Source organism: Pangasianodon hypophthalmus, chromosome 3, assembly GCF_027358585.1.
Source record: "Pangasianodon hypophthalmus isolate fPanHyp1 chromosome 3, fPanHyp1.pri, whole genome shotgun sequence".
NCBI classification, from domain to species: domain Eukaryota; kingdom Metazoa; phylum Chordata; class Actinopteri; order Siluriformes; family Pangasiidae; genus Pangasianodon; species Pangasianodon hypophthalmus.
In genome coordinates, this window is record NC_069712.1 from 32,702,608 (window position 1) to 32,824,503 (window position 121,896).

Genomic DNA, 121,896 nt, shown 5'->3' on the forward strand with positions numbered 1-121,896 from the left:
TGTAAGTTATTTCTTACTACCCTAATAATAATAATAATTATAACAATTACGACTCAGTGTTATTGCCTAACTTTACTAAATATTGAACAAGATCCTTGATTTCTTTAAAAAAAATAAGATTGAAGCTGCACCTTCCTCATCACTCCTTTAAGCGAGGGCTCGTGCCATTTGTATTGACTGCTGTTAAGACGACTTAGATGTTTGGTGTGATGCCTTGCTGAGCTAATGTTAGCTAGCTGTGCGTACAGACTATTAACAGTCCTAGCATTCATACGACTTAAATGGACGACTGCAGCTGAATCCAGTGTAACTTTTCCTGCCTTGGAGGATACACTGGATCTCTGTGATTGGTTAAAGTCACAGTTGAGCCAGGATCATGTCCTAGTTGAACAAATCACATCCATCTGTGTGTTATAAATGGATTTCCACTGATGGCTATTTATTTAGTTTTTTTTATTGCAATACTGAACATAGCTAGTCAGTGACAGTTTTGTTTTTTTGGGTTTTTTTTTGTGAACTTTGGCTAGGACATGAAAATGAAGCTCCAGATCATGCCAATGTGATCAGATTTACTGTCTCCTCTTCCAAAACACACACCCACACACACACACATCAGTGTGGTGAAATGAAACTGGGCTAGAGAACAAAGAGTTTAAGATTTATGTCAGTGTATGTAAGAAGATCCAGCTTTCGAACTGATTCCCACCTGGACTGGTTTTACTCCCCACAGGTACAATGGCACAAAGACTCACTTCTGCTCCTTTTTCAGCAGGATGACACTACATTGTTTTGTTTTGTGGGTTTTTTTTTTTTTTTGCTTTTTGATCAGTTACACAACGTTTCTGGTAAACCTCAGGAAACAAAATGAACAAATGGTTGACCTGGCTCATGCTGGTAAAATTAACTAGAACCATTTTTTTATTCCCGAAACTACCTGAGTGTAAATACACAGCTGGAGTGTCATTATGTGATATGTGATATGTAAGGAATAAAACAAGCTGCTATAGTACAATAAATAAACGACAGGGTGGTGTGATGAAGTGGCGTTACCACCTGAAGTTGATTATTTTCCTATAACAGCATGTCACCGCAAATACCAACGATTACTTTTTTTTTTTTAGTTATTAAAGAATGATAAACAGCCTCACTTTCTTCTCCGAATGTTGTGGGTCATGTTACTGAGAAACCGTGAACAATCAGAATCGAGAATCGTAAAAACTCTTATATCTGGTTACTGTAAATAGTGTTCTATAAATGTGTAATAGAGGTTTTTTTTATTAATTAGAATAATTCACTGAAATACCTGCCATGTTATGAGTGATATTATTATTCACACGTTAAAGCAAACTGGATTTTTCTTCATCGTTTTCGACGGTTTATTGTTAATACTATATAACCTGAATATTAGTACACATGAAATAAGAAAACATAAAAATTTCACATTTATCTATAGGTCCAAGAAAATGTAATCACAATTTTTCTAAATTTGTTTGGGAATCCCATGAAAATCCGTACACACAAGCACGAGTTCACATGAACCCCTTACTCTCACTCTCACAGCTACGTAGCTTTAATGTTACTGTCACTGCAGTTACAGAATAAGAAGCTGGGGAATGTAAAGGGTTAAACTCAGACTGCGAGTGTTTCAGTTTCACGCTGCAGACTTTCACAGCTATTCAAGGCTCAAGATGAAGCAGATTCAGAACAATTTACACAAGTATTAAAATATTCCACTCTTTGCTCCAGACTTCACGTAAACAGGATCTCCTGAACATTAACTACTGAATTATCGTAAAACTAACACAAAAACCGCACTAATACCGTGAACCGTGAACATCAGGCTTAAAGTCAGTGCAGTGTGCTGTTAGGGGTGAACGATGAGCATCACTCTCAGTATTACAGATTTTAAAGGGTCAATTCAGCAACTTTGATGGCCATGAAAAATATTAACTGGTTTTGCAGGTCAACAAACATCATTATTGAAAACTCTTAGTGGTAAAATGGCTGTTTTTTTTGGGGTTTTTTTTTATGACGGCAAAAGGATTTTACACGCAAACTTCATAACTTTCTGGAGCCAGAGCAACATTTTTTAAAAATTGGATTTATTTAATATAATTTTTAAGTGTCAAAAACTTTCTCTTAAAGCCAGTAATTTTGTAGATGACTATTCTAATCAATTTGGGTGTCAGTTTTGTTGTTCAACAGCTATCTACAGCTTTTTGTTTTTTTTTTTTGGATACATCAGTGTTACAAACTCTGACCAAATTTTTACATATTTGGTCAAATAAAATGAATTTGAAAAAAAAAAAAAACTGTTTATGCAAAAAAAAAATTGGTTTGTATTTATTTCAAATATTTTGGGCAGTCACTAATTTTTGCCACATTTTTGAGAGAAAATATTTTTATTAAAATAAGTTCCTATTTTGTTAGACAAAAAAAGGTAATTTCTCTACAATTATTTTTGCACATTCTCTTAAAGGGTGCCAATAGTTTTGGAGTTGACTATTCTAATCAAATATCCATTATTTAAAATAATTTTTGGGGTGTCGGTAATTTTGCCAGGTTTCTGACAGAAGTGGTTCTTATAAGAGCGGTTGAGTTAGAGAAAAGGTAAATCGTTTATTTATCTACAATTATTTTTGCGCATTCTCTTAGAGGGTGCCAATAATTTTGGAGCTCACGTTAGTCTAATCAGATACCCAGATCAACGTTTTTCGCTCATATTTCGTAAGTGACGGTGAATATTTAAAGGTGGTGTGATACTTTTTTGTCTCCTTTATATGTGATGCTGACTTCATCGCGCACCGTATCGGCTAACAGCGTCTCATTAGCGTCTATTATCACATGACGGGGGTCAAAGACATTCACAGGCGAATAACTTCACGATCCGTAAAGTCTACATGACGTAGCTGTAAGAGAACAGTCTGGAGATTGTATTACGGACATGTTACGTATTAGGAACAGTCTGGAGAACGTCGCTCAGGACATGATTAAGGTTAGAGCTAGACTTTACACACTATGGGGGTATTTATTTACGGTTGTATCTGATATATATACTTTCTATCTGGGTCATTCTCTCTGCTGTGAGGATGAGGAGGGAGGACGGGTGTGGTCCTGCGTCTCCGGCTCGTCAGCTTCCTGAGGACGTCCATCCTGAAATGAAACACACACACACACACACACACACACACACACACACACAGTGCAAAGTACACAGTGAAATAACAAACCATGTCAGTACAGGTGACTAAATTCCTGAAGGTCTATGAAAAAGTTGATGAGTAATACAAGCATGTTTATACTTTAACATTTCTGCTAAAGCAAAATTAATAAATAAATAAATTCTTTATTAACTGAACGAGTGTGGGGTTTTTTTTTTCCTACTCAGCAAATGAGTCTACATTGTTTTAAAGGTGCAGTTTGTAATTTTTCAAAGTGTTCCTTAAACTGGAAAAAACAAATCTGTGAGTCATAATATATTTGTGCAGTTCATCTCTTTAGTTTCTCTGTTTTGGTCTTCTGTTTAAATTTTTATTTTGGGCTGAAAATGAACTCTGCCCCCCTCCGCCCAGGCGGAACAAATCACTCCTCTTTTTTCTCCTTTAAAGGAAACGCATAAAACAATATTGGTTTCAGAAGTGAGGGTGGAGCAACATTCGGGAGAGGGGGGTGTCAGCGAGTGCCGAGGTTTTCCTTACAAATGCAGCAAATAATAATAAAAATAATAATAATAATAATAATAATAATAAATACACATTGCCCCTTTAAATTTGTTTTCATTTTTAAAAAGCTTCCAGTTTGCATTCAGTCAGTGCTTCATGTATCGTGTTTTTATTTTGATATTTTATTTGAATAGTAATGTTTTGCTTTAGTTTTGGTTTTAGTTCATTTAAACTGAAAGTTTTTTGTTTTTCGTTCTCAGATTGCTTCTTCAGTGGACCACACACATGAAAGCTGTTCTCTCTGACCATGACTCCAACATGATCTGCTGCTTTGACCATTTTGGAAAGTTGGCAATGTCATAATCTAGTAATCTGCCTCTATAAATAAATAATTCAACTTTAATCCTTTTGTACCATTAACTTGATTGAGGGAGTCTCTGAATGTCGCAGCCGTGTTTGCTGCGCTTTTACCCTCACTACTCCTGACGAGCCTCTGGGCTTACATTAGTGGCTCTTTAACCCGGCAATAGCCACGGTATCTATTAATTAAATTATTCTTAATCTTATCATTTGGTCACAGCGTGCATTTCCTTCACTTTTTTCCGTTTTTGTTTGTTTGTTGTCATTTTTTTCTTCTAGTTCTTTCTTCCAGGCAGGTGCTGGAGGTGTCTACATCACATTATACTTATACACTATTGCACTGAAAAGTGGGGTGGTGATGTGGGCAAAGGATATTGATATTGTTAATTTTAAAAGATAAATAAATAAAATATTCTCATACAGCTCTTACTTTCTGCCATATCCACTGATATAGTTCATCCAAGTAGAGCTCAAATGACAAACAGTACGTTGTCATACAGCTTTTTTTTTACATGAACTGGGCGTGGCTCAAAGCGTTTTAAAGTTAATACAAGTTCAAATTCACTCTAATTTTAAGGAAAATAATTTACATCATCTTTTTTATTTATTTCAACTTCATGATTAATATTTATTTACTTTTACTTGTTTTTTTTTAATTCAATTTTTAATTCAATATTTTTGTATGCAATTGCATTTTCCATTTATGAAAATGCTTTTACATATATCACCGTCTCCATGTTCCTCCTCTGATTATCATTTTTCCTCCTTGACCTCCTCAAATCAGTTTGACACAAAAAGATTTGCTAGTTTATTTTCAGCCGTTCTGTAATTACTGCATTTGTCTCCACCCACTTTATCATCTTGGCCTCTTTCCTGTTCCAGGTCTTCGCTGAGTATGTCCTCATCCTGCGCTTCCGTCTCCCCGTTCGGAGAAGAGCTCCGTCTCGGTAACGAGGTCTCTCCATCAGACGGCCCGTACTCCTTCACAGTGTGCTCTCTGTCGCTAGGAGACGGACTGGAGTGTGCAGATGAGGTCATGTGCTCATCAGGTGCTCCTGTCTGAGTGAGCCAGAGGACAAGTCGTCAACGAGGTTAATTAGAGCAGAAGATTGTGCTCTATAATGAATGTCTCTCTCTCTCTCTCTCTCTCTCACACACACACACACACACACACAAACACACACACAAACACACACACACACACACACACACACCTGATGCATGTGATTTGTTGTTTCTGGTTGGCTCTCATCAAGTTCCTCGTCCTGAACGACTTCAGCAACTCTCTGGAAAAGAAAACAATGACATGATCTGAGAAAAACTATAAATCAGCTCATACAGTGAGGTTTCTCACGCATAATCTGCCAGTCTGTGAAAACAATTTTCAGCAATAAATAAATGTGTTTTGGGTTGTATTTGTAATTACCATAGTTAAACTTTTTTTTTTTTTTTTTTTTTTTAGAAATTCACTAACATTTATTTACCACCATGTTTTAGGTATAGAACGAGGCCACAGCTCATATAGTGAGGACAACCATGAGCTGTTTTTAATTTATAATTATTTTCTCTAGTAAGAAACAGAAATGTAAAATAATATAATTTTATTATAATCTAATACAAGTTGTAATTTTATAGCCTTCTAATTACTGAAAGCGGTACAAATGATAATTCTGTTAAAACTGGACCTTGTAAGTGACAACAGCTGATTCAGTACCATGGACAGTAGCCAGTTTCCCCAAGTAAACAAACAAATAAATAAATAAATAAATTTACTGAACCTTTGCATGTGAAAGTTCAATGATATTATCAATGACACCTCAATGATAATCAAGTTGATATAACAAAGCAAAATAACACTAGTTTGAGTTATTTTATACCTGAGATGTAAACACGTGTGTAAACCGATATGACTGAAGGGAAGGTACTAAATTTGCAGAGGTTTGTTTATACTGTTTGAAGGCTTAATAAAGCTAGTGTTTTATTTCATTTTTCTAAATTTGTTACCCTATGTCAAAATACTGAAAACATTTCTTGAAATTATGACTGTTACAGGTGCAAGGTTGGTTTTATATTAATGTTTGTAGCAAAAACACGTCTGATGCCAACTGCATTTAACCAGGGTTTAGTTTTATTCATCTTATAAACACAACACACTCATGTCTATGCTCATATTTTCCATTTATTTTTTGTTTACTACGCATGTAATGCTGTTTTGTTTCAGCAAATGACACATACAAATTAAGTAAATCATGGCATCAGCCTTTTGGACATTAATTAGGGCTATGAGTGGAGACTGGAGTGACAGGAAGAGCTGATGGATGTCGGGTGAGAGTGAGTGAAGATGAGAGTTCTCACCTGATCTACAGGAAGCTCCACAGCCGTGCTCTCATCCTCAGCCACCTCCTCAGCTCCTCGCACCTCCTCTCTCCTCCTCACTACGCCCTTAAACACACTCGCATTGCCTGCAGGAGACACGCACAAGATTCTTATTTCTTTTAAAACCCACAGCACATACGCAGCTCTCTTTATTACAAAGATCTATTATTAAGAAACGTTACTGAATTAGTTTCCTTTGGGACTGTATTTCTGGAACAAGGCATGGCTTCTCGGTCTGTTAGTTCCTAGGAAGAAGGCGTGGCCACATCTCTGAGGATCTGTCCTGGCAACATAAGACTTCAATTCTGGTTAGGAAGGCGCAACAGCGTCTTTACTTCCTGAGGAGAGTGACGAAAGTCCATCTGTCTCCCCAGATATTAACATGTTTCTATCGCTGCAGCATTGAGAGCATCCTGACCGATTCCGTCACAGTGAGGTATTCCAGCTCCATAATGTCTGAAAGGAACGCCCTGCAGGTGGTGCTGAAAACCGCCCAACACATCACTGGTGCCCAACTCCCAGCCACTGAACATCTTCACCAGAGTAGATGTCTGTGTAGAGCACACAACATCATCAGGGGCTCCTCCCATCCCAGTCCCAACATCATCCCATCCCAGTCCCAGACTGTTCAACCTCCTTCCTTCCTGGAGGAGATACAGGAGCATCTGCACCAGAACCAGCAGGCTCAGGACCAGCTTCTTCCTCACAACCATCACCGTGCAGCTACACCATTAGGCCACTGATGTTTTTACTGCCTGTAATCATCCTGTAATGCAGCTCTATTCTATACTGTATATTCTGTATTATCTCTATATCACTGTAGATTGATGGTATATATCCTAGACCATATATATCTGTATATTATCTGTTTATACATTGTATATTATCCATAGATAATCTGGGTACTGTTGTATATACAATGTACATATCTCTTACATATATTTATAACTAATACTTGCATATATTCTATATATTTTTTTTAATACCTATTAGAGTTTCTCTATAATAACGTAGTGTAATTTACCCTTTATACTGTTGTAAATAGCTGCTGCACATATTCACTGCCCATAGCCTTATTATTTATTTACTGTATATATATTTACATATTCAACCTGCACTTTGTTTGCACAATGCTACTAACGCTACTTCTGGTAGATAAAGTGCATTTCGTTGGTGAATACCTGTACTGTGCAATGACAAAGTTATCAAAGTTACAAAGTTAAACTATTTATCTATCCATCTATCCATCCATCCATCCATCTATCCATATCAGTCCCAGTGAAAGAGGCGTGGCCTTTGTACCCATCAGTCACAATGAAAGATACATTTTGTTTTCAGATTAAAATAAAACTGTTCTCTAAATTAAAAAATGTCTAAATTACATAAGTAGGCTACTCTTAGGCTGCTTTAAATACATGTTGTATACATCAAATTATCACTCACGTATCGAGAATAGAGAGTGGTGACTAAACCTCAATCTTTTGCAACCAGGGACCCCCTTAAGTGAAAATTTTAATTTTATGAACACAATCTAAATGTTTAAATATTAAGATCATTATTTAAATATGTACAATACACAGTCCTGAACCTCCTCTCCATGCTCTTACCTGCGTTTCTGGCCGCAGCTCTGTGTGGGGGTCTGTGTTTGCGCACTCGGACGGGTTTGGCGTAGAATATGGAGCTCTCCTCTCTTTCCCCTCTTCCTTCTCTCCTCCTCTGCAGCGGCTGAGAAAGATTCGCTCCTTCCGGCTCGGCCTCGTCTCCCGTGGACTTCACGCGCCTGCCGTCCCTCTGAGACACACAGTATTCGGTTAAACGCTAAACACTTAACAGTCACTGCACAAATGTTTGGGCTTTTAAATAAGATGAATGAGTTCAAAAATGTAGAATAAGGTGCAAAAATCACATCCTAGCTCACATCCTAGAGACACATGAGATCCATCTTACCTCAGGTGAGTGAAGGAGGGCGGAGTCACTGTTGCTGTCTTGAGGAAACTTCCTGTTCTGTGAGACATCGTGAAAATAAACAGGATTAGATCTACATCACTCAGTGCAGCTACAAATGTAATCCTGAGAAGGTGATGCTTTACCTCTGACCTCCTGTGCAGGCCACGATCTGCAACGTAATGTCTAAAGAACGGACAAAACAAATCAAAATCCGTCAACCGTTTTACAAACCACCACCACCATCATCATCATCTTCTTCCTCCTCCTCCTCTTCCTCACCTGTCTGCACTGCCTCCTGGTGCTTTGTTCAGCAGCAGCTCCACGTAAGGAAGTTTCTTGAAGCGCTCGGCACCGACGGCTACATAACACTGGCCGCTCTCCAGCTCCTCCGCCGAGGTCACCGTCACGCCGTCGAGGGTGCACAGCCTGAGAGGTCAAAGGTCACACGAAAGCTAAAACAAACCCCAAACAACTGTAGACCGGAGTCTGCACGGGGCACACGCGTAGGTGTGTGTTTACCTGCGAACGGCGCCCGTGCGCAGCATGGCTTTCTCCGAGACCAGGCTGAGAATCTGCTCCAAATTTTTCAACAGACTCCGAGGAATGATGAAGCGCATGGCAGGACTGAGGACGTCTCCATTCCTGAACACGCTGCACAGAGATGGGGTGTGTGTCAGCATGCGGGAATACCGGGAGGAGTGGACGTAATATAAGCACGAGGGAGTGTGTGTGTGTGTGTGTGTGTGTGTGTTTGTGTGAGAGAGAGATTCAAAATGATATGATTTATAACAATTCCATTTTAATTTAATTATATTTCCGGTTGCAAAAAATGTGTTTAAAATTCTTTCAAAACACTTTTTAAAAATTTAGTAGGAATAAATATAATATTATTCTTAGTAGTAATTATTTTTATATATATTCCTATTGAATTTTTCATTGAGTCCCAAAGAGCTTTATGTATAAATGATTAAACACAGTATTTATTATGATAATAATTATATTAGCAGTAATTATTATTTATTAATGAATAATAACTTTAGATACAATGCCCTTCAGAACTACTGGCACCCTTCAAAAAAAAGATTTTATAAAATAAACATTGCACAATCACGCAAATTCTCCCAACAATTGCTCTAACAAAGAAATTATTACTCTACAATAGTACATATAACAATAGTATTTTCTCTTGAAAATATATATAACAAAATATGTTGCAGAAATTGCTGACAGCCCTGAGGACTAAACTAAATATAAATATAGTGCTGGATCAGCGATGCTTCGGAGCGATGGGATATTTCAGCCCAAAACATGGCTTCCTCTGCCAGGAGGTCCAGACTTGGCCACTGATGGAGCTTTCTACGAGACGATGAACCAATACTTACTTCCAAATCGCAGAAGCTAAACCCTGTGGTCTGGAATGAAGAGACATATTCATATGCACAATCCTAAGAATAAAAAGGAGCTTAAAATTCTTCTACAACCTTGTTAGATATTACAGGAAGAGACTCCTGTTATTCAAAATATTAACTGTGAGGATGCTGAAATTTTGGCTAAAACAATTGCACTAATTTAAAAAAATTTTGTTTGGAAAAAAAAAGTCTATTTTTCCTTTATGTCTGAGCACAAATTAAATAATATATATAAGGGTGCCAATAATTCTGGAGGGCACTGTATATGAAAATAATCATAAAGTATAGGATAAAAGACTCAGGAAGCCCCTTTACACTCTGTACACCCATATTGCGTGTGTGTGTGTGTGTGTGTGTGTGTGTGTGTGTGTGTGTGAGAGAGAGAGAGAGAGAGAGAGCTGTGTTACTCACTGTATAATGCAGGGCAGAGTTATAACCTTCCTCCATTTTGCGGACACGTTGGGTCTGCTGAGTCCTTTAGCCTGCGGAGGGCAACACAAAGGTGTAAAGCAGACCGGAAACCTGGAACGCATCACGAATCACAGACAAAAGACGTCTCGCCACGCGTCTAACGCTCGCCTAACACCCAGCTCCTATCGCATGTGCCTTCAAATCAATCAGTACTACAAAAGACAATCTTGTCACTGTGGCTGCAGGATTCCTGTGAATGAAACACAACACCTCGTTTCAGCTCTGACGCTGATTAAATAGAGCTGCATGGATAATGAACGTCTGTACTAGCAGAGTGGTTATTTAAATAATTCAAAATAATTAATACCCATCATACCCCATAGTACAGAATATTGTCTTTTCACTCTACTGCCTCTGCTGGTATTAAATTCTGAATCATGGATCACAGACGAGGAAAAAGTTCATTAATTCAGTACATAACCTTCTTTTACAATGTGTCTGAATTCTGAATTAAGCCCCATTTTTAACAGTTGTTCTGAACTGCACATTTATTAGTCTATTTACGGTAGGCATGTTACTCCAGGCGTTACAGGAAGGTACACTTGGTGCAACCACTGAAAAGGCCAAAGCTACACTAGTTAAAAACAAACAAACAAAAAAAAACATTATTATATCGCATGTGATCGGACAAATTCACTTTACACATTGCAATATAACAACTTAAGGATGTGTGTAGAGAATTATATTTTCCAGAAGAAATAAAAATCTGTAGTAACAACTCTGGATTTGCAAGCAATCCAGCCTTGAGCTACGGCATCACAAACACGACAAACTCTAAACTACACTAAAACATTAGCACAGTAAAAAAATAAATAAATAAATAAAAATAATAATAATAATAATAAAATCTAAAGCTACACTAGCTAAAAATGAGCATTCTCGTAGCAGCAGTGATGAGACATTTTAACTTTACAGCTTTCTACATTGTTATATAATGAACTGAAGCAACACAAACAGGACAAAAACTAAACTAGACTACAGAAACCTTAAAGCATTTGTTATTTTGATAGAGTACTTGGAAAAGTGCACTAATATCATCATTTGATTTATTTTTACTTCCCCAGAGAGATTGCTCACATATTTCTGGGAAATAAACTTATCTGATTTTCTGCTGCTCCACATAGCTTGGTCATTACTCCTGACTATTTACAGCTACTCCAGATGAAAGGTATTTTTGCATGAAATGCAGCAATCAAGCACAGCATTTTGGGCAAAGTAAACGGTGATAATCAGTTTAAAAAATGTACCACAATATTCAGAATAAGCGCTTGGTTAAAATCGTCCCTTTCCCTGTGTTTCATTTGGCAGCATACTTACTAAGTAAGCAGCTTTTTTAAAAAAAAAAAAAAGAAAGAAAGAAAGAAAGAAAACCTGACCCATTGAGAAGAAAGCATAATTACAGTTGATATTTAAGGATCCATATTTTGGACATATTTGAAGAGATATGAGAGATTCACGTCAAAATTGTTGTTATAAAAGTGCAATAATCTTTTAAAGATGTAATTACATAATTTCAAAAAAAAAAAAACAATTCTGAGATTGAGTGGCATTTTGAGCTAACGCAGTTAAAGTTACAAGAAAATGTACAAATATAAAGCCTTTTGATATGTTTTAATAAATTAAGATACATTACAATCGCTATCGCATGGACAAATATCACCGCAGCCTGATATTTTGCTCCGTATCACGCAGCTGTCCTTGAACTCGAACTCCTATCGAGTGTTTTAGTTTGATTGAAACCCGGATACGTTACAGCTCCGACATGCCCGGACAAGTTTAATACTCTGATATCACTGTGTCCATCCGACTGTTAGACAGGACAATAATGACGCGTTCTTTCTTTCTTTCCACCACACCCACACACACACAGATAATCAGAGTCACAGCAACACAACAACAGAAAGTATGAAGCACAGCTGAATATACAGTTCTATAAAAATACATCAGCAAGGTGAGTTCCTCAGTAACGTGACAAGTTGCATACTTCTGTCTTATTAACTGCAAAAAGAGATGCAGGTGACTGTTTATGTTGGCTATAACGTAACTGAGATCAGGAACGATCATTAAATGTAACTATAAATGAATAAAAAGTCTGATGTGTTGTTTTTTTTAGTAAATAAATACATTTTTTAATAAATTGCTGTGGTGTAAGAGGAATAAAACACTATGTGACATGCTGATATAGGAAAATAATCAACTTCAGGATGCTAACTGTGACTCTGCTTCATCACACCGCAGTTCTGCACTACAGCTACGAGGCTAATCATAGCTACTAAGTAATGGAAGTCTATTTCACCCATCAGACTCAAGATCTTTTCCATTAATACAGGCCCCAATCTTCACACACGTGCTTCAGACAGCTACGGATCTGATTTTAAACGTAGGTTTTAATCAGTTAAATAAAACTTAATTCATAAAAATGTAAAATTAATTGGAGTAATAAGCTAGATAAATAAATCAAAGCAAAATTTAATTAATTAATTAAATTAAAAATAAAACAAACAAAACTGTGTATTAGTCTTAAACTTTAAAAAAAAAGTTTTGAATAAATACATTAAAAATAAAGAAATGTAGCTAAGAAATAAGGTTTACAGAAAAAAATGGTGCATTAATATTAAATAATTAGTATAAACAAATTAGATAAATAAATAAACTAAATAAATTGAATAAAAATAATAATTAATATAAAATGAAATTATTTAAATGAATTAGTTAAATGAAATAAATTAAATAAGCACAACAGAAAGAAAGACACAAAGAAAGAAAAAGAAAACCTGAGACTGATTTGGCAAAGAAACCTTAATAGTGACACAGATAAACATACATGGAATAGACTTTTATCCAACAATGGGAGGTATATAAAGGAAGCAAGAGGTAAATTTACCCAGTATAAGGTTTTACACATGTATTATTACATTTCACAGTACATGATTAATTTATAAAATGGGTAGTTTGAGCAAAAATAAACACTGGAATGTTACCGGGAAACTGGCATGTATATTCATGCTCTCTGGCAGTGTACAAAGAGTCAGCCGCTTTGGGAAATTGTGTTCAAATATCTTGATGGCTGGATATGACCTTCCACTTTCACGAGCGGAACGTCTTTTAGGAAATAAAACTAAGATTAAAAACAACAACTTCTACCTGGTTACTGTTGCTATAATCACAGCAGTACAACAGATACTTAGAATCCTGGAAAGATACCCAACCTCCTACACTTCAGCACGCCTCATATGAAAAAACATCTTTGGGATTTATAATCAGTAAATCAGTCCCGGTGAAGTACAAATAATCTTACCTGACACTTAAGTACAGTAGCAAAGCACAAAACACTTTCAAATAATTTTCTAGTTTAAAAAAGGGTTTCCTGTTTATATCCCAGACGAGAAATCAGCTTTAGTGAACAGCGATCGTGTTTTAAGGCGTATTTTAATGCGCACTTGCTGCGTATAAATATCATGTAGTTATAATAACACACACTCACCTGCATGGCGTCTCCGGTTCGAGCCACTGGAGTTCTCTTCATCCCCAGACTCAGATAACTGTGAGAAAGCGATAAAAAGCAGAGAAACAGATTAACCCTCATGCAGAAACACCCCCCACGCCGGTGCAGTAATGTTTGGAGAAAAGGGCTCCTTTACAGCCTGGTTTCTGTGACTCCTGACGACTTGTTTGCACAAAGTCGGTTTGCCCTTTGACTTTATCGCCAAAACGTGAATTCTGGGAATAATGCGGAGCTGTAAAGTCGCGACATCCTGCTGGTCAGCGGTGGCACATATTTGGCAGCGTGAGAAGGACAGGAGTGTACCATGGATTGATGAAGAATCATCACAAAAACTAAATTAAAATCATAAAGCTTTATAAGATGTAGCTTTTACCATAAATATACTCCAAAGTCTTTATATCCACGCTCCAAACCACACTGGTAAGCTATGTAACCTTATTTAATTGACCAATTTTTAGTAAAATAGCATCAAGTTTAAGAACTTCATTATCATCCGCATCACCTCCAAGCCTTTCCAGCTTCCAACTTTGGCCTTCACTGGATCATAATCTCACCTGGATTTCATACATTTGTACCTAAGACAGTCCTGTGATCGTCCCAGAACTCTTATTCAACACATCTAATATCTCACATCGCATATAAATCTTATCTGCAACACACTCAGTACTGTTTGTCTTTACTCTTCTACACCTGTATACGCTAACGATTTATAATCCCACTAATCTGACGTCACCCAGAAGACGACGGGTTCCATCTTGAGTCTTAAGCTTTCTTTGTCGTTTCGTGTCGTCTCCGCTGTCCCCTCCGGGTCGCTCATTAGGGATCTAATCTACATCCAGAAGCTGCTTTGTGACAACGTCCAGTTTTAAAATCAAACTGAATGGAAAGACACTGAAAACTAGGAGGCGGATTGATCCCAAACTGCACTGCACTTCTGATTGTCTAAGATGTCTGAGATGATATGGACGTCTCCTGTAGCGTTCCAGCTTTCAGCTACTCGCTGAGGTTTAGTACGTTACACTCGGAGTGAAATTTCTGAGACTTGCATTAGTAGCTACATTATCTTCGTAACTCTGGTGCAAAACTATTCGGCTATAAGGGAAAAGAGTAAACGTAAATTTTGTTATTTTTATTACACTAGTCCTTCAAAACACGTGTTGCACTGGTGTCCGTTGTATTTATGAAGTCCATGCAGTTAAATGCCACTACATCAGTTATTAGTAAATAATTGGGGATAGGACAATCTGATAAATTCATGCTACGATTAATCGTACAACGTAGTTTCACGGTTTCTGAAACATCATGGCAACGTTTTCCAACTGAAGAGGGTTCATAATTTAAAAATAATTGTAATAATACAAAAAAAACTGAAAAGTAGCATGCTTTAAGTAACAGGTTTTGAGATTTATTACAAAACCTCTGCTTAAGGTAAAGTCTCAAGGACCCATGCATCATGGATTATGAAGGAAATTTTATATTATATTATATATATATATATATATATATATATATATATATATATATATATATATATATATATATATATATATTATATAATTTGCTTAGAGAACCTACTAGAATATTGTTGAAAAAAATTAAAAGAGTTGCGATATTTTTAAAATAATCACAATGGAGTTAAACTTCTAAAACTGTAAAAAAGTAGGTATCGTATTTCTGATTATCACGATACATCGCGATACAGATATATCATCCCATCCCTATTCCCGAATAAGGAGTATATTTGTTATTTTCATATTTATTCCCCCACACTCACTCGAGCTTCTTGAACCTCTCGAATCCGGCAGCCACGTACTGCGCCCCCTGCTGGAGGTGCTCCAGATCGGGTATGCGGTGCCCGTGGCGTGGCGTGTACAGCGTACGCACGGCCAGCGGGGCTCCGATGCTGAGAGTGACGTCGTTCAGGAAAGACTCCATAGTGGCGACCTGCCTCTGGTTCACGATAAACCTCCTCCCTGGATCACACGGAGAGGAACACAATGTTTTAACATTTTTAATTATAAACTCAGGAAACACGTCATGGAAGTAGCGCTAGAGTCTGTTACGCTCAACGTTAATCATTATACAGGAAGCAGAAAAGGGCAGACCTGAGAAGAAGGGATCTCCATTCTTGTACACCACCACGCTCTTCACTGGAGGCAGGAGGGCAGTTACTCCACTGGAGGCCATCACGCCTGACCCGGGCAAAATCTGATTTCCCACTATAACTAACACACACACACACACACACACACACACATACACACTTTCTGAGCCCACACACAACCATCATCCATAGACTTCAGGAGATTTCTACACTATACATTAGTGCATTCTCACACACTCGTCCTCTTTCACACACACACACTCTTCCTCTCTCTCTCTCTCTCTCTCTCTCTCTCACACACACACACACACACACACACACACACACACACTCTCTCTCATACTTACAGAATATCAGTTCATCCACAGAAGCCTTACAACCTCTAGCATCAGACTGAATATATCTCCTTTCCTACAGCGTCCTGCGCTCCTCACCAGCTCAAGCGTTTAGCGTTTAGTGTCTATCCCACACACACACACACACACACACACACACACACACACACTGGAGTGTTTCCTGGTTGCTATGGCAGCATTGCCAGCGATCACTGGTAACAACAAAAGAGGGGGAGAAGGAAGGAGAGAGAGAGAGAGAGAGAGAGAGAGGGAGAGAGAGAGAGAGAGAGAGAGACGTACAGAAGTACAAAAGGTTCAGCGCACATAAATCTAGCGACCTTTCCTAATGACCCCTCACTTCGCCGTACTAAAGACAACACGCATTATTTCATAGAACGTAAACAAAAATGTGACTTTTCACATTTTGTGGGCCGCACACACTGTGTACATGACATACAGCCGTAAATCTGTAGGACTGAGCGTGTGCACAAAGCTGTAGGCTCTCATCAGGGAGCACACACTGCACATTTTATTCAAAAATAATCCCTCTAATGGATGACTAAAATTCTCAACAGACATCAAGTGTGTACAAAATAAATAGCATTTATTAAAGATTAAACAAAAATAAACAGGCACAGCGTCACGGCTCGATATAAAATCGCCTTTAAGTTCTTTATATCCTGCTTTCTTCAACGCTTTTTTTCCGTTTCCAGCAGAAATAAGAAGGTGACAGGAGAATATACTGAAGAAGGTCAATGTCCAATTAAACCTTCACTTGTGAAGCCACTAAACACTCAAGTGTCCACTTTTTCAGCATTTCCAGGTCCTTTGTCGCTACGACGTTTCCATCTTCTGCTTCAGGGTCAGATACTAAAATAAAAAAAAAAAGAAGACACACAAGGACAATATGATGCACATCCACACACAGCAGTGTAACATGATTTTTTTTAAAAAGAAAAAAAAAGAAGTGCACGGTATATTAATGCAACTTATACCACAACGCTGCTGAATTCTGGATTCTGATTGGTCAGGAGGTGTTGATTAATTTTCTACAACAGCAGCTCAGACATCAGTGCAGATCACAGGGTAACAATAATGCTTTTATCGTTTCTATAGTAACAACTCGATCACAGGGACGTGTACGGCAGACGCTCCACATAAACGGATTAAAAAAAAACGTGAGATTGTGGATATGGTGAAGTTTTCCTTAAGGAGACGTTTATTTAACATTTATGGAAGGAGTCTCCAGTGTCAGCGCTTTGTAATAGTCAGAGGTAAAGCTGTAACTTTAGGTTTTCTGCTAACATGACAAGTTTTTTTGTCTTATTAACTTCAAGAGAGAGAAAAAAAGAGAGGCTGATGAAAGAGTGACTGTTTATAGCCACTATAATGTAAGTGAGCAACGTTCAGGTTCAATAATATCATTTCATAAACACTGGTGCACTGACCAGAAATCAAAGGAGACTAGAACTGTTCACATTCCCGACAAGACAGAGATTATTATTATTATTTATTATTAGTAGTAGTAGTAGTAGTATACTTTTGGTGATTTTTAAATACTTTAGTGATATACGGGAGAGTCTGAATTAGCGTGAAACATATCTCTTTCATAAAAAATTCACTACAGGTGCACTGGAGGTGGAAAGTTCCAGATATTTGCATTGAACTGTTGATGTTTAAGTGCGAGTACTTAACTAGACCCTGATTCCTCAATACCGAAACATTTAGAGCAGAGTAATATTCTATCACGCAACACTTTAGTACATTTAAACAATCTAAAATATCATAAGAATAATAAAATTTAATCTCCACTGCGTACTTTCTTCCTGCTGGCGACGGCCTGTTGGATCCACAGCAGCTCCATGGCCAGAGTGTTTCTGTGCTGCTTCAGAGCCTCAGGAGTGTGTGCTACATCTTTCAGCAGAGTGCGCATCGGGGGAGCTGCCAGAGACAACACACACACACACACACAAGTTTATTCCTATACTAGTGTACTATTAAATAAGTGTACATTTCACACACGTGCTATTACGTAGGTATACTAGTATAGCGGTAGTGTGTACTGCATAGTGTGCATGTATAGTAGCATTATGTATAGTGTGCATGTATACTACAGAGTATACTATTAGTGTGCAGCTGTGCAAGTGTGCTAGCGTGCAAATATGCAACAGTAAAAGTGTGCAAGTGTACAAGAAGTGTATGCAAATGTGGACTGGTGTAGTAGTATACTAGCAGGCAAGTGCAGGGGTATTACAATATGCGAGCATGCTAGTAAACAAGTGTGCAAGCATGTTAGTGTACTAATCTGTAAGTATGCAACTGTACTAGTATTCTAGCATGTGCTAGGATTACAAGAAGTGTGCTAGTATGCAAGTGTCTTAAGATGCAAGCAGTGTGCTAGTATACAAGTATCCAAAGATGTGAGTAATGTCTTAGTATACAAGAAGTGTGCTAGTACACAAGTATCCAAAGATGCAAGTAATGTCTTAGTATGCAAGTAGTGTGCTAGTAGGCAAGAAGTGTGCTAGTATGCAAGAAGTGTGCTAGTATGCAAGAAGTGTGCTAGTATGCAAGAAGTGTGCTAGAAGGCAAGAAGTGTGATAGTAGGCAAGAAGTGTGCTAGTATGCAAGTGGTGTGCTAGTTTGCAAGTAGTGTGCTAGTAGGCAAGAAGTTTGCTAGTATGCAAGTAGTGTGCTAGTAGGCAAGAAGTGTGCTAGTATGCAAGAAGTGTGCTAGTATGCAAGAAGTGTGCTAGAAGGCAAGAAGTGTGATAGTAGGCAAGAAGTGTGCTAGTATGCAAGAAGTGTGCTAGAAGGCAAGAAGTGTGATAGTAGGCAAGAAGTGTGCTAGTATGCAAGTAGTGTGCTAGTAGGCAAGAAGTTTGCTAGTAGGCAAGAAGTGTGCTAGTAGGCAAGAAGTGTGCTAGTATGCAAGTAGTGTGCTAGTATGCAAGTAGTGTGCTAGTAGGCAAGAAGTGTGCTAGTAGGCAAGTAGTGTGCTAGTAGGCAAGAAGTGTGCTAGTATGCAACTAGTGTGCTAGTAGGCAAGAAGTGTGCTAGTATGCAAGTAGTGTGCTAGTAGGCAAGAAGTGTGCTAGTAGGCTAGTAGTGTGCTAGTAGGCAAGAAGTGTGCTAGTATGCAAGTAGTGTGCTAGTAGGCAAGAAGTGTGCTAGTAAGCATGTAGTGTGCTAGTATGCAAGTAGTGTGCTAGTAGGCAAGAAGTGTGCTAGTAGGCTAGTAGTGTGCTAATAGGCAAGAAGTGTGCTAGTAGGCAAGAAGTGTGCTAGTAGGCTAGTAGTGTGCTAGTAGGCTAGTAGTGTGCTAGTAGGCAAGAAGTGTGCTAGTATACGGGTATCCAAAAGACGCGAGTAATGTCTTAGTATACAAGAAGTATGCTAGTATAGCAAGTATTATGATGGCATGCAAGCAGTGTGCTAGTATGGAAGTAGGGTGCTAGTATGTAAGTAGGGTGCTAGTATGTAAGTAGGGTGCTAGTATGCAAGTGTTCTAAGATGCAAGTAGTGTGTAAGTAAGTAAGCATGCTAATATAGCAAGTAGTATGATGGCATGCAAGTGTTAGTGTGCAAGTGTTCTAGTATGCAAGCCTGCTAGTCTGTAAGTATGCAACGGTGAAGCTGTGTTAGTATGCAGAGGTCCTAGGATATAAATAATGGGCTAGTATACATAATGTACACTAGTATACACAGTGTGCGCTAATATAGCAAGGAGGGTGCTAGTATGCATGCAGCTGTGCAAATATGCTAGTATGTCAATGTCTTAGTAACGTAAGTAGTGTGCTAGTATACAAGATATGTGCTTGTACAGCTAGGAGGATGCTAGTCTGTATGCATCTGTGCACCACAAAGCGTGTTTAGTGGTAGTATACTTGCTAATGTACAAGTATGCAAGTGTGAAAGAGAGTGCTGGTGTACGATCACTAACACTCACCATGCTGCAGTATGCTGTCGCTCATGTGCAGAACCAGAGCAGCCGTTTCAGCCGCATTGTCGCTCCCTACTCCCTCTCGCTCTGTATCGCCCCCCGGTGGTGTGCCGGTGTCCATCTCCGGGCCACAGATCGGTTCTTCATCCCTCTCAGGAACCAGGACCTCTGAGTGAAGGCAAGGTGTTTCATCCTGCACCTTCGCTTCCTCCACTACCTCAGGACATTCCTGGGTCTGGATCTTTGGCCGAGGATATCTGAAAAAGGCGCTGTCCGTGTCCTGATGAGATAAATGAGACAAAAATCAGAAATACTCCCATGTGTGATTAATCTTTGCACTTTATTTACTTTAGTCGTTTTAATTCCACTAGTATTAAAAGCTTCTTCTTTCAGGCCGTCAGACTCCTCAATACAGATATGTCCTCTTCTCAGATCCCTTAAGACTCCAAAAAGTCTCTCCACTGATACTCCGCACACTGCACATATATTTCTCATTTCTATTATCTTATTTCTTACGATTTCTGATTTTTAATTTAGTATTTAAATGTACAGTCTATAGAGGAGTAGGCCAGGCTTTCATCTCACTGCGAGTTATATACTGTATATAACTGCATACATGATAAATAAAAATCTTGAAAAAGAGATTGCACTGAGGACAAGATCACGTCTGAGGCAGAAAAAGGTAACAAACACTAAAAGAAGAAACTTGTGGAAAATTTCTGAAGTGTTAAGAAGCCAAATTATGATTGTATGATGCTAAACTGGTAGCTATAACCTTTCCTTATTTATTCAGACATCAATCATGTCTTGATTAATCAGGCCACATACGGGTTAAGGGGGAAATTGTCCATCCATCCATCCATCCATTCTCTGTACCGCTTACACTCTGGGCACAACGTGGGGGACACCCTGGACGGGGTGCCTACCCATCGCATGGCACAATCACACACTACGGACAATTTGGAAATGCCAATCAGCCTACAATGCATGTCTTTGGACTGGAGAAGGAAACTGGAGTACCCGGAGGAAACCCCTGAAGCACAGGGAAAACACAAAAGCTCCGCACACACAGTTCGGAGGCAGGAATCGAACCCTTAACCCCGGAGGTGTGAGGCAACAGTGTTAACTACTAAACCATTGATTGTGCCCCCCCTAGGGGAAATTGTGTACATTTAATTTTTGGCCACTTCGGTGTACACACTGCAGAACAAGCTCCGCCCCCTTTTTTTTTTTTTTTTTTCCTTAAATGGCAACTCAGAAACGGTTCCTTCCTGATGCTGAAATGATGTGTAATGATGTGTAATGAGCTTTACAGCATCAGTGAAGTGAGGTCTGGGTATGAGCTGTCCTCTCCAGCTCAGGTGCTCCACACCTCCCTCCAGCTCTCTCACTGTGTCCTCATATTCAGCCTGAACACACTTCACTTCTCTCCTCATCAGATATCCGCGACACCGCGCCTGAAACACACAAAGCATCATTCATCAGAATTAAGATGCAAACCGGAAGTCAACACTCTAGCTAATCTGCTTGGCCAAACTAGCTAGCTACATTATGAAGGAACAGAGTTAAACCATACCTAGTTAGTAAACTAATGAATTAAACCATTTTACCTCACGCTATAAACATACCTGGAAGTATATCATATTATTTATCCATTCTTGTCTACCCATTATCATTTATCCTTAAAACATCACTAAGTTTTTGAACGCGCTGTTGTTATAAGCGATTTCCCAGGCTCGATCCCAAATAGCGCCCTATTCGACATAAAGTGTACTACTATGTAGCCTACTGCATAGTCACTGTATACCCTAGATAGTGCGCTTGTGTAGGCGGGTTGTGCATTTGAGATTCGACGTTACGTAGCAACAAAAACCGTTCGTTTCTTCGCTTTGTGCAACTGTCGAACTGATCTTGTAGATTTTGCGCCCCCTTGAGGATCGGAGAGAAAGCGCTACTCGCGTCATAAAACCAGTTCATTTGCTCAAACTATGGATTTATTTTTTATATTAAACATGTATAAGATAATAAATTTTTATAAATCAAACACTTTTAACAGTTTAACACGTTAACATCACTGTTAATGTGATTGTTTGCAATGCAAGGTGCTAAAATAGCTAAAATATCTGCAGGATAATTTGTGCCAAAATTAATTTTTTTTTTTTTCTATTTAAGTTTCATATTAACTCTTTCAATTTACTATTTTCACTCATTTTTTATTACTGTTTTTTTTTTTATTTCAATTTTAGTTAGCTAGCATAAGGTGACAAATGTCTGACACGACCAACGCTAGCTAGCTAGCATGCGCTTACCTGACAAGAGTTCTGAGAGGATGTAGTAATAAAAATAAGAAGTAATTCTGATTATATGAAAATTTTTTATTAATATCATTAATAATTATTTATTATATTTTGAGCATTTTGCACATTTTGTTAGTTAGCTATCCTGAGCTAACGTGACAGGATTTCTGACAGGATCTTTTGTAAACTTCATCGCTAACACTAGCTAGCTATCACAATCTAACCTAACAAGATTTATGAGAGAATTTTTAAGTAATATTCCTAAATGTTCACTGTTTGCTAGCTAGCATACACTTTACTTACAAGATTTTTGACAGGAGATGTTTGTTTAAAGTAATATTAATAAATGTTTATAATATTCACAGCTATAAGATGAGCTAGCCCAACAGAATTCCTGACAGGATTTTTGATAGCATTTTGGACACAAGATCTATAAAGACAAAACACATCTTTTTGTATGAAATCAAATTTATTTTTCATTTCAAAATGCAAACTACTTCACAGTTAAATGATGAAAAAAAAAACACACACATCTTGCTTAATAGACAATAGACTATCTTAAAAATAGCATAATCATTTAACATTTAGCAAAACATATACACCTAAAACAAAGGTGTGAATTTGACAATGGCTTGGCTTCTGTGCTAGCGACCAGAAGGTTGCGAGTTCAAGTCTCTTAACTGCCAGATACTGTTTAGCCTGTCAAAAAATAAAAACAAATAAACATAATGTAGCTAAAGTGTCATTGGCTAAAGGAGAATTCAGGCAGACTAGTAGCTTAGCTACTTAGCTACCTCAACTGAATAAAGAGCTACTACAATTTCCATAAATAAACCATTTAGAAAATATTTTTTCCTTGTGTGTTGACTAGCAATAATTTCTCTGTTCTCTACATTAGTAAAATAGTGCTTAGTTTTCTAAACCTGACTGATAAGCTACTGCATGCTATTAATATTCAACCGTAGGTCTAAACCTTTGTAAATGTTTCAGTTTAAAGGAACAATAAAAAAAATGTAAAAAATGTTCCCCTTGACCCAAATGAAGCAAATGGGTCAAGATGTTTGGTGTTTGAGGTGTTTGAGAGCTACGACGCTAAAGCAGCTAACAAGTAATAGAAGTCTATCTCAGACTATTTTTTTCTGTAAATACATGCTATTTTAATCGTCTGCTACGATTCGGACTTCCAGACATTAGGACGTGGAGCCTGCGACTGGAATGATACCAAATTTCGCTATGGAAAAAAAACGAATTCCGGTTGTCCAAGATGGCCGCCTCCAGCATTCACCTACGTTGTAAACTTTCATTCATGTTTCTAGACTTATAGATGTGACATAAACCGTGTATCAGAGTGCACCAAGTGTATAGGAAAGGATTTTACACGAGACAGAATTTGATTTCTTGTTAGCTAACAGGAGAAACTTGACTAGCATGCTTCAGGCACCAAACATGTTTTCGCTGATTTGGTGTTAAGTGCAGCGTTGTGCGCTATTAATTTTTGAACTATGGGCTGAACTTTTCCTGTAAGTCCTTTCTTGAAATAAAATACTCTTGTTTGTGCTACAACTTGACGAGGCACCATCTCAAATAGTCCTGAGCGAATCTCCAGCTAGTGATTAAGATGAAGCACAAAGTGAACTTTAGCTGTGCTAGCTTAGCAGTTAAGGTTCTGTACTAGCCACCAGAAGGTTGTGAGTACAGATGGCACTGTTGCGAGATTCTGAAGCTGTGTGCTTGTACTGGATCCTGTTTCACTTCTCAGTCACTTTGGAAAAAAGAAGTGCCTGCTGAATGAATACATAAATCCAAATGTAGGACATTTATCCGGTTATGGATTCAATGTTTCATGCCTCAAGAAACATTAAATCTAAAAATAAACGGTTCAGATATATGGACATAGGGAAGTGTGTGATCCCGGCATACTGAAGCACCACAGAAGTTGAATTTCCCTCCAAATTCATGCAAATATATTTACATTTTTTCATATGGATTCAAGAAGAACACACTATACATCCTGTTTTTGATGGCGCCGTCTTGTTATTCTTCTTCAGAATATTCACCATGGAAACACGCAAGGATACGTAATCAAGAACCTTTCGAAAATACAAAAAAGTACCATCAAACCAATACAAAGTGGATATTCAGAACTCACAGTGGTTTAAAGAGCAAAGCACAGGGTATCCGTGAAAGAAAACAATAAATCGAGGAGTTGGCATCGGTTTTTGTGCTTGGTGCTGTTGCAGCTTTTTTTTTTTTTTTTGCGTTCTGCTTCTCTGTGCAGTTTTAGCTTAGCTGATTGAGGTGTAGCAATGACATCAGCAGCTCCAGGATGCCAGCAGATTGCTTTGCTTTGCTCTCCGTCTCAGGGATCAGAGGCCTTGGGTAAGTCCTGATTCTCTGCCAGGTGTAACTTCTGTCTGGAGGAAGTGCATTAAGGATCCTTATAATGGCGCTAGCTCATATTTCAAACCACATTACATGATCTTACATGCATCTTCTAAATTGCATTTTCATGTCTGCACTTGAAAGCTGAAAGTGCTTATTGACCTCTTGGAAGCTTTTAGCTTTCGCTTATTATTTTTCAAACTGTGTCTTTTCATCGTGTTATAAGTTCAGCTCATGGTAAAATAAGTAACAATGTGTTTGTAACCAGTTATACAAAATATTGAAATCTTCAATAAACACTTTGTACACTTTGAAATGTAATCACTACCCCTGTATTTATCCAGGAAGTCATGTCATGATCTCAAGATAGTGGGATGTGATAAATAAATATATAATATAATAAATAAATATTTATTAGTGCATAATTAGAGTCAATATGCAGCCAATTTTCCACCAAAAGTGAAAAAGACAATTAACAAAATATTAACAATACATGCTTCAAATACAAATAGTAAGAATTAAATTACATGTATTCTTTCAAAAAATGTTTATGTTCTTATTTGCTCTTTCTCCTTAACTACGTTGTAATAATATGATTACGTGGTTAAGATGTGCACCTTCTGTATGATGTGCCAAGTCTCGCAAGGCAGATTTCTAACTGTTCCTAAAGAGTCTGGTACCTTTCGTCAGGAAAAACACAGCCAAGAACCTCCAATTAACTGACATTACAAATAACCAATCACAGATCTTGCAAGATTTCTTCATTTACTTGCTACTAACCAGTGTATACAAAATGGTTTTCAATCTAGTGACAAGATCTTGCTCTGAAAACCTCAGTGAGTCACAGTGTTCAGAAGTTTCCTGCCAGAAACCAGGTTGTTCATGTCTACAGAGATCAGACGTGTAGAGCCAATCAGATTGTAGCCTCCTGAGACGAGTATGTTCACATATGTAAAGATGTTCCAACGTCATGCAAAAGAGGATAAAATTCACAAACAAAACAGAAACAGAAAATAAAAAGGAGTGAGTACTGTTCTCAAAAATTATGTTTGAAATAAATATTCAAACATAATTTGAAAAATGCTTATTGTATTCTGCTTAGAGGAGAAATTCCAGCCTCAATCGTGCCACAAACATACAACCAATCAGAATGAGGAGGTTTGTCTGAAAGTCTCCTGCACCTGCTGCACTAGTGGCTTTGGAGGAAACACTGAAGCTAGCTTCACCTAACAAACTCCAAAATGACTGGCTATACCTTTAATTCTTCTTATTATTATTCCTATAATTTGTATAACATCTACATTTAAATTGTGGTAGTTAATATGTTGCTTGCAGATCCTGTTTAATGTTTTTGGCACAAAACCAACTCCATGAATAACCTCTCTGGGGCATGTTTCACGGTGCTGATGTAAAATACTTTCTGATAAAGGAGGGAAAGTCTTGGAGAAGGTTCAGATCGCTCGGCAGGGACCCGGCTTAAATCTGTTACGGCAGCGGGAAGCATTTAGACTGACAGAAAACCAGCGTGGTGAAATGCTGTGATTAAGTTTGCAGGAAGGATACATGGAGCTGCTGAGCTCTTCCAGCTGTGAGGAGAGAGATGAGAGAGAGAGAAAGAGAGAGAGAGGTGCTTAATGAGCTTAGACTAAAGGTTAAACAGGAAATTAAGAGATGAATTGAAGTGATGGGGGCAAATTGTGTGTGTGTGTGTGTGTTTGTGTGTGTGTGTGTGTGTGTTTGTGTGTGGGTGGGTTGGTTGGTTGTGTGTCTGAAATAAAAAGGCAGAAATGTACTGAAGTATTCATGCTGCTGTTGCCGTAGTGACCGAATATCCCTGCTATCTGTGGCTCTGGTAAACCAGAGAGGCTTTTCACACCTTTCCTACATTTACAAGAGTTATTACAAAACTCATCACACACAGAGAAGCACTTGGACTTTAACACTCAACACAGGAAGTTAGATTCATTTCCACAATAATACTGTTAGAAACAGGACCTGAGGCGAGTGTGTGTGATTTCAACATGCACTTTCAACAATGCTAAAGTATTGTTATTATTATTATTAGTATAAGTTATTATTATTATTATTATTATTATTATTATTATTATTTAGTAGCCTTACTTTTACTGCAACTTTACCTTCACATTACCTTTATATTATTTTAATTACTGCACTTTTATTCTACTTTTTTACACTTTTCTTTTTATATATATATTTTATATTTTCTATGGTTACTATTATCTTCTGTCACTGCTATTATTTATTACATTATTATTATTATTATTATTATTATTATTATTTGTCTTTTATTTTATTTTTGACTGATATTCCTTTGTTCTGTTTTGGAAACAAAGGTTTTGGAAAATGGTGTATATTTTATTTTTGGTCAGTTTTGCTTTAGCCATTGGTGCACACACATGCTGAGCTGCCTGTATGTAAATGTATGCAAAAGCAGTCTGTTAAGGAAGAAGTTAGTTCATGTTGGTGCAGTGTTACAGGTGTAGGTGTGTGTGTACGTGTGTGTGTGTGTGTGTGTGTGTGTTACATTTGAGAGCAGGTGTTCCAGGTTGCGGTCTGAAGCACTTTTCCGCTGGTCCTCTGAGAGCTCCTCGACATGGCTGTCCAGGCTGAAGTGAAGGCGAGCCAGTTTCTCCTGCATCTCCCGGACGTGCTCGAGCTGCTCAAACGAACACACCTTACCTGAGGAAAGAGACAGAGAGCGAGAGAGAGACACAGAAAGAGAGAGAGAGAGAGAGAGCGTGACATACACACCTTCACAGACATGCAAATGTGCTTGAATAAAACACACAGACACTTTCAGACACTCAGTAAAAGTGCAGATGTTCACACACTCATAGTGTAACAGTGTGCGTGTGTGTGTGTGTGTGTGTGTGTGTGTCACCGAAGGCCTGCAGTTTTCCTGAGTGGAAGTCGTTGAGCAGGTTGAGGAGTCCTCCCTCCATCTCTCTCACGTCCGAGACGTCAGTGAGGAAGGAGTGCTGCAGAGGAGAGGAGGACTGGGTGACTCGGCTGGGGCCGGCCGGCTGAGGCGCTCGGGGTCTCTCTCTGTGAGGCCGGCTGTCTCCATCATAACCACAATCACAGAGAGAATCACACATCACTACGTTTTAAAAATGTAATAACCTTCTTCTCTCCTCAGAGCAGTGTTTGTTTATAAAGCTATGAAACCATTCTCCAGTAATCGCAGACATAAATCACATCTCTGCTAAAACCCCTGAACGATGCAGTCGCTCATGCTAGACACACAGCTCCAAACACCTATAATAAACTTCACAGAAGTACATTTTCTCAGTAAATATTTAATTTTATACCCGATTTTAAATGGTTGTGATATTTATTGACTATTATTTTAATTTTTGGGGATTTGTTTTGTAAATAATGATACTTAGCATTTTATTTTTTTCATTTTAATAAATGCAATTTAAAAAAAATATATTTGTTGGTTCTAACTTAGCATTGATGTGAACGTGTCACGACCACAATCACCATAGCAACCAGCATTAAGGCCACAATCAAAAGCAGTCAAATTATATTTCTTTACTGTTTCTTTTCTTTAATCATTCACCCAATTATTTGGATTTAATTAATAAAGATTGCATTTATACATTGCTAATAAATACTTTAAGGTCATCCAAATAGGAAAATTACACGTAGTAGAAATTATTCCTTTTTTTTTGCTTATGTAACTCCAAAAACGTGTTTCTTTTTGCATGAACATTATTCATATTGCATTAATGAACACTAATTTAGTTAAGAGCATGCAGGAACGTATGTGAATGCAAACACAATTTTAAAAAAAAAGAAGTAAATTGTGTCTGAATATTTGGATCAGATCCGTATCTCATATGAAGATTTAGAGTTTTCACTGATAAAGAAACTTTCCGCGACAGTGGACTCAGTGGTCCTCGTACGAACCTCGTGGCCTTGGGAGGGAGCATGGGCACAGTGAGCACTTCTTTGCCAGTCCCCATGGCTCCTACGGATCTCTTGTACTTGCCCCGGGGTTTAGGGGAGGGCGGCTGGGGGAGACCCAGCGAGAAGGTGGCGCTCTTGCTGGCGGGGAGGACGGAGAGTTTGCGCGGGTTCACCGGCGGAGGTGGTGGTTGGGGGAGAGACACTTTGGGACTCCTCTTCTTCCTCTTGTCCTCCATTTTTCAGGCTGTTTTTACTGTACGGCTGGCTGAGAGACGATAGTAGACGGGATGTCTTCTAAGTGCGTCCCTTAGAGACAAAACACAAGTTGTTAGGTTAGCATGAATGAACCCTTGCTTAATTAAAAGCTAATTTTAAACTATAAGTGGGACAGTGCCAAAATATATGTGTGCTTTGTTCAACATCTCTACTGACCAATCAATCAATCAATCCTATTTATAGCACCCAGATTACGTTTAGGTGATTTACATTTGAAAATTAAAAAAATGGCTGGTCTCAAAAAGAGATCTGATTGGCTGTTCCATTCCATCCGTCGTTTAGCTTTATAACTTTCTAATTGACTTGAATATAAGATGTCTGATGTTACAAGATACAGGACAGTCAATTAAAAGAACAGTTTTATGAACAATAAAATTGTCCCTCAACCCCAAACACAGTCGATCAGCCAGATCATGGTTTTGGGTCTGATGTTTGCTTCTTCAGTTTTTTCTCTGGAGCTACAATGGTAATATAGCTAACCAGTAATAGAAAAATCTTTTTCATAAATATCCGCCTCACACAAGTCCAGTTCATGCTGATGTGGTTTAGGAGACGCTGTGTGTTACAATCATCTATAAACATGAACTAAACTTCACAGTGTAGCTAAACAGTGAAACAGTACAAAGGCAGCCATCTTGGACAACCAGACGTAATCCATTTTGTTGTGACTCCTCCCCTGTGTTAGGCCACGCCTCACAAATTTGTAACCATGGACTGTCATTTTTTTTTTAATTTCTTCTGAGACAGATTTCCATTACCCGTTAGCTATATTAGGCTCATAGCTCCAAATTAAAGAAGCAAAATAACACTGTAAAATAAAAATACTGTGTTTCACTGAACCTTTCTTCATGCTTGCACAGCACACAAAACACAATGTGTAACGTCTCCTACAGAGCGTTATACTCACCCAGACTGAGCCAAGCGCTTCTCAGAGACACTGCTATCGATTGCTAATGATCGACCTGCACATTACTACAATTTTACATTTTCAGCATGAAGTGAAGATCTGCTGCGTGCTTCCTCATCACTCAGCCCGGCCTAACACAGGCCATTACAGTACATCAGCTCACATCAGACATCAGCTCACATCCATATTCCATCACGGAAAGGCTGAATGATGGAAAGATGACTCACATTTATTTACTAACGCTTGTTTACTGGCTGGAAAGCATGCTTGAACTTGTTCTGCTCCTCGTCCTCGTCCTATTTTTAAAGCCCGGCTCTCATCACAGGGTCACAATGCGCAGTATTTTTAGACGCCTCAGGTCTCTGTGGGATTATAGAGTGTCTGCTATCCATCCGTCAGAAACAGAGCCATCTCCCACACACCTGATTCACCTCCTCCTGAGGATACAGCAGGTGTGAGAGCAGACAAGCTGAGGCACGGAGACTAAAGTGCAGATCTTCACTATCACCGGACATTATGTCTGTATGATGACTCAATCCATCATCATATATATACAGTCTTCCACATACCTGCCATCAGGTGGATCTGAGGATGTGGCTTGTGTAAAATAAAGGTTACTAATGCACTGCTAAAACAACAGACGGAGCAGTGAATCCTCTATAAGCAATAATAATAATAATAATAATAATAATAATAATAATAAATGTTAAAGGTGGTGAAATAAACTCAAACTGTAATCAGGAACAGCCAAATAGTGCACCTATTTACACAAGCACTGTTATACTAATGCACCCTTTATTTAATATTATTTATTATTATATAAATAAATTATTAAAGGCTATTATAGGATAAATTATCATCCTGAATGTAGGTCATAATATAGATTCACATTATAGATAAGCTATACTTCATGTGCACGCGCAGACAGATTTTCTTTCTTTCTTTCTTTCTTTCTTTCTTTTTTAAATCCTCCATCCATCCATCCCAACATGGAGAGCGGGATTTGCGGGATTTGCGGGATTTGCGCCGCTTCACTCACCTTCTCATGGAAACCCTGCGATCAGCACATCACTCTGCTCCATGTCACACCGCTCCCCTTCCAGGAAATGCAGTAAAAATAATCACAATAATCACAATAACTCCTACATGACCTGCTTCTCCTCCACTGCACGCGCTCGGTCACGCCAGGAGCAACAAGAAATAAAAGGCTCGCAGGCGGGAGCGCGCTTTCGCTCTTAAAGGGACCGTAGCGCATTTTCTCTCTCGGTCACGCGCATCACCAACGTCATGCACGCGCAATCTTCCACTCTGTTATCACTCAGTAACATGGCACTCATTATAGCTGTTAAATGCTCCAAGCTGATTGGTCAGAGGGTCTTGATTCACTTCCAAGTGAAATGCAGATATACAAACCACAAATTTTTATATTAACTATTAACACACCCCTCCTAATGCTTTATCGTTTCTATAGCAACCGATCATTCACAGGGACTTGTATAGAGAACCCTTAATAATCCTAATCCTTAATACAGTGACATTTTCTGAGATGTTTACTTAACATTTATGGAAGGAGTCTCCAGTATCAGCACTTTCTAACAGTCAAAGGTAAAGCTGTAACTGTAAGGTTCAGTAACATGACACTGCAAGGGTTTTTTTTTTTACTTTACATTACCAGTTGCAAGTCGTTACAGAAACTACAGGCCACAAGCATGCTATTAACATGAACAGTAATTTTTATAATTTAAAATTTTAAGAAAAAAAAAAAAGAATATAAATAGAGATGTTCTCTAGAGAAAAACGTATCTACAGTTCTGGTCCGTATCTCTCTATGCACTTTGCGCCCCTGATAGTTTTTGAAGTTCCTTATATTTTATCTACAAAAATACACACAAAAAATGTAAAAAAAAGTCAAAATTGAAGAAAAATATTATGAAAAAATGAAATAAATTTGTAAAGTACATTTTTGTTAACACGTGGGTTATTAGAGACTGTTTATCACATAACTTTTGAACTCGCTATTTTTTTCTTAATATACTCTATCACTTGATTTCATCACGATTTATGTCCTAAGGGTGCGCATACTTTTGCTCTCAACTGTGCTACTAAGGAGTACGTGTCACTGGAGGTGAGTATTATGCGTGTGTGTGTGATTTAGGTTGGTATTAAAATTGGGTTTAATGTTATTTGTTATAGAAACAGCACAAAAATCAGAGATCCAGACGAGTGAAGGAATACAAAAATATTTTCTTTTTTATTCCATGGCAGGTCAGAACATAAACAGAGTGACAAAAAAAAAGTTATAGAAAAAATAAAAAGCTCTGGTGCATGCTTTTCCGCTCTGTTCTCCGTCGCTGGTGTGACAGGGAGGGACGAGCGTCTAGCTGACTTTGTGGTCTGACGAGGTGGAGTATGAGTACGCTTTTCCCAACACGATTCTGTCTCTGAGCAGCTTGAAGAAGGCGTAGTAGTTACTGAAGAGGATCAGCGCTAACGATATCGTCTGGTACCACTTTTCCGAACACATCAGCGAGTAGAGCTGATAGAATATCATCGCTCCTTCCAGGATGATGAGGATGTTTAATATTCGAAGAGGCCTGTTGAAGAAAAACTGTAGGAGAGAGAGAGAAAGAGAGAGAGGAGGGGGGAGGAAGTGTGGAGCGTTTGAAAGCAACTGGAAATGTAAAATCTAAGATAAATGTTATATGTGTGTGTGTGTGTGTGAAGACTTACATAGAAGCGATAATGCGAGACGTCTGAAGGCACTGCTACGTTATAATGGCCCATGGCCTTATACACGTTTTTGTTGTGTTTCACCAACACCCCCTGTGGCCACATGAACTCTTCTGTCCACCTGAAAGCATACAAAAACAACAGGATAAGAACATTCGCGTGTGTTTCCGATGTTTAACGATACATCACGATACAGATCCAGCACAATCTCAGACTGCCTGAGATCCTGCTCATGGAGAGACTGGCCCCGCCTACACCCTGACCCCCGTGTGAGCCCTGAGGGAGACATACGTGTGCTGCAGGACGTTGGAGCACAGCGAGGGGTCCACTTTGTGCCAGCAGCCCAGGTGGGCGGCGGCTTTGTGCAGCAGGTCGCAGTAGCGGGGGGGCAGCAGGTGGCGCATCAGGATCACCGACGTGCTCACGAACACGAGGATGAAGAGCTCGCACGACCAGCGCTTATCCACGTACTGAGTGCTCTACAACACACACACACACACACACACACACACACACACACAGAGCCAACGGAGACAGAATGGTAAATCATAGGAACCTATACAACTATCTGCCTGAGTAACTCTCCATCCATCAGTCCCTCCATCCATCCACCCATCCATTCATCTACCTAAGTAACTCTTCATCCACCCATCCATTCATCCATCCATGGAACTATCTGCATATCTACCCAAGTAACCATCCATCCATCCATTCTTCCAGCCATCTACCCATCAGTCCTAATGATTTATGCATCCATCCATCTATCCATTCATCTACCTAAGTAACTCTTCATCCACCCATCCAGATATCTATCCAAGTAACTATCCATCCATTCTTCTATCTACACAAACAACTAGCCATCCATCCATCCACTTATCTACCCAAATATCCATCCATTCATCCATTTATCCATCCATCCACTTATCTACCCAAGTAAATATCCATCCATTCATCTGTCCATCCATCCACTTATCTACCCAAACAGCCGTCCATCCATCCATCCATCCATCCACCTACTTATCTACCCAAGTAAAAATCTATCCACCCATTCACTAAAACAAGTATCCAAGTAACTATCTACCTATGTAGCTTTTTATTCATCCACCAAAGTATCTTAGTAATTTTCCAACAAATTATAAAAATTATTAAATTATCAAAAATAATTTATCTACCCAAGTGCATTTCTATTCCAACAAAATAACTTTTTCCCCCTCTACTGGAGTAACTATCTATCCATCCATTCACCTAAGTACCTGAGCACACAAAAGGGTCTACTCTCTAGGTAGCTAAGTAGCCATTTCTCGATTATTTCCAGATCTTTGAGAACATTTTTCTGTAATGTGTATGTGGTATATTAAAACTGTGCACACTTCTCTCTGTAAGTCACTGGACCTACTGACGCTTTATTCCAGAACTGTGTGAAACTCAGGACGCGCACCTTGACGAACCAGACGGGCACGAAGGCGACGTAGTACGCGCTGAGCATGGAGCTGACCAGCACCTCCTTCATCCTCTTGTTGAAGTCCATCTTGAGGAACTCGACCTCTTTGCGAATGAGGTCAGGTGAGAGGCAGCAGGCGTGTGTGGGCATGGGCTGGACGCCGTACAGCTGGCTCGTGTGCTGCTTCCACGTCTCCTTCAGTACAGACAGGTAGTCCCGCCCCATGGACACGCCCACTCCCGTCCCCGTGTCTCTGGAGCCGACGGAGGCAATGGGGGAGAGACGCACGTCACTGCTCGGTCTGAGGATAGGGATATACATCCCGAAACTGGAGGAGAGAGAGAGAAACAGAGAGAGAAACAGAGAGAGAGAGAGAGAGAGAGAGAGAGAGAGAGAGAGATGGAGAGAGAGAGATGGAGGGGGAGGGAGAGAGAGAGAGAGAGAGATGCACCACTGGGTTAGATCACTTATAATAATACTACAGTCCGAGTCTTTTTAAGGCGTACTACTTCCATCTCTGTGGGAATCCAGAAGATACAGTAATCAGCCAGTGTCAAGGTCCTGTGTGTGTGTGTGTGTGTCTGTGTGTGTGTCTGTGTGTGTGTTGATGTAATAGCTGTGTAATAACAGGATCAGGAGTGAGAGCACTCACGGATAGCAGAGGAACAGGAGGCTGAGCACAGAGTACGTCCTGAAGAGGTGGATAAGTGAACGGCACAAACTCCAGCCGGTGAGCGTCAAAACAGCAAAACGAGCCGTCACCAAGAAGACGGAGTGAGGAAACTTCCCACTCTGAGACGCCTGCAGAGAGGGGGAGAGAGAGAGAGAGAGAGGAAAAAAGATAATGAGGATGTGAAATGGGGAGAAGAAGGGAGAAGAAGGGAGAGAGGGGGAGAGAGAGAGAGAAAGAGAGAGAGAGAGAGAGAGAGAGAGACAGAGACAGAGAGAGAGAGAGAAGAAAAAAGATAATGAGGATGTGAATTGGGAGAGAGGGAGAGGAAAAAGATATAATGAGGATATGAATTGGGGAAGAGAGAAAGAGAGAGAGAGAGTGAGAAGGAGACAAAGAGAAAGAGAGGGAGAGAAGAAAAGGGAAGGGAACAGACAACAGCAGAAAGAGAATAAATGAATGAATGGAGGGGCGAGTGAGAATGAGGATGAGAACAAATGAAGACGAGTGAGAGAGAGTGATTTGAGTAACAGAAAGACAGAATGAAAATGAGACAAAAGCGGGAGAGAGAAGGCAAAAGACAGAATGACGACTCAGATTTGTCCCTCATTTGTTCGTAACTTGAGAACTCATGGCTCGATTTGCGGAGCTGCTATTTAAAAGAAGAAATGAAGATGAGACGCTGTGAATCTGCTATAAACAGACACTGCTCTCATTATCTGCACTGCTGCTTTTATCCCTTTAGGAGCTGATCGTTACCTCTTTAACGATGGCTGCGATGAGCCGGCGTGACAACACGATGACGGTGAACACCAGCATGTTATAGTCAATCAGGTGGAAGTTCTGTGGAAGTGAAAAAAAAGTCACAGTTAGAGTTAGCGTCTCTTCTGCCATGATGATAGTGTCTTCTGTCAACATCTGATGTATGAAAGATCATTTTAAATCAGCTGATGAGGCAATATGATACGATTTAAGCTTTTTATGCTATCATACAGTACTGTACAAGTGTTAGCTTTGAAAAAGTGGTAGATCACATCTCCATTAGTGACAAGCACAGAGGCCACGCCTCCTCCTTCACCGAGAGTGACAAGCACAGAGGCCACGCCTCCTCCTTCACCGAGAGTGACAGACTCTGAGTCCACGCTTCTTCCTTTACCGAGGCCAAGCCCCAGCTTTCACAGACAAACTGTCACATACAGGTCTTGCCTCCTTCTTCAGCAAGACCGTCAAGCACCGAGGCAACACCTCCTTCTTCACTGGAACTAACAGACACAGAGGCCACGCCTCCTCCTCCACTGTCTCTGCCAAGCACCAAGGCCACACCTCCTGCTTCACTAGGAATGAAAACCACAGACAAGCCACGCCTCCTCTTTCACTCAGACTGACAAACACAGAGGCCACACCTCCTCCTTCAGTGTCTCTTGCAAACACAGAGGCCACACCTCCTCCTCCACTATCTCTTGCAAGCACAGAGGCCACGCCTCCTCCTTCATTCAGACTGACAAACACAGAGGCCACGCCTCCTCCTCCACTGTCTCTTGCAAACACAGAGGCCACGCCTCCTCCTCCACTGTCTCTTGCAAGCACAGAGGCCACGCCTCCTCCTCCTTCAGTGTGACTTACCACGCTCCTTTCACTGAGGGTCGAGAGACTCACCAGTGATGTGTGTGAGGGTGGGTGTGAGGGCGGGTACCACCACACCGTCTTGTAGATGTTGACATAGTGCACGAAGAGTGCGATGAGGTGGCAGAAGAGGAGGTGCAGCTCGAACATCACGTTGCGGTCCACAGAGAGCTCGGGGATCTTGCAGTGCTTCAGCGGGACCACCGTCTGTGTAGCGAGAGGGGGGCTGGGGATCCCCGTTCCTGAACTGTTCCTGCCGGCCACAACACACACACAGACACACACACACACACACGCAGCATTTTTATACAACATTATTATTAAATTATGAATCATGCTAAAAAGTTAGACATTTAACCTTACATGAAAACTTATTAGACGCATACAGCTTGTGGATTTAACACTAGACGAACACACACACGGATCTCACCTCGTCCGTGACCTCACACCTGTCACAGGTGAGCTGGTCGAGTGGTTGCCGTTGTTGACGGATCCTGTCTCATTGCCCAGCGGAGAACGACAGTACGTCGTCCGACTCGCTCCTCTTCTTCCTCCTGCCATTCCACACAACCTTCTCTCTCTCTCTCTCTTTCTCTCTGTCTATCTTTCTCAGGCGTGAGCTGGACCAAGATGAAGCACATCATCAGCACATAACATCACACCGGCGTAAACCGAAAAACCAACATGACCCACAATCATTTTTTAAATAAATACAAATAAGTAAATGATCTTTTTTTTTGGTTTCAAATTTTACCTGATTGTCAGAAAGAACTGAATTAAACTGCACTACTGTATTAAAGGCGCAATACTCGATTTGTTTTGATTCCTTACTTGTACAAATAAAACGAAACAACAGATTAAGCCATGGCCTCAGCAAAAGTTTATTAAGTCGCTGAAGAAACCCGGTTGGAAACCTGAGGCCTGGTCCAGAACGTTTGTTTGTGTCTCCGTTCAGTTATTTTATAGACGATCTCTGGGCCACTGCAGATCCAGGGGGCGGAGTTTCTCACACATGGCAGGAATAATTCAAATGTCGAACCCATGTAACTGTTAGAGACCTCATCTTGGAAAAAAAAAAGACTAATCTTACCTAATGCACCTTTAAACATCATTAGTCAATTAAAATTAAAATACTTTTAATACTTAAACTAACACAGCTACAGTAAATAAGTGCTCATTGTAATTGGGATAATGAGGGAATAACACACACCTGGCCATGGAACAGCGGAGAAGCCAATTGTCCCATTACTTTTGGTCCCTTAACAAGTGGGAGGCACATATGCAAACTGTTGTAATTCCTACACCGTTCACCTGATTTGGATGTAAATACCCTCAAATTAAAGCTGACAGTCTGCAGTTAAAGCACATCTTGTTCGTTTCATTTGAAATCCATTGTGGTGGTGTACAGAGCCAAAAATGTTAGAATTGTGTCGATGTCCCAATATTTACGGACCTGACTGTACGTGCCCTCGATGTGTCACGATACGGTTTTATTATGGTGAGAAATTCCGTCGCACGTTTTTGCGAGTGTATCTCGGGTAACGTTTCGAATGCAGACCCACTGCGTGCTTTATAACACTGACGTAGAGCAGTAATAAGGAGATTATTAACACCGAGTCGCATTGCTTTGATTAATTAAAAGCTCGAGTAGTGGTGTTAATGGACGTAATGAGAGCGGAACAGGGGATATAGAGGAAGGAAACGATGTGATCGATAGAAAAATCCAGAACCAATGTTCAGCTTTAGACAAACTTAGCAACAAATCCAGCAGAGCGGAGTGAAGGAATGAATGAACTGCGCACACTCTTAGGCTACGGATAAATTTCTTCTTTTCCTCCACGGTTTGGCCTTCCGTCCACATGGAGACGCCGTTCTGAAAACGCCCCCCCCATGTGGATAAATTTGAAAACGCTGTTTTTGCGGTGTAGTGTGGACTGAAAAAACCGAGATATTCAAAAACAATGAGGTATTTCCAGTCACGTGATGCAGTCATGTGACCATTCAACCCAAAACAAAACAAGATGGTGGACGACGTCGTACTGCAGTTGTTCTGCCTGCTATCCAGTCTGACTGCTTTGTTAAAGATTAACGTCACTTTGTACAACCATCACACTGCACTTTTTAAATAAACGCCTGACGGAAACGTCGCAGACCAAAGCTTCCTACGCTTTTACGCATGTGCAATAAGGGAGGATGTGAGCGTCTTCAGACGTCTCAGTGTGGACGAGCGACGTTTGGAAAACGCTTGAAGACGCCAGTGTATATGAAGAGCGTTTTAGAACGAAAATGCAGTTTTCGGATTTTTCCGGATTAATGTGGACGTAGCTTTAACGTGACCCTCGAGGTGTCTGATGTCACAGATTATAAAAATATATAATAATTAAACATTTTTTTTTTCCAAAAAACATTCGAATACTATGTTTTGATAGATACGTGTATGCACACGGACGTGGCCTGGTCTTCTTCAGAAAACTTTCCTTCGTCAGGTGACATGTTTCGACATGCAATAATGATTCGAGGAATATTCAGATTCAGACTGTGACGTCATCCGGTGACTTTTTTTAGACTTCTTGAACCTTTTCTTTAAGGAATATACTGTTATAAGGTTTGTGATTTCTCAGACAGCATGACTTGCAGTGCTGGTGTTGACCAAAACAAATCTGCTGACATGTTCTTCTTCTGTTGATATTAAAACAAACAAACAAACAAACAAACAAACAGGTGGTCTGCCCTGGTCTCGTGCACGCGCAGACCGCAGTACCTACGTCATTTAGGTGATCATTTCCATAGCAATGTATGTGACATGCATCAAAATCATGAACTTCCTAAACATGTCAATGCTAAACACTGCTAGCTGGCTAAGTGGCTAACTGTGTAGAAGTGTGCAGGTCGAAGGCACGCCCTTGTCGTGTGAAGTTCTACAGTTTAGTCCCAGTTCTGGTTCCTGCATCACGTGGAAAAGTCTTTTAAACCCTGATCTTAGTGGAAAAGGTTGCTGTTGTGGTTAGCATGATTAGCATGATTAGCATGCAGAGCTTCAGTGCAGGGCTGATGGCAGCTTTCTGATGCGGAAGTAAACTCAGAATGTGTGTGTGTGTGTGTGTGTGTGTAGTGCGGGACTGATGGATAAAAGTGCGCAATGTGCACTAGTTGTGTGTTTCAGCTGTTTATTTTTCATCCAAGATAAAAGCTGTACAAAGACCCGCGGCCTAACGTGCACGCGCTTTCACTTTAACATTTCAACCAATTTAAAAACATTAAAATAAAAAAACAAAACCAAAGATGCAGCATAAATCTTACCGAAAGATCAGACTTTATTCCTTGATATGGTTTTCTCCGCTGCTGTTCTGTTAATTCAACTCGCTGAGCGGATCTTTGGTGCTGAACACGTTCATGTTGATGTTGATGTTCATGTTGAGGCTGAACGCGGGGACGCGGAAAGCGCGTGCACGAGGGAGGAGGGGGTAGGAGGGAGACGGGGGCGTGCGTGCGTGCGTGCCTTAAAGGCGCAGCGCACATTAATACAAAATAAACACCCAGAAAATCACAGCGCATGTCTTTGGACTGAAACCTTGGACAGAGTACCAATCCATCACAGGGCACAATCACACACACACTCACACACTCACTACGGACAATTTAGATGCCAGTCAGCCTACAACGCATGTCTTTGGACTGGAGGAGGAAACCAGAATACCCAGAGGAAACCCAGAAGCACAGAGAGAGCATACAAGCTCAGCACACACACACACACACACACACACACACAGGGTGGAGCCGGGAATCAAACCCACACCCCTGGAGGTGTGAGGTAAACATGCCAAACACTAAACCACCGAGCTTCCCCAGGTTTGGGTTTTGTTTAGCCCTATTCGGATCGGATTAGTTTACCAAAAAAAATCTCCTCAGCGATAAAACTCTCGCATCCGGACAGCAATAAAATGACCACAGGAGGAGCGAGTCTCTAGCAGGTTGTATTTTCTATGAACTCAGATGTTTGCGTCACAGAGACTCGTACGATGATCGTACGATCACGCTCCGTTCGCAACATGGCGTCCAAGCACTGGAGTAGAGAAGAGACGCTGGCTGTTATTTTACAGGTGAACCAAAGTTTCTGCAACAATTTGAAAACACAACTCATAATTACGGTGTTTTTACGAGAAGCATCCATTTCTCGTTTCATAATTCAGGAAGTGTTTAATATCTGGGGGAGGATCACCGATACGTGCGCTACGAGACTAAAAATAAACAAATAAATAAAATCACAGAGGATGTGCCTATAAAATAGGACCTTCCCCAGGACCCCACGTACATTCAGTCCCATACGAATAGGGCTTTTGTCATGTTTTTATTGTCATTTTCAAAATATGCTGAGAAGCAATGAAAAATGTAAAGTGGTAAATTACACTGTACATTAACTATAACTGTCATTAGTGTTATTATTTAGAATTTTGTTCATAATTATTGATTAAAATTAAAGTAATGAATACCAATCATTATTAATGATTAATAACAATATTCTTGCTGTAAGCAAATAATCTCTAATCGTGGCCCAGAATATTTACACAAATGATTTTAAGGACGCTGAGTAAACCTGTTTGAAAAGAAAATTGTCCAGAGGTGAAAAGGGCTGATGTGTCTGTGGGTTCTCTATCCAAGTCAAGTCAAGTGGCTTTATTGTCATTTCAAGCCTATACAGCTAGTTAGTACACAGTGAAACGAAACAACGTTCCTCCAGGACCAAGGTGCTACATAAAACAACACAGAACTACAGTAGACATTACATATATTTACATAAAGTGCACAGTGCAAACATGCAGACGGCACAAGACAGTACAGAAACTACAAAACAAGACACTGGGCACAGTGAGTTCCAGTGAGTTCCAGTGCAGTGCCGACTAGCACACAGCGCTAATAAAAAAGTCACTCTTATGACAGTAGTGCAAAAGATTGACAATATAAGTTGCTGAATGTAAACATAGCAGCCAGGTGGAGAGTATAAATATACAGTATATAATAAATATTTATAGCAGCAGAAATTGTGTGTGCAAAAATTGCAAAGTGGATGGGGTGATGCTCAGCTGAGTGTGTGTGTGTGTGTGTGTGTGTGTTTTCAGTCCAGTTCCTGAGACGTAGAAAAAAATAAGAAAAAAATGGCTCTTTAAGTTAAGGTTCTTTGGATAGTTAAAGTTCTTCAATTTTTTTAAATAGTTCTTCTTGGAACCTCCAGGAAAAGCTCTTTAATAGGGGACCCTGAACCTCCAGAGAGAAAAACCAAAATAACCTCTAGAACAGGCTTCTAGTTCTTTCTTTCTAACAGTGTACTCATAGCCTTCTGTGTGAGAGAAAGCTTCTGCTGGATGACTTACATTAAACCTTTACGGTTTCTGCAGGAGGGAGAAGGTACAGAATCCTTTAGCATGTGAGATTTAAAATATAGACTAAGTGAAGAAGCCTGATTTTGATACTGTGCTTCAAAACTGTGGAACCCAATCTTTTAAAAAGCATTTCAAAAAATATCTTTTTTTATTTAGTATTTATTTGACTCCAGTACTTCCTCATAGTCTTGTTTTATTTTCATTTCATTGTTCTAGCATTCTCTGAAATTTTAAAATAATCTATCTATCTATCTATCTATCTATCTATCTATCTATCTATCTATCTATCTATCTATCTATCTATCTATTTTAGTCTACACATGTGTCCTTTTTTTAATCTCCTTACACTTATTTTTGTATTTTTATTTTCACTCCATCTTTTATTTTATCCTTGTGCATTCTTTTATACTGCTTTTTATTTTTATTTTATTTTATTTTATCATTAAATTTTTATTTTTACTACTTCACTGCACAGCACTTTGAAAGTACCACGTGTGAAAAGTGCTATATAAATATAAATATAAATTATTATTATTATTATTATTAAACTTGAGGATAGCTTCCACAGCAATGGATTTTTTTAGTTGTGACTATTACTATTTCAATTTTAAAAAATTACTATAATTTGTAAGATAGCCTTGATGCTAAAATAACCAAAAATATGTTTCTATCAAATGGAGAAATGAAATATTTTCCTTTGCTTTGTTTTATTTTTAAACAGCGCCTCTGGGAGACTTTGTTTAGAGTATAATGGAATGTGGGCGTGGCTTCATCTAGCCCGGATTCGAAGAGGCGGGTCTTAACGACTGAGTGATGGAACGTCTGACCAATCAGCGAGCGGCAGCGTCGCACTGAAGGTCATTCCGGAAGTGGAATTTAGTAACTATCTGAAGGAGCTGAAATGGCGTAGCTCGTCTGTGTGAGCGACGGCCACTGGGCCCGAATAAAGCGGACAAACCTGGCCATGAACCGCGCAGAAATGGAGTTTAACCCGTGTCCTTTATCATCACGCTGAAAAAGCAGCGAAGAAGAGCCGCGGTATGAAGCTTTCCTGCGTTTTATTTACACACACACTGCATGCTCTTTGTTTACCAGCTGGACTGTGTGTGTGTGTGTGTGTGTGTGTTAATTACACTGTAATAATTCATTCATTATTTTACACGCTAAATAAACTGTAGTGATTTTTCTTTGTGTTATATACTGACACATTCCTACAAACTACGTCATTTCTACCTGATTTCTCATATAAATAAATAAATAAATAAATAAATACGTTACTAATCCGCAGAGAAAGAACTGGACCAATGGTTTTTTTCATATCCTAAAGAAAATCTCTGGTCACATGACAGGGGTTAAAGGTCTGGGATTTGAACCCACAACCTCTTGCTCACTAGCACTCAGTGTTAAAGCATCCCTCAGTGCTGGAATCTGAACCCACACCTTAATGATGAGACTGAAGGAATGTAAGCTCCTTAAAGACAAAGCTCATACTTCCACAAGGTTTCCGCCACCCCGAAGCCAGTGCAGCAGCCATGACATGTTAATTTTGTTTTATTTTTATTGCTTTTGCACTAATGTAGCAAACAAATAACAGAAGTCTAGCTCACCTGAAATGGTTTCTGTAAATATCTGACCAAATCTTCATGCTGGAAAGCGGCATGGTTGAGCTCCGTAGTCTCAGTGGTGGTGTAAAAGAGCTGTGATGGTCGGTATTTTCAATTTTAGGTTTAAAGTGCAACTGTGTTATCATCCACATGACTTCCAGTTGGATGGTAAACCTCTGTTTTATAATTTGGAGCGTAGAGAACATGCTTGTTGTTAAAGAATCATCACTTGTTGTCTTTTTTGGATTTTTATTCCATGTTCTCCTGATTTGATCATATGCCAATTCCCAGCAACAACCAACGACGGGGTGGTGTAGTGCGGCCTGACTTTACTTTTAATTCCTTAAACAACAACAACGTATTGTACGTTTTATGCATTTATAGTTACATTTAATGTTGTGGAAGGCTGCAAAACACTGTTCTCACGTATGTTATAGCAGCTATAAACAGTCGTTCCCTCACCAGCTTCTCTCAGTTTTCTCTCTCTTGACGTTAATAAGACAAAAAAACGCAGTTTGTCATGTTATTGTGAAACTGCAAAGCGTAAACTCCTCTGTCTGTGTGTGTGTGTGTGTGTGTGTGTCTGATTTTAACAAACTGTTGTGTCTTTGTAGAACTCGTCCTTCTCCCTGCTAAGACAAAGAATTCAACATGCATGAGTGTAAGACTACAGAAGAAGCGTTAACAGGTGAGTTTCAGTACAGAATGTCTTCTGCTCTGATTAATCATGCGGTTTGGTTTCATCTGAGGCTGGATTATTTCTGTGCAGATGAGAAGTGGGTCAGCAGCATGCTGAAGCCTGTCCTGCGCTCACTTCCTTCAGATCTGCTGAACATCACGCCCGGGTAGCGTTTCACGCACCATCCATCCATCCGTCCGTCCGTCGAGAAGGATGACATCATCAGTGGAGTCGAGGCTGCTTTTATTTCCTCTTTCTTCATCCACTCAAGTTTTAATCTAGTTTTTTCCCCCCTTTTTCATCCCAGGAGAACGATGAATTGTTTACTTCACTTCTTTTTTCTTTTTTTTCTCTTCAAACTGTATCCAGTCAGCTCTATATTTAAATACATCATGATAGTGCTCGCTGCTGTGGTATTCAAATCATTTAGTTTTATTTGTATATCGCTTATAACAGTACATATTGTCAAAAAAACAGCTTTACCTAGATCAAATCATTCACACGGTCACATACAAAGTCACGCAGCATCAGAAAAAATTAATATATGGACTTTTTCCTCAAAGCTTACAGAATTGAACAGGAGTGACATATAGTCCAGAAAATGCGGTAATCGTAGAAGCTTTCAGGTTACATTTAAGGAACGTTTAAGTCGTTGTTTGCGTGTTAAAGATTTTATGCAGCGGCTCATTGCAGTGATGGAGTTCTGACTCACTCAGCGTTGAAATCGTGCCACGTCGTTGTTCAGTCGTTGGCTGTGTTTACGTGCAAAGATTTTCCCCAAATCCGAATGGATTCGCTCCGATTATTCCATTTATATACCGTAACAAAGTGTGAGTTCAGTCAGCGTGTTCAGCTTTTTAATCCTGCTGCTCATGGTGTTAACGAGCTTTAAATTCTTTCCCTCTCAGCAAAACATCATCTGAGTGCGATTATTAAACGGAAAACAGTGAGAAGAAGAGTTTGTGAGCATTTCATATTTGCCCGAGATTCAGGAGCTCTAGTTGTTGAAAATAACAAAATGCACAAATTATTCATCGGATTAATGCCTTCAGTCATCTTCTAATGTAATCCTTTATCAAAGATGATTGTTTTTAGGAATAACTACACAAGAAATATAGGTTTTTATCAAAGTTTTACCCTAAATTTGGATAGAAATTTCACTCCGATTGGCCTCAGTTGGTTTACTCTGTTCTAACTGAGCTCTCAGTCGGATTATTAACAGATTATCAGGCTGCATGTAAACGTAGCCATTTATATCATATGATGGAAAAGTTCAATCACATACATTTATTTACATTTATTACATTTACTTTTTTCCCCAAGGAGGTTGGAAGGTGTGTGTGTGTGTGTGTGTGTGTGTGGTACTTCGCATGTTTGACCTGAAGTGATGAAAACCTAGGTTGAATTAAATTAAAATTTCCCAAAAGCACTGTAACACAATGATTGTTAAATGGTAGAGCGAGTATCACAGTGAACTCACTCTCTCTCTCTCTCACTCTCTCTCTATCTCTCTCTCTCTCTCTCTGTGTGTGTGTCATGATCTTAACATTACAGTGCTTTTAGGAAACCATATCCATGCGGTTTGAACGTGAATGGCGTCTGCGGACGTGGGATATGTGCAATACGGATGTCCGTTCCTTTTTTTGTGTCCTGTTTCGAGATAAACGTGTATATTGTACAAACAAGTGACGAGTTGTTCGTGCGACAAACAACAAAATCACCAATGTCTTCCATTAAATGATGTATAGTTTCATCCGCTTGTTTGGTAGCGGGATCTGTCGTGCCAATGTTATATGTGGCCATGCATGAGCGGACTCGATGCTTGCAGAGTAGTTGTAGTGAAATACTGTATATTAACTTTAACGCATATTAGCTAATAGTTCAGCAGGTGACGGTTAGGCTAATTAGCACTGTGTAGCTTTGAGAATAGTGAGCTTTGGAGAAAATCCATTTTTTTGTGTTTATTGTCTTTCAATCTTTAGATAAACAAGTCTAATCTTATCATTTTCTTCTGATCACTTTCCTGAAAAACAAAGAACTAGCAAAAGTGTTACTTGTATTAGGTGTTGTTTTTTAAAAAAAAGTTGCTAGTTTTCTTTTTTTTTTTTTTCCCTCAACCTTATATTTTTTGATCTGTTAATAAAAAAAACAAGTCTCTGGATTTATATTTAAGGTAAAATCAGAGCCTAAAGGGGACAAATCACACCTTCAACCATTTTTATGATCATATAAACTTGTTCTCGTTGTTAATTTTTGCTAGCTAGCATAGAACAACCTGACTAGCGACTAGCTAACTAGGTTGTATCCGTTCTCATGGTTGTAAATTAGGAAAAACATTAATAAATACAGGAATTTAAAAAAAAAAAAAGCTCTAGTCTAGAGTGGCTTGAAGGTAGCATTGTCTCTCCTACACGGTTATGGATGCATCAGAGAGTTAGCTTAGCTAGCTTTAATGTAGCATACATTATAGATTTTAGTTAACGTGTAGTTTAGTCAGCTAGCATCTATAGCCGATCAAAATACGGTGATGTAGATAGTTAAATACCTCAATGACTGGAATGCAAAGTCTATTTTTTAGATTCCATTGACAAATATGCAAGCCATACTGCGCATTATGTTAGATATTTAATGTGAGGTTCGATCCGTGCCAAACGTATGTCGACGTCGCGTTGTTTAGTCGGTGTGTTTACTCAGTCGTATGTACCGTGTCGCTCTTCATTTCAACCAGAGGTGGAGCAAGAGGACAAAAGAACCCAGTTATGTGCAATGTCTCTGTATAAGCTCGATAGAAAGCGATAAGATTTGCTAGAATGATTCCTCGGACCAAACCTATGGCTTGTGTGTGCGGTCCGAAGTTTCTTCAGTTCCCTGCTGACAGCTTTAGTGCTCATTTAAGCGCTCGCTCGCTGCACACGTAAAAGATACAAACTTTTACGCGACACCTAACTGCTGCTAGCCGCAACACGCAGCTGAACATATCCAGCCGACAGCGACTTGCTGACTTTCTGTCGAGGGCGCAAACACAACGTCCTACACGATCACATGCTCGCTTGTGTTTTAATGCACTCAATTAACTAAGTAGCTCGCTGTATATGTTATTAGCATACATGACATTAGCTACAACTTTTTAACTTGTGTTAAAGCATGGGACTGAGCAGCACACTGGAGCTTTTGCTTAAACGAATTTATGACTTGTGCACCCCTGTTACCAGGATATAGTATTACTAACATGATTAGGCTTAGCTAGTTGTAGTAACTGTTTTACGATTTGACTGCAGTGACTCGGAACAGAAAGCCCCACAGTCCCATTAAAAGGGGCGTGGCCTATGTTGCGTCATTGTGCCTCTTATTAAAGCATATTATGCTGACCAAAATCATATCATATTGAACCTTATTCATGGCTTCTTGTCGGAAGGAAAAGGACAACTGAGAGAATGACAAAAGCTACGCACTTTTGAACTTAATGCTTTGTGTTCTGTTCAAGTCAAAATGACCTGAAACATACTAAAAATACTTTCTGAGCTTAGCTCATTGACTTTATCGAACTTTAACAGGAACATGTTTACTTTTTGATGCATCTGCTAACCCTTCCCCATTATATTTATATTACACCGGTGAGGGGCCGCATATTTTTGGCACGGATAGAGCCTCATCATTTAGAAGCAATAACCTTATTATGCATGAACTCTATAGTGCCAGAATGGTGTTTTGTGGAATGACCTGTAGCATATTTCTAGCCGTGGTGTGTGTTAAGGCATCGGTGGCTGTTTGTTTCTAAAGCATACTGGAACCTCTGATTTCCAGTAGGCCAAAACGAGCTCATGTGTTCATTAAAAACCAAAAACGTTGCACAGGAACGTCGTCATGAGAGCTAAAAAACCTGGTGGAGGGAAAAAAATGGCTGAGAAAGTTCTTCTTTATGCACATTGCATGATTTCTATCACTACATCAGGAGAAAACGCACAGATCTGGATTATGCAGTCGGAAAGCAATAGGAGCGAAGTTACGGTGACGCGGACGGTTTCTTTCAGACACTACAGTACACTCTTAACACACACTGAACATCGTTTTGCCAGTGAGCCTGTCGGTGTTTCTGTATGGGAATGTGGGGGGAATAAATTAGCTACTGCATGGTAGAAGTGGGTACCACATGTGTTGTGCTGCATGCAATAATTAAGCTTTGCTTGGAGAAATTGTAATGCAAAAATGTGAAGAATGTGAAGTCAAGCCAGTGGACTGATGGACGTATCTGATTTTCCCTCAGTTCAGTTGAAAAAAGTGATATATTTACATTATATATATATATATATATATATATATATATATATATATATATATATATATATACATACACACAATCATCTCACTTGCATTATTATAACCCATTCTGTATGTAACCTTTAGTATTTTTATTTTTAAATACATCTAGTCAAGAGGGAAAAGTCGCTGTATTATCTGTCTAACCCCTGACACGATGATGTGAATGATATTAGAGAAGGTGGCGATTAATAATCAAATTAAATCAACCATATAGGCTTCTTGCGATAGTCAGGTATCAAATTGATGGAAATAAAAGCAAATTAATATTTTCTGACCCGTACAAAAATGATCACTTTGCCTTCCATTATTATATTTATGTATAAAATCCAAATATAAAATCAAAATGCTCTAATTTTACACGCAGGGCAAAGCTCAATGCCGATTGGTTGCCCGGTATTCTCTAACGACCAATCAGCACGTTATTTTAAGCGTTGAAACAGATCACATGATGACCACGACAATAGACGCAGGATCTTGAAAGGGTTAAAATGTTATTTCCAACTGAAATCTAATCCCCTGACTGCCATGTCATGATTTTTAAAAAGTTGCCGTTAAGGGTTAATATTGTTTTCTGCTCCATGATGTTGTAAATTGTATTTTTTTTTTGTTTGTCACAGGATGGGAACACTGTACAGTATGTTTGGTTAAATCTATGCACTACAGATGCGCTAAGCATGCTAAGATAAACCTCTTGATTTTGTACAATTAAAAAAAATCTGTATAAGAAATTTAGCAATAAAAACAGCATGGTGCCAATCTTACACCAGCCTCGTTTTGGGTTTTTTTTTTTTTGAATATCGGACATCACATCAACTACGACTGAAAAATTAAATCAACAGAAAAAGCTTCTTGTTATAGTGAAAGAGTGATGATGATGATGAAAAGCACTTCCTCTATGTTGAGGCTTCTGGTGAATTCTCGGAGTTAAAGTTCATTGTCATGAATCTGCATGAAGAATAAATTAGAGGAACTCGACTCTGACCATGTCCTCTTCTGCTCAAGGCCACGTGGATTTGATTAGTGTCCAGTGTAACTGCCGTTTTAACACCTTCCTCTTGCTCTTTCTATAGGTCATGTCCAATTGTTAACTCTAACAATATAATAAGCAGAAGTGCGAGATTTTAAACTCTGTAACACGCTAAAATGCTCGTTCCTTGAACACATCAGTAACATTAACGCTTGCTCTTTCCTTTAAAGACTTGTTTTTCCTCTAGATTACTGTAAGCTTTTCTGACTTTCTTGCTCATTTTTAAAGCTCATTAACTCAATCTTATTAAAACAAGGAAGACATGAAGCATGATTAGTGCAGAAAATAACTAAGACAACTATAGTGTTACATTTGTAGAGCCTATAGCCTTATTCGCACTCGATTAGTTTTACATGCTGTTATGAATTTGAACTTATAATCAGGGAATCTGAATGAAGGAGGACACGGAAATACAAAAAACACACAACTTCTGTTTAATAGTAAATTAAAAAAGCTTAAACTTCGACGACAATGTTTTTCCACAACAATAAAATGCATTCCTCCATCATGACAGGTCTATATACAAATAGATGGGTGTGGAAAAAAAAGTGCTACAGCTAATGGTGTTAAACCTTCTCTAGACTTCAAGAAACTCCATGAGGCACACTTCAACAAGATGGAGTCCATCGATTCCTACCTGCAGAGGAGGAACAAGCAGATGGAGGTGCTCAGGGCCTCGGTGAAGGACCTGAAGGTTTATTATTCTTCATTATTCACTTTGGGCTCCTCTTCTCTTTATGCGACATTAATGTAACTATATATGGATAAAAAGTACATGGTAAAAGTATATGTTACAGGAACTCCACCGCATCACACCACGCCATCACTGATTACTTTCCTATAACAGCACAACGCGGAGTGGTTTTATTCCTAACTAAGCGTGGTGTTATTTCAGGCTCAGTCAGAAAACGGTATCAAGAAGTCAGCGGACACCAAGACTCGTGCTGTGAGTGCAGTTTCTTCACTTTTCTCAGCACACACTCTTTAAATAAAAAAAAAAAAAAATGTTCCTGGGTCTCGAATCGTCGATGGTAAATGTTGCTCGCTGTTCAGCCCGGGAATGCCGGAGAAGAAAGTGGAGAAGAACGCGGAGAAGCGCAGGGTCACTCAGGCTCCCGCTGGCAAGCCAGCGATGAAGGACAGCGCCCCCTTCAGGCTGACTGTCCTCTCAGCCAACAAAATCAACGTCAGGTCAGGAGCATGCCGTGAGCTGGGGCATTATGGGTGTTACTGGTGTTGATACTGCCTGCTGATGTGATGAGCTGAAGTATGTGTCGGTGTTTTTTTTCCTTAGGTTTTCCAAAACGACGCAGGACAACGAGCACAAGCGCTCTCTGGTGAAGACTCCGGCCCGCATGTCTCCCATGCTTCCTCTCACTCCCACTCCGGCCAGGAAGTCTGAAGTGCACACTAACAAGAACGCCGCTCCTGTCAACAAAACTCCAGGTCAGAACAGCACGCAAAAGGAAGAAAAAAAAAAAAAAAAGGTGATGAATCGTCATGGTGTTTTTAAACCATGTTTGAGTAACGTGTCTGCGTTTTCTCTTTCTCAGGATTGACTCCGTTCGTCTTCAGCGGCACCTCAGCCACTCCCGCAACCAAGAAGAAAAACACCTTCGATCTGAAAGCGAACCTCTGTCGCCCGCTCACGTACAAACCCCGTACAAACCCCGTGTGTGGGACGTCGGCGAGTAACTGTAGGCTTACAGCGTGCAACAATACGTAAACTGTGTGAATAATGAAATGTGACGTTACTCGGCGTGGTCGGCCTCAGAGCTGCTTTCTTCTTCATCAGACCCTCGTGACGAGGGATTTTTCCGCCAGTCTTCTTAACCACATCTGTATTTAAAAAACAACCAACCAAACAAACAAAAAAAAACGAGGGATTTGTTCAAATTGAGGTTAGAGGTACATGACATACACACAGATACACCAACACACAGAATGTGGAGCGTAAAAATGCAAAGATATTTTTTTAATTTTACATAATATACAAAAAAAATGTACCATTCACTAATTAAGTAATTGAGCAAAAATGATATATAAGTCATAAATATTTGTAATAACACTTTGTAAAGCATTTTGTATGGATTAAGTGAAGTTTATGGAGTATAAAGATCTGCCCATGCTGCTTTCCACTAGAGGTCAATAACTCGGAATTCCCGACCTCCGACCAGGAAAAACAAAAGAAAACGCCCCCTCAACTCTTAAACTCCTACTCAGGAACTCGGGATGGTCTCCTCGACTCCGAGTTCAGCAAGTGACGTCAAATCAGCTGTGACTGCTCGGTTTTAAGGGCTTTTTATTTATTTATTAAATATAATCAACCCTTCACAGTGATGTACACTGATACTTGTCTTGCTTCACACACACCTTTATCGCTCTCCTCAGCGACAGCATCATCGTCAGCAGACTCGGGTTTCTTCTCAGGAGCTGGAGTTTCTGTGTCCTTAGCCGATGACACCTTCCTCCTCTCGGAGCTCCTTTTATCTCCGTCCTCCTCCTCTCCAGGCGACTTTGCATCATCCTGTGGGTCATTAATTCTCATTAATGTAGAATGATGAATGCAGGTGCACTATGGGGCACTGACCTTCCAAATCCTTACATAAATATCATGAAAAATACTTTCTACACTCTATGTATCACACTGTACATTCAACAAAGAGGCATTAATAACCCCAGCGACCTACTCCTTAAAAAGCACTACAGAGATTTTATTATTATTATTATTATTATTATTATTATTATTATTATTTAATTCCCATTTGGGACGCAACCTTACTCACATTCTCCGAGCTCTCTTTCTGTTCAAAATACCTCTTCAGCGCCTTCAGCAGCTTATCAGCCTGAAAAAGAAACACAGTACAGCAAATTTTATTTACAACACATGCATTTTTAGTACTAATATTTCATTGTCACCGATTAGCCAGGATTTTTGAATCAAAATATTCTGTTTAAGCACTGAACAAGAAGAAAAGCTGTTGCGCACATCAAACTAAATAAACAGCACTTTCTGGTTTCATTAACAATTGGAGTTAGATGTTAATTATACTTGCTTTTTAACACTAGCTCTTTAAATTAGTGTAATGAAAGTGTGAAAGTATGAAAGTGTAATGATTTGCATTAGTCGGAAAAAAAGCAATTAGTCCATTTAATCACAAAGGGATTCTTTATTCATGCCAAATATCTACATGTATATCTTTTAGGGTATATCTTTGTGAAAAACTGATTTGAGTGCTGTGCTGTTAAAAAGGTGTTGTAGTTTGAAATACTGCATTCAGTTTCATTGCACTGATAATCCTGGATCAGGATTTTAAAACTAAAATTAGCTGTTTTGGCTCAGGTTTTGTTTGGATCATGCAAACCTCCCAGCCCTGAGGTAACCTGGGTGTTGTTACAGATTAGCATAAATGTCATCATGATACTAATTACACGATATAGCTGATTAAAACATGGGGATATTTAAAATAAGGATATTTCTCACAATGCACATATTTCTCACATATTAGCTACAGTTGCTAACATTAAACGAGTTAATTAAGCGTCTTACCTTCACGTTAGCTTTTAAACCAACGCTCTTGGCGAGCTGCTGCAGGTCTGCATACTTCATGGAGTCTAAATCCATCTTCACGGAGGAAAAACTGGAAGAAATTACCGAGTTAAAAATCACAATCGTACAAGTTTAACTGGACCGTCCGTGTTTTTTTTTTGTACAGTTCCAGTTTACCTGTTCACGCCACTCTCTTCCACGCGCCCGATTGTTGAAAAAATTCAAAAACCGCCACGCTTTTATGTGATTGGCTGGCTTCTCTTGACGTCACGTGACAAGCTCCAATCCAATCGTAGCGGAGATCTTTCTCGCGTTGTTATTGGTGCGCGGTGTGAATAACGAACAGCTTCGTCTCGGAAGAGCCTGTGCTCCAATAGCGCCACTCTTCACTATACGAGTGCACTACGTAGGGTGTGAAATAAACGGCGCGTGCACCCTATATAGTGCACTAGGTTTGGGAGAGCGAGCCGTTTGGGATTGAAGCCTTGTAGAAGGCGTATGCGTGTATGAGGTTGTAGAAGGGATTGAACGTGGAGGAAATCAGCTCGTTGGAGTAGAAAGATGTCTGAGGGAAGGTATTTTGTGAGTGATTGCGAGCCGTGTGACAGCAGCAGCCAGAGGAGCCAGAGCAGCATGATCTCCACTCAGCTGAGGGACATGGAGGACACGACGTGTGGAGTATGAGAAGTGCTCTGTGTTTCACTGTGCTCATTATAAGTGCAACCTGGTGCTGGGCGACTCTTTAGGAGCCTGTGGGGAGGTCAAGAGTCTCAAGTCCGTTATCTGTCTCAGTAAGTACATTTTCAGGGCTTGAAAAGAAGTCAAACTTTGAGGGATGGTGGCGCTCCATCAGTGTGCATCAGCACGAAGTCTTTCCCCAGTCAGCCACAAGATGGCGCTGCAGCGAGCAAAACAAAAATATTGTACAGAAATTGCCATCAATTTTCAATCTTTTGTCACAAACTCAGGTGTGTCAGACTCATATCAGCGGAATCCTTGGCTCAAGACGAACAAGATGTCTATCTCTGATTTCATGAAAACTTTCCACCATATTGGACTTTTTGCAAAACTTTTTTTTTTTTTTAACTAGTTCAAGACCTTTTGTCTGGTTGGAATCAAAACCAGTGCAGAAAGATCCTCTGGAGTCCCTTTATCAATAATTATATATATAAAAAAAAAATGTTGGACTTTTGATTTAACCACGTGATGGCACGTCCAAAAGTTTGAAGTGGGCGTGGCCACTTTACTTAAATGGCTATAACTTTAGAAGGGATTGAGATATTTTCACCAAAATGGACACACTTATGTATGGACTCAATCTGAGGACACGTGTGAAAAATTACTGACCGTTACCAGCTGGTGGCGCTATAACAGGAAAAAACATGGACTACAGAAGCGTTGGTCCAGTTGACTTGTACATTTGCATTCAGTGTTTTTGTCAAAGGTCCAATAATATTAATGAGGACAGTCGCGTGTGTAGGGAAAATTTAGCTCAATTAGATTAAGCTGATGTATTCTCCACCAAAATATGTAGGACATTAGCAGATCAGCTCAAAAGGGAAAATTTGTAAACTTAATATTTTAATCGCTGATCAACTATTCGTTCAGCGATAAGTTGAAACGAGTGTATTTATTAATTGTGCACGGGATATTACCTCCGTGGCCACCGGCAGTAATATCTTAAATATAGCGAAACACTATATTGAGAGCACAGTAACAAGATCGGCAGTTTAAGGCAATAAATTTGAAGCACAGAGACACAAGACACTGGCCTTTAAACATCAAACGAGACTTTATTATACTAAGCTACTATACACATATACTAAACTACTACACATATATACTACACTACTACACACATACCCTAAACTACTACACACAACCAACACACACACAGACGTACACATTCATACACGTAGGGATATGGAATGAGAAGAACCAGTCAGAATAATCAGAAAGTTGAGTTCTTAGACATAAACCTGACAAATCATGAGATCCTGACCTGAGTGAACCATCAACATAAATTAGCATTAATCGGTGAAAAGAGTTTTAGGTTTACTGCACCAGCTTAATGAAGTTGGGAGGTATCAATACTTGCTTTGCCTAGGTGGTGAACGGAAGGAGTTGGTGTGGGTCAGCAGGTTCTAGTCGGACCGGAGTTGGAGGGTGTTAGAGAAGTTGTTGATCGTCGCCGGAGAGGGAGGCTGGAGTCTGGACGGCTGGGCGAAGGGTCGAGTCAAGCGAGGTTCGGTGATGCAAGACTTGGAATCTTCTGGGGCAGGTTCTCTTCCTGTTCCAGCTCTGTTCTGGTGCCAGCTCCGTTCCAGTTTCAGCTCCAGCTCCAGCTCCCGCTCCGGCTCTGTTCTTTGTTCTTTGTTGTTGCGTTCCCTTATTTCTGTGTTCCTCTGAGTGTTCCTTGCTTGGGCATGCGTCATTTATGTCAGTTTAGATGAGCCGGCCTCTTGAGGTCTTCAACCAACCGCAGGCCGGTTTGGAGATGATTGGAGAGTGGCTTGGCTGGCCCTCCAGCTAATTTGCAAGCGACCCCTCCCGGGGTGCCTCCTTTTTAATGCCCATGTAATGTGGTCTTATTTACCTTTAATGTTTATAATGAATGTATGATATGAGGTACTGAGAATTGCAAATCATCAACAGCTTCAGCACATGAAGACAAGCATGCAGATACCACACATGACATACATTAGCCATGGCCATTAGCTACTGGGTACAATGGCATGTTTACAGAAAGAAACAGACTTAATATTATACAATTCTAGTAATAGTGGGGTTGTAATATAATGCTGGTTAGAGTACGTGATTTGGAGGTAACACTGGACTTCCCACCATGGCTGAAGTGTAAGTTAACTCTTGCCCTCTGAACAAAGGTCACTTGAAGATGAGTAGGGTGTAGAGTGATAAATCTCTACCAGTTCCCTAATCCAAACAAAAGGCATCTGTTAAGGGTGGTCAATTCGAGGTTGGTTCCACGGAGGAGTAATTTACACCCTTTTTTTGGGGTTTTCTGCATTCCGATGACCGTTATCATCCCTTAATGTTTTACGACCTGCCGTTGAGCCTAGATAGGCTGGAGCCATCTTAGGTCCGTTGGGTGTGAAGGGATGTCTTTGTCCTGTGTGTGGTTGGAGAGACAGTCAGTTTCTTCAGTTTGATAGTCTCGATTCCTACACGCGTCTCAAAAACATGTCCTCCATCGGCCGGTTAATTTTCAGCAGCTATTAGACAAGGTTAATTTTGGTCGATTGGAACGAAACTTGGTGGACTTGCTTGACTCTTGGCTTCGGAGGTCTGTGAGAAATTTGAAACTAATCGTCCACAGGGGGGCGCTATAAAGTGTTTCACGCACATAACTGGTTTTATATAACGCATCGTTTCACACAAACACGAGTAACTCGTACCTCATTCTGAGCAACTTTGCCTCAAGGACCATTGGAGTCAGTCAGATTGTTCCTTAAATATTTGCGATTACTTAAAAAACATAATTTTGCGATCTACTCCGAGGTTTTTCGCTCTACCACAATAAACACAAGTTCATTTGCATGTAATGTCTTTTTGCATCCAGTGCAGGACAGTTGTTTGAACTCCTTAGATCAATAATTATCCAAAAAAAAAGAGTTGAACTTTCGATTCATCGCCGTGACGGCAGGCAAAAACGTCCGAAGAGATCGTGACTCTTGACGGGAATGCGATATTTTCACCAACGTTGGCACACTTGCGTATGAGCTCCATCTGAGGTCACACGCAAAAATGGCGTCGCTCGGCCACGTGGTGGTGTTATAACGGGACAAAACATGAAATTGGCTCTAAATATAGAGTCATTTGTCTAATCGACTTGAAATCTTGCACGAAGTGTCTTTGTCCAAGGTCCCATCGGTGTCTATGAGGACGGTTTGAATCTTGAAAAACATGGCCGCCATCGGCCAATCAATGTTCAGCAGCTATTAGACAAGGTTAACAAAGGCCAATCAGAACAAATCTTGGTGGGTCTGTTTGACTCCTTGCGCCAGAAGTCTGAGCAAAATTAGAAAAAAAATGTGTTAGATCTCCTCAATCTGAACAGCTTTGTCTCATGAACCACTGATGTCAAACCCCTGATGTCAAACCCCTGATGTCAAATTGAGCTGTTAATGATAAATTCATCATTAACAGCTCAGGACCACTGTAGTGTCCACTCTAATATACATGGATATACTGTATGCATCCCATAATATTATCTATGAAGTTTGTTACAGGGTTGTGTGTTTATTAATATTAATTAATCTGCTTATCTACAGAAATCAGCAAGGATGTAAGAGTGAGAGGAAAGCTGGAGATGAGCAAGGAGGGTCCTCTTAAATTTTGCTAAGTAGCGATTCCGAAAGTGATATACTGCACAGCCTTGATTCTGATTCAGATTAATGTTTAATTGTTTTGCTCTTCACGTTTGTTAATTAATAAATTTAAATATTTATATTTGGAATTTGTTTGAGTAAGGCTGCTTTGTGATAATGTCCATTGTTAAAAGCGCTACACAAATGAAGTCGCCTGGAGAGGAGGAGGACGGAGATAAAAGGAGCTCCAAGAGGAGGAAGGTGTCATCGGCTAAGGACACAGAAACTCCAGCTCCTGAGAGTCTGCTGACGATGATGCTGTCGCTGAGGAGAGCGATAAAGGTGTGTGTGAAGCAAGACAGATATCAGTGTACATCACTGTGAAGGGGTGATATATATAAAAAATCCAGTAAAAACTTTGTTTTAAGACCTTGTTTTATATCTTTCTGTATATTGACCAGTCACGATGGAGGAATGAATTTTGTTGGCAAAAAACATTGTCATAGATGTTTAAGCTCTGCTTTCATTCACTATTAAACAATGTCGTGTTTTTGTATTTCTGTGTCCTTGGTTGTGTGTGTGTGTGTGTGTGTGTGCGTGGCATTATAAGTTCATGAAATTGAACACCCAACAATTTTCCATCAAGCTCAAGGTCACAGTTTCTGTCCGTTGCACCTCTGGGTTCCTCTGGTACAGTTCATACGCAAACTCCTCTGTGTGAGCGCGATGAAGTCGATCTCTAACTGAAAGGGTCCATCAGCTTTATCTCCCAGCGTGAAGCCGATAGTGTTCACCTGAAAACCAAAACATGGTAAAAAAAAAAACGAACCCTTAAATGTGATAAGGACATTTTAGACCATAAATACTTCTTTTTTGTTAACTTGTGTTCCAGTACTGTTAATTACACTCTTATACCACAGCACTGTTGAATTCTGGCTTGTGATTGGTCAGGTGTTGATTAATTTTCTATAACAGCAGCTCTGACAGTAGTGCAGCAACAAATCACAGGTTCACAAATGAACGGATTAAAAACTTGGACAGGGTGCCAATCCATCACAGGGCACAATCACACACACTCACTACGGACAATTTAGATGCCAGTCAGCCTACAACGCATGTCTTTGGACTGGAGGAGGAAACCCCGAAGCACAGAGAGAGCATACAAGCTCCGCGCACACACAGGGCGGAACCGGGAATCAAACCCGCAACCCTGGAGGTGCAAAGTTACCGTGCCAAACACTAAACCACCGAGCTTCCCCAGGTTTGGGTTTTGTTTAGCCCTATTCGGATCGGATTAGTTTACCAAAAAAAATCTCCTCAGCGATAAAACTCTCGCATCTGGACAGCAATAAAATGACCACAGGAGGAGCGAGTCTCTAGAGGGTTGTATTTTCTACAAACTCAGATGTTTGCGTCACAGAGACTCGTACGATGATCGTACGATCACGCTCCGTTCGCAACATGGCGTCCAAGCACTGGAGTAGAGAAGAGACGCTGGCTGTTATTTTACAGGTGAACCAAGGTTTCAGCAACAATTTGAAAACACAACTCATAATTATGGTGTTTTTATGAGAAGCATCCATTTCTCGTTTCATAATTCGGGAAGTGTTTAATATCTGGGGGAGGATCACCGATACGTGCGCTACGAGACTAAATACGGCAAGCAGCAGCAGTCGAACATCTCTCTTCTCCCCAATACGAGGCGACATCTGCATAGAAAATCGTGGACATCACTGGACAGAAATAAAATCACAGAGGATGTGCCTATAAAATAGGAACTTACCCCAGGACCCCACCCAAGCAAATAATCTCTAATCGTGGCCCAGAATATTTACACAAATGATTTTAAGGACGCTGAGTAAACCTGTTTGAAAAGAAAATTGTCCAGAGGTGAAAAGGGCTGATGTGTCTGTGGGTTCTCTATCCAAGTCAAGTCAAGTGGCTTTATTGTCATTTCAAGCCTATACAGCTAGTTAGTACACAGTGAAACGAAACAACGTTCCTCCAGGACCAAGGTGCTACATAAAACAATACAGAACTACAGTAGACATTACATATATTTACATAAAGTGCACAGTGCAAACATGCAGACGGCACAAGACAGTACAGAAACTACAAAACAAGACACTGGGCACAGTGAGTTACAGTGAGTTACAGTGCAGTGCCGACTAGCACACAGCGCTAATAAAAAAGTCACTCTTATGACAGTAGTGCAAAAGATTGACAATATAAGTTGCTGAATGTAAACATAGCAGCCAGGTGGAGAGTATAAATATACAGTATATAATAAATATTTATAGCAGCAGAAATTGTGTGTGCAAAAATTGCAAAGAGGATGGGGTGATGCTCAGCTGAGTGTGTGTGTGTGTGTGTGTTTTCAGTCCAGTCCCTGAGACGTAGAAAAAAAAGATAAAAACGGCTCTTTAAGTTAAGGTTCTTTGGATAGTTAAAGTTCTTCATTTTTTTTAAACAGTTCTTCTTGGAACCTCCAGGAAAAGCTCTTTAATGGGGGACCCTGAACCTCCAGGCCAAAACAGGACTTTTTCCTCAAAGCTTATGTAGCGTGTCTGGACCGGGACGCAGTCACACAAAGACCACACACAGAATGAGATCCAGCTCTGGCTTTAATCTGCAACAGGAGAACTAATCAGTGGATCACAGCCGACAGCTTCTCCCTCTCTGGTATACACAGAGTTGTTTGTGGGGAGAAGCATCGGTACATGCATTCATTAGCCTCTTAACAGGTAGACTGAGGCTATTACATGTCGCCTGAGGGGAAACTCCACAGGTGTTCCACTGATAGCGCTCCCTCCCAATAACAAACACCCGAAGAGACCTTCTGCTACTTTAACGTTGCATTCTTATAACTCATGAGCAATAAAAAGAACAAAATTTTTGAAGTTCATTAACTCAACCTTATTACGAAACATATAGAACATATAACAGCATTATATATATATATATATATAAATACAATATAGGAAGGAAGAGACAAAGCAAATTAAATTAAGTCAATGAATTATTCATACCAGTTACACTTACAGAATTGAACAGGAGTGACATATAGTCCAGAAAATGCGGTAATCGTAGAAGCTTTCAGGTTACATTTAAGGAACGTTTAAGTCGTTGTTTGCGTGTTGAAGATTTTATGCAGCGGCTCATTGCAGTGATGGAGTTCTGACTCACTCAGCGTTGAAATCGTACCACGTCGTTGTTCAGTCGTTGGCTGTGTTTACGTGCAAAGATTTTCCCCAAATCCGAATGGATTCGCTCCGATTATTCCATTTATATACCGTAACAAAGTGTGAGTTCAGTCAGCGTGGATTTGATTAGTGTCCAGTGTAACTGCTGTTTTAACACCTTCCTCTTGCTCTTTCTATAGGTCATGTCCAATTGTTAACTCTAACAATATAATAAGCAGAAGTGCGAGATTTTAAACTCTAACACACTAAAATGCTCGTTCCTTGAACACATCAGTAACATTAACGCTTGCTCTTTCCTTTCAAGACTTGTTTTTCCTCTAGATTACTGTAAGCTTTTCTGACTTTCTTGCTCATTTTTAAAGCTCATTAACTCAATCTCATTAAAAAAAGGAAGACATGAAGCATGATTAGTGCAGAAAATAACTAATAAGAAGACAACTATAGTGTTACATTTGTAGAGCCTATAGCCTTATTCCCACCGGATTAGTTTTACATGCTGTTATGAATTTGAACTTATCAGGGAATCTGAGGGATTTTACTTCCTTCTAGTTCTGTCATGTCAGTAAATTTTTTTTTTTTTTAAATTAACAGTGCATTCCTGCGTTAGGAAATATTAAGAAATATTATTAAATATTATGGAAAATTGTTGGGTGTTCAATTTCAAGAACTTTTGATGCAACACACACAGAATGAAGGACACAGAAATTGAAAAAAAAATACACAACTTCTGTTTAATAGTAAATTAAAAAAGCTTAAACTTCGACGACAATGTTTTTCCCCAACAATAAAATGCATTCCTCCATCATGACAGGTCTATATACAAATAGATGGGTGTGAAGTTTTTTTTTTCTCTTAAAACGAGGCGATGGCAATACACTCACACACGTCAAACACTTACAAAAGACAGACACACAAGCTAAAAAAAAAAAAAAAAAAAAAAGTGCATGTAGCTACAGTTTGAAAATCTTCTATAAAAACAAAGAAAGCAAGAACGCTAAGCCATAACCAGTCCACGTCTGGCATCGAGCATCTTCTCCTTCTTCTGCCTCCTGTCCTGCTTGTGCTTAACGCGCCGCTCGTCTCTGTTATAGTGAATAAATCAGATCGTAAATAACACAATACACACTGCGTCCGGTTTGGAAAACAAGGCAACAATCCAAGGTGAAAAGTAAATCATGCCTTGATGTTGAAATTGAAGTTAGAGACGTTATTAAAGAATATTTAAATCTCTTTTAAAAAGAGAAACACAAAATAATCTCAATAGAGACCAGTGAAAATGTTTAGTTAGGACAAATCTTTTTCCTCATGGGTGTGTAAACATGAGTGTCTTTAACATTGTCCATGATATTTATGTTCTAAATCACTAATTAGTACTCGTTTTCGCTCTTATGAGATGAACTTTTTACTTGTACAAGCTAAAAATTCAGCTTTTAAAAAAGTGACAGTGTTGCTAAGGAAACAGGAAATCTGAGCGTTAGAGATCAGTGTTTTCTCCTCAGTAGCAGCGTCTCACTCACCGCGTCTGCACTTGGTGCTGTTTGTAGTTCTTCTGGTGAGAAGGAAGCGTTTGAGCCTTGTTCAGCTCTGCGTTTTCCTGCGTCGCTCCAAAAGGCTTCAGCTTTCCTACGCACGTGGGAAAATAAATCAATCAATCAATCAATCAATCAAACAAACATCGGAGCCAAAAACGAGTGGAATCTTGTCACAGCTCAGAGCAGGCATCTTCAGAGCTTCTTCATGGACCTGATACTTAAATATAATCTAAGCTGCTAATGAGGCAAATCCATTTTTAAGTATATTCAGGGGTTGAGAATTTTTTTTTTTTTGCTTTCCCCATTTCTAAAGAAATTCCTCACTCACCCTTATGGGGTTTGTACGTGAGCGGGCGAGAGAGGCTCGCTTTCAGATCGAAGGTGTTTTTCTTGTTGGTCCCAGGAGTGCCCGAGGCGCCGCTGAAGACGAACGGAGTCAATCCTGAGAAAGAGAAAACGCAGACACGTTACTCAAATACGGTTTCAAAACACCATGACGATTCATCACTTTTTTTTTTTTTCCTTTTGCGTGCTGTTCTGACCTGGAGTTTTGTTGGCAGGAACGGCGTTCCTGTTAGCGTGCACTTCAGACTTCCTGGCCGGAGTGGGAGTGAGAGGAAGCATGGGAGACATGCGGGCCGGAGTCTTCACCAGAGAGCGCTTGTGCTCGTTGTCCTGCGTCGTTTGGGAAAACCTAAGGAAAAAAAAACACCGACACATACTTCAGCTCATCACATCAGCAGGCAGTATCAACACCAGTAACACCCATAATGCCCCAGCTCACGGCATGCTCCTGACCTGACGTTGATTTTGTTGGCTGAGAGGACAGTCGGCCTGAAGGGGGCGCTGTCCTTCATCGCTGGCTTGCCAGCGGGAGCCTGAGTGACCCTGCGCTTCTCCGCTTTCTTCTCCGCTTTCTTCTCCGGCATTCCCGGGCTGAACAGTGAGGCTCGGCTGAGCGGCGGCTTCTGCAAACATTTAACATCGACGATTCGAGACCCAGGAACATTTTTTTTATTTAAAGAGTGTGTGCTGAGAAAAGTGAAGAAACTGCACTCACAGCACGAGTCTTGGTGTCCGCTGACTTCTTGATACCGTTTTCTGACTGAGCCTGAAATAACACCACGCTTAGTTAGGAATAAAACCACTCCGCGTTGTGCTGTTATAGGAAAGTAATCAGTGATGGCGTGGTGTGATGCGGTGGAGTTCCTGTAACATATACTTTTACCATGTACTTTTTATCCATATATAGTTACATTAATGTCGCATAAAGAGAAGAGGAGCCCAAAGTGAATAATGAAGAATAATAAACCTTCAGGTCCTTCACTGAGGCCCTGAGCACCTCCATCTGCTTGTTCCTCCTCTGCAGGTAGGAATCGATGGACTCCATCTTGTTGAAGTGTGCCTCATGGAGTTTCTTGAAGTCTAGAGAAGGTTTAACACCATTAGCTGTAGCACTTTTTTTCCTGCCAGACGTGTGTGGAACGTCGGCGAGTAACTGTAGGCTTACAGCGTGCAACAATACGTAAACTGTGTGAATAATGAAATGTGACGTTACTCGGCGTGGTCGGCCTCAGAGCTGCTTTCTTCTTCATCAGACCCTCGTGACGAGGGATTTTTCCGCCAGTCTTCTTAACCACATCTGTATTTAAAAAACAACCAACCAACCAAACAAACAAAACGAGGGATTTGTTCAAATTGAGGTTAGAGGTACATGACATACACACAGATACACCAACACACAGAATATGTGGAGCGTAAAAATGCAAAGATTTTTTTTTATTTTTACATAATATACAAAAAAAATTTACCATTCACTAATTTTAAGTAATTGAGCAAAAATGATATATAAGTCATAAATATTTGTAATAACACTTTGTAAAGCATTTTGTATGGATTAAGTGAAGTTTATGGAGTATAAAGATCTGCCCATGCTGCTTTCCACTAGAGGTCAATAACTCGGAATTCCCGACCTCCGACCAGGAAAAACAAAAGAAACTCTTTTGTCAACTCTTAAACTCCTACTCAGGAACTCGGGATGGTCTCCTCGACTCCGAGTTCAGCAAGTGACGTCAAATCAGCTGTGACTGCTCAGTTTTAAGGGCTTTTTATTTATTTATTTATTAAATCTAATCAACCCTTCACGGTGATGTACACTGATACTTGTCTTGCTTCACACACACCTTTATCGCTCTCCTCAGCGACAGCATCATCGTCAGCAGACTCGGGTTTCTTCTCAGGAGCTGGAGTTTCTGTGTCCTTAGCTGATGACACCTTCCTCCTCTTGGAGCTCCTTTTATCTCCGTCCTCCTCCTCTCCAGGCGACTTTGCATCATCCTGTGAACAAACGCTGTTAAAATCATTACACAGTTTTCCTCAGAGATGAAGCAATCTGTGACATTCCACATCGTCTCACACTCGCCTGAACTGGGCTTTCTTCCGGTTTGGGATTCGGATCAGCTCCGTCTCCAGAGTACTTTCTCTTGGCCTGCTGTTTTTTTCCGCGGCGCGTGGTCACCAGCGCGTCGTTTACGGGTTCCAGCTTGGCTGCTTCCTCCTCTGGGACCTGCGCGTCTTCCGGGGTGACACCGTTTCCCTGGGGTGAGGGAATATGACGCATCTGCAGCTGAGCAACGACTCATTAATGTAGAATGTTGAATGCAGGTGCACTATGGGGCACTGACCTTCCAAATCCTTACATAAATATCATGAAATAAATACTTTCGACACTCTATGTATCACACTGTACATTCAACAAAGAGGCATTAATAACCCCAGCGACCTACTCCTTAAAAAGCACTACAGAGATTTTATTATTATTATTATTCTTTAATTCCCATTTGGGACGCAACCTTACTCACATTCTCCAAGCTCTCTTTCTGTTCAAAATGCCACTTCAGCGCCTTCAGCAGCTTATCCGCCTGAAAAAGAAACAGTACAGCAAATTTCATTTACAACACATGCATTTTTAGTACTAATATTTCATTAGTACTATTGGGGGGGGGGGGGGGGGGGGGGGGGGGGGGGGGGGGGGGTTTTACAGTTGCACAGGATGCTTGGCCCCCGCAGATCGCTGCTTACAGCTACATATATTTTGTTTCCTGTGTCCATCCTGATGACATCGAGCATGTACAGCATTGTCAGGTCTGTGGATTTCTTTTTTTCTTTACTTTTCTCCTGATCTGGGATTAGGTATTTGGAGTAGATGTAACTTTGTTAAAACCTATTAAACTCCTTGTTCTAGCAAGAAAATTACTCACACAATCGCATCACTGTATTTAATCAATCGCATATATGTAATAAACCCTAAAGAGATGTGCTTTTTGGTCAGAGTTGGGGTGGCAAGGATTAAATCGAGGGTGGCAGAGGTCACCTGCACAGCCACGCCCCTGCCAAGATCATCACACGTTGCCGTGGAAACCAAACTAGCAGCATACACTAGAGCACAAACGCTGTGAATCCAGGTATCTCTTCTTCCAGAGGAAAAGAACTTTTAAAAATATTATTACTATTATTATTATTCCTGAACTTTTCTCTCATCAAGCTGTAGTGTTTCACATAAACAGCACTTTCTGGTTTCATTAAAAATTGGAGTTAAATGTTAATTATACTTGCTTTTTAACACTAGCTCTTTAAATTACTGTATGAAAGTGTAATGATTTGCATTAGTCGGGGAAAAAAGCAATTAGTCCATTTAATCACAAAGGGATTCTTTATTCATGCCAAATATCTACATGTGTATCTTTTAGGGTATATCTTTGTGAAAAACTGATTTGAGTGCTGTGCTGTTAAAAAGGTGTTGTAGTTTGAAATATTGCATTCAGTTTCATTGCACTGATAATCCTGGATCAGGATTTTAAAACTAAAATTAGCTGTTTTGGCTCAGGCTTCGTTTGGATCATGCAAACCTCCCAGCCCTGAGGTAACCTGGGTGTTGTTACAGATTAGCATAAATGTCATCATGATACTAATTACACGATATAGCTGATTAAAACATGGGGATATTTAAAATAAGGATATTTCTCACAGTGCACATATTTCTCACATATTAGCTACAGTTGCTAACATTAAACGAGTAAATTAAGCGTCTTACCTTCACGTTAGCTTTTAAACCAACGCTCTTGGCGAGCTGCTGCAGGTCTGCATACTTCATGGAGTCTAAATCCATCTTCACGGAGGAAAAACTGGAAGAAATTACCGAGTTAAAAAACACAATCGTACAAGTTTAACTGGACCGTCCGTGTTTTTTTTTTGTACAGTTCCAGTTTAGCTGTTCACGCCACTCTCTTCCACGCGCCCGATTGTTGAAAAAATTCAAAAACCGCCACGCTCTAATCTCATTGGCTGGCTTCTCTTGACGTCACGTGACAAGCTCCAATCCAATCGTAGCGGAGATCTTTCTCGCGTTGTTATTGGTGCGCGGTGTGAATAACGAACAGCTTCGTCTCGGAAGAGTCTGTGCTCCAATAGCGCCACTCTTCACTATACGAGTGCACTACGTAGGGTGTGAAATAAACGGCGCGTGCACCCTATATAGTGCACTAGGTTTGGGAGAGCGAGCCGTTTGGGATTGAAGCCTTGTAGAAGGCGTATGCGTGTATGAGGTTGTAGAAGGGATTGAACTTGGAGGAAATCAGCTCGTTGGAGTAGAAAGATGTCTGAGGGAAGGTATTTTGTGAGTGATTGCGAGCCGTGTGACAGCAGCAGCCAGAGGAGCCAGAGCAGCATGATCTCCACTCAGCTGAGGGACATGGAGGACACGACGGAGCACAGTGTGGAGTATGAGAAGTGCTCTGTGTTTCACTGTGCTCATTATAAGTGCAACCTGGTGCTGGGCGACTCTTTAGGAGCCTGTGGGGAGGTCAAGAGTCTCAAGTCCGTTATCTGTCTCAGTAAGTACATTTTCAGGGCTTCAAAAGAACTTTGAGGGATGGTGGCGCTCCATCAGTGTGCATCAGCACGAAGTCTTTCCCCAGTCAGCCACAAGATGGCGCTGCAGCGAGCAAAACAAAAATATTGTACAGAAATTGCCATAAATTTTCAATCTTTTGTCACAAACTCCTTGGCTCAAGACGAACAAGATGTCTGTCTCTGATTTCATGAAAACTTTCCACCATATTGGACTTTTTGCAAAACTTTTTTTTTTTTTTTTTTAACTAGTTCTAGACCTTTTGTCTGATTGGAATCAAAACCAGTGCAGAAAGATCCTCTGGAGTACATGTAGTACATGGACTACAGAAGCGTTGGTCCAGTTGACTTGTACATTTGCATTCAGTGTTTTTGTCAAAGGTCCAATAATATTAATAAGGACAGTCGCATGTCTCAAAAACATGTCCTCCATCGGCCGGTTTAATTTTCAGCAGCTATTAGACAGGTTAATTTTGGTCGATTGGAATGAAACTTGGTGGACTTGCTTGACTCTTGGCTTCGGAGGTCTGTGAGAAATTTGAAACTAATCGTCCACAGGGGGGGGGCGCTATAAAGTGTTTAACGCACATAACTGGTTTTATATAACGCATCGTTTCACACAAACACAAGTAACTCATACCTCATTCTGAGCAACTTTGCCTCAAGGACCATTGGAGTCAGTCAAATTGTTCGTTAAATATTTGCGATTACTTAAAAAACATAATTTTGCGATCTACTCAGAGGTTTTTCGCTCAACCACAATAAACACAAGTTCATTTGCATGTAATGTCTTTTTGCATCCAGTGCAGGACAGTTGTTTGAACTCCTTAGATCAATAATTATCCAAAAAAAAAGAGTTGAACTTTCGATTCATCGCCGTGACGGCAGGCAAAAACGTCCGAAGAGATCGTAACTCTTGACGGGAATGCGATATTTTCACCAACGTTGGCACACTTGCGTATGAGCTGAATCTGAGGTCACACGCACAAAATGGCGTCGCTCGGCCACGTGGTGGTGTTATAACAGCACAAAACATGAAATTGGCTCTAAATATAGAATCATTTGTCTAATCGACTTGAAATCTTGCACGAAGTGTCTTTGTCCAAGGTCCCATCAGTGTCTATGAGGACGGTTTGAATCTTGAAAAACATGGCCGCCATCAGCCAATCAATGTTCAGCAGCTATTAGACAAGGTTAACGAAGGCCGATCAGAACAAATCTTGGTGGGTCTGTTTGACTCCTTGCGCCAGAAGTCTGAGCAAAATTAGAAAAAAAATATGTTAGATCTCCTCAATCTGAACAGCTTTGTCTCATGAACCACTGATGTCAAACCCCTGATGTCAAACCCCTGATGTCAAATTGAGCTGTTAATGATAAATTCATCATTAACAGCTCAGGACCACTGTAGTGTCCACTCTAATATACATGGATATACTGTATGCATCCCATAATATTATCTATGAAGTTTTTTACAGGGTTGTGTGTTTATTAATATTAATTAATCTGCTTATCTGCAGAAATCAGCAAGGATGTAAGAGTGAGAGGAAAGCTCGAGATGAGCAAGGAGGGTCCTCTTAAATTTTGGTAAGTAGCTGCACACTACGGAGAAAATATCCCCTTTTCATTGCGCGTTATATTACAGTCCCATTGCTGAAGCCTTGGCGATGTGGGGGGTTAAAGCTCGGACCCCGACTCCTGTGAAACTCTTACCTGGAGTCAGGATTGCATTAAATATCACAAATCATCCAAATGGATGTTTAAATCCAGCCCACAACAGCCGCGCCATATACACACGTGTGTCAGGTTCCCGAGTTCCTGTCGGATGTGGATATAGGTGTGTTTTTTTATTTTACCGAATAGATGTTTCTTATACATGGATATACAATATCATGCAATCTGATTGGATGAAAAACATTCCAATTTGTCTGATTGTACCAACCACCTGTTGCCAAGCAACAGTCGTGTTACTCCAAGCTAGTTGTTATCAACACTTCAAAATCACTACAAAAATAAATAGAGTACACATTGGATAACAAAGATAACCCAATATTGTGATGATAATTATTAAGAATTATTTGTGAAATAACGTAGCATAGCAACAAGCCACTTTGTGGTGGAAGAAATACAGATATCTGAAATAATGTGTGTGTTTTTGTAACTACTTTTCTTTATTTATTTTAGTGAACTGTGGTATAAAAGCAATAAAACACAAAAATCAATCATTTTTTGTGCTACACGTCCACGTGGTAACTGCAGGCAGGATGATTAGCTAGGGATCGCTCAGAGCGCCCGTGTGTGTATCGTTCTATCGCAAAGACGTATCACGATAGCGATTCCGAAAGCGATATACTGCACAGCCTTGATTCTGATTCAGATTAATGTTTAATTGTTTTGGTCTTCACGTTTGTCACCCAGCACTTACAAAGCCCTGGAATGTTGCGGCTGTCGTCGTCTTGTCGGGTTTGTGCTCCACTCCACGCCGCATCACCTGTCCTCTCTGCGAGGCCTCTTCCTCTTGCTGAAAGAAGCCATCAACTGGTGAGAGTCTCTAAACTGAAGTGTTTTTAATTTAATTCAAACACAGCTGCATAATAACGGCACAATAACGGTTCTAGAAAAACGTCACGCAATATATATTCTTTCGACTTTCACCTTTAACACTTAAACGAGCTAGCTGACTTCTCTAACATGTTAGCTAGCTGGTTAACGTAGCTATTATTACCTAGCTAACTAACATTAACGTTAACTAAACACCAACTTGTAGTTAACAGTAGATTCACTAACTGTAAATGCTGTAATAACTGTCAGCTTGACTTCTCAGCTTTTTATGAAAGATGTAATTTACCTCATCGAGTTGTTTTTCTCTAAATTAACCTTGCTCAGAAATCTGTGAGGAAAATGTTGCTTCCTTTTAACCGATTATGATTATGCTATTTTTTTTTTTTTCACCCTCAGCTACATGCTTAAAAGCTGCATCATTGTGAAAGCTTCCAAACTCAGCTTTGACCACAGACTGCTGGGAAGAAGCATCAATGAGGTGAGGACGAACGTGCTGAGATTTATTTATTTTTTTCTTTTGGCACTAATGCACTAATTAGTTTCCTGGAGAAAATGATGTGAAAAAAGTGGCAGGAAGTTATGCTAGGTGTAAACATCTCGTACGGATTGTCTGTGCAGATGAAGCAGGACCTGGAAGCTCAGCTGAAGCACGTGAACCTCCTGAAGGACATGTTGGACGACAGCAGACTGGGACACGGAAGTCATCTTCCTCTGTCCTCCACCGTCTCCGATTAGCGTCTCAGACTGTTGTTCATAAGATTCCCATAACAGCGTGTTTATGCTTGTGTTGCGTACGATTTGCGGTTTGTTTGTTTGCTTTATTTGTGTTATTAGAAAAAATAGCTGTTTTGCTGAATTTGTGTTGTACATTTTTTCAGATTAAATAAAATATTCATATTGTTTCAGGTTTTTTTTTGTCAAGTACTATCTTTATGTGCTGGATTAGTAACTATAATTATAATTAGTTATAATTAGTTAAGTATAACTATTATTAGTTAAGGCACTAATTTTCTGAAACATTTTGGGAAAAAAAGTAATAATGTTGTTCAGGTAAGAAGAGGATATATATTAGATGGGATTGTTTCTAGAGGAGATTTTATAGTAGGTAAGTATAGTATAGTGTATCCTAGTGCCATCTCTTCCCCAGGTAAGCGACACACACACACACACACACACACACCCGGCCGTACACATGAAGTAAAAGAAAACATGATTCATCAGACCAGGTCACTTTCTTCCATCGCTCCATGGTCCAGTTCTGATGCTCACTTGCCTGTTGTAGATGGACGGGAGTCAGCATGGGCACTGTGATCGGTACACAGCAAGCTGTGATGCACTGTGTGTTCTGACACCTTTCTATTCAGCATTAACTTTTTCAGCAGTTTGTGCTACAGTAGCTCTTCTGTGGGATCGGACCAGATGGACTGCGAGTGATATGAACAGTTTTGCTATGATAGCTTTAGGACTGCAATTCTCATGAGCAGGTTTGCTCTCAAGTGTCCATCAGTGAACAGTGGATAAGTTCAACAAAATAGACTTCTGTAATGAATTTCCTGGTTACACGATTGCACTATTTGTCCATGTAATACACAGTTAGAGAAGGGATTTATTTATAATGGCACTATCCGGTGACACCCAGATGAGGATGAGTTCCCTTTTGAGTCTGGTTCCTGTCAAGGTTTCTACCTCATGTCCTCTCGGAGTTTTTCCTCACCACCGTCACCTCTGGCTCGCTCATTACAGATAAATTAATACATTTAAATATTTATATTTGGAATTTATTTCAGTAAGGCTGCTTTGTGATAAAGTCCATTGTTAAAAGTGCTACACAAATGAAGTCGCCTGGAGAGGAGGAGGACGGAGATAAAAGGAGCTCCAAGAGGAGGAAGGTGTCATCGGCTAAGGACACAGAAACTCCAGCTCCTGAGAGTCTGCTGACAATGATGCTGTCGCTGAGGAGAGCGATAAAGGTGTGTGTGAAGCAAGACAGATATCAGTGTACATCACTGTGAAGGGGTGATATATATATATATATATATAAAAAAAATCCAGTAAAAACTTCGTTTTCAGACCTTGTTTTATATCTATCTGTATATCGACCAGTCACGATGGAGGAATGAATTTTGTTGGCAAAAAACATTGTCATAGATGTTTAAGCTCTGCTTTCATTCACTATTAAACAATGTCGTGTTTTTGTATTTCTATGTCCTTGGTTGTGTGTGTGTGTGTGGCATTATAAGTTCATGAAATTGAACACCCAACAATTTTCCATCAAGCTCAAGGTCACAGTTTCTGTCCGTTACACCTCTGGGTTCCTCTTGTACAGTTCATACGCAAACTCCTCTGTGTGAGCGCGATCGTTACACACAGCGATGAAGTCGATCTCTAACTGAAAGGGTCCATCAGCTTTATCTCCCAGCGTGAAGCCGATAGTGTTCACCTGAAAACCAAAACATGGTAAAAAAAAAACGAACCCTTAAATGTGATAAGGACATTTGTAGACCATAAATACTTCTTTTTTGTTAACTTGTGTTCCAGTACTGTTAATTACACTCTTATACCACAGCACTGTTGAATTCTGGCTTGTGATTGGTCAGGTGTTGATTAATTTTCTATAACAGCAGCTCTGACAGTAGTGCAGCAACAAATCACAGGTTCACAAATGAACGGATTAAAAACTTGTGGAATAGATGATGCAATGTTTTTTTGTAAATTTAACATTTATGGAAGGAATCTCCCACAGTCAGAGGTAAAGCTTTCCAACACGGGGAAAGTTACAATCAGGAAGATCCATCATACCTTGTCCAGCCAGAGGGCGTGCTGGTCGTCTTGTACTCTCCCTCGGCTTGAGAGGAAGAATTTAGAAAAGGGGATCTGTGACAGTAAAAGAAAAAGAAAGTGAACATGAGAACCATAAAGTTATTAGACTTTGATAACATCCAATATATAATGATCAAAGAGGATGACATCCAGTCCACTCAGTTAGCATGTCCTCTCTGGAATTCTGTAGGATTTGATTTTTTGTGGCCCACACCTTAACGTCCTGCCAGTACGGACCCCCTCGAGTGTACAGGAAGTAGCTGTACATGTCGTCTCTCTGGTGAGAGAAGTAGGTCTCGGCGGAGATGTTCACCATCCACGGCCTGCCGTCTCCACGGATACGCAAATACAGAGTGTTGAAGCTCGACCAATCAAAGTGCTTCTTCCTGTCGAATGAAGCCTGAAAACACAGAGTCATAGTTACCAACCGGAGCATCGTCATGACCAGAGTTTCACTAAAACGACTAAAATCACAATCACGCTGCTTTAGTTCATTAAGTTAAGAGGTAGAGGAGACATGTTCATCTGTTATTCCACTTCCTCATCTCCAGTTCATAAACGCTGGAATCCACTTCCATCAGCTGTTATTCCATCATCTAAACTAAAACTAAACAACACATTCTAGATTTTACTCAGTGGATTCTACTTACTTGAGCTGTTATTTAAACCTGAAACAATATAATATATATATAAACTAAAATCTGTATTAATATCCTATTCCATAAACATCTGTTTATTTTAAATCATAGCATTATAGCCACATACCTATTTTACAGGTGTATCGGTATAGTTTTTAATAATATTTTTATTATTAATGTTAATATTATTAAATGTAATATTCACATTACTTATTCAATCTTTCATCTATTTATTTAATTTTAAAATATCTTTTAATCAAATAACCCAAGCAGGAATGTAATAACTGTGTATAATGTTTAAAGCAGATCCTCCCCCTCTACACCTCTGTCTCAGCGTCAGGGAAATGTTTAACAGTTCACTTCTCTGTAACACTTCTGTGTGTTTGGCTCTGAGGAATGATCAGGACTGAGGGAATGATGGTCCCGGGCACTAACCCGAGGCTGTTTGGAGCGCATGGTGCAGTATCCGCTGTAGCGTGTCTCTCCGTCCTGAGGTGGAGCCGAGCACAGAGAGCCGTACAACATGCAGGTGGAGTTATTCCTCCCCAGCTTGATGTACGCCTCACTCCGGCCGCCGATCTCCCGGTCAGAGGTGACCACCCACTGACTGAGCGACTCGGGGCCACGGAACTCCCACAGCATGCGCGTCTGCTCCAGCATGTGCACCTCCAGCGGCCGGCCCTCGGGCCCCGACCAGCGCTCCAGGAACTCGTCCTTCAGGAGCCCGAAGTGCTTCTTTATCCCGTCAACACCCTTTGAGAAGTCGAAGTTGATCTTCTGCCAGGGCCATCGCGTGTCCGGAGCCTGGCCTGGTCTGCGGTAGTCCCGCTCATACACAGTCCTGATGCTCAGGGAGACAGGACCAGCGATGTGCGGCTCAAAGAGATGTCTCTGGAAGATGCTGGAGGTTTTCAGCATCCTCCCTGACAGAGCCATAACCTCTGAGCTCAAAGCATCCAAATGTCTCCTGAAAAACAAAGCAGATGTCAGGTTACTAACTCAATTCTAAATAATGACAGCAGACAAATAAGGTGCACCAGTAATACGGCCCTGTGTCCACATTAAGCCCTGATCTTCCCTACACACTGCAAATGGTGTTCTGGCTATTCAGTAACCTCCAGGGTCCAGGATTTGGACACTAACTCTAAGCAGTGCATTATGGGATTTAATTAACTTTATAATTATTCTAAAGTAGGGGTCTCGAGATTTCAATCAGTTGTTTAATCAGTTCTTCTTTCAATGATCGATTATCAAGTGCGCCTGAAGCCCCCTGTACTACAGCATGCAAAACTGGCACAACATCGCGAACTTACCGGAAATAAGAGCAAGAAAAAAGCGAATTGTGACACTGTTGTGTAGAATCACAAACATTACAAGCTACGACTCAGTGCAAATTAAAAGCAAAAGCTATTTCTAACGTCAGAACAAGTATTACTGTAAAGAAACATTCTGACATTCATCTTGCTGTGAGCCGCCATTGCGGTGCGTCGCATTAAAAAATGTCCGTACAGAAACAAAGCGATGCTGCAAAACGGTCCTGTGAAGTGCACACACTTTAAATGAACCTCATTGAAGAATACAAGAAAAGTAACACAATTAAAAATTTTATTGTAACAGTGTTCAGGGGTCCATGGAACAAACAGACGGGTTTGCACTTTGTTATACATTATACATTAACATAATTATTATACATGAGTATAATGAGAGGAGAATTTACAACTGCACACAAATATTTGTTTTCTGAAGAGAGAAAAACGTGAAAAATCTCTTTCATTTTGTGGCCTATCTATCTATCTATCTATATTTTAATAAACTTTATTTTTATGATATAAAACATTTCTTTAAAAAATATGTAAGCTGCAAAAATATATTTAAAATATATTTAAAAGTACTTTTTCTTCTAAGTAAGTATATGATCATAATTAAAAATCATAAATTAAAAATTAAATAGAAGCTATTTCTAGTAGTATCAGTATGTAATATATATAATATATATAATATATTATAATAATTAATATATAATTAATATATAATATATTATAATAGTATTATAAACAAATTATAGTAATATTTAACATTATATGTTTAACATATAACATATGTTATATGTTTAGTAATTATTATTATAATTATTATTAAATAAAATCCTGAACAAATCAGTGTGGAAAATAATGAAATGATTGTCCCGCAATATTGACTGAATGACGTCACACACACCCCGCCCCCGCGCGCCCAGGTTGGAAAAAAAAAAAACATAAACAAAAACACGTAATGCGCATGCGCGGTCCTGCTTTCAGAACTGCGCATGCGCTGTTGCTCTCTCTGTCCCTCTCTCTAGCGCCTCCGTTTGTGTTCGTGTTCAATAAGCACGAGCGCATCCACCGCGGGTAGCTTAGCCTCCGAAGCTAACCATGGTGAACGTAAAGAAACGGAAAGGTCGGGTCGTCATTGATTCCGACTCAGAAGACAGCGCGAGCGATGACAATTTGGATCAGGTAAAAAAAAAAATTTGCTATTTCTTCATGCTTAAACACCAAAGATAAGTTGCGTGCAGGTTTTTCGGGTTCGCTTGGGTAACATTAGCACGGGCGTCCATGCTAGTAGTAACTGCGCTATTTTTTACAAAACCTACCCGTAATGCGTCCAGTGTTCTTCTTTGGGCGCTTACGTCACAGCACGAGCTGCTCGGTGATTGGGTGTGTCGTTGCGCGAGTTGCGAAGTTCAAGCCAATTGGAGTTCAGAAGGCGGGAAACTGTCAGCCAATCATAACAAAGTGGGCGGGATTTTGTGTGAAAACAAGTGGGAAATATATTTATGTGTAACGCAGGTGAAAAGAGCGCTAGCTAGCTAGTCGCTTAAGGAGCCTGTAGGCCGGGCAAGCGTTATTAAAAATTACCATGTAAAAGCAATACAGATGCACAGTTTTGTGCTAGTCATCTGGTTTATCTCACAATAAAGCACAATCCGTGTATTTAAAAGCATTTAACTCAGTCCCTGGTGTAGATATCGTTTGTTAGCCTGTTAGTTAGCATCCATGCTAGTTAGCGTGCTAGCGCGTTAGCTCGTCCTGTACGATTGTAAACATCAGGATGATTAGCCGCGACACTGGCTTCTTCTGGAGTTTATTTTAGACAGATTGCGAGCTTTAGGAAATGGAAACGAAGTGTGATTTGTTTGTTTGTTTACAGTTAAAGTGCTAGAGATGGCTAGTTATTTTGAGTCTGAAGTCTTCAAAAGTAAACACACCCCAGGGCTGAAAATCTCAGTATCTAATGCTTCATTTTCACTGTTTCCTTCACCCTGTAGTGACCTGGACATAAATAAGTTTATAAATAAGTCACTGTAGCATTTACCCATGCCCTGTGCTCAGCTGTGTGAGCTGTTTGCTCAGAGAGATTTGCTTCTTTCTGCAGTGAAACTGAGACATGAGGGTGAGAACTGAAGCCAGAGCAGATCTCAGTGTTGTCTGAGCTAAGTTTATCCTAGTGATGATGATGATGGTGGTGGTGGTGGTGGTGGTGGTGGTGGTGGTGATGGAGCTCTGCGACTGAGATATATCCGTCTCATCAGGGGAGGATGATCCTCCTGACCATAAACACTTCACACATGTGTTCGCCCCAATCATTCAGCTCGGGCTTCGCACCAGACCCTTTAATCCTGACCCCCAGTCTCACAGAGTTACACAACAAATACAACACACACAACATGCACTGCGCCGTATGTTTCTAATGAGCATAACATCTCAGTAAAACTAGTATGGGATTTAGGGTGTGTTTACATTTGCTTGTCTGTGGTTTGAGTCTGGTTTGGTTTCATGCTGCACAGAATTGAAGAAATATATTTGTAATAAAATATTTATCAGCCTGAGGTGTTGCGCTGAAAATTTCGTTCATTGGTCAAAAATACGGCGTCAGGAACGTTAAACACGCTTTCAATTCGATAATTAGACAAATAAGTCTAGTTTATTTTCTCTTTTCCAAATCTCCAGAATCAGAATCACCTTTATTGCCATGTAGTCGTGGGTTTACAAGGAACTTGTCTTGGTGTGCTGGTGCTTAGAGTAATATGAGAAATAAAAACAACTGTGAGTGTAAGCATAGAGATATAAAAATTTAGGCAAATAAAGTAAAAATAGAGACATTTAACTGTACGGTAGTGGTAGGAAGTAAGAAGGTGCAGTACGGCAGTCTGAGTTGTGTGTGTTAATGTAACGCATATGAAACAGAAAAGTTGGGTTTTTCGTTAACGTATAATATATAATGTATAATATCCATGAAGGCGGATAAGAATAATGAACAAAACGCACGCAGTCTTCGATTCTCTTCCCGCAGTCGAGTCGATTCGGAGTCACTGAATCGGTTTCGCGACGAAGCGGACCGTGACCACGTCAATCAGACGCTCTCGGACCCGAGCGGGATTTCTGTGTTCTCACTCCGAATACATGAAGCGTCCTGCGATACTAACGATCCTGAAAGCACGATTTATCAGCTGTGATTATTATTATTGTTTTTTTCCTGTTTATGGTTCTCGCTTGTGAAGATACCAGATTTATTTAAAAATAGGAAATAATTAAGCTGCAGGAAAATCACTAGCTGTGTTACAACGGCCAACTTTGAGTGCCCAACTTTTACAAGCAGCAAATATCATTTATATCTATCTATCTATCCATCTGTCTATTTATCTATCTGTCTATCTGTCTATCTATCTGATATGATGAAAGTGAAGCATCAGAGGCTCGAGTCAGTCTGATTGGAGCGTGCGCTGTCCGAGACTTCTGCATCAAGACCAAGGGTTCAAACAGAATCGTAACTTCCACACCTTCTCGCTTCTCCTAAACCTGCCATCATGCTTCTTTTCATCTGTTTTGTTCTGACGTCAAAAAGCATCACGGCCCAAATCACGCATTTAAAAGTTAAAAGACGTGTGAAATTTGATTAGACGAGTCAAAAGAGTTCGTGGTTGTTGCTGATGTTTTTTTTTTTTTTTTGGAGAAAGTGTTTCCTGCTTCATTGCAATACGCCCAGAAGAAAGTTTAAGGAGGTCCTGGATACCTTTTTGTAAAATACATCCATCTTCCCAAGCCACAAAATTCCCACCAAGTCTTGAGCTGTGACTTGTGGATAGTCAGTGCTGGTGAAATGCACCTCAGGTATCTGCTGTAGTGAACTCTGGCTTTATGTCGTCTTCTAAGGACTGGCTGAAGTTCACACGTTCTGCGTTTTAGGGAAATTACGGTGTTACGAGTTGCGAGAACGACGTGTTGTGAAAGCGACGAGGTGGAAGCCGGGACGTACGAGCGCGAACTGAGACCTGAGTTAAAAACCGAAGCCTAGGCGACTCGTGTAGCTCGACGTGAGTTATTTGGAGTCGTGAGACGCGGATTAACGCTCAGCTGATGTTCACGTTCACGTGATGATATCGTTCACGTGCGCCAGCCAATAGGAGACGTTCTTACTGAGGCTTCTGTGATTCACGTCGGTTCTGATGTTCTGACGATGAGGTAGAAACTCGGGCCGGGCGATTATTAAAATGTAATATCAGTATCGTTATAAATTATGCCACGCTACACTTTCCTGAGATATCGTGATAAAAATTATTTAAATAAAAACGTAATAATTAGAAAGTGATTTGAAGCAGCTGATGTGATGTTACATTTTGTACTGAAGGGTTTTTATTTTTCCTCCTTTTCAATGTTAAATCAGTTAATTTCGTGAGCATTAGATAAAAGTATCACTGATACTCTCTCTCTCTCTTTTTTGCTAGAAATATCTTTAAATATCGTGATATGATGTTTTTTTATATATCGCTCACTCTTAGTAGAAACTAATCACGGTTTTAAGCTCATGTCTCTGTACAGCGTGTGTGTGTGTGTGTGTGTGTGCAGTACATATGAAGGTGTTTTTGACTCCTACTGAAAAACATTTCTTGTGAACGCAGATTAATTCAGTGATCCAACACGTTTTCTGGACTTTCAAACGTGATTTAGACTCTTGCAGGTGTTGTGACTTTTACAGAAGAGCGACGTATTTGTTAAAACATGCGCTGATGCGCAGACGTGTTTATTAAAACTCACGCTGATGCACAGATATATTTGTCTAATCTCTCTCCGTCTCTTTCCAGGAGCTACTGAGTTTGGCCAAGAGGAAGCGTGTGGACTCGGAAGAACCGGAGGAACCCGTCAGCAAACCTGCAGCATCTACAGACTCGGAGACGTCCGACAGCGATGATGAGGTACTTCATTACATCCTCACTCTACTGATCCACCTGCAGGTTGTGTCTCGAGGCGGTCTCATTGCTGATTTAGTTTCTCGAGCGGATCTGATCGCGTTCTCGGGCTGAGATTGTGTTTGTGCGTGCTTTTAAATTTGTGTGTTTGTGTGTTGTGTGTGTGTGTGCGCATGCGTGTGTAGTGGACTGTTGGAGGCACCAAAGCCAAGAAAAAGGTGAAGCCCGGTAAAGGGGCCGAAAAGAAGAACCCCACGAAGAAGAAAGTGAACAAGGCCGCTTCCTCAGGGAGCTCGGATGGAGACAGCTCAGCCGAGAGCTCCGCCCCCGAGGAGGGTGAGGGGGAAAAAAAATAATTCAGAAACCATCAGAGCGTTTACTGTGTCTCTGAATGTTAATTTCATACCAGGATTTTATGTTTTTTGGCTGTTTATGGAAGCAGAATTGTTAAAATGACGTCTAAGATCTCGCTGACAATCCCACAGGCGAGGTGTCCGACTCAGAGAGCAACAGCTCCTCCTCCAGCTCGGATTCAGACTCGTCCTCGGAGGACGAAGTGTTCCGGGACGGATACGGAGACGATCTGATGGGAGACGAGGAGGACCGGGCGCGGCTGGAGCAGATGACGGAGAAAGAGAGAGAGCAGGAGCTTTTCAACCGTATCGAGAAGAGAGAGGTGCTCAAACGCAGGTGAGGAGAACACACGCACACACACACACACACACACACACACACACACATGTATTTACACGTTTTCTCACAATTCATGGAACACGGCTCTCGCTTGAACTTTTCTGTGTTTCGTGTCCGACGTTTACTTTTTCAGCTACAAAACTGGAAATCTCAAACAGCCTCAAAAGGCTCTTTCAGCTTTCTGCTACACGTCTGATTAGAAACTCTGCGAGGTGAAGAGTCATGTTCCCCTCACTGCAGAACGAAAAGTCCATGGGGTGGAGTCGGACCTGATCCGGCTCCTCCCACATAGGCGGAGTCCAGGGGATGGAGTGTGTTTCAGGCTGAATAAATCCCTGCGTCTCAGTTCGCCTACTTATACGATGCACTGAAAGTATGTAGAGTTTTTGTGAAGAAAAAGTACACACTTCTGAGTGTGTAGCAAAAGCGCAAGTACTGGGACATGCTAACGAACACGTCACGTAACCCAAGAGAACGTTGTCGCCTAGTTACGCACGCTGTCACCGTAAACAAACTCCTCGTTGCGTTTCATCTTTTCTTTATTCGTTATTCGTTATATAATTTAAACTACATTATGTAATTTAGCATTCCCTTGATTTATTTTTTCCACAGTTCCTTTACACCTCTCTAAAATGCGTCCTTGAATTCGGCGAAGCAAACCGTCACAAAACTCCTCCACCATCGCGCAAGGAATTGTGGGTAATATTAGCTGTAAAAGTGTCCACGGATCCACACTTCGGAAAACCTATCGGAAAATAGTCCGGGAACGTTTGGGATTTTCATTTCAACATCCTATGATTTGGGATTCACTAATTCTGATCTCGGCTGCTGTTTAGGTCGGATAGCAGGTGAATTGAGACGCAGCAAGCGTGTTTGATGTGATAAACAGGTTAGCAGTTAGGCTTATAGGAGGAGTTGGATCAGATCCAGCTCCACCCCTTGGACTTTTGGTTCTGCAGTAAGGTTATCTCGGAGGCGGAGCTGAGGAGGTGTACCAAACCTCTATAACCTTCCACTGTTCAGCTCCTTAGTGAGCTGGTTGCGGGAGTTCGTAGCGCCAGCGTGTCTGAGGATTGACACAAAAATGTGTAATTTATTTATTTGTATATTTTTGTTAAATATTTGAGGCTTGGTTTGGATACGAAAATTGCGAACCGACTTGTGCTCAGATAATTTGTCACTTCGAACCTCTCTGGTGCTCCACTCAGGTTCGAAATCAAGCAGAAACTAAAGACAGAAAAGAAGAAGGTTAAAGAGGAGAAGAAGAAGAAGAAGCAAGAGGAAGAGCAGGAGAAGAAAAAGCAGTCTCAGGTTACAGACACTCAGGTGGTGAGTGGATCAGTGTTTCGGCTCTTCGCTCAAATCCGACCGTCTCACCTTTGAAGAGAATAAAAGTCTGGAGGTTTGCAGGAATGAAGTAACGTTGCTCTGCCTGTCTGTCGATCTGCGTTTAGGTGATGTCCCATAATAAGGAGAGGAGGTCGAAGAGAGACGAGAAGCTGGACAAGAAGTCGCAGGCCATGGAGGAGCTGAAAGCCGAGCGAGAGAAGAAGAAGAACAGAACAGGTTCGTTAGCTCGTTATTTTTGTCTCAATTTTTAAACACTGCTGAATGTTTACGATGTTGGATCCAGCAGTCTGTTTGGATTATTGATGCCTTTCTAATAGCTTTTATTTCCCAAACAAGTAGTGTGGTGCGATGTCCTAACGAATTTTTTTTGCAATAAAGGCACTTTTTTTTTTTTTTTTTTTTTTAAGAACATGATTGCCTCTTTTTTTTTTTTTTTTTATTAATGAACCAACACGAGGTTAGTACACGGTGCACATTTTCGTTGTTAGTGTTATTGTTTTTTAAAATTTGACCTTTAACCCCACAGCCGAGCTCCTGACCAAACGACAGCCGCTGAAGGCCAGCGACGTTTACTCCGACGACGAGGAGGAGGAAGAGGAAGACGACGATAAGTCCTCGGTAAAGAGCGACCGCAGCTCGAGGCTGTCGTCCTCCGATGAAGAAGAGGAGTGAGTGTGGTCTCTGATTGCTCCCTTAGACTGGTTATAGGAAAAGCCCTACGCGTAATGTACAGTACGTTATACTTGATCTGCGACTTAATTGGCTCCTTTTCTCTCTTCCCCCTCAGGAAAGAGGCGACGCCCCCTAAGTCTCAGCCGGTTTCGTTGCCGGAGGAACTGAACCGCATCCGACTGTCACGGCACAAACTGGAGCGCTGGTGTCACATGCCCTTCTTCGCTAAAACGGTCACCGGCTGCTTCGTACGCATCGGCATCGGCAACTGCAGCAGTAAACCCGTCTACAGGGTACGAGCTACTTCCTGTTTCGGTTAAAGAGCTGGATTTAAACTCAGTAATACCTTTTCAGTCGCGGCTAATAGTCTGGCGCGTGTCTGAAACGGGGCGAACGCAGCTTAATGAGATTGTCTTCTGTTCTTTCTTTCTCGTCTAACATATCCCATAATCCTGTGCGTCAGCCAGCCTGGAAAAACAATGGCAAGGAGGGAGACGTTTACGGAGAAAAGCTCTTACATCATTATAATGAAGAATAATAAATTTTTTAAATAATAAATAAATTAAATAAACTGCAGACGCAACAGGTAGAGATTTTTGTTTGTTTGTTTTTTGTTTCAACCAAACAGTTGGAATTTTTTTAAGTTTAGATTTAGATGTATATTACATTTAAGAATTTCTATTTAAAGAATTAGATATTACAGTTGATGACTGTTTACTGCGTTCAAGCTAATTAATTTTTTGGCCAATTCTATGAACATTAGATTAAAATTTTAAATAGATAAATACAATATTAGAATTAATTCCGTTTACATGTATTGCAATAAATCAGAGAATTTAATTGAAGGATTTGATATTTTTAATAACTTTTTAATCATAAAACTTACAAACCTCTCTGTCTAGGTTGTGTTTTGAATCGAAAGATATGTTTAAAATAAAATTACATATATAAAATTTAATTAAATAGCCAGTTCAATTCTTTGTAAATTCAAATTCCAGCGTGAATAGATAAATAGCTAGGTTCAATTCAAAAAGTCAGAAAAAATATCAAATTCTTTAATTCAAAATTCTTAAACATATGAATTTCACTTCAAGAATTTTGAATTAAAGAATTTGATAATTTTTCTGACGTTCTGAATTGAAGCTAGCTTTTTAAGCCTGGCTATTTTTTTTTTTTAATTCAAAATAAAAAAAAAAAATTTGAAATAGATAAATGTAGAATATGAATGTAATAGAATTAATTGAGTATGTACTTTTATTTTTCTATCATCTATATTTTATGTAATCTATATTTAATAATTATTTAATTGAATAATTTCTGATTATAGAATTTGATATTTTTAATGCTTTTTTTTTTAAATCATAGCTTCATTTTTTTTTACAGACTTTTTGAATTGAAGCTAAAAATTAAAATAAAAATTCTAAATAGATAAAAAAAAAAAACTAATGGAATTGAGTTTAGACTTTTTCGATCACGCCTGTTTCATTAAATCCAATCATTTGAAAAAGTCTAATTAATAAATGAGAGATTTTTAATGATTAATTAATGATTTGATTTATTTAGTTATTGAGCAGTCCGTTTCTTTCTCAGTTAACCATTTTGATTTTAAGCGTTTTAATACAATATTGGAAGGAATCGACTTGAAACAGTTTTTTAGATCACCTGAGTGTTCATTTTATTAAATCCTTTCTAAATTGTCCGCTTCATAGAGAATGTGTTTGTGTTTTCTTGGTGCTCGTTTCCAGGTGGCTGAGATTGTAGATGTGGTGGAAACGGCGAAAGTCTACCAGCTCGGCTCGACGCGAACAAACAAAGGGCTGCAGTTACGGTGAGCTGTCAGTCAGACACGTCTCGATAATCCGTTACACGCCACACTGATAGCGAGGAGGTTTCACTCGCCTGGTGCTCCAGTCAGGAGGACACTGCTGCTTTAGACTCCACGTTTGAGGGGTGTTTGTGAGCAGAACGCTGTAGATAGTCACAGATAATCAAGCTGAGACGCTTATAGCTAATACATCGACGAAAACAGGGCAATTATTTTAAATACAGTACCGTTGAAGTTTCATAAACCATGATAAAAGCTTAATGTAATTCATTTTAAAGCATTAATCACTAACTGATGAGTGAGGGAGTTATTTTAAGGGTTAATAATAACGGCAAATGTCTAATGTTACTAGAGATGGACTTGAATTAACGTGCATTTTTTTTTATATATATTTGTGTGTATGTGTGTGTGTGTGTGTGTGTGTGTGTGTTTGTGTGTGGATGTGTTTATTTTTTCCGAAGGCACGGCAACGACACCCGAGTGTTCCGGCTCGAGTTTGTGTCCAATCAGGAATTTACAGAGAGCGAGTTCATGAAATGGAAAGAAGCGGTGAGTGTGATTTACTCGTACGCTGAAACTTAAATACTGCGTAAATGTCTTCTTATAAAATATAAATACATTTCAGAAAAACTTTTAAATCAATTTCCAGGTGCTCAGCATGAAGCCTTTTTTTCAGTGATTGTTGTACTGCTTAAAATGGCACTTCGGTGCCCTTACTGGTGTTGTGAGGTTTAGTTTTTGTCCTGTTTGTGTTGCCGTAGCCACAGTCTCAGCTGCTCCGCTCACGAGACGAACTGTACTCCTATCTGGCCACGGGATTCAGAATCTTAATCGGGAAATCTGATTGGTTCGCTGTATTTCTATTAATGACAGACACTGAGCTCAAGTTCATGTATCACACTTTTTCAGAAATAATCTCAATAGTAGCAGTAGTGGGAAGTAAACATGGTTCGTTGCTTGCGAGGGGAGTTAAACCCCAGCTCCTCTGAAAGAAGGTCTGATTACTCGTCACGTTTAAGGCTAAAACCTCATCATCAGCACCTTTTCATAGCCGTCACATAACTGCTGGAGCAGCAAAACAAATGTGTGGAAAACACAGTGGATGTGACTGGTATAGTGGAAGCTGTAATGATGCTAATTTTATAGATAAATCCATAACCATCTCCGTGTGTACGTTTTATAAATCATTTCAGATGCACGGTGCAGGGATGCAGATTCCTACCCTGGACGAAATCGCTAAAAAAGAGCAGTCCATCAAAGAAGCCGTCAACTACAAATTCAACGACAAAGACATCGAGGATGTGAGTCACGGCTTTGTAATGTCTTTTCTCTTTTCCCTTCTCTTTTTTTGTTTGTAATATTTCTGTATAATTAACCTGAATTAGCTTTAACTTATGACAATAAATAATAAACATAAATAACAAAACGGTGCTTTAAAACGTATTGCAAATAAAAGTTGGTTATAGAAGTTTGTTTATCCAAAATACTTCTAAGAGCTAATCTAACATGGAGTAAGGTACATTTTCAGCTAGTACGCAGCTAGAACGATAATAATAGACTGGTGTTTGTGTAATAAATAGTTCAATATTCTACCAAAAAAAAAAATTTATAAGAAAATCTGAAAACATGGATTATAGAATGTGTACAAGTTATCTTAAATCCAGCCTCTTCCTCGTTTCAGTATCGTTGTAGCACATAAACAGTCCGAATTTTCCTTCCTCGAGAATACATTTAAGTCAAACTCCTGTGATCAAAATGGCGGATACACGGAATGAACCAAAAAAATAATAATTTTTTGTTCATCGTTAACAGATAGTGAAAGAGAAGGACCGATTCCGAAAGGCGCCGCCGAACTACGCCATGAAGAAAACACAACTCCTCAAAGAAAAGGTGACTCTCTGTGAAGATTAGTAGTTTATATCATGTACTGAGAGGGTAAAACGCTTCAGATTTTGTAGTATAAACCCGTGTGTGTGTGTGTGTGTGTGTGTGTGTGTGTGTGTGTGTTAGGCGATGGCGGAGGAGAGCGGCGACGGCGATAAGGTGAAGATGTTGCAGGATCAGTTGAACGAGCTGGAGGAGAGAGCTGAAGCATTAGACAGACAGAGAACTAAAAACATTTCTGCCATCAGGTAAGAACACACAAACACACACACACACACACGCGTGTTACAAGCTGAGAGTCTGGGAGCGTTTCAATAACGTAATTTGTCACGGTTCTCAGTTACATCAACCAGAGGAACCGCAGCTGGAACATCGTGGAGTCTGAGAAGGCGTTAGTGGTACGTACACGTCTCGTACTGACGCGTGAGTGCTGGCTGTTTGTCACAGAAATTTCCAGAAGCGTCACTTTGGTTCTCTTTTCTCAGGCTGAAGGTCAGAACTCCAAAAACCAGCAGATGGACCCTTTCACCAGGCGGCAGTGCAAACCCACCATGGTGTCCAACGTAAGCCTTGTGCTTTCTTTTTCTTTTCTTTTTTTTTTATTATCATTTTAACAAGGTCCCCAGAGACCTAGGCATGTCCTGATCGCCTGTAATACAACATGTAAGGAATAACACACTCTGTGTTGTGCTGTTACAGGAAAATAATCAACAGGGAGGTGTGATGAAGCAGAGTTACTGTTATTTTGTTGTACTGTGTAACAGCATGTGTTTTATTCCTCTAACACAACAGCAAATTTACCACAATTACAAGGTCTTATTTGTTAAAGAACGCCAAGTCGTACTTTTTTATCCATTTATAGTTACATTTACTGTTGTGAAATGTCCGCAAAACTAGCTAGTTCCTGTTCTCACTTAGATTATAGCAGCTATAAATAAACAGTCGTTCCCTCACCAGCCTCTGTTTTTCTTTCTCGCTCTTGCCATGTTACTGAGAAACCTCAAAGGGTAAACTCGTCTGTGCTGAAAATGTCAGAAATGTTACAGCTTTACACTGTAACACTGACACTGGAGACTCCTTCCACGAATGTTAAATAAACGTCTTCTTCGCCATTTCAACGATTACACGCGGTTATGTGGAGTCTCTGTGAATGAGCCGTTACTATAGAAACGATAGCAGCTGCACTACTGTGTATAGAATTAATCAACTCCTGACAAATCAGAATCCAGAATTCAACAGCGACGTAGACGAAGATAATCAGTGCTTTGTTATTGTGAACGCTTCATAACGGTGCGCGTCTCTCTTCTCTCTCTTGATTACCGATTCGATTTGTTGTCTTTTTTTTTTTTTTTTTTTTTTTGAAATTTCCAGGCCAGAGATCCGTCAGTCCACGCTGCTATTCTCGCCCATCTTAATCAGAAATATGGTTCGGGCTCTGGCCAAGACAACACGCAGCAGGTCAACAAACAGGTGAGCCGAGAAGGAATTCCACCTGAGCACTCCTTCACAGTCTGTTAATGATGTAATACATCTTCCTGGTTTATTCCAAGATGCTATTTATCTCATCACTGCTACTAAAATGGTGTTAATTGTCTTCTCGTAGTACTTTAGTGTGCTCCTGACTGCTGTTTCCCAAAGCAACACGAGTTCCTATTGGCTGTTATGATGAAAAAATCAGTAATAATGTAATAAGAACAGTTCTTGGTTGCAGATTTGGACATTTAGACCCAGCTATACATTGCATTATTTTCAAGCCTAGAATATCAGCATCATTATCTGACGTGTGTGTGTGTGTATGTGTGTGTGTGTGTGTATGAAGCAGGGTCCGGCGAACCAGAGGGATAAAGACGTCACAAAAACCACCAGCGACCTCTCAGAGGACCTGTTCAAAGTTCACGACTTCGATGTCAAAATCGACCTGCAGGTCCCCAGTGCTGGTGAGTGTGCCCCTGTGTGTGTGTTTGTGAGCCTGTGTGTGTGTTTGTGAGCCTGTGTGTGTGTTTGTGAGCCTGTGTGTGTGTTTGTGAGCCTGTGTGTGTGTGCCCGTGCCGGTGTGTGTGTGCCCGTGCCGGTGTGTGTGTGCCCGTGCCGGTGTGTGTGTCCATGTCTTGATATTTCCTGCGTGAAAGACACACTGACGCTGCCCCCTCGTGTTCTGTCACATAAAATGGAGACTGTTTTGAGCTATGAAATATATCTATGTATTTATCGAACATTAGACAAGTATATACATAACACCAGTTTAGGGATGTACAGAAATAATCGCTACTGAAAACTTTTTCAAACTGGCGGCAAAACTTTTCAAAATTTCCGGGTGTTTAGACGAAAGAGAAGCGAGGTTGAAAATTTTGACTGAAAAGTCAAAACAAACACTTACAAATAATTTTAATGATAATGAGACAGTGATTAAAACAGTTTGTTTGGTCAGATGCTTTCAAACAGTCACACAGTTCAGCAGTGAAAACATCGCACGTGTGGAAACGTTTCACGCTTTCTATGCGATTTTGTAATTAAAAAAATGTTTGTTTACATTGAAAATGTTTTTGTCCCCCTCGGCGGGACGACGCATTACTTCTCTACGGTGCTAGTGGGTCTGATCAGGAAAACATTCTTACTCGGACTGGAGTACGACCTGATTGGCTCTTAGATTTTATGATGCAGTAACACCTGTCATGTGTTCAGTACTCAGTCAGTTTTTCTGCTCAATTTCTTCTTCTTAAAACCACTAGATTTTATTGTTTTTAAAAATCCAGATCTGTCCTCAGTAGTTTTGTGTGTGTGTGTGTGTGTGTGTGTGTGTGTGCGTGTTTATTGCAGAGACAAAGTCCCTGTCGGTGAGCTCCAACTCTCTGCCGGTGAAGGACGGAGCTCCTCGCCGCTCCCTCAACCTGGAGGACTACAAAAAGAGACGAGGCCTCATCTGACGCTCCCGTCTTCCAGCTTCCCCTCCATCAAACCCCTGCATGTGTTAGTGAACTGCACCAGGGAGCCCGAGGCTGTCCTCTCCCTCTCTCTCTCTCCCTCTCTCTCTCTCTCTCTCTCTCTCTCTCTCAGTCCTTGTCCCTGTGTGTGTGTGTGTGTGTGTGTGTGTGTGAGTGTGTGAGAGAGAGTGAGTGAATTCAAGCTTGTACACATGTAAACCTTTGTAAGTGTGTGTGTGTGTGTGTGTGTGTGTGTGTGTGTGTGTGTGAGTGTGAGAGAGAGAGAGAGAGAGAGAGGGAGAGAGAGAATGAGCGAGTGTGCATGACTGTAGTGCGAGACATCCATCCGACGCGAGACTACAAACTACTTGTGCAGTTTGTGTGCACAAGTCTTCTGAAAATGAAATTAAATACGAAAATCCCGTGAAATGTGGCGGCTTATTTTGTTTTGCTTTGTATTTTTTCCTCATAGCCGTACTTTATAGGAGAGAAATCGTCCACTGGTTAATTTATACACAAGTATCTGACGTTCTGTGTCTACTTTCTTACATTTTTTTTTTTTTTTTAAATGTCAATATGTTCATCCAAATCCTGACAATGCTATTTAAATGTAAAACATGAATACTTGGGGGATTTTTATGAACCATTTTTCTTCCTCCTGAAGGTTTTTAATCTGACTGTGTGTGTGTGCGCGTGTGGACGCACTATTTTTTTTTTTTTTTTTTTTGGATTAGGTTTCAATCCTGGTGTCTTATAGAGAACAAAAATAAGAGACTAATAATGACGTCACTCCTGTAATGGACAAAATCTCTTCACTTTCTTCAATGGACATTATTTTTGTCCTTTTTTTTTTTTTCCTTTGTACTTCGGCGATCTTCGTTCCACTCAGAGCTGATTGATATGTGACTATTATTGGTTATTGATGATGTCTTCTGGTCAGTTCTTGTATTCATGTGGCATGCTTTGTAAATAAGATTTGGCCATTTGGGATGAGTGCGGCAACAATAAAGAAGCACTGTTTCGTACCGGTTGTGGATGTGTGGTTTTTTTTTTTTTTTTTTTTTTTTTTTTTTTTTTGCTATCTGTTAAAATAAAAATACTTAAATAAAAACTGATTTTCTAGTGTTACATTAGTATTATTATATGGGCAATTCTGCTAATTCTGCTAATTTTTTTAAATATATTTACTTATTGAATGCCTCAGCTACTCCATACAGCTGTGTTTAGTTTATTTATTTTGGCTGTTGTTATTATTATTATTATTGTTATTGTCGTTCTTCAACGTACTTTTAACAACGACACTTTTAATCAGGCATCAGTAAGAACAGCCTGTTTGTGGTCCTTTTTTTTTTTTTTTTTTTTTTTTTTTTTTTTTTTTTTTTTTAACTCAGGCATAGCCACGGGCGGTCTGTTTTGGGGTCCTTTCAGTTCCTGGTCCACGTCAAGCAGGATTTGCGATTATGATGACAACACGGGAAAGAAAATAGTTTTAACAGCGAGTGGACTGGGATTATTTACCCTCCAGAAGATGCCGGGGGAAGTTTTGCGCTCTGCACTTTGATACAGAAAAGGTATCGCGAGTAACGCAGCTGAAAATATACATTTTTTCCACGTATGAGCATCGGTGCTAACCTTGGTGTATTTTTCCCCCAAGCGTATTCGGGTAAATCCCGCCCCCTCGTTCAGGATTGGATAGCTCTGTCCCTGATCCTTCCTGTGATTGGCTAGTTTTCTTGTCTAGTCGCTGGAGAGCGTGTCAGAATGCAATGCGAGCCAATAACAGAGCAGGGGGCGTGGTTTGTCGGAATACGGTTGGGGGAAAAAAGTGCTCTAAGCTAGGCGTTGTTATCTGAATGCCTACTGTCTTGTTCGCTAAGTTTATTTTAATGCTTGTGCATTAATTTAAAATGTAAACATTCCTTGTGTAAAGTGGATGATGCTGTCAAAAGAAATTAGATTATAAAAAGTTACCGGTTTTTATAGGCAACTACAGAAGTTTTGGCACCCTTCAGGTGTAAGAGTAAATATTCCACGCAGTAATTTCACATTTTCACTCAAACATCAGAAAAAAAAACATCTTGCCTTCCTCTAACCAAAATAAAATGTGTGGCAAAATAAAAAATATTGGTGCCTATTTAAAGTAAATGATAAATAAAGAATGGTAAGTAAGAGTTACTGTTAAAATGTTAACTACCTCTGCCAGGAGGTTACAACTGGCCTGTAAATGGCTCTTTGGACAATATATAACCTGAAACCTGCATCCAAATCAACATAACATTCATTTGAAACCCGATGATGCCTGGGGTGTGACCCCAAATCTCAGGGTTTTAACACTATTGAAAAGCCCGGAGAATATAAAAGTTCTGGATAGAGGAGGGTCCGAGATCCGTTTGCAGGTTTCCTGACCTTGTTAGATTTTACAGGAAGAGGCTCTGTGTTGTTCACCTTCCAGGATATACAGGCAATGCCTTTAATACAAAAGCTTTTCCCTAAAACATTGCACTAGTGAGGAAGACTGAAGAAATACAGTGTTCAGATGAGATTGTTAGGCATTCCGATATGTTTTAGGATAAAATTATCACTCATTGCATGTTGTGAATTTGTGCTCGTTTTTATAAAGTGTGCCTTTTTTTTTTTTGGAGCCTATAAAGTGTGACTTTGCTTCCAGACCCCAAGATGTCTTGGTTCGTTGATTTAGCTGGCCGAGCCGAGGATTTCCTGAACAAAGTGGACCAGGGGGCTGCCAGCGCTCTGACCAAACACTCGAGCCACAGTTCCTCCTCGGCTTCGTTCGAACCTCCAGAGCCGGATTTAACTCAGTACAGCGCTCCGTATGAGACCCGTCACAGCTACACGGGCCACGAGACGCAGAGCTTCATCTCTGCTGCTGCCGAGAACATTAAGAAATCCAAAGCCACCGTGTTAGCAGGGACAGCTAACGTGAACAGCACAACTCCTCTGAGTTCAGCTGTTAGCAGCAGCAGCAGCGGTGCAGTCAAAGCTTCGTCAAACTTCGTGAGGCCCAAACGATCTGAAGTGGACGATGATCTGCTGTTCGACTTCCTGAACAGCTCGGATCCGCCACAGAGCGACAGGAAGGAGGTGAGGAGAGACACGGCGATCCGGATGACCAGTGTGGCTGAAGGACCGGCTCAGGGGCAGGCGACGGTCCCGTCTGCCCCGGCTACTCCTCCTTCTACCCGGGCTCTGTCCCGAACCTCCAGCCTCGGCTCCCTGACTGCGAGTACACACAGCGCCAAGACCGAGAACGACTCCCCTCGAGACGGAAGCCAAGGTACCACTTTAGTAAACTGTGAGTCAGAGAGGTGCCTTATATTTCATTTAAAATGTCCTTGAAATAAAAATGAATGCTCACATTCTCTTCACCTTCATTATTCTCTCTCTCCCTCTAGGTGATACCCCGGAGAGCTCCGATTCAGGCCTGGCAGCAGCTGCACCAGATGTTCAGGCCGTGGTGGAGCCGAGCTCAGCTCAGGAGGAGCAGCTCAGTCAGGTGGTGTCTGGTCTGCGTTTGGAGAACCAGCTCCTGCGCAGTGAAGTGTCCTCACTCAACCAGGAGATGGCGTCGCTCGTCCAGAGAGCCAAGGACACGCAGGAGGGTGCGAGGGCTCACACTTGCTTATATCATTTATAGCCACGTCAATACAGGATATAAAAATACAGTACAAAAAATAGAATAAGGTGGTGTGACCTCTGTGTCTGTCTCTATAAAGGAGGTGTGGCCTCCGAATCTCTCTCTATAAAGGGGGTGTGGCCTCTGAATCTCTCTCTATATAGGGGGTGTGGCCTCTGAATCTCTCTCTATATAGGGGGTGTGGCCTCTGTGTCTGTCCTAGTAAAGGTGGTGTGGCCTCTGTGTCTGTCTCTGTAAAGGAGGTGTGGCCTCTGTGTCTGTCTCTGTAAAGGAGGTGTGGCCTCTGTGTCAGTCTCTATAAAGGAGGTGTGGCCTCTGTGTCAGTTTCTATAAAGGAGGTGTGGCCTCTGTGTCAGTCCCAGTGAAGGAGGTGTGGCCTCTGTATCTGTCCCAGTGAAGGAGGTGTGGCCTCCGTGTCTGTAGTAGTGAAGGAGGCGTGGTGTCTATGTCTCTCCTAATGAATGAAGTGTGGCTTCTCAAGCCTGAATCCTATTTTTAGATTAAAACTGACCTGTTTGTGAATAAATCGTACTGATATTAATCTCTAGCTGATTTATATATATCTTTTATAAATCAGATCATTGATCACAAGATCTAATCTCTCCTTCTGAGGAGGTAATTAATGTGGTATGAGGAAAAAAAAATAACCATATAAGTCAGAAGCTTACTCTGAGAAAGCTGCTAGAAAACTAAATATTTTGTGTTTATTGTAACACAGTTAGAAAAGGATATTTATCACGTGGTTTGATGTTTTTTTTTTTCTGAGAATGAGATTTGTGGTCTGTTTGTCCAGTGTTTAGTGTGTTTCAGAGTTTAACCTTCTCCGTGTCTCTACAGAGCTGAACCAGGCCCGATCTCGTGCTGAGAAGTGGAACGCAGAGCAGAGTCGCTCAGACCGTGCTGTCAGGGAGCTAAGGTCGCAGGTTGATGACCTCACACAAGCTCTGACAGCCAAGGACGCTCAGCTGGCCGTGCTCAGGGTGCGACTGGACGAGGCGGATCAGTTACTGAAGGCCAGAAGCTCGGCGCTGGAGGACGCTCAGAGCGAGAGGACCAGGTATTTCACAGCCGGAGGCAATTACTACACCCCTGCTCTATTTATTGATATTTTTCTAGAATTGATTTCGTTTGTCTTTAGATGTCCGTCATCTCTATCTGTATGACCTTTGTGCTTGTGAATGACGACGCTGCTGTGCCGTTTGTGATGACAGGATCCTGCAGGATCACAGTGAGGGTAACAGTCTGCACTCTCAGGCTCTACAGACGCTGCAGGAGCGACTCCGAGAGGCAGAGACAGCTCTGAACAGAGAGCAGGACAGCTACAGGCAGATGCAGGTCAGTAACGCGCTTCATTCACATAACGTGTCATCATCATATCCTAGTAATTCAGTTTTAATCAAGTACAAAGTGGACAAGTTGCTCATTTATAAGAGACTTAAATGAGCTTTGAAAGATGTCTCAACAAAGTTGAGCTGTTGACGTCTTAACCAATTAACCCAGGTTTGTTGTTCTTGTATTAGAGTGAGTTTGCGACGCGGCTGGCGAGGACGGAGGCGGAACGACAGACGCTGGCCGAGTCGTTGATGGGCGCCGAGCGCAGAGCGACAGAGGAGAGGCAGAGAGCCGAGGAGCTCCAGCAGCAGGCCAAAACCGCCCGAGCTGCAGCCGATTACGCCAAACAGGAGCTGCAGGAATACAAAAACAAAGCCTCACGCATCCTCCAGGTCTCACATGTCCACCACTACACCTCATCTGTCGAAGAAACCCAGCGTCATGTAGGATTTTAGGGTTGTAGTGAATAATATTAATAATTACACCACAGCGCTGTTGAATTCTGAAGTAAACCTGTAACTTTCTGACACGGGAAAGAAAATAATCAGCTTTGGGGTAGGAACAAGAAGTCCACTCCATCACACCATTCTGTCGCCCTCTTTAGCACATTCCACAGAACTTTGGTTAATGGGAAACAGATCGTTTTCTTTTTGTGTTCTTTTCAAAATTCATTTAAAATGTATAGATGGGAACTTGACTTTTTGCTTCTTCATTATGCTGCCAGTCCAAAGAGAAGCTGATCAGCAGTCTGAAGGAGGGCTCGGCTTTGGAGGCGCTGGACGCCGGAGGAACAGCCGAAGTGGAGCTGGAGGAGTTGCGACACGAGAAGGAGCTCCAGAAGGAGGAGATCCAGAAACTCCAGGCTCAGATACAGAGCCTTCGTTCAGAAATACAGGTTCATAACATTCTAGGACTTTAGCACAGACACTTTACCTCACTATCTGCATATTTCTCAGTTATTCAGGAGGAGAAACACATTCATGAACATTTTTGTGTTAAATATGTGCTTAAAAATTTACTGAAATTGCACTTATGGTTAAATTTAGGTAGCTGATGTTGTTAAACTTGACAGCAGCCTGGTTAGTTAGCATTAATTAGCTTGCTGTGTCACTTTCACCTGTTTAAAAATCCTAACACAGAAATATTTATTATAATATAATATAACGCCATTAGGCGTTACCATGGTTACATTTAGCCAGCTAACCCAAGCAGTCAGTGAGGCAGCATCTTGCTAGCTAGCATTAGCCTTAGCGCTAGTCAGCTAACTCACTTTTAGTGCTGATTACCAGTGATATTTGTGCTCAAAAACTGTCAAATGTTGTTAATATTAAATTTATCTGCCTAACACAGCCCCCTTCTAGGAGGTTTTATTCATTAAACAAAATTGGGAAACTGTTTTCTGAGCCTAGCTTACTAGCATTCATTTGCTAAAAAAAAAAGCTAGTTTTGCAACAAGGGAGCCTAAAGAGCTAATTAGGTAATAGCTTCATGAAATAAGATGCTGAATATAAATAGATAGTGTGGTTGACATTAAAGGTTTAGTATTGGAATAGCTAAATAAATCATTTTAAATGTTTCAAATAGCAATGCGTGTTAGCTAGTGTTAGCTAGTGTTAGTTGGCTAAACAACAGCTAATTCTACCATAAAAATGCTGCCAGATTAAATATTATTCAAATATATTAGAAAATGAGGCAGTTGTTACACAATATCTACTTCTAATATACATATTTCGACTTCCACAATAAAAATAAAAAGACAGAAATACATAGAGTTCTCTTGAAACAGTTGTACTCTATAAATATGTAGAAATAAAACAGAAAAATAATGAATTGATTCTGTTTCATACACACATGTACAGGTTACATGAGGTGTGTGTTCACACACCGATTTTATCATCGAAGTCATGTTTTTTTTTTTTGTCATACACAGGAGCTGGAGAACCAGGCCCTGGTGGAGGCCGAGAGCTGGAGAGAGCAGCAGCTGGAGCTACAGGAGCAAAACTCGCAACAGAGCCGACAGAAACAAGAGGTGGAGGCTGAACTGGAGCGCTGCAAACAGGTACGCTGTGTGTGTGTGTGTGTGTGTGTGTGTGTGTGTGTGTGTGTGTGTGTGTGAGAGAGAGAGAGAGAGAGAGAGAGAGAGAGAATTGGACCCTGAACCACATCTGCTCTGAGTTTGTACACATTTTGTAGCCATGTTGTTGGAAAATTAAAGTTTTTCCCTGATTATGCAGTGGGACACGAGAAAAGGTACGTCATCACGAGAAACATCACGACTGTGATTTGGTCTTGTAGATCTACACAGTCATAACACACAACCTGGAGTGTGTCTGCTTTTATAATGCACCTTACAAATTACAAAAAAAGGTCAAACCAAATGAAACACAAATGTTGTTTCATATATCTAATTTAAAATATTTAATATCAGACATTTCTGCCACAGAAAAAGTAGCTGCTATGCATGTTAAAGTAAAGTGAAGTAACCTAGCTGCTAGTCTGTAATCTCCATTATCCACATCGGCTTAAAAGCTAATAACCTGTAGTTATTACGCTTGGTATTAAAAGGCAGATTGAGATTATATTCTTTGAACAGATTAAACATATAAATGTTCCAACCTTCTGTGGAAGATGTATTTTACGGTCCAGGCTTTAAACCTTAAATGAAATGCAGATTTTCTCACTGTATTGGACACAGATTTCTGCAGCACACTGATGAATTGGTGTTCCAGCGATAGAAATAATTAAATATATAAAAATAATACCACACCAGGGTCTAGAATAGATCTTGGATGTAAACACCGGCTACAAATCATTACTTGTAATGTTACTCAGTGCTCACAGCAGCAGTTCAAGCTGCTGTTGTAATAATAATAAAAATAATATTTGTTCAAATGTGGTTAACCATTCAGGAAAACAGTAATGTGAACATTGCCGTTGCTTAGCAACCCATGAAGAGCAGAATGATAGGGATAATGTGAACAAAATGTGACGTTATCGGATAAACAGCACGAGAATGTGTTTCAACCAGTCAGATTATAGTCAGTGCGGTTAGAAGTAACCGATTTATAAACTGTATTAAAATCTGTGTGTGTGTGTGTGTGTGTGTGTGTGTGTGTGTGAGACAGGAGCTGCATTATGTGGAGGAGGAACACCATCGCACTAAAAGCACCCTGCAGAGTCGCATCAAAGACAGAGAGGATGAGATCCAGAAACTCAGGAACCAGGTGGGATGCATCTCACACACACGCACGCACACACACACACATACACACACACACGCACACTTACATCATGTACATAACCTACACAATCATTGTAAAGAATCAAGAGTGACAACGGTTCATCACATTCAGTCCTTTATATTTGAAACATGATTTGGATAATATTCCAGTTTACTTTGGAAAAATTCTGCTTGGTTATTTCTTGTTGGATTTTGGAGGTTTCACCATCATCTCTCTCTCTCTCTCTCTCTCTCTCTTTCTCTGCAGCTGACCAATAAGGCTCTGAGCAGCAGCAGCCAGGCGGAGCTCGAAGGCCGTCTGCATCAGCTCACTGAGACTCTGATCCAGAAACAGACCATGCTGGAGGCTCTGGGCACGGAGAAGAGCTCGCTCGTCTTCCAGCTGGAGCGTCTCGAGCAGCAGCTGAAGAGCGTGCAGGGAGGCCAGAGCGGAGGCTCACACATCAACATGGCCGCCGTGGACGGACCAGGTCAGCACGCGCACGGCATGAATTAGAGACATTCATATCATTCGGTTCTGACCAAGCAAAACAGTCACATCTCTTCACTGTCTGTTATTTTCTGATATTGGGATTTTCATTGGGTTTTTCTTGCAGATCAGTTGGTTTTAATGTTTGTATATATGCATTGTTTGAAAAATACATGCAATAAAGGCACAAAAAAGAAAGAATAAAACTCCAGACAGTATGGCATTTTTAAGGGTTTTTTTTTTTTTTTTCGTTTGTTTGTCTTGATTTTATTTTGTAGTACAGACACAATAATTGGAGACATAATCAGAATACACAGTATGTAATTTCGCTGAGATTTTGGTTGCAATTTTTGGTAATAGAGTCAATATTGTTTTTTCCAGCATTTAAAATTAAAGAAAAGGAGGGGAAAATATGAAACATGTAGTACAAAAATATACATGACAATAATTACAGTTCTTAGACTTAGTCATCATATTGCCCATCACCTGACAGACGTTTAGTAAATGTGAAAAGTCTGCGATTTCTCAGTGCAGTTATATTCAGGTATAGTACCACAGGATGTAATAGTGTTGTTCATGATGCTGATTGTTTAATGCCATTGTGCTGTGTGAAGGTGCGAGGCAGAGAAACACACCGGTGCTGTTCAGCGATCAGGACGGCTCAGAGACAGGTGTGTACGGGAAAGTGCGCAAAGCAGCCAGCACCATAGATCGCTTCAGGTAAGAACACCTAAACTCCAGGTCATTAAAATGTCACCGAGCGTGAGCACGTGGAACTGAGCCGGCAGACCTCTGAGTTCTCAGCGTCTGAATCAAGTTGTATGTGTGAATCAACTTGCATGAAACCACTTGCGTGACTCAGGTTGTGTAAATCAAGTTGCACGAATCATTAACCAGTTCGCGTGATCCAACTTGCATAAATCGACTCGCGTGAATCAGCATGCATGAATCATAATGTGTGAATCAATTAGTGAACCAATTAGTGTGAATTAACGTGCGTGAATCAAGCTGCGTGAATCAGTTTGTGTGAAATGACTTCTGTGAATTAAGTTGTGTCAATCAAGTGAATTAAGTAGCATCAATCAAATTGTGTGAATCAAATTGTGACTTAACTTATATGAATAAATTTGCGTGACCCAACTTGTGTAAATCAACTTGCAGCTTTCAATATGTGTGAATCAGTTTGTGTGAAATGACTTGTGTGAATCAAATATTGTAAATCGAGAAGTGTCAATCACGCCTTGTGATTCTGTCTCCAGCATCCGGTTAGGAATCTTTCTCAGACGTTACCCCATGGCCAGAGTCTTTGTAATTGTTTATATGGTGAGTAAAAACTGAAAAGCAGACACTCCTGCTGCGTCTTTGTACATCCTAGGATCAGTGTGACATTAATGTGTGTCTGTGTGTTTGTAGGCACTACTGCACCTCTGGGTGATGATCGTCCTGCTGACATACACACCTGAGATGCACTCACAGTCTCATCCCGATGGCAGATAGAAGACTTTATTATGTATAAGAAATCTTTATCAGATGCTCTACATGTATAGAAATGAAGCTTATATTATCTGTCAGGAGCAGGACGACAGCAAACGTGCATTCTGTTTGAACGTTTCATCGCCTTTTTTCTCTCTCATTCCTTCACTTCCTCTTCATTTTTGTCCTCCTCTTTCCTCTCTTTTTGGTTCTTTTATTTTGAAACGAATCATCTGCAGTGTGCAAGCAGAACTGAGCGAGATATTTAAAGACAGGGTTCGATTTAATTTTCCTCATGGAAGATTTGCATTTGGTTTTTACTCATGCCTACTTTTGGTACAACTTGACTGTAATTCTTCACTTTGATTTCTTTTAATAAACATTAAAACACTTAAAAAAAAAAAAAAAGACAAAGCTGTCCATTTCCTTTTAACTGTATAAATCAGACTAATAAAATATGATTGAATTGAGAAAAAAAAATTAATAAACATTAAAAAAAAGGATAAATCAGAGATTTGTTTCATCAAAATTTATCCAATTAGTTATATTACAAGAGATAGCTATTTAATTTAAGGATAATAATTATATTTGTAATACTTTTGTTTTTGTATACTGTAATTTTACAGGGGTGGATAAACGGGTTATGTGTCTGGGTCATGTGTTAATTATTCCCTGTTGCCGCAGTGAACTTATGATTTGGCTTTGGACAGGGCATTCAGAAGGGTTTTCTTCTTCTGTCTAGCAACATCTCCACTCCATATTGAGCAAATAGAATATGTGAATCCTTGGCCTTCCATATTTATGAACTAAAAAGTGTAAAAATAATAATAATGATCACAAACTACATATCTGCAGTTTATCCAGTTTTCAATGAAAAGCAGACAGTTATCTTTGAAACATTATTTTAATGTTCAAAAATATACACTATATGGCCAAAAGTTTGTGGACACCTGACCATCACTCCCATTCCAGATTTATTCCACCTCTGCTGTTCTAATAAGCTCCACTCTTCTGGGAAGCTTTGCACTAGATGTTGGAGCGTGGCTGTGGGGATTTGTGTTCATTCAGCTACAAGAGCATTAGTGATTTCAGGCGCTGATGTTGGGATGTCGAGGAGGTCTGGGGTTCAGTCGGTGTTCCAGTTCATCCCAAAGGTGTTCAGTGGGGTTGAGGTCAGGGCTCTGTGCAGGACACTTGAGTTCTTCCACTCCAACCTTCACACACCATGTCTTCATGGAGCTCGCTTTGTGCACAGGGGCATCGTCATGCTGGAACAGGTTCGAGTCTCTTAGTTCCAGGGAAGGGAAACTGTAATGCTACAGCACACAGAGACGTTCTATACGATTGTGTGATTCCAACTTTGTGGCAACAGTTTGGGGAAGAACCATAGATGGCTGTGATGGTCGGGGGTGCACATACTTTTGGCCATATAGTGTGTGTGTGTGTGTGTGTGTATATATATATTATACACACACACACACACAAATATATAAATATATATATTTATATATATAAATAAATATATATATATATATATATTTATTTATTTACACACACTTGCTCCTAAATCTTTTAACTTTTGTTGACGTTGCGGGAAAAAAAGCGTTTTTTACTTCCGGCATCAGCCTTGACGTCACTGCTCCCCAAGCCATTCTATTGGTCCGTCATATTCCCATGATGCTCTGCGCCTGTCCACGTCCCCTCTGACGAGTGGGTCCGGTGATGGCTGAAGTCGAGGTGGCAGAAATCTGCACAGAAGCGAACCAAAACAAAGCGGAACTCTGTGTCTCCGGAGGCAGCGACAGTGTGTTTACAGAGCCTCGGTGATCTCTACGGACCTCCTGCGGATTTCTGCCTCTTATCCCGTCACTCTGGGTGGATCATTTTTAAATAAACGAATCGTTTTGGATGAAACGTCAGCCTCCACTGTGTTACCGGGATTTTCCATAGCGCTGATAAGGACGATAACAGAGCTCTAAACCCCGAAAAGAGCGAAAACAAACCCTCTAAAGGTGGCCTGGGTTCATGCTGTCCATGTAAACCTCCACACAGAGGCGGAGAGAGTGTGTGTGAGAGTGAAAGAGTGTGTGTGAGTGTGTGAGAGCCGCAGGTCATGGCGTCCTGGCTGGGGGGTTTGGGCTCGGGCCTCGGTCAGTCTCTCGGTCAGGTCGGAGGAAGTTTATCCTCTTTCACCGGACAAATCTCCAATTTCACCAAAGACATCCTTCTGGAAGGAGCGGAAGAAGTCGGAGGTGAGTTGTGGAGCTGAACCGCCATACGGCAGACATGTTTAATCACCTTAATCTTAGCTTAACAGAGCATGATGATGATGATGGTGATGACGTGTGTTTTGGCCACGCCCCCACCTGCCCAGGGCTGGGCGATATCACCGAATCCTGTCATTATCGTGATATAATCTTACCGCGGTATTATCAGTCATTCTGTCACCTTAGTACAAAACTTTTTTATTTCTTTGAAAGACATTTGGACAGCCGGTCATTCTGCTACAGTAGCCACTTTCCGTCACATAAGCATCATTTAGCTACCTCGCTATCCACAGCGTTATTCAGGTAAGCATTAAAACAGGTGCTGTTTTAGGAAAACGCTTTTGTGGAAGTTGTTTATTTTCCCCTAACAACACATTTTCAAAGTGTTTCATTCCTCTTACGCCACAGCACCTTACCAAAGATCACAATGTTTCATTTTATCATAATAATGAACATGTCATGCTTTTTATCCATTTATAGTTACATCTGTAAACATGTATAGAGCTTCAGTTGTTTGTAATGTCGCCAAGACAGGAAAAAAAAAACCAGAAGTTTGTCGTTTTACAGAGAAACCGCAAAGCGTAAACTCCTCTGTTCTGAAGATGTTGTGGAAACGTAAAGTTACAGCTTTCCAAAACTCTGGCACTGGAGACTCCTTCCATAAATATTAAACAAATGTCTCCTTAGAGAAAAACAGTGAGATGAAATGTTGAAGTTGTACAGCTGAATGAGGTGTTGGTCAACTAATCCCAGATCAGCTGACTGAGTTGGAGATACGAGTAAACGTGTGATATCGTGATAATATCGTGATCCGTGATAAAATGTTACGTGATTAGACGATTGGTAAATATCAGAACGTTTCTGCTTTACTTCAGTGCGTGTGCTGATATTATTTCTGTCATGTGGATTTCAGAGAAAAAGGTGTGTGTGTGTGTGTGTGTGTGTGTGTTGGTGGAAGTTTTGTGTCCAGCGCTGAATGAGAACTTTGATCCAGAGCTTCCAGCAGAGCAGAAACACACACAGTGATTTCATGTCCTGCTGTGTAGATTAATGTTTCAGTGTCCACACACACACACACACACACACACACACACTCTTCCATGGCATGATTTATGAATATCTACTGCATAGTCAGTGTTTAAGGAGTAGTCTGTGTCTATCTATCTATCTATCTATCTATCTACCCAACTCATAATATGCTCATAACCGAATATGTTGTAAAACATTGTTAGAAGAGGATAATGAACGTATAGTCGTTTGTTTCGCGTGTCCATACGCATGTTTGCACGTATGTGGAGGTTTCTCAGAGATAGAAGTGTGTGAGATTTGAAGGCATGTCAGTAGAGTTCACGCTTCTCCTGTGAGCACAGTTAGACACGCAGACTCGTGCGAATATGACTTTGTTTGAATTTGGCTTTGTTGTTTGCTCTGATGTGAATAGTGATGTTATTTAAAGCGCAGTATGTGTGGAACAGCTGAAATGCCTCTGCAGGGAGGAACAGATGCCAGGGTTCACATGGAAAGGTCAGACTCGCCAAACAAAAGTGAAAAGTGGGGGGAAAAAAAGTCAATTTCAGAGTGACACGTATGGCTGTCATTTAACATAAAAACAAGGATTACTTACACACACACACACACATTCTGAGAAGCACACAACAGAATTTTTTTTGTACAGTGTATTACACCACTTTATGTTCACAGACATCATATAAAGAAGAAATGTCTCATCCACAACGCCAGGATTATTTTAATAATTAATCTATGGAAGTCATATTTTTCATATTTTATCATGTTTTCTACCTGTCTTGTTTTTCTTGGTATGGCACGTAACATCAAATATCCCACAAGATCTCAGAGGAAACTGTGTCTCTGCGTAACGCTGCTAGAGGATAAAAGCCGTCCTCTTAACATGTTCACTCTAAAGCGTTTTGTGCTTTTTAATAATGACCTGAGAGCCACGATGTTGGGTCGGACTGTTATCATGGCGTTGATGTGTCGCAATATTTCTTGCATATTGACTGAAATTGATTCCTGAATTGTGTGTGTCTGTGTTGTAGATGCTGCCACCGAGCTGCACGTGTCCAACTCGAAGCTGCTGGAGCTGGAGGCGGCTCTTTCTGCACAGAAATCCGAGGTGTGTTTGATTTGTGACTCTGATTCAAGCTCGCATACCTTTCACACACCTGCAGGATGCAAAAAGACGCTCCAGCTTCTTCTGTGAGCCTTCTGACCTCTCAGGGGTGCTAGATAAACTTTAATTTTTAGAGAAATTCATGGATGCAGGCAAAATCATGGGTGCGCCAGTTAGTTTTTAATATGGAGCAGCATGTTTCAGTGATAGAACAGCAGCTGCTTTACATGTATCGGATTACATATCATCTCAGAGAGAGATCCACACCTCTACTGCCCAGATTCTCTCTCACACATTAGACACTATTGAGACGAATTACAAGCGTGAAGAGATAATGTGAGGTATGAGATCTGGATTCTCTCTCTGTCGCTTTCAGTATGAACGCTTGAGGAGAATAAACGCCGAGTTGGAGGAGAAGTTGGAGGCGGCGGAGATCCAGATCAAACAGCAGTCGGTGGAGTACAGGACTATACTGCAGCAGAAAGAGGTTTTTGTCTAGTTGTCTTCATGCCCCCTTAAGCCCCGCCTCCCAATGTGAGATGCTTTTTTGTACAATATTCAACTGATCTCGTGTGTGTGTGTGTGTGTGTGTGTGTGTGTGTGTTTCCAGGTGGACATCAGCCACCTAAAAGCCAGACAAAATAGTTTACAGGAAGAAGTCCAGAAGCTCCGACTGTGCGCCCAGGACGTCTCGTCTTCCACTTCCGATCCTGCCATGCTTCCCGTTACGACCGTCGCCACCACCACGAGCTCCTCCTCCTTCCTGTCCCGCCCCTCAGCAGGCCATCACGGTTTCCACGGCGACGAGGTGGACCTGAGCGACGTCCTGTGGTCACAGCAGGAAATCAACCGGCTGTCCCATGAGGTGCAGCGCCTGGAGGCGGACGTTGCTCATTGGCGAAGAGTGGCCCAGGTAGCCTCGCTAACATGAATTAGCTAGCTATATGTGTGGTTTATTCCATCACCTTAATCGGCGCAATTTTATTGACTAACTGAGATACATGAATACACATTATTATGCGGTGTAATGCGATGTTGACATTATTTATTTTTGGTATATTTTTATATAATAGGCATCTAAAGTGTCAGGAGCGGACAAAGGTGACCATGGGGAAGTCCTGCAGCTGCAGAGAACCATCAAAGTGAGATCATCTTCTGTCTTCTCAGGCTTCTCATTGGACTAAATTCTGTGTAGTATAAGTAAGGAATAAATCACTGTGTGTCATGCTGTAATAGTAAACTAATCAACGAAGGGGCGGTGTGATGAAGCGGACTTACTGTTCCCGTGCCAAAGTTGATTATTTGCCTGTTTGCCAACGATTACAATTTTTTATTCTTTGCAAAACAACCCATCATAGTTTTTATCCATTTATAGTTACATTTAATGTTACGGAACGTCTACGAAACAAGTTATCTCTCACGCTATAGCAGCTTCAAACTCCTCTGTCGTGAAGACTGTCAGAAAGTTACAAAGCGCTGACACTGGAGACTCCTTCTAAAAATGTTAAATACTCGTCCCCTCATTGAAAACTTGACTAAATCAACGATTAAACGCAAATTTTTTCATGTGGAGCGTCTGATATTCAAGTGTCTGTGAATGAGCTGTTACTATAGAAACGGTAACGTGCTAGAACAAGCGCATTAACATAAACCTGTGATTCGTGTTGTATGAATTAACACTTTCTGACCAATCAGAATGAAGAATTCAGCAGCACTGTGATATACTTGTTGAATAAATTTGTTGAAGTGATTCTAATTTTGCAAATAACCTTCGAACCGCTCAGGAGCTGCGAGAGCAAATGGGCCGTGAGGTCGACGAGCACCAGCACGAGCTGGCAGCGCTGCAGGACGCTCATCGGCAGAAAATGGCGGACATGGCGAAGAGGCACAGAGACGAACTGGCAGAGTATGAAGAGAGGATCGAGGAGCTGGAGGAGCAGATTCAGAGTGGTGTGGACGACTTTTATTTATTTATTTATTTATTTAGTGTGAGGTGTCAAAAAGAAAAATTTGGTAACTTAAACTCTTCGTGTCATTCAGGAGCTGCTGCAACCCTCCCCACTCCAGCAGCAGGAGCAGCAGCAGCAGCAGCAGCATCACTGGATTCCTCCAAACTGGAAGAGCTGCAGGCTACGATTCGCTCCCTGCGTGAGGAGGCGGAGCTTCAGAACACAAAGTGCAGCGAGCTAGCGGCGAGTCTCGAGGAGGCCCGGCGCCAGGGGGCGGAGCTTCAGCGAGAGAAGGAGGAGGCCAAGGCGGAAAACTCTGAACTTCTGCAGAACTACGCTCGACTCCAGAGTTCTGTTAGTGAACTTCAGACTCGGGTTCAGGAGCAGGAGAGCAAAGCGATGGTCAAAGCGCAGCACGACGGCGAGATACACGCTCTGAGGAAAGCGCTCACGGGTGAAATGTTTTTTCTGCTTTATTACCGATGGAGCTTTGAATTGAAATTTCATGCTTAGTTAATAGAATCAATCATTTCCTCAGATATGGAATGAATATAAATCAATCCGATCCTTTATATCTATTATATACTGAATTTCAGAATATTTGATTTATACTGTATATAAAACCAATTCTGTTGTGTAGATGCTGAAAAAGAGGTGTCCAGGTTGAAATCTCTCGCTGAAGTAAGTCTGACGTTGTTTATTTATTTATTTATTTATTTATTTATTTTAAATCATCAGCATTTGTAGAAAGTCATTTTTTAAAAAAAATTACTCGCTCGTTAATGTCAATTTTATTTATAGATAAATCAGAGCGCTGAGGTTGAACACGCGGACATTCTGGAGCTCAACACAGCCATCGATGCGCTCAGAACGGAGAAGGAGGAAGTAGAGAAAGAGAAGGTGAGTCACTATAACTGGGTTTGTTTCTAAGCCTGTGTGTCATATTATGTGAATTTTTTCTACCAGCAAGTCAATTAATGTGAGTTTGTTTCTCCACATGCTTCCTTATCCTCACTAATAACAAAAATGTTCTAAAAGGTTGTTCAGATATTAATAACAAAATGATTCAATCTCTGTTTCGGAATTTAATATACATTTGGATATAATCCACATCCTTCTCACATGTTTTTTTTTTTCCTTTGTTTTTTTGGCCATGTCTTTGTTTTTGTGCTTCTTCTGTTTATGAATTAACATGTTTTTACTCATTTTCACTTTTGATAATGTCTCCCTAAACACTTACCTACTATATTTTCATCCCCTTGAGAAATATTTCCTAAATTGACAGCTCACAGAAAACTGCTTGAGAATTTGTTTCAGTTTTTCTTGGCTTATACATTTATTTTAAGTCTTTAGACACTTTAATGAGACATGTTCAAATTAATTAACTTTAGCCAACTTATAATACTTACTACTGTAATATCTAGACTGTATGTTCTGTGTGGTTTGAAGGACATTGAACAAAGTTTTGTAAGTAAATTGTAAAATCGAGGATTATTTATATAACGTTTTCACCCAGAAGCCAAGGGGAGGGGGTGTAAACTTTTCCAAAGTACTATACATAATAATAATGCATAAAAATGAAGCTACTTTCTTCATAGTTTTATTTATGTATTTATTTTAATCTTATTTTGTTTTTATATTTTTTTTAAATATAGAAAATATAAATATAAGAGTATATTTATTAAAATAAAAATAAATATTTCCACCTGTATTTGAATGTCATTATTACATAGCATGTTTAGATAGAAATAAATGAATAATGTAATTTTTTTTAGTGCTGTTATTAACGTGCTGCTGTGTTCCATCGCCCCGAGCAGGCAGCGTTAGTGGAGAAACTCCGGCTAGCTGAGAACCGGGCCACGTCGAGTGAAGCTGAAATCTCTGAGGACCTGCAGCTCGAAGCTACAGACTTAAAGAACCAGCTGGAGCAGAGAGAGAAAGCTTTAAAGCAAGCACACGTCAGCGTGGACACGCTGACAGCAGAGCTGGAAGAACTCGACCGGCAGAACCAGGAGGCCACGCAGGTTTGTCTCGCACTGCGCCGGGGGTCTCGCTTTACACGGTGATGGAAGTAGTACAACTTCTAAACATCATTTATGAACGTCAGTGGTGCTGTTAGCGTTGTCGTTTTATTAATGTTCTATGCACTCTTACTCGTACTTCCTTCAGGGTTATTGCACAGAAAAGTATGGAGTCTAGTTCCTTAGTTCCTGCACTAACACACAGTGTACATATGACCTTTCATATTTGATCTTTTCATGGTAAAGTAAACTCTACAATTCACAGTGGTGCTATAACAGTAGTTGTCTGTTACATTCTAGAACCACAGTGGGCTCTGACTCTGTAACAATAGTTGTCTCCTGTGTTCTAGAACCAGAGTGGACATTCTAATTACATTCTAGACCCACAGTGGGCATTCTAACAATAGTTGTCCTTCATGTTCTAGAACAAAATTGGTGATTTGAATTATGTTCTAGTACCACAGTGGGCGTTCTAACAATTGCGCGTATTGCATTTTCTAACAGTAGTTGTCTATTACATTCTAGAACCACAGTGAGCTTACTTATGATTGTTGCTTATTACATTCTAGAGCCACAGTAGGTGTTCTAACAGTAGTCGTATTTTAAATTCTAGAACCGGAGTAGCCTGTTACATTATAGACCTACAGTGGGCATTGTAATTTCATTCTAGAACCACAGTGATCATTCTAAGAGTAATTGTCTGTTATGTTCTAGAACAATAGCGGGCACTTAGATTACATTATAGAACCACAGCGTGCATTTTAATGTAAAGATTTTAATGTTGTCTAGTGAATAATAATAATAATAATAATAACAGCAACAACAACAATAATAAATAACCTGGGATGTTTTTGAAGAAATCTGGAAATCATTTTTTTTTCTGCAAGATAATTGTTGTTGAGATAATAACCTAAACCTTATTTACTTTAATTACCATTTAATTAGTATTTTTACCGCCTTCTGTTCTTCAGCATCTCATCGCTATGAAAGATCAACTCGCTGCACAGAAGTCTCAGGCTGAAGCTGAAATTACTCGTCTAAAATCAGAGCTTACAGCGTCACTCGGTCAAAAAGACGCGCTTCGTCAGGAGTTGGAGGCTCAGAAGGAGAAGCTCAGCCAAAGTGCCTTTACCCTCAACGACCTACACATGGGCAAACAGCAGCTGGAGGCCACGGTAAGAGAGCTGAGGGACAAACTAAAAAAATCTCAGGAGCTTGGCAAGGAGACACGTGTAGAGGCGTCCGACCTGAAGAAGCTGCTGCAGGAAAGAGAGACTCAGCTGGATGCTCTTCGTCAGGAGCTGAGTCAAGCAGGGGAGCAGGGGGATGAGGTAAAGGGTCAAATGAAGGTTCTGGAAGAAAAGGAGAAAGAAATCCAGGATTTGAGAAGAGAGCTGGCGGAATTGAAGGTCTTGTATGAGAAAGTGTCATCTGAGGACTTTGAGTTAAAGATAGAGAACAGGAAGTTAAAAGAAGACAGCATTCAGGCTCTTGAGAAAGTGGAGAATTTGGATCGACAACTACAGGATGGCCAGACCTCTCTGAGCAGAGTAGTCTTGGAGAAAGACACTCGCATCGAGGCCTTGAAACTGGAGAAGAACCAGCTAGAAGTTGAGCTGAGTCAAGCAGAGAACCGGCTTTTGGATCAGGCCAAGCAGTACCAGCAGACCATCGAGGAGCTGACTAGAGCACGATCCTTGGATGCCTCTGCATTGCAGATGGAACACGAACGTACTGTGAAGCTAAACCAGGAAAAGGACCTGATGATCGCCCAGCTAAAGCGCGAGATGGAGCAGATGGCGGCCGACCACAAAGACACCAGTGAGATGTTGGACATCACCGTGGCTGGACAGAAGCAGCTCACCGATCTTTTACAGGAGAAAGACGCTTTTGCAGCGTCATTAAAAGCTCAAGCTGATGAAGCGCAGAAGGATTTGGAGGTCGGTATCTCGCAGGCAAGGCAGGAAAGTGACGCACTAAGGAAAGTCGTAGAAGAGAAAGACAAGCAACTAGGGGCCATGAAGGAGAAGAACAGTCACCTGAAGGAGGAAATTGATCGTCTGAAGGATCAGCAGAGTAGACCGCAACTGATGTCCGAGCCAAGGACGCTGGACATAATCACAGAGCTGGAAACCGAAGTTGCACAGCTCAAAGCTGCTAGAGACAGATTTGAGGAAGAAGCAAAGACTTTGAGGGCAACATCAGAACAACAACGGGAATCGCTTATACAATCTCAACATACGTTGCAGGTGCACCAGAGTGAACTGGAGCAGGCTCGGTCGAGACACGAGCAAAGCACCCTCAACTACGAAAAACTGATCGGCGCTAAGGATGAGGAAATCGCAAGGCTGCAGGAGGAGATGGAAAGACTCAGCGTACAAAGTCAACCTCAGACTGTGGAAATCCTTCAGGAGGACAAGACTCGTTCTCTCAGTGGCGAGAATGGCAATGAGAAGCATGACTTGTCGAAGGTGGAGATCGAAAAACTCGTAAAAGGCATCAAGGAGAAAGAGACTGAGATATTCCAGCTAAACGAGAAGAACCGCTCCTTGACCAAACAGCTTGATCAGCTTGTGGTCTCTCGCGATGAGCTTGGCAAACTTTCTCAAATAGTGCTTCAGAAGGATCTAGAAATCCAAGCGCTTCATGCTCGTGTTTCGGGTGGATATAGCCAGGATGTTCTCTTGCTTCAGCAGCAGATGCAAGCTTATGCAGTCGAACGAGAACAAGTGCTTGCTGTACTGAATGAAAAAGCGCGTGAGAATAGCCACCTGCGTTCGGAATACCATCGCATCATGGAAATCATTGCAGCCAAGGAATCGGCGTTACTTAAGCTTCAACAAGAGAACCAGCGCCTGTCCACTATGAGTGACCCTTCTGGAAGTCAGGAGATGTTCCGAGAGACCATTCAGAACTTGTCCCGAATCATCCGTGAGAAGGACATCGAAATCGATGCTCTTACACAGAAATGCCAAACATTGGTCACTGTCCTTCAGGCATCCGGTGGAGACTCTGGAAGCGGCGGTTCAGGTGGTGTGAGCAGCAATCAGTTCGAAGAGCTTTTGCATGAGAGAGACAACCTCAAGCAGCAGGTCAAGAAGATGGACGAGTGGAAGCAACAGGTGATCACAACTGTGAAGAACATGCAGCACGAATCTGCCCAGCTTCAGGAAGAGCTTCTCAAACTGCAGGGCCAGGTGTCTGCTGACAATGACTGCAGCTCCAAACTTTCGGTTGACTATTCCAGACTCATACAAAGCTATGAGCAGAAGGAGAAAAGGCTGGGCAGTTTGAGTCAGGAACTTGCCCAGGTACAGCAGACCATCAGCCAGCTTAGCACCACTAAAGACGTCCTGCTTGGAAAGCTCGACAGCGTTACTCAGGTCCCAGACATTTCCGCACAATCTGTCCAAACTGTAGGTCATCAGGTTGCCCAGGTTTCCCAGGTTGCCCAGGACGCACCACCGAAACTGCCAGTTGTTCAAGATGAGAACTTGCGACAAGAACTGGAATCGTTAAAAAGGGTGTTAGCTGAGAAGGAGAGTATGTTGAGAACGCTTCAGGAGAACAACCATCGCTTGTCAAATTCGGCGTCTTTGTCAGAAAGCGAGCAAAGAGGCCACGCTGAGGAGCTCAGGCAAGCACGCGAGAGGATGGAGACCCTGCAGCGGTCCCTCCGAGAAAAAGACCTGCTTATCAAGACCAAAGGAGACCAACTGAACCAAGTGAGTCTAGCATACATACACATCTTTTCTTTATTCAGGATTGAAAGTGAGTTAAAACTAGCATCTTGAACTTAACACCATTAAGTAATGTTTGTCTGGTCGGGGTTTCTAGTGAGCAAAGTCATTCGTTAAAACATTTTCTGCTTTTCCATCTGCTTAAAATCTGTTTTGCACAGCTAAAGCTGTGGTAATAACAAGCCAAATAGCTGAAACAATGCAATTGCTTGTAATTCTATTGCATGCGCTGGCCACTAGGGGGTGCACATACATCCCATAACTATCATACCTTATACCTTGAATTCTTTGTAAGACTGCATTTCCATATTTTTCACTTTCTTGTACATTCCACAGGTGAGTGAAACGTTGCGCAACCGTGAAAACGATAACGAGGTCCTGAAGCAGGCCGTCACAAACCTGAAGGAGCGTGCGCTGATTCTCGAGCTGGACGTCAAGAAGCTGAAGGAGGAGAACGAAGCCGTGACGGTGAAATCACGAGAGAAAGAGACGGAATTTCGAGCTCTGCAGGAGACCAACATGCAGGTGTCGCTGATGCTGCGGGAGCGAGAGTTTGAGTGCAGCACCATCACCGAGAAAGCTGCGGCCATGGAGACGCTGCTCAAAGAAAAAGAGCAGGTAAGTGTGGACGTGCAGGCAAGTACTCTGTAAATTTTACAGATTTCTTGGTACATCAGCACATTTTAACATGCTCATTTGTCAGGGTAAGACTGGCGAGCTGAACCAGCTGCTGAATGAGGTAAAGTCCATGCAGGAGAAAGCGCTGGCGTTCCAGCAGGAGCGAGACCAAGTGATGCTGGCTCTTAAACAGAAGCAGATGGAGACTTCTGCCTTACAGAGTGAGGTAGGACTCCCTCTGATTAATGCTAACAAGTGACAGTTCGCTCATGTGGCTTGTAATTTGTCACTTGTGGGCATGCACATTACAAGGTTAGTAAAGCTAGCTACCTGTGTTAGCTACACACACTCCCCAGAGACATCCATGATCTCTGGTACTTTTTTCCAAGCTTTATTTTATTTCATAATATCTCTATACACATTTAATGAGCGGTTGTATAGAATTTTATTGCCACACTTTGTATCGCAACCTCAACATGTTTCTTGTTGAGGCTTGTTCTAACTCTCACTCATATTCTGTCTATATTCTATCGTTTATCTCTCACTCTAAAGCTGCAGCACACTCGCGATAAAGAGCAGAGGCAGAAGCTGGAGTTGGAGCGTCTCCGCAATCACCTGCTGGAGATCGAGGACTCGTACACGCGGGAGGCGCTCGCGGCCGAGGACCGGGAGAGCGAGCTCAGACGCAGGGTGGCGATGCTCGATGAGAAGCTGGCGTCGTCCTCCAGCGCCGTGGAGAGCGCCAGGTGCGAGAGCTCCTCCTCCGTCAGCTCATGGTGTCATGGCTGCCGTGATTTAGGAAAACCATTGCACGATATCTTTTACCTTATTTCTTTATGTAAATATTTTAGTTCCTAAGAAACCTTGCACGAATATATAAATGTATATCAAATTCTGTGTGTGTGTGTGTGTGTGTGAATGTGCAGTCAGCAGGCCAGTCTGCAGGTGGAGTCTCTTCAGGAGCAGCTGATCGTCATGGCCAGGCAGAGGGACGAGGCTTTGCTTCAACTCCATGCTGCTCAGGAACAAGTGAAGCAGTACGCAGTATCTCTGTCCAACCTGCAGATGGTGCTAGAGCAGTTCCAGCAAGGCAAGACACACACACCTCCTCCTCCTCTTTCTTCTTCTCACATCACATCATATACACACTAAAGAATATGAGCATAGAGATTTACATCTAGGAAGCTTTTTATCTTTGATTATGTCTTGTTGTATTCCTTAGTTCATAGTTCGGTCCACAATTCCTACTCCAGTGTTTCAGACTCGAGAAATAATAAAACAAGTGCTGGTAGAAAAAGTAGAGAATTAAATAAGGTGTTTTTCATCCTGCTCATACACTAGAGGAGAAAGCCATGTACTCAGCAGAACTGGAGAAACACAAGAAAGAGAAGGAGGAGTGGAGGAGGAAAGCAGACATGCTGGAGGATACGGCCTCCGCCCTGCAGGTAACGTCATCTCAACCAAAGCTTGCTCTCTAAACTCGATTTATTAGTATCAGTAATGCAGGTGAAATTGAGATCGTTGTAACTCGGGCGATGAGGAGGTTGTTTGTCTTCGCTGTAGCTTTGGAGGCAGGAGCTCAAGAGAATTTGCGCTGCCTGTGACTGTGTGCGGCCGCAGTTAAAGTGTCACATCACCAAAAACAGACACACTGCTGTATTTAGTAACTGTGCAACCATGGAATTATGGTAATTATTATTTTTCGATAAATCTCCTCATATATTTCGCTCACTAACAAGACACTTTTTTGTTGTTTCCATCATCCACGGTTGGTTTTTCTCACTTGTTCCCTTGGTTAAAAAAAAATGCTTTGCGTCACTCTGGGCTTTTCTGAAAAGTTGAACCTTTTTTTTCAGCTCAACTGTGACAAAAAAAACCTTGTGGCAACATTTTTTTTAAAAGCATTCCTGTAGAATTACGTATTTTCTATGCATAAAAATGATTTAATTTGCATATCTTAACCCTATTCAGCTAGTACATTAAAATAAAAACGTGCTGTGCTTGTAGTTAACATAAAATCTGACTTCAGTGAATTCCTTGGGCCAATCCTTGTCCATGGAAACTTCTGCTCTTGTTCCTAGCCCCTTGTTCAAATGCATTTGGCCCTCGCAAGTGTATTAATATTACATGATGACTTTTCTTGGTGACGACCGTCTCGTATCAGAACAGTGAACAACTGCAAGCGAAGTCAATGACCTGTCACTATGTCGTGTGGTGTTTTTGTGTAACTCTCTGTGGGTTTGTGTGTGTGTGCAGCTGAATCTGGATGAGGCGAACGCCGCGTTAGAGTCAGCTTCCCGCCTCACTGACCAGCTCGACCTGAAGGAGGAGCAGATCGAGGAGCTGAAGAAACAGGGTGAGGAATGATTTATAGCTGTGCGAGATCTTACGGTCCAGTCAGCAAGCTACAGCTATAACACAATCCTGTTTCTATCCTTTTTTAAAGGTGAAGCTTAACAATGAAGCAAAATAATGCAACTGGTTTATATTCTGGAGTATAAGATGGAGTATAAGATGTATTTTTTATAGACAACATCAGAAGATGGACAGCATCATGCACAGTTTCAACCAGGGGATTAGAAATGATTTGTTTTTCATTTTTATTCGTTCTGAACATTTTTACTTTCCTGCCCCTCTCTTTAGTTGGAAATCATTTAGCCTGACATAAAAGAACTGACATAAATGATAGCCTACTCTGCTTATAGGAAGTCTAGTGTATAAATAAAACTAACTAAAGCGTTTAACCAGAAACGTGTTTATTCTTTTAACATTTTCAGAGCACTCTTCTCCTGTGTATTGTGATTTTGGTGCTTGCAGAATTGTAGGGAAAAAAAAAGACTACCCTGACTCTTCCTGCCATCTCGCCATCTTCAAAAACCTGGCTATAGCAGCTGTCTAACTTGTGAAGCTAGCTGCGCAAGGAAGTGATGAATTCTGCAGATAGGCGTGTTAGGATAATATTTAGGTTTAGGCTATACTTTCTTGAAATCACACAGAAATGTAAAAATAACTAACTGTCTAAGCACTAATGTTTTCACTCTGGAACAATTTAGAGTGATTTTGTTCACAGTTTTTAATAATATTGAATGAAAAATGTTTGTTTGTTTGTTTTCTTTTTGGTTTCCTGTAAGGTTTCTAATCCTGATTACTAGTGAAGCTACTTAATGATTAAAAAAACATTGTTTCACGTCACTTCTTTTTAATAGGGAATAATAGAAAGTCTACAATTCAACTGTAGTTAGAAAAAAATGATCTGCGTATATGACCATGACCATGACCATGTCAGTTAAATTCATATACACACGATGGATGAATTTTTTTTAATTCTTTTATAAAAGTTATTGGATTATTTGGCACGTGTAAACATACTCGGGGTTAAAGTGGAATTTTTCTTCCGGATTTATGGCTGAGGAAAGAATATTTGTCCTCTCTCGTTCCAGTGGATGTTAAATGTGGACAGTAATAGGAACACTTAATCCCCAGCTGTGATGAAGGCCTATAAATCTGCTGAATTATTTAGTTACATTTAGTATTAGTATTATTTAGTAGTCTCATCAGTGTGCCCATTTTACTGATTTTTTCAGGGCAGAAGTTTTGCTAGACAAACAAATCTCTTCCCCACGTCCTGCCTTTTTTTTTTTTTTTTTTTTTTTAATATATTATAGATCTCATGTTCTCCCACTTTTTTTTGCTCATCGCCAAAGTGATGCTTTCGCTTTCAGTATGTCTGATAGAAAAGGGAAATCAGCATATAAAAATATATATTCAGAATAGAAGTTGATTTGTTAGCAGTCTGAATGTAAAACTCTGTGCGTGTGTGCAAATAAAAAAAACGCATTACATCACCAACCCAGTCCTACTCACATCATTACCAGTGTTTTTATGAAAAATATTAACACACACACACACACACACACACACACAACTGCTTTGTGTTAAACATCCAGACTGTGGACATTTATGATATCGCGCACACACACACACGTATTCACACACGCAGACGTTATGAGAGTTCCAGACATTTGTTAGGCAGTCGTTTGCTTTATAAATAACCTTCTGAAAGGCTGTAGTTAGAGCGCTTATGGATGTGATGACATATTTTCCTCACCATGCCCAAAAACAGGCAACTCAGGATTGTGTGTGTTTGTGTGTATATGTATGTATGTGTGTGTTTTGCAGTGGAAGTGAGACAAGAGATGCTGGATGAAGCCCAGCACAAACTGACTGATCTTCTCAACAGCACTGAAGGCAAAGTGGACAAGTAAGCAAGCCAAAAAAAAAAAAACATCCAAAAAATGCAAATCTCAACAAAAATAAAAAATAAAATAAAAGTCCTTCCATGACTTGACTCCTGTTTTTAAATCACATTTAAAGATGATTTTGTTTCCATGGACCTCTTTTCTTCTCACCTTCTCAGAGTGCTAATGAGGAATCTGTTTCTTGGATATTTCCACACGCCGAGAAACAAACGCGCCGAAGTGCTGAGACTTATGGGTAGTGTGGTTGGATTGGAACGAGATGATGTGGACAAGGTGAGTGGGCACACCCTGTTTTTCTTGCTGTTTATTCTCTCACTCCCTTCCATACCTTGTCTGCATTCCTTTTATTAATCTGTTATTTTAACCTTCTCATTTTCCTCCACGTTTGTCTTATTTTTATTCTCTCTGCTCTCTGTCTCTCATAAAAGTCTGCTTTTTGGTCTGTAAGACTTTGTTTGTAAGAAAGTCCGCTTTTATATCCTGCTGGAGCAAAATAAAGTGTCTTTATAGCACGGTACTGCTAAATTCTCGATTCTGATTGGTTGGAAGGTTTCTGTAGTAACAGCTCATTCACAGGGACTTGTCAGTTGGTGTCATATGAACAGATTAAAAAATGTGTGTAATCACTGATATGGTGAACGTTTACAGAAGGAGTCTCCACGGTTACAACTACATGCTTATCCCACGTACAGGAGCCAGAGTCACTCTCCAGTGGTGTTGCAGGAGACAGGCTAGTGTCTGACTCCGTGTTTGTTTTGGAACGCCCACTTTTCACAAGCCAATCAAATTCCCATGGATAAATCCAAAGTCTTGCCTGCCCAAATATGCTATGCTATAAGATATTGCATGTGTTTTGTCTCAGCAAACCCACATTCTTCTGTGCTCTGTTCACTTTTCTTCCACCAATCACACTTCATGTTCTCATCCATCTCCTGGTCTCTTTAGATTTGTTTGGCTTTGCTGTAACATGGAGCACTTCCCAATACTCTGGGCTCATGGGAATTTCAGGAATTATTAGAAAGGGTGGAGCTGGTTAAAGATCCCAGAACTTATCACTTCCCTGCCCTGTGTGCTTTCATTGGCCCCCTCATGTTTTCTTTCACTTTTGAAATAAATCATGTCGTCTCTTGCGTTGTGGACAGAAATCGCGTTTAAATCACATGCGATTTGGAGGAAGCCAAAAGAATTTGGGCCTGGAATTCTCATGGATGAGATAAACGTTCTGGAGTGCAGGTGGCTGCATTAGTTATGGGGAACGGAGTTATGGGGAAACCTCTAACAAGCTCTTTTAAGATGGATGAAATGCATGTAAGGTTTCCACAGATCTCTGTGTCCTGCTGCTTATACTGTTCCAGAGTGAAGAACACTTTCTTATAAAAGTAACTACCAGAGTAATATGGTTACCATAAAAACACTAATAACTAAAAAAAAAAAAAAAAAAAAAAAAAAAGTACCGTAATTTCTAGAGTAACTTGACTACCATTTAAAACACTAATGCGTGAACAAAGTATGGTAACCTCTAGAGTAACATGGCTACAGGACAAAACACATATATCTAGAAAGGGTGCCATAACAACAAGAGTAGCATGCTACCATAAAAACACTGATAACTGGAAAAAATACTGTAATTTCTAGAGTAGCATGCTACCATAAAAACACTGATAACTGGAAGAAGAACCAAAACTTCTAGAGCAACATGGATACCATAAAAGAGGTAGAGACCAACATCAGCCGGAGAGAGGAGGGGTGAAGGAAGGAGAAGAAGATGTTCGTCGGATGCTCAGCGAAAGCCTGAGCTGTATCCAGCTCTGCAGCTGTATCGGCCAGCTGTGATCACGCTTGCATTCTTCTGAACAGACTTTTTTTTTTTTTTTTTTTTTTTTCCCCCAAACATAGCACTCTCCAGTTCCTTTCAGTTCATCCCTATTTTCCAATTTTCCATTTCCTGCTTTTCTCTCTCTTTCTCTTCCTCTCCCTTTCTTCTTTCCTGCCCCATATCTGCTCTAAATGTCTGTGTTTTTGACCAGAAAAAAAAAATCTCTACCTCTGTATTATTGTTTAATCCTAACATTTGACTCATCCAGCTCCATGACATGCAGGATTAAAAGAATATATAATCCCTTTCCTTAAAAATTATTTATTAAAATGAATAAAACACCAAAGAAAAGACGCTGATTGGTTTGAGAAATTTTAACCTGCCTGGTAGTTACCATGGTGATGCACACCAGTAGAAAGTGTTATAAGACAGAAACTCCAGGATAAAATAAAAATATAAACAAAACGACATGCAGTAAATCCTGCTATATGAGACCACAAGCAGGGGAGTTGACCTTCCACCTCTTTCTCTGTAGATGTTGGAGGAGGAGGTGAGGAAGGGAGTCACAGGTTGGGTGTCAGGGTGGTTAGGAGGCAGCAGAGCGGTGCAGAGTGTCCCCACCACACCCCAAAGACCCACGCACACCCACAACCTCAATGGGGTGAGTGTTTCACACACAAAGACACAGAAACGAAAAGAGGAACAAAAGAGAGGAAAATGTTCATCACATACTATAATTGGGGTAATAAATAGTTTGCAGAAATTATTTACAAATGACAAAAAACAAGCGAAGCATGGTGGTGGTAGCATCATATTGAGCGCTACTCCTGACGTTTATGTACATCTAAAACCTCAGTGGGGCGAGTGTTTACAACACCGCAAACTCGGTACATGTATATACACATACTGAACTGTGTGATGTAGACAAAGATTTCCCAAGATAGCACTTCTAACAGCTTAATTTTCACCCATAAAACTCACACACACACACACACACACTCATGTTCTACTGTGTGTCTTGTGCAGTCTTTCTCCGAGATGTTTGTGAAATTCCTGGAAGTGGAGTCCACTCCGGCTGCTCCCGCTCCCAAACTGCCCGTTTACGACATTAAGCCTCTGAATGCGCCCCCTCCTGGCCGGAACGCTGCCGGTGCAACTGCAACAGGTACCACAACAATACACATCATGGAAACAGCTTGAAGGATCGTGATTCGATTCTTTGCACTGACACATTTTCTTTCTAGAATATTTGGGTGGGATGTGTTTGTTAGTCACTTGAAATTACCTTAGCTTGTAGCTTAGCCTAACTAATTATAGAGGACAGATGTGACTCTTGACAGCTTTTTTGCAAGAATGGAGAATTTCTTGTTTTGCAGACGTTAAATGTAACTAGAAACGGATAAAAACTAAGATGTGTAATTTTTAATAAATAAAAAATAGCTAAAATGGGAAATTACTGTGGTGTAAGAGGAATAAAACACTTCAGGACTAACAGTAAATTGATAATGTTACTGTTCATTATTTTTCTATGACAGCACAACATCTTATTCCTTACCCAGAGTGCTTTTTGTGTTCTTACCCCGTGTGTAATCATCCAGGCTCTTCAGGCGGCGGGAAGCGCAGTGTGGACTCGAACCCGTTCCTGGCCCCTCGCTCTGCGGCTGTTCCACTGTTAACGGCGGGCGGCGGGGGGGCCGCAGGTGGGCACCTGCTCATGAAGCCCATCTCAGACGCTCTCCCTACGTTCACGCCCGTGCCGGTGGCGGCTGACGCCAGTGCCGGGGCGGTCCTTAAGGACCTGCTCAAACAGTGATTGGCCCGACAACACCGTCAGTCAAAGCACTTTAGGAGATGTCTGGAGACGGAGCACTAGAGCTATTTCTCTTTAATTATTTTAATAACGAGGAAACACCAGAAGGCCGGATAGACAGCTAAAAGTTGGGGTCATGTTTCCTGAAGCTTTGCATTTTATTAATCGTTCTGCAGTCTGTAATCAGAAGTGTCCACTGGGGATTTGTAGTGAACGGCAGTGTTTCTGCGTTTGCTCTGTAATATGGAGAAGATCATTTGTCTGATGAAAGATGGCCACTTGGCTCACACATGCCTGTGGGATTTATTAAGACCTTTTCCCTGTCTGTGAAATCCATACGAATAGCTTTTTTTCTTTCTTTCTTACTTGTTTTTTTTTTTATAAATGCTCTGCAATTTTCCCCCCTCCGTCTTTTCCTCCGTCTCAGTTACAGTAATGACTCTAACGGCCGATTGTGGTTCAACAACTGAATACTCTGATAATATAACACTTCTGCTGTGTATATCTGCAGTATTATAAATATGTACTTAACATGTAAATCTGAAGCAGTGCTGGAAAAGTTCACAAATCAAAGAGGCAAAAAGTGTGTACATATCAATTTCTTATTAAAAAAAAGGCTCTTGTGTAAATTTGGCTGTATATTATTAATGGCTGCCAGTAAAAACAATTTGGAAAGGTGTGTATTTTCATTTTCCACCAAAAATACAAACTGCTATTTGTTTTGCCCCTGTAAAAAAAACCCTCATATTTTATGGAATGAGGCTCAGCAGTACTTGCTGGGCTTATTAGTGTATTGGGATTTATTTGGGAGTGTGTGATTATTAATTTAAGGGTTGAGCAGGTTTATTGTTTGCTTTTTTGGGGGGGGGGTAAAGTTTGGGGTTCATGTCACACTTAGAGTATTTGTAATTTAATGCAGAAATAAAGATCTCTGCGTATGCAAATGTGTGAAGAGTGTCAATTACTGGAGGATTATTCCACACCACACCACTGTCTTGAATCTGATTGGTCAGAAAGTGTTGAATTTTCTGTAACAGCATGCCTATGATGCAGCATTGCACCCGTTCTAATACACCATATGGCCAAAAGTTTGCGGACCATCACATGCATATGTGCCTGCTGAACATCCCAATCCAGATTTATTCCCTCTTTACTGTTCTAATAAGCTCCACTCCTCTGGGAAGCTTTCCACTAGATGTTGGAGCGTGGCTGTGGGGATTTGTGTTCATTCAGCTACAAGAGCATTAGTGAGATCAGGCGCTGATGTTGGTGAGGAGGTCTGGGGTTCAGTCGATGTTCCAGTTCATCCCAAAGGTGTTCAGTGGGGTTGAGGTCAGGGCTCTGTGCAGGACACTCGAGTTCTTCCACTCCAACCTTCACACACCACGTCTTCATGGAGCTCGCTTTGTGCACAGGGGCATTGTCATGCTGGAACAGGTTTGGGCCTCTTGGTTCCAGTGAAGGAAACTGTAATGATACAGCACACAGAGACATTCTATACAATTGTGTGCTTCCAACTTTGTGGAAAAGTCTGAGGAAGAACCACATATGGGTGTGATAGTCAGGGGTGCACATACGTTTGGCCATATTATCATTTCTATAGTAACAGCTCATTCACAGGGACTCGTAAAGCAGGCGCTCAGCATGGTGATTATGGTGATGATATGGTGAAGGAGTTTCCAGTGTCAGAGCTTTGTCAATGATTGATTTCCTAGAATAGCGTGAGTAAACAGAGTGTTTTATTCCTTACTTATCTCCTTACCACAGTTTCACTTACGTCCAGACTTCACCTGAATAATGTATAAAGGTTCATACTGGACTGTTTTCATCTTTTACACTAATTAACTAAATCAGGGGAAAGGGGAACATCTGGTGCACTTGATTTTTCTTACTGAGCTGTTACCTTAAAGCACCCAAAGAAGAATTTGATTAAACCTAAATTAATTAATCTTATTCTCAACATCACCAAAACATTTCTTTTGTATTTTCAGATCAGCCCAAAATGTTAATCCTAATAAATGTTGAACATGTGTGATCTTTAATCTCTTGTCATGCCTAATCCTCATATTAACATTCCTTTATAGCTCCATATTCTCGCTCTTTATCTTCAGACGCCATCTGTGAGGGTGTTGATGGGTGTTCAGGGCAGCCCTCGTGATGCCCGAGACGTTTTATCTGGCTCTGAGCAGGACCCTTCCACCTGTTTCTCTCTCTCTTGCTCCCTCACTGCTGACAGCCCTCCGAGACAAACGTTTAGATTTAATGCACAGTGTTTTATTGGCCTTAAGTGCACATCTGGTCTGTTCGGCTGCCAGATCCCATTCAGCACAGAGTGAATCAGTACTGCTGAGAAAACAAACGATGGCAGGTGGAAGTTTTGCATATCAGTGTACGAAAATCACAGAAATAAGGACTTTTTTCAGGAGGAGAAACCTTATCACACTTGGTTATCCATTTGGTTCTTTGTTTTACCACAAAATGGTCAAAAAGTAAATAACAGGGCCTGAGAATTTATCATGACAAAAAAATGCTGATCAAAATTTAAAGCAGTATTTCAGCTCTTTTCAGTGAGTCAGATCATTTGACTCACCTTTGACTCTTTCAGTTTATAATAATAATAATAA

General features: G+C 40.6%; 12 protein-coding genes and 1 long non-coding RNA gene across 17 annotated transcripts in view; 6 read left to right on the forward strand and 7 right to left on the reverse strand.

The window, feature by feature from the left end:
• Positions 1-46, forward strand: part of tmem234 (transmembrane protein 234) — a 4,020-nt gene extending 3,974 nt beyond the window's left edge. Inside the window, exon 5 of the mRNA XM_026939080.3 lies at positions 1-46. This exon is cut by the window's left edge and continues 313 nt beyond it. The gene's annotated coding sequence lies outside the window, so the exon portion shown is untranslated.
• A 756-nt stretch (positions 47-802) lies between these two features.
• Positions 803-16,580, reverse strand: dcdc2b (doublecortin domain containing 2B). Of its 2 annotated transcripts, XM_053232629.1 has the most exons (14): positions 16,182-16,580; positions 15,836-15,955; positions 15,505-15,703; positions 13,710-13,767; positions 10,166-10,236; positions 8,865-8,996; positions 8,625-8,771; positions 8,489-8,528; positions 8,346-8,402; positions 8,006-8,189; positions 6,378-6,484; positions 5,237-5,308; positions 4,875-5,081; positions 803-3,153 (listed from the first exon to the last, which is right to left on the reverse strand). In XM_053232629.1, exons 2-14 carry the CDS (start codon positions 15,915-15,917, stop codon positions 3,070-3,072), a joined length of 1,440 nt encoding a protein of 479 aa, XP_053088604.1. In that variant the 5' UTR covers positions 15,918-15,955; positions 16,182-16,580; the 3' UTR covers positions 803-3,069. The 2 variants fall into 2 exon arrangements, with proteins under 2 accessions (XP_053088604.1, XP_053088603.1); XM_053232628.1 differs by having other exon boundaries at positions 15,836-16,580.
• A 176-nt stretch (positions 16,581-16,756) lies between these two features.
• iqcc (IQ motif containing C) lies at positions 16,757-21,928 on the reverse strand. The gene is made up of 5 exons (XM_026939422.3): positions 21,741-21,928; positions 21,426-21,569; positions 20,119-20,392; positions 17,989-18,110; positions 16,757-17,039 (listed from the first exon to the last, which is right to left on the reverse strand). Exons 1-5 carry the CDS (start codon positions 21,786-21,788, stop codon positions 17,004-17,006), a joined length of 624 nt encoding a protein of 207 aa, XP_026795223.3. The 5' UTR covers positions 21,789-21,928; the 3' UTR covers positions 16,757-17,003.
• A 2,713-nt stretch (positions 21,929-24,641) lies between these two features.
• ccdc28b (coiled-coil domain containing 28B) lies at positions 24,642-31,562 on the reverse strand. Of its 2 annotated transcripts, none has more exons than XM_026939064.3 (6): positions 30,950-31,562; positions 28,728-29,033; positions 27,694-27,869; positions 27,337-27,491; positions 26,355-26,377; positions 24,642-24,823 (listed from the first exon to the last, which is right to left on the reverse strand). In XM_026939064.3, exons 2-6 carry the CDS (start codon positions 28,961-28,963, stop codon positions 24,769-24,771), a joined length of 645 nt encoding a protein of 214 aa, XP_026794865.1. In that variant the 5' UTR covers positions 28,964-29,033; positions 30,950-31,562; the 3' UTR covers positions 24,642-24,768. The 2 variants fall into 2 exon arrangements, with proteins under 2 accessions (XP_026794865.1, XP_053088884.1); XM_053232909.1 differs by lacking the exon at positions 30,950-31,562 and adding an exon at positions 29,911-30,940.
• A 572-nt stretch (positions 31,563-32,134) lies between these two features.
• tmem39b (transmembrane protein 39B) lies at positions 32,135-39,827 on the reverse strand. Its single transcript, XM_026939505.3, has 9 exons — positions 39,675-39,827; positions 36,805-36,994; positions 36,408-36,627; positions 35,511-35,594; positions 34,734-34,882; positions 34,079-34,409; positions 32,932-33,119; positions 32,641-32,761; positions 32,135-32,518 (listed from the first exon to the last, which is right to left on the reverse strand). Exons 2-9 carry the CDS (start codon positions 36,933-36,935, stop codon positions 32,288-32,290), a joined length of 1,455 nt encoding a protein of 484 aa, XP_026795306.3. The 5' UTR covers positions 36,936-36,994; positions 39,675-39,827; the 3' UTR covers positions 32,135-32,287.
• Positions 39,828-42,616: 2,789 nt separating this feature from the next.
• Positions 42,617-49,116, forward strand: LOC113542071 (uncharacterized). Its single transcript, XR_003404255.3, has 3 exons — positions 42,617-42,790; positions 43,971-44,044; positions 44,126-49,116. It is a non-coding gene; the product is annotated as an uncharacterized LOC113542071 (long non-coding RNA).
• Positions 49,117-49,793: 677 nt separating this feature from the next.
• On the reverse strand, positions 49,794-53,171 carry LOC117596868 (nucleolar and spindle-associated protein 1). The gene is made up of 6 exons (XM_053232717.1): positions 53,110-53,171; positions 52,933-53,023; positions 52,169-52,228; positions 51,756-51,909; positions 51,138-51,221; positions 49,794-50,810 (listed from the first exon to the last, which is right to left on the reverse strand). The coding sequence occupies exons 2-6, from the start codon at positions 53,005-53,007 to the stop codon at positions 50,575-50,577; spliced, it is 609 nt and encodes a 202-aa protein (XP_053088692.1). The 5' UTR covers positions 53,008-53,023; positions 53,110-53,171; the 3' UTR covers positions 49,794-50,574.
• Positions 53,172-61,172: 8,001 nt separating this feature from the next.
• Positions 61,173-66,310, reverse strand: LOC117596865 (nucleolar and spindle-associated protein 1). Its single transcript, XM_053232933.1, has 12 exons — positions 66,089-66,310; positions 64,857-64,916; positions 64,418-64,591; positions 64,179-64,332; positions 63,554-63,637; positions 63,308-63,420; positions 63,056-63,106; positions 62,794-62,963; positions 62,538-62,689; positions 62,324-62,437; positions 61,981-62,086; positions 61,173-61,545 (listed from the first exon to the last, which is right to left on the reverse strand). The coding sequence occupies exons 1-12, from the start codon at positions 66,161-66,163 to the stop codon at positions 61,458-61,460; spliced, it is 1,341 nt and encodes a 446-aa protein (XP_053088908.1). The 5' UTR covers positions 66,164-66,310; the 3' UTR covers positions 61,173-61,457.
• A 247-nt stretch (positions 66,311-66,557) lies between these two features.
• oip5 (opa interacting protein 5) lies at positions 66,558-70,367 on the forward strand. Its single transcript, XM_034302914.2, has 5 exons — positions 66,558-66,887; positions 68,421-68,487; positions 69,319-69,441; positions 69,859-69,940; positions 70,081-70,367. The coding sequence occupies exons 1-5, from the start codon at positions 66,650-66,652 to the stop codon at positions 70,195-70,197; spliced, it is 627 nt and encodes a 208-aa protein (XP_034158805.1). The 5' UTR covers positions 66,558-66,649; the 3' UTR covers positions 70,198-70,367.
• A 1,154-nt stretch (positions 70,368-71,521) lies between these two features.
• On the reverse strand, positions 71,522-74,423 carry ndufaf1 (NADH:ubiquinone oxidoreductase complex assembly factor 1). Its single transcript, XM_026939393.3, has 5 exons — positions 74,234-74,423; positions 73,356-73,887; positions 72,497-72,682; positions 72,262-72,336; positions 71,522-71,902 (listed from the first exon to the last, which is right to left on the reverse strand). Exons 2-5 carry the CDS (start codon positions 73,854-73,856, stop codon positions 71,762-71,764), a joined length of 903 nt encoding a protein of 300 aa, XP_026795194.2. The 5' UTR covers positions 73,857-73,887; positions 74,234-74,423; the 3' UTR covers positions 71,522-71,761.
• Positions 74,424-75,226: 803 nt separating this feature from the next.
• Positions 75,227-89,516, forward strand: rtf1 (RTF1 homolog, Paf1/RNA polymerase II complex component). Of its 2 annotated transcripts, none has more exons than XM_026939296.3 (18): positions 75,227-75,415; positions 79,042-79,152; positions 79,332-79,482; positions 79,632-79,836; positions 81,048-81,168; positions 81,294-81,405; positions 81,716-81,857; positions 81,977-82,154; positions 83,607-83,689; positions 84,148-84,235; positions 84,880-84,987; positions 85,499-85,576; positions 85,697-85,818; positions 85,911-85,968; positions 86,056-86,133; positions 86,942-87,040; positions 87,393-87,507; positions 88,388-89,516. In XM_026939296.3, exons 1-18 carry the CDS (start codon positions 75,332-75,334, stop codon positions 88,492-88,494), a joined length of 2,040 nt encoding a protein of 679 aa, XP_026795097.2. In that variant the 5' UTR covers positions 75,227-75,331; the 3' UTR covers positions 88,495-89,516. The 2 variants fall into 2 exon arrangements, with proteins under 2 accessions (XP_026795097.2, XP_026795096.2); XM_026939295.3 differs by having other exon boundaries at positions 75,228-75,415; positions 87,390-87,507.
• Positions 89,517-89,893: 377 nt separating this feature from the next.
• Positions 89,894-99,072, forward strand: golga5 (golgin A5). 2 transcript variants are annotated; one of them, XM_053232467.1, is made up of 13 exons: positions 89,894-90,062; positions 91,160-91,804; positions 91,905-92,111; positions 92,984-93,203; positions 93,358-93,481; positions 93,667-93,870; positions 94,203-94,373; positions 95,409-95,537; positions 96,604-96,702; positions 96,967-97,189; positions 97,803-97,908; positions 98,448-98,511; positions 98,602-99,072. In XM_053232467.1, the coding sequence occupies exons 2-13, from the start codon at positions 91,168-91,170 to the stop codon at positions 98,683-98,685; spliced, it is 2,268 nt and encodes a 755-aa protein (XP_053088442.1). In that variant the 5' UTR covers positions 89,894-90,062; positions 91,160-91,167; the 3' UTR covers positions 98,686-99,072. The 2 variants fall into 2 exon arrangements, with proteins under 2 accessions (XP_053088442.1, XP_026795095.3); XM_026939294.3 differs by having other exon boundaries at positions 91,160-91,786; positions 98,602-99,071.
• A 1,246-nt stretch (positions 99,073-100,318) lies between these two features.
• On the forward strand, positions 100,319-120,216 carry trip11 (thyroid hormone receptor interactor 11). The gene is made up of 22 exons (XM_026939292.3): positions 100,319-100,913; positions 102,986-103,062; positions 103,436-103,546; positions 103,670-103,972; positions 104,133-104,201; positions 104,844-105,009; positions 105,100-105,462; positions 105,649-105,689; positions 105,810-105,908; positions 106,826-107,032; positions 108,001-110,754; positions 111,106-111,387; positions 111,473-111,613; positions 111,940-112,133; positions 112,314-112,477; positions 112,729-112,832; positions 113,644-113,743; positions 115,567-115,648; positions 115,805-115,919; positions 117,998-118,123; positions 118,489-118,627; positions 119,061-120,216. Exons 1-22 carry the CDS (start codon positions 100,775-100,777, stop codon positions 119,273-119,275), a joined length of 5,991 nt encoding a protein of 1,996 aa, XP_026795093.3. The 5' UTR covers positions 100,319-100,774; the 3' UTR covers positions 119,276-120,216.
• The last annotated feature ends 1,680 nt before the right edge of the window (positions 120,217-121,896 follow it).

Coding starts and splice junctions, on each gene's coding strand:
- dcdc2b (XM_053232629.1), bottom strand. CDS start 15,917: ATGGCCTCCAGTGGAGTAACTGCCCTCCTGCCTCCAGTGAAGAGCGTG. Junction 5,309..6,377: donor TGGAGCTTCCTGTAGATCAG/GTGAGAACTCTC, acceptor TTTCTTTTCCAG/AGAGTTGCTGAAGTCGTTCA. Junction 5,082..5,236: donor CAACAAATCACATGCATCAG/GTGTGTGTGTGT, acceptor TGGCTCACTCAG/ACAGGAGCACCTGATGAGCA.
- iqcc (XM_026939422.3), bottom strand. CDS start 21,788: ATGATAATGGGTAGACAAGAATGGATAAATAATATGATATACTTCCAG. Junction 20,393..21,425: donor GACCTCACTTCACTGATGCT/GTAAAGCTCATT, acceptor TTATCTCATCAG/GACACGGACAGCGCCTTTTT. Junction 18,111..20,118: donor CGACAGCATACTGCAGCATG/GTGAGTGTTAGT, acceptor TGTCTCTGGCAG/CTCCCCCGATGCGCACTCTG.
- ccdc28b (XM_026939064.3), bottom strand. CDS start 28,963: ATGGAGGACAAGAGGAAGAAGAGGAGTCCCAAAGTGTCTCTCCCCCAA. Junction 27,492..27,693: donor AGGAAAACTGCAGGCCTTCG/GTGACACACACA, acceptor CTCTTTCCTCAG/GTAAGGTGTGTTCGTTTGAG. Junction 24,824..26,354: donor GAAGAGCTCAGCAGCTCCAT/GTATCCTTCCTG, acceptor CACTTCCTCCAG/ACAGAAGTTACACCTGGCAG.
- tmem39b (XM_026939505.3), bottom strand. CDS start 36,935: ATGGCAGGAGGAAGAAGAGGAGCGAGTCGGACGACGTACTGTCGTTCT. Junction 33,120..34,078: donor TGCCCGTCTGGTTCGTCAAG/GTGCGCGTCCTG, acceptor TGTGTGTTGTAG/AGCACTCAGTACGTGGATAA. Junction 32,762..32,931: donor TCCAACGTCCTGCAGCACAC/GTATGTCTCCCT, acceptor GTATGCTTTCAG/GTGGACAGAAGAGTTCATGT.
- LOC117596868 (XM_053232717.1), bottom strand. CDS start 53,007: ATGGATTTAGACTCCATGAAGTATGCAGACCTGCAGCAGCTCGCCAAG. Junction 51,222..51,755: donor CGCTGAGGAGAGCGATAAAG/GTGTGTGTGAAG, acceptor TTTTAAATACAG/ATGTGGTTAAGAAGACTGGC. Junction 50,811..51,137: donor TCTGAGGCCGACCACGCCGA/GTAACGTCACAT, acceptor TTTTGTTGACAG/GAGCGGCGTTCTTGTTAGTG.
- LOC117596865 (XM_053232933.1), bottom strand. CDS start 66,163: ATGGATTTAGACTCCATGAAGTATGCAGACCTGCAGCAGCTCGCCAAG. Junction 62,690..62,793: donor GCCAACAAAATCAACGTCAG/GTCAGGAGCATG, acceptor TTTTTTCCTTAG/GTTTTCCCAAACGACGCAGG. Junction 62,087..62,323: donor CACGTACAAACCCCATAAGG/GTGAGTGAGGAA, acceptor CCACGTGCGTAG/GAAAGCTGAAGCCTTTTGGA.
- oip5 (XM_034302914.2), top strand. CDS start 66,650: ATGTCTGAGGGAAGGTATTTTGTGAGTGATTGCGAGCCGTGTGACAGC. Junction 66,888..68,420: donor CAAGTCCGTTATCTGTCTCA/GTAAGTACATTT, acceptor GCTTATCTGCAG/AAATCAGCAAGGATGTAAGA. Junction 69,941..70,080: donor TGGGAAGAAGCATCAATGAG/GTGAGGACGAAC, acceptor TTGTCTGTGCAG/ATGAAGCAGGACCTGGAAGC.
- ndufaf1 (XM_026939393.3), bottom strand. CDS start 73,856: ATGGCTCTGTCAGGGAGGATGCTGAAAACCTCCAGCATCTTCCAGAGA. Junction 72,683..73,355: donor TGCGCTCCAAACAGCCTCGG/GTTAGTGCCCGG, acceptor CTGTGTTTTCAG/GCTTCATTCGACAGGAAGAA. Junction 71,903..72,261: donor ACGCCCTCTGGCTGGACAAG/GTATGATGGATC, acceptor TTTGGTTTTCAG/GTGAACACTATCGGCTTCAC.
- rtf1 (XM_026939295.3), top strand. CDS start 75,332: ATGGTGAACGTAAAGAAACGGAAAGGTCGGGTCGTCATTGATTCCGAC. Junction 79,837..81,047: donor AGAGAGGTGCTCAAACGCAG/GTGAGGAGAACA, acceptor TGCTCCACTCAG/GTTCGAAATCAAGCAGAAAC. Junction 82,155..83,606: donor GCAGTAAACCCGTCTACAGG/GTACGAGCTACT, acceptor GCTCGTTTCCAG/GTGGCTGAGATTGTAGATGT.
- golga5 (XM_053232467.1), top strand. CDS start 91,168: ATGTCTTGGTTCGTTGATTTAGCTGGCCGAGCCGAGGATTTCCTGAAC. Junction 93,482..93,666: donor ACAGCTACAGGCAGATGCAG/GTCAGTAACGCG, acceptor TTCTTGTATTAG/AGTGAGTTTGCGACGCGGCT. Junction 96,703..96,966: donor TCCAGAAACTCAGGAACCAG/GTGGGATGCATC, acceptor CTTTCTCTGCAG/CTGACCAATAAGGCTCTGAG.
- trip11 (XM_026939292.3), top strand. CDS start 100,775: ATGGCGTCCTGGCTGGGGGGTTTGGGCTCGGGCCTCGGTCAGTCTCTC. Junction 100,914..102,985: donor AGGAGCGGAAGAAGTCGGAG/GTGAGTTGTGGA, acceptor TCTGTGTTGTAG/ATGCTGCCACCGAGCTGCAC. Junction 103,063..103,435: donor TTTCTGCACAGAAATCCGAG/GTGTGTTTGATT, acceptor TGTCGCTTTCAG/TATGAACGCTTGAGGAGAAT.